The 144179-nt window shown below is 47.0% G+C and overlaps 1 protein-coding gene across 5 annotated transcripts; it reads right to left on the reverse strand.

Annotated features, from left to right (window-relative positions):
• Positions 1–28621: 28621 nt before the first annotated feature.
• On the reverse strand, positions 28622–81477 carry LOC144177774 (ranBP-type and C3HC4-type zinc finger-containing protein 1-like). 5 transcript variants are annotated; one of them, XR_013323857.1, is made up of 7 exons: positions 79309–81477; positions 72927–73112; positions 56216–56412; positions 53485–53598; positions 45271–45379; positions 32888–33188; positions 28622–30984 (listed from the first exon to the last, which is right to left on the reverse strand). XR_013323857.1 is itself a non-coding variant. In XM_077705368.1 (7 exons), the coding sequence occupies exons 5-7, from the start codon at positions 53583–53585 to the stop codon at positions 32946–32948; spliced, it is 453 nt and encodes a 150-aa protein (XP_077561494.1). In that variant the 5' UTR covers positions 53586–53598; positions 56216–56412; positions 72927–73112; positions 79309–79610; positions 79828–81477; the 3' UTR covers positions 28622–32945. The 5 variants fall into 5 exon arrangements, 4 of the variants coding, with proteins under 4 accessions (XP_077561494.1, XP_077561480.1, XP_077561473.1 ...); XM_077705368.1 differs by having other exon boundaries at positions 28622–33188; positions 79309–79610; positions 79828–81477; XM_077705354.1 differs by having other exon boundaries at positions 28622–33188; positions 56216–56318; positions 56397–56412.
• Positions 81478–144179: the final 62702 nt, after the last annotated feature.

A 144179-nucleotide genomic window follows, 5' to 3' on the forward strand; every position in this document is an offset into this window, starting at 1 on the left:
GGCTTGAATTTATGGGCCTGGCTGTTAATATTTCCGATGTGAAGTGTAGAAAAATCCATTAGAAAGGATGTTATGAGTTTATTTCGATGCGCCTCTTGACGTTAGTTCTATGCATTGTTCTAAAAACGTGTTTTGTAGGTGTGATAGTTCCTGTAATTGTATTTCATGAACTGCATCAACATTTTATATGTTGTGGCATAACATACCGAAGATAAGATTACAAGGAAATTCGGTATCTCGGAAGGTATTAATTCGGACAACCTGGAACTCTGCGTATATGTCTACTGTGCATGTGTTTTACATGCCGCACGCGATGAAATGCGGCAGCGGTAGCCGGAATCGAACTCACGGGCTAGGGAAACAGAACCGCTGAGCAACCACTGCAGGCAAAACATTTCAATGTACGGACATCCTCGTGGATTAAAACGTGGCGCCAAAAAATTCCGCATACCAACGTGTTTACGAGACAACCATGTTACGTTGCCAAGAATCTGGTCATCAGTTGTGATGGTGTCTCTGATTTAAGAATACTAGCTATCATTACCCCGACGTGACATGAACTGAAGACAGTGGAACAAGAAGTACACGTGTGCGCTATTTAACTCCGGATTTTCGCCTTCAATCTATGACGTGTTGTATACTATAGCTAGATGCTCCGTCTGGTTGCGAGTTACGAAGACACTCAACCAACTGTAATAAATTTTCTTCAGCATCTAAGGCCGGGCCTGCTCACGACCATGCGGGCCATTATTAGGCTTAAAAATAAATTACCGGCCGCGGGCCTGGGAATTAAGACGACGGGCCGGGGCCAGGCTCACTTGTAGATGTCCGGAATAAGTGTGCACGACGGCCCCGGGTCAGGCTTCATAAAGCGGGCTCAGACCGGGACCGGGCCTTAACTCTTTCGTTACCACGCCTATTCAAATCGATCACCGGTGATCGATGATTTATATTGCCTATTTCGACATGTTCTAGTCGTTTCTCGTACGCCTAATGCAGCCAGTGATTAGTCTAGGCACTGCCCTTTTAGAATCAGTTTAAATTTTCCCGCTCCGGCGACATTGAGATTTTTGGCGGCGTTTTTTGCGAGCTGAGGTGCGCGTGTTTTTGACGAAGGGGGCGTGGCTGCTGCACTTGAGAAAAAAGGATGTAGGTCGTGGTTAGGCTGCTTTACCATAATATTTTTTTTTGTCAAAAGGCTCCTGGCAAGTCAAATACCAAATAATGGGGTCAGCTTTGTAATCCGACAGCGTTGAGAGGTGATAATTACTTGAAAATGGCCCCACCTAATCGCTAATGATCTTTGGTTAGGATTCTCCCAAAGCTTATTTCTGATGGTCCCCCGCATGTCTAGCAAGCATACCTCGGCAAAGTTGGCGCGGCTCACTCAAACTCACTCACAATTTTTTTTTTCCGAATCACCACTCACTCAAACTCAGACTCAATGCTGAGCAGCACATTTGCGCTCACTCAAACTCAAACTCACATTGAGCGCAAAACTCAGAACTCACTCGGACTCAAAACTCAAAATGTACTCAGAACTCAAAATGTACTCAAACTCAAAATGTAATCAAAACTCAAAATGTACTCAAACTCAAAATGTACTCAAAATCAATATGGACTCAAAACTCAAATAGTACTCAGAACTCAAAATGTACTAAAAATGGACTCAAAACTCAAAATGTACTCAAACTCAAAATGGACTCAAAACTCAAAATGTACTCAAAACTCAAAATGTACTCAAACTCAAAATGGACTCAAAACTCAAAATGTACTCAAACTCAAAATGTACTCAAAACTCAAAATGTACTCAAAACTCAAAATGTACTCAAAACTCAAAATGGACTCAAACTCAAAATGTACTCAAAACTCAAAATGGGCTGAGAACTCAAAATGATTTCAGAACTCAAATGGCCTCACAGAGATTGAGCCAGTGATAGAGTAAGAGTGAGAGTGTGAGAGTGAGAGTGAGAGTGAGTGTGAGAGTGAGTGTGAGAGTGTGAGTGTGAGTGTGAGAGTGAGAGTGTGATTGAGAGTGTGAGTGAGAGTGAGTGAGAGCGTGAGTGTGAGTGTGAGTGAGAGTGCGAGTGGGAGTGAGAGTGTGAGTGAGAGTGAGAGTGTGAGTGTGTGACTGAGAGTGAAAGTGAGAGTTTGAGTGAGTGAGAGTGAGTAAGAGTGAGAGTGTGAGTGTGGGTGTGAGTGAGAGTGAGAGTGTGAGTGTGAGCGTGAGTTGAGTGTGAGTGTGAGTGAGAGTGTGAGTGTGAGTGAGAGTGTGAGTGTGAGTAAGTGTAAGTGAGAGTGAGAGTGAGAGCGTGAGTGAGAGTATGAGTGTTCCTGTGAGTGAGAGTGACAGTGAGAGTGTGAGTAAGAGTGAGAGTGTGAGTGTGAGAGTAACAGTGAGAGTGAGAGCGTGAGCGAGAGTGAGTGTGAGTGAGAGTGTGAGTGTGAGTCTGGGTGTGAGTGTGAGTGTGAGTGAGAGTGTGAGTGAGAGTGTGAGTGTGAGTGAGAGTGTGAGTGTGAGTGTTTTGATTGATTGATTGATTGATTGATTGATTGATTGATTGATTGATTGATTGATTGATTGATTGATTGATTGTGGGGTTTAACGCGCCGACGCAACGCAGGCGATGAGGCGCGCCGTAGTGGAGGGCTCCGGATTAATTTTGACCACCTGGGGATCTTTAACGTGCGCCGAAATCTCGTACACACGGGCGTTTTTGCTTTTCGCCTCCATCAGAAAAGCGGCCGCAGCGGCCGGGAATCGAACCCGCGACCTCGTGCTCAGCAGCGCAACGCCTTAGCCACTGAGGCACCGCGGCGGGTAGTGTGAGTGTTTGAGAGTGTGAGAGTGTGAGAGTGGGAGTGGGAGTGTGAGTGTGAGTGGGAGTGACAGTGTGAGTGTGAGCGAGAGTGTGAGTGTGAGTGAGAGTGAAAGTGTGAGTGTGAGTGAGTCACCCAGGCAGCACAGGACTGTTCGGCCTGAAACAGGCCGGTGTACTTTGGCCGGTGATTTTCTGCCCGGCCGTTTTCCGGCAGCCATGTTCGGCCCATGTCCAAATGTGGGCCTTTTGGCCGTATACGGCCGTACTCCCATGGCTGTCCAACGGCCAGTGTCCGTCGGCCAGTCGACCGGCTTACGGTCATACGGCCAGATTCCAGCCGTAGGGCTCCGGCCATTCCAAAGCCACCCGTGTACGGCCGAAGTACGGCCGCCGGAGGACAGCCGAGATGCGGTCGTCGGACTCCAGCCGGACTAAAGCTACCGAAAATACGGCCGTGCTACGTTAACTGTACGTTAACTGTACTGAGGCCGGTGGACGACCACTGCATGCAGCGCAAGCAGATGACTCATTCGCGCAGTGTAGAAGCAGCACAAACCCAGCATTTTGGGTCCAATGCAGCCACATCAAAGTGAGCTCGCGCGCAGCCACCAGCCGTCAAGCTTTCAGCGCAGCCTTGCTTAATTACCAGCCTCAGTTGGCAGCAAAATTCATTTATTAAACAGTGCTCACAAATTGTCGTTCCTTTAATTGCTGTGCCTGATTTACTGCCGAACACAGAAAATATTCAGTTCTTTGTAGAGTTTGAATAGATGTATTGTCCAGGTCCTGATATCCTCTGTGGGCGGCTTACCTGTAATAAACAGGGAAAGAGGGGGGGGGGGGGCGGAGGGCGCATACTTTAGTGGGTTGAATTTCAGAGAGATAAATTGCGCCGCTTTTAGACAATTTCTTTTACGGCAATATTCCGGAACACTTTCATGCTATGACTACGTAAACTATTTTTATAACAGTCGCTTGACCAATTTTGCTGTATATAAAACCGGCGTGAATGCCTTTACGAGGCGTTTTGGTTCTCAACAAAACACTCAGGAGCATTTAATATAACTCCTTCACAAAAACGTATGTCCAGTTTTTGCCCATTTTTCTTGCAAAGACATTTTCTACTCGATCAACTTTTCTGATGATCTTGCGCAGGGCTGATCCTAAGAAGGAGCGAACAGGTACTTTCCTTTTCAATCTATTTTAATATTGTTTTTATGAGTATACGCCTACACCACTTAATAGTCCAAAAGAACTTAATTTTCTTCTAATGTCATACTACGTTCAAAAAATTCTAGACGCGTTGCGAATGACGCCCTGCTTCAGGTGGCTGCAGTTGTATCCCTCTGTGTTCGCGCAAGGAAAGGGGTAAAATTAGAGTTAAATAATTTGTTTCAAACCAATAACATAGCAATGGTAGCATGCATACAGGAAACCTTGCATACTGCAACGAATAGGGCAATAAATATTTTATTGGTGAAGGTTGAATGCGTAGGGTTCTCAACCCGTCGGAGGCAAACTTGCGCCTCTGGAAGTTTATTTATTTATTTATTTATTTATTTATTTTTATTCAGTTATTTATTCATTGTTTTATTTATTTATTTATTTATTTATTTATTTATTTATTTATTTATTTATTTATTTATTTATTTATTTATTTATTTATTTATTTATTTCATGCCTGCTCGCCTTTGCATGCATTACAGAAGGGAGATACATAACACTAAGCATTAAATATGAGACAAAATAACAAAATAATTCTACAAAGCGCGCGTAAAATCGTTAATATAAACAGTTAATGCAATCATACGTGGAAGATAATTACACTCTCGTAATGATATAAGATCAAATGAATCGCGCAAGGCGTCACCTTTAAAGGAAAGTTAATAATTTGCTTTAGGCTAGCGGTCCCACTTTGCGATATGTAGAATGGCGCTTGGACATACTTCTCCCCTTCTACTCCTGTTTTCGAATGATAGATATTACGAAAAAAGTTCAACCTGTGGTTTCGTCTGTGATCTTTCCCGTCCTGCCATTTCAGTTTACTTTTACTTTCTCTCGGGCTAAGTTCAGCGTGCCAATTACCTAATACGAATCGCACTGACATATTCTGTATGTTTTCGAGCGTATCAACCAGCTCTTTGGTGTAGGGATCCACGAAAACACATGCGTACTCCAAGATTGAGCGCACATGAGTGAAATACGGTTGTTCTTTTCAGTTAGATGGAGGTTCACTGAAATTTCGTCTCAGAAGGCCAAAAACATATGCAGCCGTAACTTTTATGGTGTGAACCTGCCTATTTAACCTCTAACAACTCCATAAATAAACGCCTAGGTATTTATATTCCTCGGCCGTTGTCACAGCAGCATAATTTACGGTATACGTATTCAATTGGAATGAAGGTTTTCTTGTAAAGGTGCCGTTAACACACTGTTTAACATCCAAAAACTTTTCTGCATCAGCACACCAGGATGTTATTAAATTCGAGCAAAGGTGCAGGTATACGGAATCACGTTCATTCGCTATAGTCCGGTAAACTACACAGTACTTTTGAACAAAGCTTTAGGGCCAAAAGTAATAACAATGCAAAAACCGATTCATTCAGTTCATAGGATGAAATGTACTACGCAGAAGGTGATATGGAACACCATCATTTGCTTTTTTGCAGTCCAAGAATATACAGTCAACCACTTTAGGCTTATCTATTGCAAGAGCCAAATCGTGCGTGAACTCAACAATCTGGGTTGAGCAAGAAAATCCTGACAAAATCCGTGTTTGCTAGGATGCTGGTGACTATGTTTAACCAAATGAGTCATATCCCAAGAGTAGCTAAGCTCACCTTCAAACATCGGAACTAAATTAACAGCTAGGCTTCGTCAGTGACAAGGCTCTGTTGTTATCGCAAATTTAAAATAATTTTTTTCTAAATAGGCAGTCGTAAAATCCCATGAAGTAACATAGTGCAGGGCATGAAGTTGATCCTACCAATGCACGAGCGAGTCTCTTCTACGTTTATCACCAACAACATAGTGCAACATTGCTTGTCGCAGTTTATTTGTAAGCAGAATAACTTGCGCTTTTGCTCGCACTTGCCTTTCTTTGGTGAGGAGTCCTTGACATGGTGGCGGATTAGCTCCTGCGTGGTGGCCGCTTGCTTGACGCCCTTGAAGGCCAGTTATTCTGGTGAACCATCTCCATCTCGGATCGGACATCTCTGCCGGGTCGATGTCTCCAATGCTCTCCATTTCTTGAGGGGGCGAATAGCCTCGAGCTGATGCGCCGACGAAGCCGGCGGCAGAGGCGTGGTAGCGGCGATGATTGGCGAGGCTTAGCTCACCCGTCGGTGTGGCACAGTCTTCTTGTGGCAATAAATGACATTTCGATGGCCTAAAAGGTTCCCTGCTAATGTCCAGTGAATCCTTGCACCTTGCCCGTTCACCGAGAACACTCATTACTGTTTGACAAACGATGTTCGTTCATTTAAAACGTAGAAACACGGAGCGGATGAAAAACGCGTCCCCGTCATTCGGCTCCCTAGCGGCTTTTTCTCCCCCCAGGAAAAAACCGGTCGGTCTCCTTCCAAACATGTCTGTGCATGAATTCTCGGCGCCCAGGCGCGTGCCGTTGTTCGGCTGTATGCCGTTTGCCGAAAAAATGACGTATAACCAGATACCTTACGTAGGCCGGTCTCCTCTTGAACACCGGTTGCCAAATATTCTGTGGCCATTCGCTTGCCGTAATTCGGCCGAGGACAGCTAACCGAATGAAAAACGTATATTCTGGGGCCGTACGTCGGCCGGTATCCTTCATAACACTGGTTGCCCGAAGAAAACGAATATTCTACCGCCGGACGCGCGGTTCACCGTTGAAACAACGAATGCACGTCAGCCGCGCTCCGGCCGGTCTCCTTTCGAACACCAACTGCCGCAAGAATACGCATATTCTGTGGCCGGTCGCTTGCCGTGCTTCGGCCGATTACCGCTTCCCGAAGAAAAAACGGATGAGCTAAGGCCGTACTTCGGCCGTTCTCTTTCTCAACATCGGCAGCCGTAAGAGAACTGAATATCTGGCAGCCGGTTAGCTGCCGTTGTGCGTCCATACACGGGCGGACGGAAAAATACCGAGGCGCTGGTTGCCGAATGTTGGCCGTTCAACGCATGATCAGTGGCTGCCAGAACCTGGATGCTGGCCGGACATGCCAGAAAGCGGCCATAGACAGGCCGGTCTTGGGGCACACTTTCTGTGCCGCCTGGGGTGAGTGAGTGAGTGAGCATGTGAGTGTGAGTGTGTACCTTTTTCTATATACCTTTTGCGATATCCTCATAATTATAACCAGAAAGCATTCTTATATTTGTCCAACGTGATCACCCTCGACGAGACCTTTAATTTGATACCCCACACACCCTAGCAGGGTCATATGGTATTAATACCAGTCAAAATAACCATGACTCTCACAACTGTAACCAGGACGCATTATTTAGGTGTCCGACGTGATTCCCCTAACTGGAACGTTCAATTTGACGCCCCACATGCTTCAGCGGCCTCACCTTGAATTTAACCCAATCTATGACTAATAATGATTATCTCATGATTCGAACTACGAAGCCTTTTTTATTTGTACCACGTGATTCCCCTCGTCAAGAGCGTAAATTTGATACCCTACACGCCCTAGCGGGGTCACTTCGAATTTTACCCCAATATAAGACTCACCATGACAATCTAATGGTTATAACCAGGAAGCGTTTTTGTATTTCTCCCACGTGATTCAGCTCATCAAGACCATTAATTTGATACCCATCACATCCTAGCGGAATCAATTTGAAATTAAACCAATCAATGACTAATCATGACTATCTCATGATATAGCCCTACCACATTTTTGTCTCACGTGATTTCCCTTATCGAAACCTTCAAATTGATGCCCCGGACACCCAGTGGCATCATTGTGAATTGTAACCTAATTTATGACCCATTTTGACTATGTCATCAAATAATCAGGAAGCACGTGATTACCCTCATCGAGACCTTTAATTTGATACGCCACACGCCCTAGCGTCATGAACTTGAATTTTAACCGAATCTATGACTTACCATGACTACGTTATGATATATCCATAACTCATTTTCGTCCCGAATGATTCCCCACATCGAGACCTTGAATTTGATTCCCCACATCCCCTCGCAGCGTCATTTTGAATTTTAACCCAATCTATGACTCATTATGACTGCCTGATGACTACAATCAGGAAGCATTTTTTTTTATTTACCCCACTTGATTCCGTTAATCTGGACCTTTCATTTGATACCGTACACGCCTTAGCCTCATCAGTTTCACTTTTCACCCAATCTAATGTGGTCATTATTCTGTCTTAAGGGGCGCTGCCCAGTGAATTCAGCTAATTCATTTGAAACAGCAGAAACGACAGCCCCCGCCCCCATTTCCCCCCGGCTCTCACCTCTTCCTTTGTGACCCCTTGTATATCAAGCCGTTAACAGTAGCAGGCGAACAACCAGCACGCCAGCGCCGCCGTGGGCTTTCCCACTACCCTTTCCCACGCTCTTAGTGGATCCGTCAGGAGGAAAAGTTAAGACAACCCTTTTTTATAACCTCACCAGTCAATTATCACTCACGCGCCCAGCCGCGAAAATTAGGTATACAGCAAGTGCTTATGGCCATGAAAATTCAACAAGAAACTAAAAAAAATCAGACACCCCCTCCCTCCCACCCGATCATGCAGATCGCGATTGGTGCCGTACCTGCAGGTAACCAGAATTCTGAGCTCACAGTGACGCATGAAACTTAACAGCCAACCATAGCTGCCTGCTAGGCTACTCATATGTATTCAAACTCAAAATGGACTCAAAATTCCTATGATCTCAGAACTCAAAATGTACTCAAAACTCAATATGTAATCAAACTCAAAATGTACTCAAACTCAAAATGTACTCAGAACTCAAAATGGACTCAAACTCAAAATGAACTCAAACTCAAAATGCACTCAGAACTCAAAATGGACTCAAACTCAAAATGTACTCAGAACTCAAAATGGACTCAGAACTCAAAATGTACTCAGAACTCAAAATGGACTCAAACTCATAATGTACTCAGAACTCAAAATGGACTCCGAATTCACTAGGTCTCAGGCGTACTCAAACTCAATCGGACTCAAACTCAGTCGGAATCACTCGGCTCAAACTCACTCAAGCTCAAACTCACCATGCCACACTAGCCTCGCGCTCACTCAAACTCAAACTCACGCGTGAGTTTGAGTCCGAATGAGTCTGAGTGAGTGGACTCATGAGTGAGTTCGCCGACCTCTGCTAGCAAGTGTGTCTGACATTTTCAACCAGTTTCCAGCAGTTTCGGTTTCGTTTTCGCATTGCGAAATTCATATTTGACGCTACGACGCAGTTACCCAACTACAAGCTCATTTGCCATGGCGCCTCCGTTGCCCGCTACTGCTCCTCAAAACAAGCATGCCGCTCGCGCTTCCACTTTATCTACGCCTTGCTTCTGCGATAAGAGCTTCCGCTGAAAGTCAAACGATAACACCAAGTCGTCGGGTATCAGTTCAGACAAGGAGAACGCTTCCAATTGGCCTTGAACACCGCCAGCTGTACACCAGCCAGTTTCGGTTTCATACGAGGGTATTTCCGGAGGTCTAGTGTCGCTTCTTAGTAGTACTGTTTATTCTAACAAAGTCTCCAACAGCCTTGTATTTGTTTCTTTTCGAAATTGTTAGGTGGCGCTGCAATGTAGTAGGCTCGTAGTGCTGAACTCGCTTCACAACCCGACGGCGGCTTGGTGAAAGCTTGCTGGGCATGATTCTAGCACATCGTACCTTATTCCTGCAAGCAGGGCTACCATAGTGAGTCAGAACATGATAATAAACCGCAAATGAAAGTTCTGACTGATGAGCGATCATCAGAACGTTAACAAGCATCCACCAAAGAGTTTGGTTCTCAACAAGCGGATTTTTTCACATCGCTTGCTTGCCTTCAATATTGTGCCGGTCATAATCATTGACAAGGTGTTTTTACACCACGTGGAGGCTAATTTGGGCCTTTAATAATGTCAAACCACCAGATTTCTTCTAGAGAACTATCAAAATAGCAAAACTTAAAATAGAGGTTGGGCTTCACCACAAGGCACGGGCACCACGTGGGCTAACATTTTATTTTATATCTGACAAATTGTACTGCGCAACTCAATTTTTTTTCTAGGACGGGTTTTTGAAATGTCTACCTACAAAATGTATATTCTAAATTTTTTCTACTACAAGTGGCTTATTATACACAACTTACTTCTTTCTTTTTTCTTCGACGCGTGGACAAAAAGTTCGAATTCGATAATTTTTTTCGGAATCATTATTTAGGAAAACATTATTAAAAACTGGTGTCGTTGGAAAGCGCGTGGAATAATCTGCGTTGTATGTCACTACAATGTGTGCCTAACCAATATGTATAGCACAAAAAAATGTTTTGTTAGACCCTTCAAAATTGGTCAATTTCCCGCGGTAACGAAAGAGTTAAAGGGACAGACAACTGATTTTTGTCGCGTATATGTTCTCTAGCTCATACGAAAGCCACAGATTTATATAGCCCGATAACCACAAGCAATTTCTAAACAAACTGGCGGAAATAATTTTAATTTGGCAGCAAACTTTCTGAAATCGGAAGGGTGGCGGTTCGTAGTGTCGAAACTTGACACTACAATATGTGTCCCTGTCACGTGACCTGCAAACCTAGCAGCTACTTTAACTGCTGAAACGTTTATTTGCGTATTGAAAACCTTTTAAAACAAGTATTTGTGCAAGGTTAAATTGCATATGTATTTCTAAACATTATTCTGAAATTTTTTAAGTTTTAAGACACGCCACCCGCCGTCGCTGGGTGCCTCTCAGCATGGGGAGCGGTTTTTCGCACTTGATCTCACCCCCACTGCTCTCTGCGCATGCGCCGCGTTGCTATGGCAACGAAGGCGCGTCGCCTGCGTCGTCTGCTCCGTCGCGGCTGCGCGCCGCGGCGCCGAAGTCAAACGGGAGCGCGCGGCACGCCGGTCGTTGATGCGCGCCGTCGGCAACGAGAAGCGTGTAACCGCGTATGCGATCGCGATGGAAACAAAAACAAAAGCAAAAAAAAAAAAAAACAGAAAGAAAAGAAGATTCGAACGCGGATATCTAGGCATTGGGCACATTTTGCTCAGCCTAGCGATGAACAGCTGATCTCACGATTCGTGTCGTATTTCGAAATGCGTTGGTTGTGACTAAGCTAATCGGCGCTAGCATGGGCTTTCATTACGATGGTCACTTGATAAAATCGGCGCCCTTGGCTGTGCATCCCATCCTTGTAGCGCCTGTTCCAGAACTGTTTACGCAAATTATCAACTTTTGTAAGCTGTGTATTTGATGTGCTTCCTGCTTTGTCGGGGACGATGCTAGTCTCGTACGTGTTGCTCAGTCTTTTTGTTGTTGTCGACGAATTTGTTATATTGACCTTTCTGTGCTGGGCCTAAATAGAGGCCTACTTTACAAACAAACTAACAAATGCACGAACAAATAAATAAACAATCAAATAAACAAATAAATAAATAAAAATAAATAACATATTTATTACTAACTATTTATTAAAGACCCGAATGAAAAGGGCAAAGGTTACGCGCAACTGCAGGGTTGAAAGCCTTCCGCGCGCACAGTGTTTTTTTTTTTTTTTCATTAGGCCGGGAAAGATGAACCACGTAATGAAAGAAGCTTCATCCCGTGGTTGTTTTTCGGCTCTTTCATAGACCCCACAAAGAAGAATTCGGCAGCAAGTAACGCGAACGCTCTCAAGCAGACGCCTTCATGCACAGCGCAAGGCGCGTTTACATCGTGCATTTAAAGTTGCCAAAAATTACGCAATAATAAAAATATAATACACGTGCCATCATTGCGTAGAAAACGGCAGGGCGTCTTAAGCATTTCTTTTGTTCGGGCCCTGATCGTTTGATATGGATTATGCCATTCTTCAATGACAAAGGGAGACTGGTTATAGCACAGGATCCATGAATCATTCATTTATTAAAAAAAAAACAAAGCACAGGACATATTTATTACATGCAATAATTAACACCAGTTTTGTTGAATATACACGTATGGTGTACACAGTGTAGGAAAACATATCAAAATAGGAAACTGCTCCTGACTCGAAATTGCTAAACCAGAACAGAGTGTACTAAACCAGAATGAGAGCGTAGATCAGGGGTCTCAAACACGCGGCCCGCGGACCCTTTTATTGCGGTCAGCGGCCCCCTCATGAGTGTCTTGGTTCATTTATTTATGTTTTTTTAAGCGAATGCGTGAGTGCGCGCCCTGCTTGTGTAGCCAAGGACGCAAGTGGCCAGAGACTGCTCGAAAACGCGTGGATATTGTCTTTCACGGCTTCGCGTTACCAGAGCGGACACCCCTCTTTTCCGGAGGCCCCTCGATTCGGGCGCCGTTAAGTCGAGTGCACAATGGTCACAAGCTACTGCGACTTGTGGATCGAGCACTCTACAGTGCGCACAGGGCTGGGCGAGCAAAGGCCGCGGAGAAACTGCCCGCAGCGTTTTATGACCCTGCAAACGGGGCGGCACGTCACTAATGAAAAAACGGCGGCTTGTCCGGAGTTTTCCAGGCTTCCGCGAAAGCGCGAAGGTTTCCGGGTGTTGTATGGTGTTTGTGGATATTTGCTTTCCTGTTCGTCTTTGTGTCAAATACTTTTACTGCGCTACAATTGTAGCGAAAAGAACGCAGCCGCACGTCGGACTCTAGGTTCGGGCTCTAAAATGCGCCCACGTGCGTTTAGGGGCGTGTCGCAGCGTTATTTATGGCCTGGGAGAGAGTGGCATCTCGCTGCTGAGGAAAAGACTGCACATTGCCCTTCAAAACTGTGCACTTCCAGACACCAAACGCCACATATTTGTTCGCGTGCGCTAAATTGAGACGCCAAACCAAGCGCCTATCCTCCGACCCGCAAGCTGTTGACAGCACTGTGGATGGTAGCGGCGCCCCCAAGTCAATCACAGTGGCGGTCCCAGAGATTGGTTTTGGAGGGGGCGAATTTTTTTTTTTTTTTTTTTTTTTTGGGGGGGGGGGGGGAGGGGGCGAATGAAGAACCGCTCCCCTACTTGCACCAGTTCTGCGAAGGAGGTGATAGCCATGCCGGTGTTTGCGCGTACGCGAAGTAACCCGCTTTCGTGCACAAATTCCTCAGTGGCACAGTGGTTTTTGGCCCCCTCTAGGCGGTACAACGGCTGGCTCGAGCCCGTATTTCTGACGGTCGCAACACGTTTGCGACCTCGCACAAGAGGGACCTCTTTGGGGGGGGGTCGCCCCTTCGCCCCCCCCCCCCCCCCCCCCCTTTGGGACCGCCACTGGTCAATCATGATAGAGCGCACTATATAATTGTGCTCCTACGTGCCTGTCGCCTCCGTAAATGTGACAGGTGTATTTTTGACTTTTTTTTGGACGGTCTGAAAACAGCGAAGCTTTCTGCTGTGGAAGTCTAGCGAGCCACAATATCGTTGTCCAAGCAGTCTGCAAAACGCAATGTGGAAGACGAGATGAGGTGCTTTCAGGAGCGATGGGAACTTTCTTATTTCTTCACGGAATCAAGAGACAAGGTGTTGTGCTTAGTCTGCCACCAGACTGTGTCTGTGCCGAAGGAGTGAAATGTTCGACGCCACTTCATGTCTTGCCATCACGAGAAGTATGGTGCTCTTACTGGCAACGTTCGCGAGCACACCGTGACTCAACTGAAGGCGGCGTTGGGAAAGCAGTAAAAACTGTTCGAAAAGGCCGCCAAAGCAAGCGACGAAACGGTAAGGGCAAGCTTCGTCATTTCTGAGCTTATCGCCAAATCATCCAAGCCCTTCACTGAAGGTCTGTTCGTGAAGCAGTGCCTGCTCGGAGTCGCTGATGCTACCTGTCCCAGCATGAAAAAGACATTCGAGAAAATAAGCCTCTCTCCAAACACAGTCGCCCAGAGAATTAACGAGATCAGTGGAGACATTGAAAAAGGATTAATCAACCGATGCCACGAGTTTGAAGCATTCTCTATTGCAGTTGACGAAAGCACTGAGATCGTGAGATCAGCTGTTCATTGCTAGGCAGAGAAAAATGTGCCCAATGCCTCGATCTCCGCGTTCGAATCTTCTTCTTTTCTTTCTTTGTTTTGCCTTTGTTTCCATCGTGATCGCATACGCGGCTACACGCTTCTCGTTGCCGACGGCGCGCATCGACGAGTGGCGTGCCGCGCACTCCTGTTTGACTTCGGCGCCGCGGAGCGCAGCCGCGGCGGAGAGGAAGCAGACGACGCAGGCGACGCGCCATAGCAACGCGGCACATGCGCAGAGAGCAGTGGGGGTGAGATCAAGTGCGAAAAAATTCCCCGCATTTCCCCGAGGGGAAGAATGTGAAAGTGCGAATGCACGAGTTGAATTTGCGCGGTTCTGTAATGTTCGCGAAAGAGAGATCACACACACACACACACAACTACAAAGAAAGAAAGATGCATTTATCCACAGACACCTATTTGTGTTGTACTTGATTGCTAGAGCGGATCTCAGCTTTGAAATTTCGTGTCAGTACTCCTTTAAGCAGGTGCATTAGCCCTTCTCACGCCCGATTCTTGGCCAATCCCCCACGTGGGTATGTGTCATGTCAGCGGCCAGGCAGCGCGCGCCCATCTCCCCCCGTTGCCAAGGAAGACGAGGAGATTCCTGGCCAATCCCCCACGTGGGTATGTGCCATGTCAGCGGCCAGGCTGCGCGCGCCCATCTCCACGTGCGCGGACATCGCCGGTGGACGCGGGTTCAGGGTCGAAGTGCATTGCACTTAAAACCGCTCCCCTCAGCACAACGTTTATAGAACCCTCAGCATGCCTCTCAGTGTGGCTAACTGAGCCTTCATGCCCAGAATCAACGGCAGCGTTCAGTAAACAGACCCAGCGAAGGAGCTTTGACGATTCTGCCTGAGTCAGGGGCTCTATCGTCTATCCCAACAGATGGCGCATTCGTGCAAAATAGACTGTTGCATTAAAAAAACACATAAAGGAGCAGGAAAGCCTGCCATTCAAACTTTTTTAGCTGGGAACAAGTTTTTAAATATCGTTTTTTATTTCGCACACAAATAAAAGTATGTTGCCGAGCTCTATGTTGCCGAACTCTATGACATGGTTGCCAGCATTAGTTTTGGGAGGGACACATACGGCTCGTAGATAAAAAAATTCGATTTAAAAAGTTCTAGGGCGTTATCAACAAAACCGTTTCTCGTCAAGGTGCTTTAAGTGATGCCCTTTAATTTGGGATAGAGAATATATACTCGACAAAAATCGGTTGTCTGTCCCTTTAAAAACAGGCCCGTGCAGGGGATATTGCGGCCTTCGATTTGACTGTACGCCCGTGAACGATGCGCAGCTTTTTGCATACTCTTCGAATTTTCAGATTTTTGTGTATTTGACTACATGCTCTCCCTAGAACACTGCGAATAGACGCGCTATTTTGCAGATTTTCTGCGAATATGTCGTTCAGACCAGTCTTAGCATTTTATTAGAGCAAATAACGCTCTTATTCACAGGCTTTGAACAAATATAAAGCTTCTGCAGTTTATCGTACTTAATTATAGTTGTGGTTGCAGATAAAATGAATGATATTGGGAAGACTGCCTCGGCGGAATCAAAGGCCAAAAGCACGAGATTGCTAGCAAATGTCGAAAATGTCCACATTAAAAAAAAACACAAGCCCTTTTTGCCCAAACATTGGCACTGGACCGAGCCCACCAACTTTTTGATCATTAACAGCAGCATCCCGTAATAGAGAAGAACCGTCGCGTCAGCAGAACAAGCGCCAGCTGGTCAACAATTAAGTTTGTTCATGGCAATTTAATGCTATTGCAATCTGTCATAACCCCTGCGAGGGGCGCATCCTCGCTCAATACTTCTACGTCGGGCGTCATCCCCGGGCACACCACGGGCGACTCTCACATCTTTACCATCGATAACGTGCGTGCAGTCACGCTGTATGTAGCAGTACTCGAAGCGCAGCTCGCACACCACGCAGCTTTGTTCCTTAGGTTGATCCTCGAGCTTCATCTCTCAGAACGCTAAGGTGTGATAAGACAATTTTGTAGCCGGCGCGGCATCCCAGCGCGCAAAAGTGGTGAAGGCTATAGGGACCGGGCAGCTGGACGGGGGGCGCCACCACTCGGCACTCCCCTCGTCAGTGGAATGAGCCGGTGCATTGGACTACACAGCCTCCCGTTGTTTTTGTCGTGTTTGCTTCGGTGCTTTGTATGTTTTGGTGGCGTTGTGAGCAGACATGTGAGATGAAATAAAGTCTAGACAGATGTGTTGGGTTCTTAGATGCAGTAATGACTACGTAAACTTGTCGGACGCGTCTAAAGTTGGGTATCGGCTGCAATGGCATGAGCGCTTTTTACCGCGATCTGCGCTTGGCTCCACTCGTTCTGAGTACGAATAAAACTAGTATTATTAGTATTATTTTCTTCTTAAATGCACTAACGGCTACGCAAACTTATTGGATGCTTGTAAGGTTGGGGAAGGGCTACATTGACACGAGCGCTTTTTGCAGCGCTCTGCGCCTGGCTCCGCGCTATCTGAGTAGGAATAGAACTATTAGCAATATTAGAATTCATTTCTACAACTTTAAATAATCTTCACTGGTTTCAATGACTACGGTTTCCACGCCAGCCTTACCGCTGGGATACCTCGATACGTGTGCTTTAAATAGAAAGGCACCTGCATACGAGATGGATTACCGTGTAGCCGTAGAAATGTTGCGGTAGTTTACACTTTCTGTAACCATGAGCTTTGTAACTTCGGTTTTGGTGAGCGACACTGTGACAGCATGGGAGCCTGAAAGCCGAAGTGGAAATCCCACGTTTGTGGTGGTCATTTTATCAAGAGCCAAAGTTCTTCACCAACTCAACAGCCCAAGCTACAAACCACCCCTCCTCCCCTTCCCGTTTTACCACCTGCGTAGAATAAAGGCTGGCACCAATAGTTAAAAAATGTAGCAGTGCTATTAACATCAGCCGGTGTTTTTTATTGCTTAAGTATTCTTTACAGAGTACCTAAAAATCGTGTAATGCCTGGTGAAGACACCAAAAACGTGCGATTAGTTGCCTCAAATATGGGTGTATGAGCCCGAGTCCTCCACCACAGACACTTCTCCGACACGCTGGAAAAGTTTAGATTTGGAGAGGGGGCATGGAAGTTCAAAATTAAACAGCAAAATCATCTAGCCCTCCGTCTAATGATTATGATGATTGAACACAAAGCTTTCTTCGTGCGAAATCGAATTGGAAATCATCAAAGTCAAAGACGCTGCGATCAAAAGACCAAACTGCGTGCTGGTCAAATTCGACGCTTAGCTAGTCAAAGTTTAAATCCAGAAGGCAACCAAGGAAACCCATACGATAGAGCTTTGCGATAAACCATCATCGTCGTTAGACAGAGGTGTGCATCCATCATCGTCGTTAGACAGAGGTGTGCATGATTTTTCAAGCGTAGGTGGCAGCTTGTAAACCGACCGCAGCATTCAGTTGTGAAGCTGAGTACAGGTTTCGGGCACCCTACTGTCTTGCGTCCTTCAGCCACGCAGGAATTGGTTTTTGAAAAACCATTTACCAACTAGCCAGCAACCATTGCAATTTTTGTAAAGCAATGCTTCTCCACGACAAGCAATAACGTTCTACTATCATGCGGTATTCTGTCAACGATTACTGTAGTAAGAGCATTTCTGTGAAATTAAACACGTTTCAGCCGTAGGTAATGAAGTTACGGAAACGTCGTCCGTCACAATTTCTGTTTTGAGGTAAATCTTAGAAGACACCCCCCAACTTTGTCTTTCGCTTGTGCACGACGTCGACGCCGTTTCGTCATCAACTGCCAAAGGAAAGCGCCGCAGCATTCCTAGATCAGTTGCACACACCGGCTTTGTGGGAGCATTTAGCGGCAATATATTCCTCGATTCGCGAAACTGCATGCAGGCATGAAAAAATTGCATGAAGCAACGAACTTTCACTTACAGCTCGGCGCATTGAACGTCGTCTGCTATTTGTAAATACTGAGTGTAGGCGTAAATAACACACATGGCATGCCTCGCAAACGTCACATCCACGCTCAAGATTTACCGATCTGAAAAATGCACGTGGGGTTACGTACGCTTTGCAAGCCGCACCGCAGAAAAAACGACAGAAAACCATGCACAACTACGCTGCACTGACCGCCACCGGCATTCCACTGACGAGCGGTTCGCCACGGGCGGCGCTGATCGCTGAAACGACGGTGGTGCCATACAACGGCCGCCCGGTCCCTATAGGCATGCCGAGGACGGTGAAATTAAACACTAAACGCTCATCGCATTTATGACGCTTAACAGAGAGGGATGAACAGCAGCGGCGGTTCCGCACAGTTCTAAAACGAATGACTGAAAACGACTGCGGGACCTCCGATCTGCGGTCGCCCTATGCCGCCGCTTGCAGTTCGCACCGACACAACCCAATTGACCCAATCCACTGCGACCGCAGCGCCGCCACGCCAACTTTCCACAAGCTGCGCTTCGCGACGAAGCAGGCGCGGAGCCGGCGGCTCGTCCCACTCAAATCTTCTAGTACACTCTGGTTACGCTCCACTGACCTGTCCATCCTACAAGGGTAGACCATTGCACCTGCTTTTTTTTCCTTATCCCCTTGTAATTACCTCCCTCCGAAAACACAGAATACACTCTATTCAATGGCTTCCTGTCATCGACTCTCCCTCTTTGACCCATTCCCCCTTCACCCCATGCGGAACGTGGCCGTGATGGGGATGTCTGGCCATAATGGTACCACGGGTAAGGAACACAACCATGCATTGGCCCTGGAGCTCCCCACACTTTTAGAAACGTGTTATATGGACTTCCACGCCTAGTCCTACCAATCAGCATTCCTGCCAGGCCACCACCCTACTTTTCCCTTGCGCCACACCAGGCCGTGCTGTGGCCGCAACTACAAACATTAACCGCACCCTTCTCCATCACGATACCCCCCCCCCCCCCCCCGAGTGCTACTTCTGCAGAGACATACCCACTCTTCTGCAGTGTGAATGGCTTTCTCTACATAACCCCTATTGCCACCTTCAAACACAACAGTCCAAGCCTGGGTGGACCATTCTCACCCGCGAATCGAAATCTGAACAAGCACTTACAACCGATCAACCAGGTCTACCGGCTGTAGGGACCGTGGACCGAGGACTGAATAGAATGATGACAAGACCAGCCACAGCTGACTCTACCCTCCCGTACCTGTAGCCAGGCAACTTTTTAACTCCTTCTCGGACTTTGCTCTTGCCATCGGCGAAGGTCTTCAACTTTGCTTGATGCCCTTCCCCACCCAGTTAGGCTAAGCCACCATGCTTATGTTAATAGTGAAGCTTATTCACTCATTTTTTCTTATTTCGAGATCATCTACCCTGCCTAATCTCCTCCCAACGTCCCACTCATCTACAGGCCAAGTCCTCGTGATTCATTCCTTCCCTTTCGAAAAAACCTAAACGTTTATACCACCACCACACCTGCTATTGCCCTTAATAAACCAGACACTGGTGCCGACTACATTGTTGCACGATTTCTGTGTGGCGTAGCAACTGGAATGTTTTGAAAGCAATTGCTTTCATTACAACCGCAATGAACACCGCCATTCGCCATTACATGACTGCCGTTATTTTAACTTATCCCTTTAACTTTTAACTTATCCTTTATTAAGCTACTTCTAGATTAGCAACGGCTGTCACTTCTAATTTATTTTGAGTTAATTTCTTGTAAGGCTAATTTTCCCAGGTGTTGTGAACGTCCCTCGGATGCTTTGGTACCATTACAATATATCTATGTTGCTTAATTTCGCTTCCTTTCTTTCAGTTCGACACTGGCCATCCATCCATTTTCGAGGGTATGAAACACTGCATACATTTTTTAATGGCCCAACCGATGGAGCATCACACTCCAGTCAAAAATGGATTGTCGATTATGACTGTTGACTTTCTTGTTGGCTAATTTCTCCTCTCTAGATTGTGCTATTTTTTACTAAGTTATGCTTTGGATTCTTTTAGCTGCATCCTTACAAATGCAAAAAGAAAAAATCCCGCCATCTCCACGAAGTCAATGATGATGACAGGGGCGAAGCTAAAATGCTTATCGGTACAACCGTGAAACATTCGCCTACACATCATATAAAGACTCGACACGTCAAGCTTTCCACCGCTCTGTTGACAAGCCCGTCGACGACGTCGATGTTTGTGGTGATTATGTAGGGCTTGTTTGGGACGATGAGAATCTCCATGGATAAATTGGCGAATTCAGTGTGTGACATTTTATCCACCTTGGCCGTCGCCTACTACAGAGCGTCTTGTGTCGCGTACCCCCGGTACGTGTCTCGAGCTCGCAGGCGACGAACGACAACCTCTTCTTCTTCCTCTCCTCCCTGTTGGGTAGCAACAAACGCGCTGAACGTTTTGACCTCTTCGGCCAATCTTTGGTTGGCCAATCCCTAGGTGGATCCTGCCACAATCATCATCAATGTGCCGTGTACAATTTGCCGTGTACGGCCGGGATAGGGCCCGAGCAAGAGGAGCTTCGCCCCTAAAATGTGTTGTGAACCCACCAGGGCAATCCACAAAGAATTTGTTCGTGTCACCATTTTACTTGTGCCAAATTCTGTTTAGCATGATCTGCAAGGTTCCAAAAAAAAATGGTTCTTGTTGTCTGCTTTCTTACACCAGTCTATTTGCCTCAAGTCCAGAAAAAGTACAATCTCTAACATTTTTAACCCCTCTTTAAGCACACCTGTCACCGGGGACATGTTTTTTTACATTGCGTTCTTCAACACTTGCAGAAAAAACATGGCGGGAGAAATATGGCCCGTTTATCAAATGTGATAAATCCCATTTCCCATGGCCTGTTGGTTCTAAGTGGTGCACATGGTGTGCTGAGTGCCATTATTATTGAGCAGTGTGAGTAACCTGCTAGCATAGCTAAAACCTTGTTTGAAAGGCAATTTGTGCGAGCTGTACATGAATATTCCAGCGACGCTTTAAATTGGTTTCCATGTCTTGTTCACTGGTTTTCCTGATTCTTGACTTGTTGATAAGGTGCTCATCACAGTTCTCTTTGGGTAATGCCGGAAGTGTAAGCCCACTGTCGATGCCTGCTTCACCAGTCACTTCAATGCCAGCTGCTACTGTCAACTGCCCTGGAGCTCATTTCTATTCATCACCATCAAACCACCATCTGTAATCATTATTGTCTGACCAGCAAGAAAGATGATGCTGGAACACTGCCGCGGTAGCACGCAGATGCTGCTCTCATCCCTACGACTAGTTCATGGCCATAAAGCGAGCAGTACTATGCCTCAACCACTGGGAGCTATCGCCTTATCGGTGACATTTTCTGTTGGGAACATCCACGATGACAAATTTTTGCTGTGGCCTTGCTTTAAGGAAGTGAATAAAGATATAAACGCTCATATCCAAGATGGTAAAGCATTCGACTACCATCCACAACTGCCCCATGTCCGATTCAAACAGCTTCGTCCAGCTTTTCTTTTTCTTTTAGTTCTAGATTCCACTAACTGGCTTTCTTCCGAATCATGCACCAGTGAAAGAAAGTGCAAGACCTGTCGGTTCATTATTAGATGTATACTGACATGGTTTGTTTCTTTCTTTGCATTGTCAAAACATTAAACATCCACGAGTGCGCCGTGCCCCCATAAACAAAATATACCTTTAAAAGAATGCATATAAATGCTCTGCATAGGTAATTATGATAATAATTGCAGCAAGAGCTCTATTTTATGAAGCAGCAAACATGTTCACAAGCACCACACTCCAGATGTTAGGTGTTTCCAACCGTGGTGGCCCCCATTATCTGCCAGATTAATTTGTAGATTCTGAGTATCACAAAGGTGATCTTGGAATAGTAGGGGTGTATTATAGCTGAAAGCCACAAATGGAAACACTCAAGAGGATATCAGGGGTCTCAGCAGTGTGCCGCATCTGGTTCCTGTGGCCCTACACAAGTTGTTACAGTATTCTTCTATGCATTTAGTGCTAATATATGTACTTCTATAACGATAACTGATAAACACAACTTTTTAGTGATTTCTACCGTATTACCATATGAAGTACAAACGTGATTTTCTGCACTCAAAATTCGATCACACAATTCAAATTCGGGTTTTACACGCAGAAGCTACACCTGGGCCGTGAGGCTCACCATAATGGAGGGAAACGGATAAATACAGACCAGTAATGGACCGAAATATCGTATTCGTAGATGCCCTTCTTTTACATCCCTCTTCTAAAAGCGTCTAGCCATCTAGGCACAACATTGAATCTACACCATGTTCGACAACAGAACTCCTTAACTGCTGAGGCATTGTGGACACTTCCGTGCCCACTGGAGCAGTATGCAGAGCCCATGGGTAAAGCAGATGCCTACAGGGTGAGGACAACTGCTAGTTTAACTGAGAAGCACCAATCAGGCTACTAGCTGCGCTGCACAAATATATGTTCCTTAAGCCACAGGTCTTCAATATGCATTATTCTAGACAACCTTCTCTGAAACACAGCAGCTGAATCCTGGAATGCAAATCACGACAGTGTTGTATGCCCCTTGCCCCCCCCCCCTTCTCTTTCTCTTTTTTCTGCCACTGGCACACACCTATCATTGACAGGCTTCTTACAAACACGACCTGTGATGCGAATCTCGAAAATGAGAGTGTACACACTCAGGCTTAAAGAGTGTAAACCTGGCTTTTCTACGTAACTTACATTCCCACACGGCAGCACTTTAGTAGCACAAAGCAGAGCCGACACAAGAATCTTTGTGTTGGTGAATGGTAGTGTGTAGTGTAATGGTGTGCAGTACAGTTTCTGTTGCATGTACTAAGCTATGTTGCCTGCATACTGAAGTACAAGCAGTGTAGGAAAACTAAAGGCTCTTAATGAAGAGGGCCATTAAACTAGTCCCATGGAGGGGAAGTGGCTGCTCAAGAAATAAACTCGGTGAGTCCAAGACAACCAACAGGAAATATTGTTTATTTTTGGCAATCAAGGTAGAAATACCTCTAATGCAACTGAATCAGCTGAAACTAAAAATTGTAAGCTGCAACTAGAAATAACTAAAAAAAACCTGCATTTTGTAAGTCCACACCTGGAGGAGCATACACATAGAATTCAACCAATGTGGCAATATTATCACAGCATTTTCTAAAGGCAACCAATAACACTTTGTTTTTATGAACATAACACTCAGTAATCTGTAGTTTCACCACTGACTAGAATAATCCTCGAAAAACATTCACCATTCACTCTTTGTAAAATGGCAACAATAAACAGAAATAGGTACGCAGCCACATGCATGCAAAATTGCCATGCCTGTAGGAAACAACGTGAAATAATAAACAATTTATTTTTATTATTTATAAACAATTTTTTTTTTCAGGAATGTATGTACGCACAGACATCTACTAACCAATAGGACAAAACTGAAGCAGTGATACACTTTGACAGCAGCAATTTCAACTTTCAAGATGAATCTGGAATCTGTCAATGTCATTTTCTGTAACTACGTGTGCGTTTAGGTCATTCCAGTCTATTACAGTCCGAGGAAATGATGGATGGATGGGATGGGAAATGAGGGATATGATGGATGGGTTTTAAGTTCCGACTACTCGAAGTTCCTTCGGTAAGCGCGTTTACGTAATAAATTCACATTTTAAGCGTTCGCTCATTTATCTCGTCACGTCAGAAGTTTCACGTTCGCGCGACTCACATTACAGGCTACATGAGACAGACGTGGGCAAACTTGTGCAAAAATATCGGCTAGCAAACGACAGTTTAGACTCGTGCGGAACATCGTAAACAGTTTACGAATGCCCAGTTTAGATTAAACGTGGTTACTTCTGCCGGCGCCACTCGCCCGCGTTGTGGACTGAAAGTTCGACCATGTTGATCAGTCGTATCAGAGGTAAGACATCCCCCGTTCAGTTGCAGGGCGAGTTTCATCATGGCGCCGACGTTCTAGCTTTATCTGACCCTTTGCAAGCCCGCTCAATGCCGACATATTGTGCAGACGAGGGAGAACTATGATTGGCTTCTTACTGACTTACTGAAACGTCACTTCAGGAGTTGAGGAGGAAAGCCTCGGTGAAACCATAACTGAGTTTGTTTTCCTATTTGCCGATATCGGGCAACGAAACGGGTATGCATTGTTTGTTTACTAAGGTTCCGCGGTTATAAGCGCACACACAACGCAATTTTTTAAAAAATCTCTTCACGACCCCTTTAAACCCCAGAAAGTCGACTGCTGCATTGACTTGAATTTATTATGAGACAATCTAGATTGTGTAAGTGGGCCCAAAACTGGATCAGTTGGTGAACTTCTTTACACCTTTAAACTTCAATGCTTACAGCTAATTTTGCAAGTACGAATCACGTTTTAAATTTGCACATACATTTCCCTAACCCACATGAGACGTGAATTTTCATTCAATATACAGCATACTTCCAGTACGACAATTGTGGTTAAGAATGATTTAGTTCAGAGGAATGAACACCTTTTCCATTTCATACAAGACAAAGCATAAAAAGAAAAAACATTTCAGATGAATACCACACAGGTCAATTGTATTCACAATGTACACAATGTATTCACAATGAGAACAGTTATCTGTACCATTAAAAGCAACAAAACAGCTAAAGTACCACAGATTAATTAATACATACGTGTATATGACATTCACACAATGCTGTAAACCCTCTGTAACTATGCCAAGGTGACTAGTATATGCCTATATATGAAAAAAACATCATGAATATGGTACGTACAATCCCAAAATCTTCAACATTTGCTTGCTCTCGGCTTTCTAAAGCCTGAAATTTTTGTGTGTTGCACTTGAGTGTGCAGATGTGGCGTCATATGTCATTTGAAACAAACCATACTTATTAAAAACAATAACGGTAAAACAACATTTTTCTTTTTGTATGATGCTGAATGGCTCGTATTGGCACCTAAGTACAGCAGGTACACTGCCTCTGAGTAATGTCAAAACACCCAATTTAAAAATCCTTAGAAATTTATTTTACATGAAAAGAAATTGGTATATGGATGTGAAACTTCTTTTTAATGCAGTGAGAGTGATGGGCAGCAAGATCTACCTGATAATTTTGGTTAGCCTTAAAAGATTGAGTGCCTGCCAAGTATAGAGCTTGAAAAAGAAATTTCCACACATCAAAAGCACAAAACAACAAATCCAACTAAGGCTTTAATTGGGGTTTTACGTGCTAAAGCTACAAGCTACAGATGAAGGGCTACGAATGGAGGGCTACAGATGGAGGGCTACAGATGGAGGGCTATGAATTAGTTTTGACCAGCTGGGGATAGTTAATTGGTCAAATATAGTATGCGCTGGCATTTTACAACGGAGCTGTTATAGGCTAACTCCCCCGTTTTTTTGTGTCTGTAGACCGAGACAAGTCGCTCTGCAGCTTCCTCCTCACTTTGGCTAGCCCTCTTCTTTCATCCTTCTGTTTGCCTCCAACGCTCTCTCACCAGTTGTGCAAGGTCACAGCGTCGCTCTAGAGGCTCCTAATCTCCTTCTCACCACCTGCGCTGCAGCAGCACTTATTTTAGACCAAGGGCATACCCTCTCCCTTCAACCACCTGCTTGCCTCCGGCACCCCCATTAGAGCAATGAGCTATGCAGAAAATAAACGCCATTGTGTGCATAACCAGTGTGTCTGTGTCTCTTTGCTGTGACGTTGTACATTGCCTATTATTGCAGTTGTGTTCCAGCTGAGCTGTGGGTAGGGCACATGCTGTGCACAGCGAGGAAGTCCAGTGTGTCTTCGAAGAGTGCAGAAGCGGATATGGGCACCAAGGAAGCACAAGGGGGGCCACCAACAATGATTGGGGCGCTGATTACAAGTGTAAGTGTGACGACGCCCGTCGGGACCCCGAATACCACGAGGCGGAAAACACAAGATGCCGACGTAGCTACAACCCCGCTGAACACGTCCCCAGCGCGACGGCACAGTTTGAGTGTGAGTTTGCGGCCAACTGATTCCGTGTCACTTGTGCGATGTGTGATCGTTTGTGGTTTCCTGGGAACCTCAGTCCCTCACGACGATACGTGATGTTCAACAGCGTGAGCATGCTGCCATGGTGCTACGGCAGTGTGCAGCATCGGAGTGTGTCGACAAGATGTGCGTGTGCGGTTTAGTAACCCACAAACAGCTCCGCTGGTCATCCACCTTCACAAAGTGGGATGACACTGGATTTGTGTTTTTTGCCTCCATGAGAAAGACAGCTGCCCTGGTCTAGAAAGCAAACTAGCCGTTTCACGGAAAGCAGCAGGCCCTTACAGGTAGTCTAAACTAAGCTCTACTGTGTAAAAATGTGATGGATTCTCTAGAATTAGTTCTGTTCTTTTAGAGATACAGACACCACCTTAGCGTAATGTATGAAAAAACGAAACACTTGGTGATAAGTGATAACTATTTACTCTTGTTAGACAACTGTCCCTGCAGTGAAGCCCACTTTCAAACCTCCTCCCATTGTAGCGAATTCAAAGCCCACTTAACTCTTTTGCTACCGCCGGAAAATCGACCGATTTTAAGGGGACCAAGAAAACATTTTTTCTGCTAAAAAAAATCGGTTAGGCACTCTGTGGTTCTCAAATGGGGCTCCGCGGACCCATAGCATTTCAGGGGTCTGCGAAGCTTCCCGCCAAACGTTTTACCCGCCATTTTTCTCTCGATTTTGCCAGCATTTGCTTGCAAAGCAAAAAGGTGGATCCGCCGGATTAAGGGGGGACGCGGCTTTCAACTTCGGAAAAATGACCAAAACATCGTTTTTTTGAAACCCGCATATTCGGCTTCTATGTTTCCTATTCTGTGCGTCTGCAAAGTTTTTACGCTGAAAAGCGTCGCAAAGTGGCATAAAAAAACACTTTTGTCAGGCGCGGTGACAAACTATCAGCGCAAAAGGGCGAAAAAACGGCAATTTTCGGAGCGCTCTATCTCCGCAACGGTGCCACCGGGCGCGGCCATTTTGATATGGTTAGATCGGCCGAGCGATCGTTTTTCCGGTTCCGCTCGTCTCTTTTATCTTCGTTCATTCACAAACGCACAAACGGCAGAAAAGAAACGACGCACAAACGAAGCTAGAAATAAATGCTGAAGCGCTATTGGTCCTCCGGTCGGGGCGCAGAACGACGACCCTCCTGATTGGATGTCGTGGGCGCAACGCAAGATGGCGGCCGCCTGAGCTGCGTAGCGAGCGGATTGAGTTCATTTTCGCCGCTTCGCTCGGCCGAGTTTCTGTTCAATCTGTGGTATTCAACACGGACGTTATCGCGATGGGAATGCCAGAGATAACGAGCCAGATTACGGGAAGTTGTGTGGCTCGAAAGGCGGAGGTCATCGAACGCTTCGTGGTGCGCGTGACTCTACCGTCGCCAGACCCCGGAGGGTGACGCGGTGTGCGCGCTTGCGATAGCGGTTCGTGAAGTGAACTTTTAGTCGGATTTGCGATGTTTACACGCTTAGTTAGTGCTGTGTTTTGACTGTGGGCTCGCTAGCCTTGAGAAAAAAACGGTCGACGCGTCAAACGCTGCGGCGCGCACGGCATAGCCGACGCGCATTGGAGCATCACATGACTGGGCAACCGGTTACGATTGAACGCCAGTAGTTGTAATTAATGCCTGCGACGTTAGTTTTAATCTTAAAAGCGACCTGACCAGCCATATCAGGTATAATCAAAGCTCGATATGTCGCGGTAAGCGTGCGCTGCGATGCGCGCGAGCCATATCGCCTTTCTTGCGCAATGTTTCCCGTGCACTTGTAATTTTCATGCAAACAGGTTTGAGTTAGTAATATAGGAATAAAATATGCTCTCTGCGTTAAAAATGTACGTTACTGTGGCAGCATTTAACAGTGATTTTTTTAGGGAAATTATTGATACCATTGCTCAGGGCATACTGGCTGTGCTGCGAGAAATATTGGATGCCTTGAATGTCAAAAGTAGTAAAAAAAATATGCTCTTGCATTGAAGTTGGGAGTTATGCAGAATACTCTACCAAGCTTCAAAGTAGCTCATTTTCAACCTTGTGGTATGCAAACTTTTGGCAATGAACACCTGCACTATGAGTACTAAGTGCCAGGCAAGATAAAACATGAAAAAAAAAGCCAAAAATGTTCAAATTTAAGTTAAAAAAATGCTTAACTTGTTGCCATGGTGACAACACTGCAAAACGAGGTTGTCCAGTGCGATACAGCCAACCAACTAACCTACTTTGCATTGAAAGCCCATTGAAACCCATCTCCCCTCCGTTTGGTTTGCAAAGGGGGGTATGTACTCTTCACGGAGGAGCTGAAAATGATGTTTTCTGGAAAGAGAAAGGCTGAAAAGGCACTCCAATTTCAAGGCAAGGCCTTCCAGAAGCCCCATGTTCAAAAGGACATGAAAGGCTACAACCGTGACGACTTTTGATATGTGAAACCTATGTTGCAACTTCGGAAGCCGTTTTCTCAAAACAGTTTTTTTTGCCACCTGTGTCGCTTGTCCCAGGGATTTCTTCGTGACTGCTGGGTCTATTTTGATTCCGTTTCTTGCATTACATTCCTTGATGAACTGTTCAGGTCGTGACACTTTTAGTTTTCCAGATTTGTTTTTTGTGATTTTTTTATTCAAATAATCGTTCACAGTTGACATGCCTGTTGCACATTAACCTCTAAAAAAATGAAAACTAAAAAACATTGTGTTGTAAAAAAAAATTCTAAAACTGTCACGACCTCGTCCATTCATTTGAGAATGCAAAGCACTTCGAACAAGTTTTCTATCGTGTTTTATAAGCCGCTCAAGCTCGGTACAAGCGGAACAGAAAGAAAATTTCATACATAAAAAAGTTATCAAAATATTAACTTCAAATTTTTATGGTGTTATCACAGAAGCATTTCCAGTTGCTGTGCCAATTTTCATCAAAATCCACAAAGAAATAAAAAAGTTGATTTTGAAAGCCACGTCCCCCCTTAAATCTACATTTAGCTTCTCCGCGTGGCACATATTTTGACCTCTGCATTTTGTCCAACATGCCAGCTATGAAAGACAAAGAAACCCACAAGAGGCAGCATATAGGTGTCTAGAAGACTTACAGATTCAAGTACAAATTGTTTGACATTATGGCACAGATCAACATACGCTCCATCGTGGGGTCCCCCATCACTATTGCAAGTCCAAAAGGGGTCCCCGGGGCAGTCCTGGTTGAGAACCACTGAGTTACAGGAACACAAAATGCAGATTATTTAATGGCCTTTCCAATAACAGCAGTTTTTATAATGTTTTTATATATCATAGTTGTGAAAAACAATATCAAAATCAAAAGTTTTGTCAAGTTGTCGAAAAAAATGATAAAAAAAGAGTTGTGTATATCAAACCACCGGTAGTCAAAAAAAAATTAGAATATACATTTTGTAGGAAAACATTTCAAAAACACTCCTTAGAAAAAATTTCGACTTGCGCGGAACAGTTTGTCAGATATAAAACAAAAAATGTTAGCACGCACGGTGCTCGTGTCATGCGGTGAAGCCCAACCTGCAATTCAAAATGTGCAATTTCGGGTGGTTTCCTGGAATAAATTTGGTGATTTGACATTGTCAGAGGCACCAATTCGCCGCCACATAACGTAAAAACATCTTGTCAATGACTGACTTTGCATTTAGAGCAAGCACAATATTTGGGACAAGCGCGCAATGCGGAAAAAAACATGCACGACGTTAAAAACGGAACGCCGTGGTTGATGCTTGTTGACGTTCACGGTCAGTTATCTCTCAAAACATAAAGCTGAGCTTTATTATCATCTTCTTACTTGCAATTGTAGCCTTGCTTGCAAAAAGGAGGTACGATGTGCTAGAATCGTGCCCTGCGATCTTTGGCCGAGTAGCAGTTGCGCGATAAAAAAGATCAGCACAACGAGCCTCCTCCATTGCAGCGCCACCTAACATTTTTCAAATGAAACAGTACAAAAACTTATCGGAGACTCTGTCCGAATAGACAATTCAACTAAGCAGCAATACTAGACACCCGGAGATACCCTCATATAGAAACGAAACTGGAAGACTAACAGCTGGCAGTATAAGGCTGGTTTGAAACGCTGTACTCGGCAGAACAGATATCTGGCGAATGGGTGTGATCTTTTGACTTGCATCTGAAGTTCTTATCGCAGAAATCGGGTTAGGGTAGGGGGAAATCAGGAGTGGCGTGCTTTGTTTGAGGATCAGTCGCCGACGCTCAAGGCATGGCCATGGCAGGTAGCCTTGAAATTGGGTAACTGTGTAGTAGCGCTAAATATGAATTTTGCAATGCAGAAACGAAACCAAAACTGTTGTAAACTGTTCGGAAATGGTCCTGGGGTAAAACAATGTGCGCAAAGGCAATACAACTGCCTAAAATCATAAAGTAGCTTTGCAAACAGGCACTGCTCGACATTTTCAGGCGATTTCTGGGATTATTACTGTCAGAGTGAGAACCTGACGATTGAAAATCGTTTGCTGTTTCACCATTCACACCCTGATAGCAAAAAACAAACACTGGTGCAGAGTAATTACGAGTGGCACACAGTCTTCGTTCGTAGCAGTGACGCGCGATGACCACGCCCTTTTTCCACACCCAGGTGATTCAAACGCGTGTCAAAAATCACGTTTTCGTTGCAAAAATGAAAACAAAACTGATTTTGAAAGGCCATTTTCTGATCTAACTCCAAACAGCTTTTACTTGTTCGAGGAATGCCTGGGACGTTATGAAAAGGCGCTCCCAAAGTATCGATCAATTTGAACGATTTTGAATAGGCGCGGTAGCGAAAGAGTTAAAGCAATGTCTGAAACTTTGATTGTCAGGACTATGAAGATAAAAAGGTACAAAAAAAGAATGTGTGCTGCCCTCACCTGGGGCCCCCACCTACGACCCTTGGTGAACCAACAGATTTCTGTTTGGCAGACTGAGCACTTCAGCCAGTTGCAGCCCCATTTCTTCATTACAACGACCCGGCACTGTGGGCAGTGCATGGCTTGGCCCTCTTTCACTATGTTCTGAAATCAGAGCAGAGGCATGCATGTGAGCAGGATACTACTCCACTTTGCAGCTACGGGATTCAAGCCAAGTTAGTGGAATTATGGCCACGTATACAACAGCCACCTTCACAAACCCGAACATTTTTATCCTTATAGCACTTCATTACACCACATCAGTCAACAAAGGTCTGCACAGTTCTGTAGCCAGCTAACAAGCCTACTGCCTGCAATGTTTGACCTTCCGCAAACATTGAGGAGGAAAAATTATGGGACACCCGAAAATGCAATCATAAGGTGAGAAGAAGTGAATCCGAAAATATAGCCCACCAGAATGCAATGTTGCCAAGGCTGCCATTTAGACTTGCCACATTCAAAATTTCACAGCCTCAGGAATAAATCTTTCTCAGGGCAAGGTTCCATCCCAAGAAGCAGGATGTTCCAATTTACTGAACCCCCGGCTGTCTCTCTTTCCATTTCCTGCTGCCCCTCCTATCTTAACGACGTTTGTATTACACTGCCAGGGGGGCGGCATTGCAACCACAGGACCACTCACCATTGGCCCTTTCTCAGGCTCTGCCAACAACCCTCCCAAGGCGGCCGGGCATGGCAGAACAGGCCAATTATAATCTGCTTCCAGCAAGCAAAGCAGTGATTATTTAAAGACCCACGACAGGCCAGCAGAACCATGCTGATAATCAAATATGAACATATAGCAAAGAGTTGCCGTTAATTTGATGGAACATCTTAGAATTTAAAGACAAATCAGGCTGTCAGGACTCGACACAGATGAGTGTTTCTGAACTAGTGCTTGATAAGAAAATGGTACAAAACATCAAAAATAAAATTAAGCTAGGATGGAACAGCAGCAGGACAAAACTTGAAGAAATGCAGGTTCCGGAATGTGCTGTGAATACAGGAAGTAGTATAATTGACTGGTCTTTCCAGTCATTGGCCTTAATTAGGCATGCCATTGACTGGTATGACCAGTATGCAACTGCAGGCATTGCTAACAAGTAATAACCCTTGACTACTCACTCATACCACTATGCTTTCAGGAAACTTCTTCTCGGCTTGTAAATTAAAAAAAAAAAAACATTCCCGCGCCTTCCCGCGAGGGGAGCACGAGTAAATGCAGAGCATTGGGGGTCGTTAACGTCGTGTAAAGTCGCGTTAGGGTGGGTAGTTGGGTCGTAGTTGCGTTGGTGTTGGTTTGGGGTAGAGAGAGGAGAGCAAAGTCGCGTTAGGGTGGAGCGAGCGTCAACCAAGGAAAGAAGGAGCAACGCAGTGACTGAAGCTCGAGCAACCGCTAGCCGCTTTATATCTGCAGCGCACGCAGTAGAGGGAGAGCAGTCCGGGGGGGAGAGCGCGCATGCGCAAGCAGCGCGCGCCCTTCCACGCCCCACCGCGCTGCTGTCCCGCACCTGTTACGCCCAGACCGCGACGGAGCGAACGGGCTGACTACGACGCATGCGCGCGCCAGCTGCTGTTGGGAGAGAGGAGGGAAGGAGGAGAGGCGCACCTGCTGCGGACGCGGAGCTGTGGACGCCGTCCGACGCAGGAAGAGGCGAGGCTAAGAAATGCTCTGCATTTAAAATATCATTCCACTTCAGCTAACATATACGTTTCGTGTAAAGCTTCCACATGTTAGTTAGGCTTATTTGCACAGCTACATGTTGTGTGAAAAAGCCAACCACAAGGTGCATGCCGTGTGGTGAAGCTCTAAAGATCACATGTCGTGCAGCAGAGCCAACTTTATTTGCCCTATTTATAAATTTCAAATGCTCGAAAACTCCGAATCCTTTGAACAGTAAAATGGCGCTGCGAAAGTGTTTTCGAAGTATTGAATATTGCGACGCTTCTAATAATCCCTCTACCATTGGGATCAATATGAAAACTTGCAGGCCTTCATTACTGTGTTCACCTTTAGTTGTACTTCCAATGCAATTCCCAAGAAAGAGAGAGGACCCCTGGGAGAGCACTCATGTCGAGGTGCTCCTTGGTCTGGCGGGCCTCGTGTCCGTCGGGGGCGTTGAAGTGCCGCTCGTCCTCTGAAGGCAGGTGGCGTGGTCACACACGGGGCACAGGAACACGTTCACATTGTCCTCCAGCATGCACCAGCCTGGGCAGTCGGCCGTCTGGCAGTGGAAACTGTTCAGTGCCTGGCTCTCGGCCGTCTTGACGCTCTGCAACAGGTGGTGCTCGTACACCTGCGCGCTCACCAGCTGCACACAGCACGTAGGTGGCACAAGGGCTGCCCTAGGGTGACACGTCTCAAAGGGCAAAGCACGGCCTGCATCGGCAGATACAGCAGCAGTTGTTCAGTTCAGTGCAGAAACATGAAATGCACCACCACTGGTAGTACCACAGCCCCACAGACTTTATGGCACCATTGTTTGTCCCACTATGACTTTGTCACATTATCGCTACATTAACTCTGAATGATGAAATGAGATTGGAAAAAGCTAGTCTGAGCATTTTTCTGCAGAAAAAACAATACACATAAACAGAAAAGCAACACTTGTGTTGTGTGGCTTGCCCTCTTTTCATCCCATTTTAGCACTGCTTTTATCACCTCGAGTAACATGCACCAACTGTCCCATCAGCAAGCCCTACAGCAAATTAGGGACTGAAATAAAAATGCATCTGGCGACTTTTGCAAACCATGTCTTTCAAAAGACGCAGACTTCAGCAATCGAAAACGTACTATCATAAAACTGGCAGCCTCACAATGACAGGCGGGAGCTTTTGTTTGCTTCGGTTTTAATTTTAATCAAATATTGTGCCATGTTCTGGGTACAATTAAAATATTTATGTGGCCAGACGTCATAGATCGCCCTTCCTTACATCCTGTGTATATACAGTAAAACCTTGATACAACAAACTTCAATATATAATAAAATCCTCAATGTCATGAAGTAACACGGTATAAGTAACCTTATGGCCACTGAAAACTATGTATATTTTACCTCAGTATAATTAAGTAAGTGTTGATGTCATTTTATTACAACAAAGTCTGGACTTTACAAAAGTCAACCCATAAGGAAAATGATAGCGATAATTACAGCTGAAGGGAAAAAGTTTTCAGCGCAAGTGCCTTGGTTACCCGTGCAGACAGGCCTCCTGGGTCAGGCAGCATTTGCTTCTCCACAGGCAGGAGGGAGCAGCAGGGGCTTCCCACTTTTTTTTTCATTCTCTGCTGCAGCATTATTGCAAGAGGGCATTACCGTGTGCATTCTTTCCACCTTGCCCACTTTCTGTGGCATAAACCAGTCCCTGCCAGCCCGTTTTCGCAACTTGCCGGCCGCCGCTTCCGCAGCCACTGCTTCTTTGGTGAGGTCGAATTTTGTTAAGCAGTGGCTGTCACCTTAAAATGATTCGGCATTGGCATGAGAAATGCACGTTTGAAAGATTTGAGAGCCAGCAGGTGACTAAAGAATACACACAGCACTGCTCCTTTGTTGCACAGCAACAGCACGGCAACTTTCGACTGACAGTGGAACGCCCACTTACAAGTTCGCCCTATGTATTTACAATGGAGAACTAGACAGACAACTGGTTCAAAGGACTTCAGAAGGCCTTTGAACTGGACGTGTAGCACAGGCATTAAGCGATCGCTCGAAGCTGAGCCACAGTGCGGGCGCTGCCTGTTGCGCCACTTCGAGCTGTCCCTAGCAGCGTGTTTACTCTCCCACTTGCTCCCAGGACTGCCCTTCCTTCCACCGTGCTGGATATACCATGAGTGGCCTTGGGTGAAAGGCCCTTTCACTCAAACACAAAGTGGCGATTTCGGCATCCACCACGGCAACGTGGAGCTGACAAACATCGAGCGACGAATTTTTTCCACCAAACTGCACCTTGTTGGTTCAGCCGCTGAACCAGGCAAACATCAACAGTATGAAGTGCACGTATCATTTTCATCTGGTAGTTGCAGCAGCGAGTGCCCACAAAGTACGCCACAGTGCAGAGGCCAATGAAGGGTTTCCAATCTATACCCATGCACTCTGATATGGCATGGAATACAATCAGGCTGGCTAGAAGAAGCATAAATATGCCTGGAATGTGATGGGGTCCCTCCTGACGGCAGTGACGTTCTGTGTGGGGAATTTTCCCATTTTTGGAGAATTTCCGGCTGTAATTTTCGCCAAAAGGAAAAAAGGGAATCTTGACGGGAATTTTCAGAGTCATGGAGTAAAAAGGGAACTAATTTCAATAAACCGTACCACATGGTACGGCGCTATCAGCTCTGTACGCACATCGGAGAAGTTGCAGCCTTCCAAGGAGGGGAGACAGCCGGTAATGGGAGCGGTTCAAGCGCAGTTATCTGCGAAGTTGGCAGTCTGAGTGACCTTGTGAGCGGCGCCATGTGCACGATGTGCGGGAAGTGCGAACTCGTCGTAGTTGAGGTCGCGAACAAGCGGAAGGGCCTCGCATCGGTACTGGAACTCAATTGCAAAAACGTGGAGTGCCCCGCAGGAGTGGCCACTGGTTTATTCTGTCTACTTGTCGCATCGCACTGCCGCCATCGGCCGCGGAGGCCGCAATCTTCAACTCTGCACTAAAAGTCCCCGTGATAGTTTCGCCTTCATTGTGAAAGCGGTACTCGCTGCACGCGCGGTTCGCATCGGACACGATCGTCTGTCCAGGTTTTGTGCCATTCTTGGTCTACCGAAACCACTGCACCAAAAGACGTTCCACAACATTGCCAAGAAAGTTCATGTTGCGGCCACAAAAGTCGTCTCTGACAACCTTGCTGAAGCAAGGCAAGTAACTGCGTTGCAAACTGGTCAGACTGATGTCAGTGTGATGTTTGATGATACTTGGCAGAAGCAAAGACACAAGAGCCACAACAGTGTTGGTACTGCCATTTCTCTAGACACTGGTCTTTGCCTAGATTTTGAGGTGCTGTCAAACTACCAGTTGTACTTGTAGCCACCACCAAAAGCTTGATGAGCAAGAGGAGGAAGTGTGGCAAGCCTTTCATGCCCCTGTGTGTGAAAAAAATGTCGACTGCTCATCCCATGCCATGGAAACGGAAGCAGCACTGTGCATCTGGCACAGGACGGTATCGTACAACCTGCAGTTCACTGTAGTGGAACGGCCACCGCTCTCGCAGTGTTGTGGTTCAACAAGGGCCACACTAGCTTTGAGCAAGTTCACCAAGAACTGGGAATCTTTCCTTCAGAAGAACTGGTCAGAATAAGCAGTGCAAGTGACCAGCGGAGGATCAGGCAGATGTCTGCCAAGCTCACTGCTGAGCCTAGGTCCCATCGCTGCAGCCTGGTGAAACGGTCCCGTACCGAGGACTACAGCTGCAAGAACCGTGAGGGTGCAACTTATGCAGGAGGAGCGTTCTAGTTTTAGTACCTCAATGTGGGCATTTCAGACTATATCTCCACCAAGTTTCATGTTGTTTGAGCAAGAATTTCTGAATATGCCAAAGAATTAAACTTTCAATTGCGTTTTTCTCTGTTGTTTTTGTCCGGTTCCTGAGTTTGTGCACACTTATTTTCTCACTTAAAGTTGTCGTATCACGATGAAATTTTGCACATATGTTCATTATAACTCGTAGAGTGCCGAAATCTTGTTAATTATGCTATTTGTCTCCTTCGATATTTCTGACAGTCATAAAACAAAAATATGCAGAACAAGAAAAGGCACGCTACCAGTCATCTTTTTTTCGTGGTGAGGAAAATAAATATACGGCTTTTTCAGGTAGATTTCGAGATTTCGGCACTCTGCAGCTCATAAGGAACCACCTAGGCTACTTTAAAACTTTCAGTAAAAATTTTTACTACAGAAAATAGTGTGCAGAAAAAAAGCCATTTTTCTGGACGTCATGCTGCGTAAAATTTCAGCCGGAGCAGATATTTGAAATCTGATTGCATATATTACAAGAGGAGCTCAATCTTTACAAGCTGCGAAAATTTTAGCCTCCTAACTTCATTAATAAAAAAAAAAGTTGTTTCGAGGAGCATGTCCCCTTAAATCCATTAATTCTCAAATATGACACCTAAGGTAACAGCACTTTCAATCTAGCAAAAGAAGATGCTAGATGGAAGCTTAATGTAGTTTAAAAGGAAACAGCATTATGTTCCCCTACCGTTTTCAGATTATAATATTTAATTTCAACGTCTACAGCTGAGTGCAGCAATGAGCACCTTTATACAGTGCAAGTTGGGTCATATGGCATTTTCGCCATGTGCCTTTTATGGTCTTTATGGATGTCTTGTTGTCAATAACGCCATTCCAGTCAGTTAATAATGCTATTCCATTATAACCAGTGAATAACGCTATTCCAATAACCAGTCAGATAAGCTGACTTTGAGACAGTTTTGGCCCCTACTGATGTCACAAGCCTCGACGTGCAACAAAGAAGACAACCACCAGGGACAACAAAGGTTCATCACTGCATGCTGTTGCAAAGAGACAGCCATCCTCCTCCAACCTGTTATTGCTAGCAAAGGAAGCCGGCGCAAGTTTGTGGCAATTGATCGCAGATGCACAAAAAACTGAAATACGTACGGTGCCCAACTATCTCAAACTTGTTGTTAAGATTGCATTCTTTACATGTTTAGCTGGGCATTTGTCATTTTCGACAAGGCATAACTTCAGGCATCTGGAATGATATCGGGGGTTTGACGCACCTACGCTACACAGGTGATGAGGCGCGCTGTAGTGGAGGGCTCTGTATTAATTTTGACCGCCTGGGGATCTTTAACGTGCGCCGAAATCTCAAACACACATGCGTTTTCGCTTTTCGCCTCCATCAAAAAAGCGGCTGCCGTGACCAGGAATTGAATCCGCATCTTTGGGCATCTGCATCCACATCCGCAACACCTTAGCCACTGAGCCACCGCGGCGGGTGACTTCATGCATCTCAGTTCACTGCATTTTCAAACTTCAAAATACTTAGAAAATATTCAAGTTTCACACAGTGCTATTTGATTCAAACTTGAATCTAATATCATGCTATTTATTTGCATGTTTGAAGGTTTCGAATATTCACACACCTAGAAATAATGCTTTCTTTGTTTATAAATACAGAATCCAGGCTGGCATTTATCTCTCCCATCTTCCTTCCATTTTTCTTTTGTGTGTGACGAGTTGCGCTGTATGCATCAGTCCTCACGTGGTCTGTGTCCCACCTTTTTTTGAGCAATTATTTAGTGTAACAACGTAATTAATTAGTATGGTCGACAGTAAAGGCAATGACCAGCTTAATTGCCTGGTTGTTTCCACTGATAATCTCATGCTGTTGCCACTGGGCGTCCAAAATATTTCTGGCAGGAACAAGAGATGGCAGGGCAAAAAGCATAACCACATCAAAATGGAAAGCAATGCAGACTGCTGGTTGTGTTAAGGGGGCACACTGGTCTTTGAAACTTTTTTTTTTTCTTGCCAACAACTTTATGGGATTGTTTAGCTTTTTTAGCTGATTTCAAATATCCGAATAGTTTTGATGTAACACATTTAGTTTTCGATATAATTAGAAATCTTTCTTGATTGTTCTTGAGAACAATGAAAAAAAAAAACTAATCAATAAAAAATTACAAGCAAGGCATGAATAGATACTAGAAGTTGTGTAGAACAGTGGTTCTCAGCCATGACTGCCCCGGGGATCCCTTTTGGGCTTGCAAAAGCGATGGGGGACCCCACGATAGAGCATATGCTAATCGGTGTCCATGATGACAAACAATTTGCACTTGCAGCTTACGTCACCCACACACTTATCCAATGCCCGGCTTTTCTGTTTGACGTTAATGAAGACGCACGTCATAATGTTAAACAATTTGCTCTTGAATTCAAAAGTCTTCCACGCACCTATATGTTCCCTGTTTTTTTCCTTCTCAGAGCTGGCGTGACGTGAAAAAAGCAGATGTTAAAATATGTGCTACGTGGAGAAGCTAAATGTACATGTGATGTGGCGAAGCCACCTTTTGCAGTGCAAGCAAGTGCTGGAAAAATCGAGAAAAGAAGGGTGGGGGAAAAAGATTTTGAGGGAGGCCTTGCGGACCCCCGAAATGCTCTTGCGGACGTCCTGGGGTCCGCGGACCCCCATTTGAGAACCACTGGTGTAGAAGATAATATGAGAAGCAGTTTTTTTGTTTTATAATCACATACAAGTTTCCATCAATTCTTACTTTTAGGTTCGAAGTACTGCTGCTAACCAATTAAAAATAACACCACTTAAACAATTACTGAAACACAAAATGCAAAGTCTGCTTCCCATATCGCATGGTTTAAACGTTCAGCTTCCTGCTGAAAGAAAAATTATCATTCTAGCTGCACTCCGGGCTGAGGCATGCCTCTCGAGAAGTTCCTATACGTCAAAAATATGCATTTTGAGAAAATGGCAAAAAACGTAGCAGTGCTATGCTTAATGCAAACAGTAAAAGGTGGAGTACTTTTCTTGCATGAAACAACTAGTAGGCTCCCGCAGCATAGTCATCTTGACTGCTGGCACCACCCAGGTGCCTCTTCTGAGGGTCCGCTGCACATTTTCTGCGGATGTCCGCCTGTGGGAAGAGTCGTTGGTTCGCCCGGCGGTCCTTTTCGGCCATGCGTGTGCTGCTCAGTGCGCCAATGGTCATGTTGAGCTCCTGTAGGATCTTTGATGATGCCAACTGGCTTCAGGCATTGAACCGCATCACAGCCTCCGCAACCGCAGCTTCCACACTGTGAAGCGATGCGTGGCGCACCTTGGGAGCCAGCGACCATATCACTGAGTGAAGACTCTCGTTGCTGTTCTGCGTCTTGCCGCACTGGCACCGCTCAAGCAGCTTGTGGTCCGCCAGCCATTCATACACAGGAAGCAAGGCCTCACAGACATGGGGGGGCAGGTTGTAGCGTTGCTTGGGGGCTGGCTCCCCCTTGGCCTTGGCAGCGTTCTGGCGGCACCACGAGTCAGGACCAGTGGGGCAGAGGCCGTGGTTTGACACGGCATCATTGGATGTCACGTAATAGTACGTGGCCATCACAGCCTTGTGCATGGCTGGCACGTCCCCTTTGTGGGACTTGATAGCCCAGCCATAGTAGGAGGTCAGTTGGTCAGTTTGTTGATCAGGTTGCCAGTCAGCCGCCCCCTACCACTGAGGCTCTCTGAGCCAGCTGGCCTCTGCTTTGGGAGGTTGCGCAGTTGAGTGCCCATTCTCTTTTGCACGTGGTTGACACAGTCCTCTTGGAGGAGCCATAAACATCTGCATCCCTCAAAGCAAGGTAGGTGCGGCAGTCACCATCCAAAACCACTGTGGTGTACCTGAGCTTATGAAGCTCCCACGACCTCTGAAGAGAATGAGGGCAGCCTCCACTTCCATTTCCCCAGCTTTTTTTGGTGGTGTTTCTCTGGCAGAGGTGCTTCGCCTTCCACTCTTCGTAGGCAGGGTCACTCTCTTTGGGCGCTTGCTCGCAGCCGGCGCAAGAATTGGAGGGCACGACAATCGAGCACGAGCCCCGCGAATAACTAGATCACTGTGCCGACTCCGATTTGTGACGAGTGTCCCCTCGTCATCCAGGAGCCGTCGTACGACACGGCGATGTTGCCCGGGTTCGCAAGGTCGAGCTCAGCGTACAGTTGCCGAACTGATCGTGCGCAATCTGCAGTCACCTTCTGCGATGCGCGAACAGCTGCGAGCGTCAGTTTAGTCTTCACGTAGCTCTGCCACGTTTTGTTGTGCAGGCCGCGCGAAGAAATGTTCATCGACGAAAACATGTCGTTGAATGCCGTTTGCTGCTTTCCAGTCGACTGCATAGCGCGCGCGCCCAAAACATTGATGACAAACGGCTTTGCCTTCCTCTCGCCGTCAACGTGCGGCGAGCTCCACGCCGTCGACATGCCACCGCAGTTCGCACACTTGAGCACTAGCTTTACGGCAAGGCCGTACTCCCTGTCCTCCTTGCCGATTTCCACATCACCGGAGCACAACTTGCATTTCACTGTGCAGATCAGTTCGTTCAGCTGGGTCAAACTGACGATCACGAACCTTGTTTCGTCCAGCGGCGTGGCTGCGGCGTTGTCAGGGTCGTCCAACAGGCTGCACTTCCGTTGTGTAGCTCCAGTTGAAGAAAGCTCGTGCAGCTTGTTTTCCGCATTTCGACGCACCTCTGCCACTTGTAACGGGTGCAGCATTGCTGTATCGAGACAGTGCGGCTGCTGTCGGATGCGGCCGCTGCCGGAAGCGTTATCATGAGCGGTCGGCGGAGGCGCTAGGCCTACGTTGTCAAGCGCGTCGTCGCCAGCCACGGAAGGTCGGTCGTTATCTCCTTCATCGGTCCTCGCTGGTGCGGAACGGCCTCTGAGATTCTCGAGGTTGGATTTCTGTCTATTTTTGCCGTACTGGTTCTTCGTGCGGGATTTTCTTCCGGCCTTCCACATTGTAAACGTCGTATAGTCAGAGCCCGAGCAAAATGGCGCCTGACTGCGCCGACAACGGCATGGAGCAGACGACAGACGCCGCCTTCGGCCAATCGCATCGCGCTGTCTAGTCACGTGCGCTCGCCGGCGAATAGGAACGCGCATTTTCGCTTTTTTTTGCCCGTGTTTCCCACTCTACGACTGAGCAGGCAGGAACCGCAGTGGCAGGAAATGGAAGACCGAAGTTCGCTCTTTCAAACGAGACCGAGATCGCTGCGATACCACCCGTTGCGCAGCAGTGAGGAATTGTAGAAAAAGTTATTTTGGCGTCGGAATCTCGAAGAAACAGCCTTGCAGGGCTTTTATAAGTAGCTGTTACTGCTCAAGTACCGACTTTTCGGAGGAAAAACTTAGCAAACTGGGAAAAAAAGACCTGTACATTTCAAAAATGATGCTTATGAAAAGTGCATTTTTTGGCACTTTTTCGGTCCCCAAGACCCGTGTGCCCCCTTAACTCTTTCGGGACCGCCGGAAAAAGTGATGAAAAAGGGAGGTCTCGGTGAAAATTTTTTATTACATGAAGCAAAGATACCATCCTGCTTTAGCATATACCAAAATGCAGCTAATTATATGTTCTTTGACATACAATACCGTGTTTTACTTCAACACTGACGATAGCACCATGAAAAAATCAGAAAGTAAGAACTTCGCAAAAAAACTACTGAAAAAGATAGAAAAAAGCGTAAATCTAAGAATAATTAAAAAGAATAAAATTATTTCAGGATATACAAAATCTAATACAATGCTTTGTTTATTCATCACGAAAGTTTGATGCGGCTAGGTGTAACTGGTTTTTTGTTTTGTGAGTGATTTCTTTGGCACTAGGGCCATGGCTACGTCGTCGCCCAGGTACACGCCGGGCTCTCGGCTCGGCGAAAACTTGATCCGTTTCTGCGCTGGTGGCAGGAGATCACCACAATAGGTAGTTAACACCCTAGCGAACAGATATAAACTAGCCAGAACATATTTCGAGCGCACATACCTATTCCAGAGCCAATTGAAACCGAAACCAACACCCACCTTTGAGCGCGATTCATGTTCCAGGCTGATCGACACCCGAATCCTCACTTGAGCTGAAATGCGATCTCTAAAGTCGCATTTCGACTCTTCACTGCCACTCTCATCGTAAAAATCCATAGTAGAAGGCGAAGATATGCGAGACGAGACGACGCGGATCTCTTATCGCGCTCGCGCGTGAGTATGTTTACATTGCGAACCACCGCCCGTCAGAATAAAATATCTGATGCGTTGCCGCCTGGCGATAAAAAAAGAAACTTCACAAAAGAGAAAACTCTAGTTTTCAAACTATCTCCTAGATGTCGTTAGGTGTTCCATCGAGCGAAAATTTTTATTCTGCACGCTCGCGAAACCATCGATCATATGTGACCGATGGCCTATAGGAGCGGTCCCGAAAGAGTTAAGCGAGGCAGGCTGCTTGGTAATGTCTACAAACTGCAGTCGGTGTCTTTTATGAAAGATGTGATGAATAAAAGCTGCAAATTTATCTTGCATTTGTGGTGCTTATGTTCTCAGAAAAATGTTTAAGCGCGGTCTGCTAATCGTGTCTTTCACATTTTATGATTTTAGGCACTGCAAGTCGCAGGGCTGCAAAAATGTAGGGGTGGCTATACATACCTATTTTTTCTGCTTTTAGAATTTCTGGGACTTTTTGAGCATAAATGTATTGTTAACACTGCAATTCACTGATGAAGGCCAGCTTGATTTTACAGTTCAATGCTACCCCCTGAAAACCTACACGACGTTTACATTACACTGCCAGGAATACCTGAGCCAAATATTACAGGTGCAAATGAAGCAGTAAGCTCGCAAATTGCTGTGAAAGACATGGAAAAACCAACTGCGCTCTCTTCGATTCTCCTTATTATGCCCCACTGTAATTACGTCCTCATAGCAGCGGCTATCCTGTTGGCTGTAGCTGGTCAGCTTCCCGGTTTATTTCTCGCATTTCCTCTGACGAACCGCTGTCATCAGCGCTGTGCACCAACCTCTTTCTTGCCTGAACCTGTGCAAGCAGTTTGGCGTTTCTACTGCGTTTTGAGTGCACACGGAGTTTGAGTGACAAACGCAATACTTTCCTTTCATCCAGACCACTTGACAACAAATGTTTATGCTTCATAAACACCTTACTAGCCTCAGCGCGCGTTTGCGAGCAGGCAACAATGCCTGCTTTTTGTTGCGCTACATCAGAAATAGACCCCTACACATTGCGGAGAAAAAGAGAAAACTCCCCGGAATGTGATATATCAAAGGCTGCCACAGAGAACGCCATGATCACCACCCGTCTCTCTGGGAGAGAGCGCGTAGCTTTCGTCGCATGGTCCGCAGTCCAGTTCAGAGGGAACAATTATGCACGATTTTTCATCTCGTGTAGCTTCAGTGATAGTGAACGGATTTTTATATTTCTTGCGGGAAGAGATTGCTGGGACAATAGATGTTACTTCAAAATGCATTCCAAATATATTTGGTGGCAAGTGCTGAACGGCGCCCCTTTAACAATGCAATGTAGTAACCAAGAAGCCAGGGCATTGTGCACAATACCATGCTCATAATGAATCCATTTATAGGATTACTATTTGAGAAACATTGAGAACAGTTTATATTCCCTCTAAATAAATGATTTCACTCCACTTTTCCTGATCTAACCGAGCACTTTTTGGGTATTTGCCTTCTTTTGTTCTTCTGGTCTGCAGGTGACTACTATTAGCTTAGCAGTGAAGCAGGCTATTACCTGCAGAACATGTGCCAGCAGTCTCTCAGCAGCACCCCTTTGCCAGGCTCCACATCTAAAAAGCAAATGGAACACTTGAATGCCTCCATGCTTGGAACTACATCTTGCTCTTTGAGCTCTACCAGCCGCGAGTAATCCCGCGGCGAAGAGACAGCCATTCGTGGCGGAGGAATATTGTCTTTCTCTTCAGGAATGCCTCCATTCTCCAACAAAAGAAAGAAGGAATGAAGGCAAACATGTTATAACAGCTGTTTTTTTTTTTTTTTACTTCAAGGGGCCATGCCGACGAAATACAAATTTGTTTTATTCCAAAGATCTAGTGTTTTGTAGTGCCCTCAGCGCTTGTCCGGCAGCAAATTATGCTTTATTCACTGAGAAATCAAACATTTTAAAAGGCGTGCAGGTGCGTCATTGTGCACTGCTTCAACTGCCGACAGTGGGGACGCATGGAGATCAAAGTGGGATATGGGCCCCAGCTCACGCGCGAGACCGGATACTTGGGCAGCAGAGGACGGCCACAGTTTCATGGGGAACCTGTGCGGCTGCGGGCACCTCAAGAGGAGGAGGCGGGGAAAATAACAATGTGGAGAATACCAGCGCCACCAGAGTGCAAAGAGCCACCCATTTAAGCGGAGGTCACAATAACCGGCAATGGGGAAAGATGGAGTGGGATACGGCAGTCATTTTTTCGGTCACGGACCAAGTGGAGTTATCATTATCTCCAGACAGCACAGGCCGACGACTTGTGGAAGCAATTTTAAGAGTGTGGTGGTGATGCAAGGGAAAAAAATTAAAATCTTTGAAGGCCACTGTGTGCGTGTGTGTGTGGGGGGGGGGGGGGGGGGGGGGGATGCGTGGACTAACCATAAGGTAGACAGACACTGAAGTATTAAAATTCGAGATAGTACCATCAAACTAGACCCCATACCAATGTGAGGTCATCACAGCAGCTTAGTACCAGGAAGCAGCCACAAAAGGTATCCCGTGCTCTTGCATGTTAACAGCTTCAAACTCTAAGCTCTAACTACGCAAATAAATAAAGGCTTAAAAACTGGATGGACTTCCAAAGAAAGCTCCCTCCCTTTAGCCCTCAGTTGATAGCTCAGCATTCCTGGCTGACGAGAGAAGGAGAGTTGATGCTTACCTGTGCTCGCTCTCCATCTGAAACCATTGCATTTTGAGCTGCAGCCCAGTTGTCCCTGCACCAACGGAGGGGAGGACTCGGCTCCTGGCTTGGCTCCACACCTGCTGTCCTGCACAGGCACAGCACCAACGCTGACATTTCCCATGGCTTTGAGGAGCACGCTCAAAATAAAAACACTCTTTGGACTCCCCGGAAAACGACACGTTGTAAATTGTGCAGTCTACCAACACGCAGCCACTCATGAGCTGTGGTGACGGAATAGTAAAAAATTCTGAGAAAAGGTTTCAGCTTCCCACTTGGGCAGGAAATCTCCTTGATACAATTGCGAATATTACAAATTTCAGAATGTTAAGATTGCAAATTCTCTGGCCAAGTCTATTACGTCCTATGGGCTAAATTTCAGCAGTTACAAACACATTCTAGAACTGCAACTGATGAAACAAACTGGTGAGTGCTTCTAAAGCTATAATATGGTCTCGAAAAAACAACTCCGACTCGTGGTAAAATTCATGTACAATGTAGATTATTTATAATGTACCCGCTTATATCAAGGCAGCACAGAATGTCTAGAAAACGTCGTATTCATGGATTAAACGTCAGAAAGGAATTTTAGACAGGAGAAGACGGCTTCTAGACGTCAATAGGATAAGATCCCTCCAAAAATTACGCCTTTAAAACGTATTTTTTTACAACTGCTTTTAGCAGTTGTCCGTCTGGCTTTCTTGTAGCCGTCCATAAAAATCCCATGCCAATACTTTTGCCACGGGTATAGTGCCTTAATGCGCCATTTTTCGTAGCTTCATGTGACTGAGAAGGTGGTGGGAGATAATTCACATAAAAGCCTTGCTCTCCGCCTCTGCCTCCTCCGCCGTGTTGGCAGCGTCCGCATGCGTATGGAGGCTATGGTCTGGGTGCGCGCTGGTTAGAGAGTAATCAGTTTTGGCGCCAAAGGCCACTTGCATAGAGTTGGCGGCAGTGCTGTTCTGCGACGCCGACGCTGTGGTGGAGCCTCTTTGTGCATCGCTGTCATAGTACACGCAGAGAACAGGGAGGATTTTTGTAAGTATTTGCAGTTTGTGCCGGGTCCGTACTTCAGAATCTGTTCCGCCCGATGTGACCGCCGTGCTATGAACCGTAAACGTTCCTGATATATTTGTGATAGCGACTGCGAAGGAGAGCTTTATTTTATTTCCATCCACAAGCGCCGTTGCATTGTTTTGACGTGTGCAGTTTCGCACTGTTGTGAAGTATTAAAGTGTTGTATACGTAATGCCGTGGCTAGTTACAAGCAGCAAGCGTTTGGGTAAGCAACTGCATGCACCCCGAATATACTGTTCGCATTGTAACATTTGTTAAGTGTTTTGGTTTACTCGAGCGACAACTTGTGCTCTATCTTGGAATCATTGGTCGGCAGCACTAAGCTGCGCTCCCACAATGTTTGCGAAAGCCTGCGTCAAAATTATGCGATATCCTTCATAAGCCTGCATTCACCCTTAGTATCCCAGCTGGAGGGTCGACTCGTACGGAAGCAAGCGGGTTCGTTTCACTCTTTATGAGAGAATTATGTCGTACCACGTGATGCAGTGCCTGCATGGCAAGGCGTCGTGGGCATCGTGGGTGTACACACGCGGCCTTTAGCGCGCCGAACCCTGATAGTAGACGTCCTTAAGCTCTTTTGTGCTACCTGGGTAGTGCTGGAGGGAATATAACGTGAAGTTTTTGTGACTACCGGTTTGCCTCCCATAGAACTCAATGCATATACCGCTTAAAACGCAGTTGCCGAAAGCACAATACCGTTTATAGTGCGGTTGTTTGGAGGGTCCGCTGATCGACCAGCGCAGCTGGGGCATCGTTTTAGGGTCACAAGAAAGAAAAAGAAAAAGACAGAATCCGGCACACCCATGAAAGTGGTTTAGCCTGGCCATTCATGGACAGCAGGTGGCTCTTTCCCCTTGCTCTTTTTGTCGTGATTGCGCCACCACGCCGGGTAGGGCATCAACACCTTCCATGCAAACAATGATGCTGGCCCACCCGCCATGCTTTCCTTTTTCCATTTTTGTGTTTGCTTCGTTCGTGCTTTGTGGGCTTTATTCTGAAGTGTAGCTGTGGTGGCTAGTGATAGTGTTTCGAAATAAAGGCTTACTTGATGACTGTAGCTAGCGCACAGTGGCCGAATTTGCCTTTCGCCGTGAAGCTGGCAGTCATAAATCAAGTCGAACACAGGGAGAAGTCGGACATCCCTATGGCGCACAAGATTCCCAAGATTGGCAGGGAGCTTAGATTAAGCTTTTCAAAATAGGTTCTGAGCAGATGTTCATGAAGGAACCGCCTGAAATTTCTTCAAACCTGCCCCTTGTGCGTGCCAGTGATGACTTTGAAAATCCTGAGGAGTGCAACGAAGCCACCAACGGTGTTGCTGAAGTGTGGAGCGAGCTGTTCCAAGTGCTGTTGCCGTATCGACAGCCGGTGAGTTTGTGTGTGTAGATGATGGTGTCGTGACCATGGTAGAGTTTGTAAGGCTACATTGTTGACATCGTACCGTGCGCAAGCAACGACGATCCCTTGCTCACAACCTTCGAGGTCACTGGTAACTTCTTTGCGAGTGTGAAAGGTTGCGGCTGCAGCTGCTACGACTCTAAAGACAGTGTGGAGAAGTGCATACTGTCTCAGGGAGCGAGGTTGTTCAAGCAGGACTAGGCAGTTCCAGGACTAGGCAGTTCAGGACTAGGCAGTTCCATCAATAAAGTGTTTTTATAAATAGTACGTGCTTTTATTAAGTCCATTTCCTTGGCATGCTTATATCGAAATTATAGCCTATGTCGAACTGATGGGTGTTTTTTTGCAAGTTCAGTATAACCGCATTTGACTGTACATGACAGCTGGCGGCAGAACTCCAAGAATACTGGCACACTTGGCTACATGATACGCCTGGCTGTCAGCCGCCATGCTAGGAAATCACACAAGTTCCTGCTTCTTTTATAGTTGTAGCATCTCCCTTGCTGGAAATGCCTTGAACGACTTTGTGGAGGGTCCCTCGTAACGATGTGTGACACCACCTTTTCATAAAGTCAAAATGAAAAGAAAACACAAGAGACAAATGACAGTTTCACTTCTTTGTTTCTAAGCAAAGCGCTGTTTACCCTCAAGCTAAAGCTGAAACAGCGGTTGCGGGTTCGATTCCCGGCCGCGGCGGCCGCTTTTCTGATGGAGGCGAAAAGCAAAAATGCCCGTGTGTACGAGATTTCGGCGCACGTTAAAGATCCCCAGGTGGTCAAAATTAATCTGGAGCCCTCCACTACGGCGCGCCTCATCGCCTGCGTTGCGTGGGCGCGTTAAACCCCACAATCAATCAATCAATAAAGCTGAAACAGCGTTTAATAGTGCGACCTTTCACTCAAAAAAAAAAAAGAAAAAAGAAAGGTCATTCAGCCTTGAGTGCCCCTTTAATGCATAACTTCCACTAAGCTTACTGCAATGTGGAATGGGATGTGCAATCGAGTGTGCGTAGTAGTCGTAGCAGTCTGTGTTGTTGGATAAGGCTGACTTAACCTTGCATAATTGCCGGTAATTCCTCATCCCCAGTATTGTATCAGAAATGTCAAGGCCATAGCACAAGATGCCCACTTGGAATCTGCTCTTGAACTTCAGTTTTCCATGCTTTTAAACAAGTTTGCAGCAGTGATGGTGACAGCAATAGTGCTGCCCTCACCATCAGTTCTAGAGGCCTGAACAATCTAATCAGAGCCATTAAATAGCTCATGTCTTTGAATACGTCAAAGTGTAACAGCACACAGCAGTGTTCAAGTGTTCAATACCTGAAAACACTACATGTGGCCGTTAGCGCCTACTGCAGAAATCTGCACCTAATAGGGGTATTGTTCGATCAGTGGCCCAAATTTCGACCCTGCACTATGTTGAGATCTAAACAGAGAAATTTCAGCAAAACTGATTGGCCTAAATGTTTTGGTTTCATGATTGCTGCATCACCATCAGTGACGGCACGGGTTCGGCTGCCATTACGGGCCGTCTGGCAGCACATGATCTATATCCGTGATAAGCACGCACTTCCGGGATATCCCTTATGGTCCTCCGCAGTGAGGCAGAAAAATGAAGGGACAGCAAAAGCAGCACTCCTTCAAAGGGAAAGTGCTCTCAGCCGCAGACGACACCGGCAACTGTGCTGCAAGGGGGCAGAGCTAACTGGATGCAACTGTTCTCGGTGGCCGGACACAAGAGCCCCCTGGTTCCTAATGAAGTGGCAGCCACCCCTTCTCGCACCTTCGTCAACCTGCGGGCATGCATGGGGGGCATCCCTCCGTGTGGGTGGTGCTAAAGTGACTCCTCCTGGCTGGACCTGAACTCACCAGCCTAACCTGCAGTGCAGAGGAACTTTACTGTGCACATCAGAGGAGGAGGAACAGTGCACCGCTGGAGAAGTTCGGTATTATTCAGGCCTAACTAGGCCCACAATCAAATCAAGCACTTGGAATACCCCTGCACTGTTCTTTCTCTACTTTTTTATCCTGCATCGTCCTCCTGCCCAGTTTTCCAAGGTCAGACCAACAAGGGAGACCTTTAAATTTCACTCCACAATAGAGTCGCAGGACAGCAGGCCTCTCCTGGAGCAAGGCAAAGGCAGCTGGTGCCCATCTCATCCCGGCCGCTTCAGTGGCAGGGTGGGTGTGCTTGCCACCAGCAACTGCTCCTCGTGTCTGTGGCAAGTGGCATGAAGCGGGGGGCATGCGACCTTTGCCCCTGCAGATAAGTGTGCATTCGCGCTGCTGCAGAGCAGGGGAGCTGCGGAGGCAGTTTGAAAGGAAAACACCCAACAAAGAAGCCCAAGCATGGAAAGGCGGCGAGCGACTTGTTTACGAGCACAGTGGCAGAGCTTGTCGCAAGGGCCGTCCGGGGCCGCCGTGAAGGCTGGGGCGAAAAGCGATTGGAAACTGACTGGTGGACGCATCAACTTGAAGCACGTGACTGAGGCACAAAACTGCAGTACAGTGGAACAAATACTGAGGAACGAAAATACATTTTTACCTGAAATGACATTCAAGGGCATTGTAAAACATACCAAACACGAGCTTTGCCTGAAAATCGGTTTGCTTTGATCAAAACTGTACAATTTATTAACTGCTTGATAACAGTGGCACTTTGAAGCGAATCTCGCACCCTTTAGGAACAAACTGTGTGACCTCAACGAGGCATCCATTTCTCCCAAGTGATGTGCAGCGGTAACACTGTAGTGAGTGGAGATAGCTTGGGTGTCTAAGCTGCACGATTTGCAACCTATAGTCGCCCATTGCAATATGAACCCTCTTTCGAATGAGCAAGGATTTCATTTACAGTCCACAATGCACCCATTTTGCTGTCCCAGGTTCCGCACGCACAACACACCTGCATGCCCACCCAGACGAATAAACGTGATTTACAAGAAAAAAAAATTTACCCCCTTTCCTAAAGAATCTTGAAATAAACGCTAAAGTGCCTCCAACCTTCACTGCAAATGCATCCTACCGATTGTCAAACCTTCAAATACTTAAATCACAGACAAACAACAAACCCATGCGAAGATTTTTTGCACACTAGGTAAACACATCTACAAATGGTCTAAATGGAAAACAAGTAGTTTAGGAGATAAAGGTATACTATTGTGCTCCTTTTTCATGATCGATGCGTGTACTGTCATATCCAGAACTGCTACTTTCTCGCGATTTTCAAGTAGCCATTTTGACAAAATGGAAGCCTGGTTTCACGCATGCGCCGTGTGTCCAGAGATGATTTCAGAGCTTTTCGGTTGACCAACCAGTCAAGGGGAAATGCATAAGTTTTTTTGACACAATGCCATTGGTCCCACTAACAAAGCTTTTGCTTAAAAAAAACCTTAACTTCATGCCAGAATGCCCTGTTCCTTTAATTAAGATATGACATTTAATTTTTGTTACTCTTCCCTCAAAGCATAGATGGCAGCAAAGAAGCTGCCAACTGGCCAGGCAGTACAAATTCTTTCCTAGCTTGGGCAAAGCATGGTGCGAGTGTTACCCTGTTGCTTCTGCTGTTGATCACATTGATGGCTGTTTACATGCCCGTTTCTCAAAATAGAAAGCTTAAGACATTGCTGTAGCGTTTACCTTGACGTAATAGTGGCCTTCTTTTTTCTTTCGTTAAAGGAGCCATGAAGAGAAAATGCAAGTTGGTTTTATTCGAACGATTTCGTGTTTTATAGTGCCCCCAGCGCTTGTCCGGATACAAACGGTGCTTTATTCACTGAGAAATTAAACAATTTAGGTTAAAATTTTGATTTTCCCGCTCAATCGTGCGTTTTCGTGGTCCCAAATGACATCACAGGAACCGACCGCTCTGCAGCCTAGAGTACCTTCATTCACGCATCCGCCGTACAGGGTAGAGACACGTATACGCTGGCGCCGCCATTTTCGGTTGCTCGCTCGCCGCTGAAGCAAGTCATTGTGTCAAAACCGTGCTAAAATTATCGCCGCAACGCGGTTTACTGAAGAAGTTTGAATCCTATTGTCTGTTTCGCGTTGCTAGGTCTCGTTGCTAGGGAAACGAAAAGAATAACGCGTTGAGCCCGTTGGCCCAATTGCGGCGGCACGGGACCGTTCAAAGGTTGTCTCCACCCTGTACAGCAGTGTTGGTTTGTTCCCGCGTTTCTTTACGTTCCGTAACCTAGATGGCGCCACCATACCGTGGCAAGCGTTTGATTTGTTTTTGCCCGCATTTAAACCTGGCTTGTTTTTGTTCTGGGAGAAAATATTCGTTCCCTGAAACAGTGCTCGCTCGACAAATGGGGTCACGTAAGACACCGTTGCTTGCGTCAATAGGCCAGTGTCGTCTGAGACAACCCCAAGCCCCGTAGTGCTGTGCAGCTAAACCAAGCATGCTGTGCGCAGTACGAACAGCAGAACGCATCAGTACTTCTATGTTTACATGTGCTTTCGTAACTTCCACTGTTTGTCCCATCATTCTTATTGCTTTTGTAAAGAATGTGCCCTAAATTTAAGCGCAAATCACTCGTTCGTCTAGTTTGTAAGCTCTACCTAATTTGCGTCTGCTTCTGCCAGCCTCCGCCAATCGCAGAGCTCAGCTCATGTGACATCATAGGTTCTGTTGCGGGAAATGAGCTGGTGGGTCGCATGACCATTCCCATTTTTCCTAATTATGTAGCTTATTTGAGCGAAGTTTACGTTAAAAGTGGTGTCAGTATGATTCTAACAAGACAATCTTTTGAATGAACCAAACTTGTTTTCTCTTCATGGCTCCTTTAACCAAAGAAGCTGCACCTCCCAAGTGCCTTTACTAAAAGTAAATCATGTAGCACAAAAGAGGAATGGGCAAGTGAAGAGCATTTGTTATGCGTGTCCATCCCTTTGCTGTTTCATATTTCACAACTGTCATGGTACTTGGCACTAGCATGCCCAAGCTCTGCACAGTACTCCATGTGATTTTAAAAACTAACACAGTAAAGATAGCTGCGCCTTTCCACACTATTAACTCCCCAGTTTCTCCCCCCCGACTCCTACAGCTCTTCTTGGCTTGATGCATACACCAACACAGCGAAGTTATGCGCCTTCAAATATTTCTATTTCAAATTCAAATAGACTATTGGCTGCATGAATAATTAAATTTGTTATCCCCAACCGAGCATTTTGGGGGATCCCACTGCCGTGACCAAAGGAAGCCGGCGCTTCGGTGGTGATTGTTCAGGCTTGGCTTTCAAAATGTGCCCTGCTTTCAAGACATCGTAAAAGACACATTTCACATTTTTGGGCAGGATTTCCAACAGCACTTGTCGCGTATACTACCCTGGTAGCGTTTGCTGTAATAAAAGGAGTTACAGTTTCTCTTGACTTTCGCGAAGCTGCAATGTGTAAATGAAAAACACTTCAAACAATCCGGCATGACCCGAGAAACATTTCAAGATGACCAAACAAACTACTTTGGCTTTTCCTTCCTCTAGGCTAGTTGTCCCACTGGAGTCGTCATCGTCATGCCGGAACCAAGATGGCGATGTGCCAGATGACGCACTGACTTTGACACTGGCAACAGGTGCCGCCAGGGCACGTGCACTCGAGCTCTCATTGTGTTTCCCCCCTCCCTCCCCCCCAAATGCTGACCTAATAACGGGTGCAGGAATTGATGCAACCTCATTCTTTCCCCCCCCCCCCCCCGAAAAGAAGCACAAGCAGCACACACCTGCCGTAAAGCCCCCGTGCTGAACTTGTGGATGGCCGCGTGCTTTGCAGCAGAGCCCAGCTGGCTCCTCCTGGGGCCCAAGGTCTTGTGCTTTGGGACATGCTTTCACAGCACCTGCAGCAGTGCAGTAGGAGAGGATGCCTCGAAGAACAAAAGAGCCCAGACGCAGGGGACCTTGCATGCCCGCGAGAGATATAGGCGTTCAGCAGCCCACAACTTGGGGAAGGGCAAAGGAAGCGTTACCAGGAAGCACCTGCTTCAAGAGTGGGAGGGAGGGTGGGTGCAGGTGTTCAATACTCACAGTCTGACAGCAAAGTCAGCAAAGCACAAGAGCCCAGACCAAGAACCCCGCAACTCGTACTGACGGAGGTGCACGCCCCAGGTTAAAAAATGAACACCCAGTTCATGTGTCTGCACAGTGGTTCCTAAACAAGGGTCCACAGATCCAATCACATCGTCAAAACACCACATTGCGAGGCATTTTCCTTTTTTTCTCAAAGCAACAGCAGTAAATGCCCCATTAAGCGAAAATGCAGCGTTCAGCGTCGGCGTGACCAGAAGTTGTTCTAAAAAATGACCACCAGCGCAAACAGGATAAGCATAAATGAAAGAAAACTGGGTGAATTTCAGATTCCAACCCGGTCCCTACAGACTGCGATTCCAAAACCCTACCCTTGCACCATAACTGATCCTTAGTACTAGCTAACAAAAGGTGAACCTAGTGAATGCATTGTCACATTCAACGTACAAACGCATGTTAAACCTCACACAAAAATTCCATCAGCCTAATGGTCTACAGGAACCTGTAATTTCAGACCCTACTGGTCTGCTGGCCCCGAAATTATTGGTTGGACATGCTGTTCGAACACATCAATCACAGCCGAGGAAACAAGTTCTGAGCAGCAAATTGTTCTCACGCCACCAAACTTCCCATGTGATTCCACACAGCCTTCAGCCTTTTCGTCTTCTGGATAACCTTCCCCCATAGAGATGTGGAAACAAGGCTGCATAAACCTGACCTTCGCTCATATTCAGGGTCAAAAGAGCCATCGCTCCAGTCCGCAGTCGAGAGCCTTGCGCGGTCAGCCATCCGAAAGTAATCGCGTCCACAGAGGGAGCCCTTTCAGCAGGCCACACAACGCACAGAAATGGCGCTCTGGGAAGTCAAGATGGCAGATAGAGATGGAAAGGGGGATGCGCCATGGATACAACCTCGTTTGCCGCTGACAGGGGCAAGCGAGGGCACGGCGAGCGAGCGAAAGTTGCGATCGGGTCATGTTTCGCTCTACTGGAGAGGCAACAGCGTGCGCACCAAACTTGGCATGCCATAGCACATGCGTGAAGAGAATAATAAAAAAACTACAATCCTGTGGCAGATGGCAGAACAACCCTTGCACCAGTAATCGCACGCGCGCCGCATGGTCACTCAGCCCAAGAGAGTAGCACGTACACCTTAGCGCGGGGCAAAAACACGAGCTTCTAGAAAGATCTTACACATGGCGGGAAGAGTCCAGGCACGCCAGCTTTGCTCTTCGCACGAATTTTTGAACGCACAATGGAGAATGTAGCGGTACGTCAGTGACACTGAGGGAGGGGAACGCAAAAACGTAACGTACCATCAGTGACACTGAAAGCGTTAACACAAAAATTGGCTGACAATTACCGTGCTCCCTAATGCGAACTTTGAGCACAGCACAAGCTGCAGCCTTCTTGGTAACAGCGTATAGCTTCTGCGTCTCAGGAAGTGATTGTGCCACCACCAAACGCAACGTGGCAGGCGCTACTCTGGCATTATCTTGCAACGCATTGCCACCGCCGGACATGTTATTGTACTACAGGGCAAAACATTAAATTAAATATAAAATTAAAATCAAAATCAATGAATTAAATCAAAAATAAAATTAAAGTTGAAACAAAACCTTCCGCTTGTGGTGAGTCGTCATACTTTATAACATTGGCTACCTCAGGTTTGCCTCGTTAAAAAAGCCCGTGCTCTGCAGAACTTCTTGCACACATTTATTTTATGTTTGCATGTCTCTCTCTCAGCGTTTGTTTCAGAAAAACGCTTCAACCATCCCGATCAATCCCTGTTCATCATGCATTCACAATGCGTGATTCCACATGAAGCACAGGAAAGTGGTTGGGCATCCATTCCTTTCTCACGCTCCTCTCCCTTGCAGTGTTAATAAGAAATTGCTCAGCTGCGACTATACACTCGACACTCTATCTACCAACATGGGCTAACTTCAGGGTCCCTTTTGCCATTTTATACTGGCGCAGGGTTGAATTTTCCGTGCTTTTGATGATCTCATTTCGTTAATGCATGGGAACATTAGGGCAGCAATCCGCCAGAGTAATGTATTTACTCTTCACCCCCACTTAATTCCACTGAAGTACACACCACATTTGACACACATGGAACCAATTGGGCTGTACAGCTGCCGACAACTGTTTTTCCTTAAATTTTACTTGTGCCACAAAGTTTTGAGGCTGCACATCTAGTGTTATAAGTATGTATTTGTATTTATACTGCTAACATTTTTTGAGCTTGCAAGCGCTGCGTGCCATTTTTAATAATCTGAAGGATGTCAAATAACTATCTCATAGAAGCAAATGAGTTGAGCAAAACGACGTGGACGAAGTAGCAGCTGTCAGAATGCATGCATAGTACGAAGCATGCACTTCAATTAAAGTTGAGCAAAACCTTGCTGCATTTTTCAGAGAAGACCACCTTCATAGAAGACCACGGCGCACCCCAGAAGTTGGCGCTTGTTTGGCAGCGTGCTTGTCACACTGCTGTTCCTCAGTCGATCAGGGGTCCCAGTAGGTCGATGCTGCAAAGCGGTAGGACACAGAGTCAGTTGGCGCCATCTTCAGGAGGCTGCCCCAGGTCCCCTGCTCCAGCCACACACCGTTTCCAGTGTAGACCTGAAAAATTCAGTTTCACATGAACATTCATACCCGAATCCATAGTCGATATGAACGGTCGTATCAAAGAGGAAACATTGAACCGTGCAATCTAAACAACCACCCCAGGGTGTGCATGCGTCAACACAAAGTACTTGCAGGCCCCCCTGTTAATGGCGAATGGCCCCAAAACTGGAGTGTCTGACAGTCCAGAAACCTCGAACAAAGCGTCACCCACATTTCTTTTCCACTAGAGAATGGAGTGCCACCACCTAGCGACCAAGCTAAGCCCTCACAAATTTGATGCAGCAAACAGTTCAGTCTCACGCCATGAGTGGTTCCGCTTGACAAACCTTGATGTGGCCAGAAGCGTACAGCAGCCACACTTTCCCCTTCGGTTTCCCAACAAGGCAGAATGAAGAACGAGTTCATGGCTTTTACTGCCCTGGTCCACTAGACGAACAAAAGTGCAGGGCTGGTTCTGCGCAGTGGTTAGGGTTACCACCTCCAACCGAGGAGAAAAAAAAAAAAAAAAAAAAAGGAGAGAAGAGAGAAAGAGAACCGGCCCTTTTGGGGTGGGAGAGGCATGGAATATAGAATGTTGAATTTGCGTTGAAAAAAAAGACGCCATGTTTTTTGACATGCAATGCCATTTACTGAAGCGTTTTCCTAGAGAGAATTCAACATAATGCTTGGACTGAAAGTACTGAGGCTGTGGTCATTGCTCTGAATATGCTGCACTGCAAAGTAACCGCATGTACTTGGTTCTTCTGTGCATCTTTTCTTTGCATCTGAACCGTGGCGGCTTATTTCCTAGTGTTGTTGCCACCCTTGGTCATCCTCCATCTGAGGGAGCGCTCGGCCACGCATTTTCTCCGCTCGCGTATCTTTGCGCAGCTTGTCGACACATATTTGTCGTTATAGTTGCACAACTGATGCCTATAAAATGCCAAAAAAGAAATATTCACGGTCCAATGGCTAAAAAACCGGCCTACGATGGCCAGTTTTAAGTACGGGCCGGTCAAAAACCAGGCAGGTGGCAACCCTAGCAGTGGCCCAGCTGTGCTGCCTTATCGTGAACTGGTTCGGGGAGGATGGACCAAATTGAGGAGACCTTATCGCTGATTGTTTTCGGAAAAAAATGAGAACAAAGACCTCACACAAAACGTCGGGATACCTCACTAGCACCTTAATAAAATGTATGGCACCTTCATAAGGTATACGCACTGCTTTATCGCAGATTATTTAAAAATTGGCTGACAATTACAATGCTCCTTAATGCGAAACTTCAGCACAACGTTAACTGCAGTCTTCTTGGCGATGGCGCATATGTGCTGTGTCTCGGGAAATGACTGCATCGTCAAGCAAACGCACAACGGCTTGCGCTATACCCTGTGGTTCTCTTGTAGTGTGCCACCAGCAGGGAGCACGTCTCCTGCTGCCTCCCCCTCACACTTTCACTGCCCTTTCCTCCTCCGCCTCCCTGCTGGCTTTATCATCAGTGTGCCCTTTGTTAGCTCGGTTACAGCAAGGCCAGCAATGATGCAACCACAGGAGCGGGCGCTTAGCTCTTTCGTTACCACGGGAAATTCACTGATTTTTAACGGTCTAAGAAATCTTTTTTTTTGTGCTAAACATATTGGTTAGGCACATATTGCAGTGACATAAAATGCAGATGATTCAACACCCTTTGCGACAATGCCAGTTTTATTTATGTTTTCCCAAATAATGGTTGAGAAAATTATTATCAAATTCAAAATTTTTTCCCAGACGTCGAAGAAAATAAAAAAAAGTTGTGCACAACAACACACCAGGAGTAGAAAAAATTTAGAGTATGCATTTTGTATGTAAACATTTCAAAAACCCATCTTAGAAAAAACTTGAGTTGTGCGGAACAATTTGAAAGATATAAAAAAAATGCTTGCACGCGTGGTGCCTGTGCCTAATGGTGAAGCCCAACCTCCATCTCAAAATGCACAATTTTCGATGGTTCTCTGGATGATATCTGGTAGTTTCACATTATTAAAGGCAGCAATTAGTGACCACCCACGCGATGTAAAAACACCTTGTCAATGACTATGGCCAGCACAAGATTCAGGGCAAGCAAGCAATCCTTTTAGCACATCCTTTTACAGACATTGCAAGAAGCTGACGGTGCACGTCGGCTTTTTGCACAACACGCCAGCCATGCAGAAAAGCCAGACACACAAACAGCAGCATAATATTAACTGACAGTGCCCTGTCAGCAGAACAATTGCATGTTCAGCAAGCCATCGCAGTTTGGTTGTTCGTGCTGAATTTCCGGTCTCACTGGCCTACTGGAGTGCTAGCCGATTTTCTTAAATTTCCAGCAGAAGCTCTGGTGGTCCGGTAGAAATATTTTGATGGGATTTGTGACCGGGAGGCGTATATTGAGGACTAAAAGAGTCATTTGGGTGCGCCAATTACAAAATTAGCAAAGCATGTTTACGCCAGCAGCAGATAAGTAGGGCTTACTAGGGTTAAGAACAAAAACACAAGACACAAGAAGACAAAAGAAGAAAGGTTCATGACGATGACAATACTAGGACACAATCATGCCGACTGGAGGCCTACAAGAATAATTTCAGCTTGCTGATTACGAGACAGCGAAGGACATGTATGCTAACAGCATGCATGTTGTGCTAACAATGACCACTGGCCAAGGTTCTCAGTCACAGTGCCCCACAGGAGGAAACGGTGCAACTTAAAAAGGATGATGATGATGATCGTAATGAGCAGGCAATCATATCACTGCCTCTACCGTGATGGACTCTGAAGCGTCCACCTCAGAGGCAGCTGTGAGACGCTGCCCATGGGAGTACACTTCAGAAGGACGTGCAAGGGAACACAAAATGCCCCAAAGCAAAGCAAAGAGGCCGGCTGCAGGTAAAGCCACCACCAGTTGACACCACTGCAACTGGTGTGATGCGAAGGTTAGGTCCCAAACACATTTCCCTTTGCAGACAAAGGCATTGTCGCAATAGAAGATAGCATAGCAAGGACAGACCTTCCAAAGGCACAGAGAATTGTACAGCTTATATACAATTGAATGCTTTCTCATTCTCTCTTTCGCAAACATAAAAGCTCTTTCACTAGGCACACGGAAGCAAACTATCCCCATTTTGACAACCAATGCATTCCTTACCTTAGAAATTATTACTACCGTGGGTATTGTGTCAGCAGCTGGTAATGCAGACAACTGAACAGGGTTCGTACGGGCGTCAAAAGCAAAAATTCAAGGGTTTTCAAGGACTTTCAAGGACCAGAAAACACATTTTCAAGGCCCTCCATCTAATGTTTTATCTGGGATTATTTATAACTTTTTTTCAACACAATGCAAAATTTTCTTATTGCCCAACACCTAAGCACATTAGTGAACATCTAGATAGGCGCTAACGGGTTCGTGAATGCTCCCCCAGCTTTATTTTTTATTTCACAGTTGGTATTTAGAGGTCTTCCTTTTTTCTTCCTTTTCTTCCTTCGGTCTTCCTTTTTTTTCTCAGCAGAGGAGATTGACTGGGCTGGGGAAGCAAGGAGTGGTCCGCACTAACTCGCCGCGGAAAAAAAGAGGAACCGCCGGCCATTGATGGTTGAAGACTGGTACGATGCAGGCCCGAAAGGGAACAGACGATCGTTGTATGTTAAGCAGAACAATGTGCAAGCAGCGGTGGCTGACCACGGCCGCTCCATCTCCTAGAAAGGGGGAGATCAAGCGGCCGTGGGCACGCATTCAAGACTAGTGCAAGGTAACTGAAGAATGTGATGGGGCTACGTAATGGGTGAAACATGCAGTTTAGTTGGATGAATGTTGTGCGCGGGCAGAGGGCCTTTGCGAATGAGACACACAGCAAGGTATGCCCCTCTTCCTCGTGTCATCCCTTCATTCTTCCTTTTCCATGTTTCTGTCGAGCCCAGGAGGGTTTTGTTGAAGTGGGCTCAGGTTGCGCGCACTGAGTGTCCCCTTCCGACGGCGATGTTGCGACAATCAATTTCACCCCTGCGATTAGGCAGCTTTCTTTGGCGGTATTCTCCCCTAACCTAGGAAACTGGAGAACAGCGGGTCGACAAAAAAGGCGCGCTGCGGCTCCCCGAGCCAGTCCCAGACTTTATTCTAAATGTGAAGGCACGACGGTGACCGGCCCTGCCACAGGCAGACGGCGTCGCGACAGTAACAACGATCAGATGGCCATATTATACCTTGATCACAACTAAAGCCCCTCCATTGCGTCCACAGCCGCTTCTTCCCTGGACGGCGCGCAGCTTCCCAGAGCAGTGTATATTCAGGGGCCTGAAAACCCAACAGCAATATGCCACAAGAATAGAAGCGTCCCTGGTTTTGAGAAGCTCATGTTCCAAGTGCCAACACCCAAAAGAGGCATCGAATTGTAAGTCATTTTCTTCCAGTGATTAATCTTTGCATGATCACTGATGTCTTTTGGCGATGGAGGTTGGATTGTACGTTAAGTTGTGCAGTGCAGAACAGTTATGCATTCTTTGATATTTAAATAATCATTTCCTTATATTTACACGATGCCACAGTACTTTGTGTCTGCGAGCTGAAAATGTGTATCTCGTTTTATTTCGAATGCAGTATTTCCGTTTGAATTGGTCGTTGAAAGCGCCCACGGTGAAGCGGATAGGTGATTTTTAATGAGGGAAAACGTAAATTCAACTCCTGTAAACGCCTAAATATTTTATTATGCACGAAGTTGGAGAGGGTTACTCAGAGTGTATCGGGACAGCGTTAGTATCAGTACATGAAGGGTGAAAAATATATTTGTTCTGGCTGCAGTTTTAATAGTTTGCTTTTACTGGGACAAAACTCCATGTGAGGTAGCCGCTGTCGCATTGTGTGCGCGTTATCGGGACTTTTGTTACCGCGTTTCATATCTACGCGTGCATCCACTGCTACACACAATTTTAAATCCATAGCAGCGCGCACAGCGCAAGTGAAGGACCTTCGTACTGGTGGCGAAGAAACGAACGTGCCTTTCTGGTAAAATTTTCTTTCCTTTAACTCTTCCTGGCCTTCTTTGAAGTTCTGTGGACGCAGGAGTATCGTTTTTTCAAGGCTCAATCGGTCATGCAAGACAACAGAATTTCCTAATTAAAAAAACGGGCTACAGACCGCAGGCCCTCTCAAGAGCACCAGCACACGTCCGCCCTCCTCCTCCCCTCTCCCCTCTCTCCCCCCCATACGGGTGCGCACTGTTGTCTTTCTTCCTGAATCCACAACTGCTACTTATACATTCTAAAATGTTGCATGAAGGACATTTTGAGCAATCGTCAGCATTTCTTAAGTAACCGAAATGACCGAGGAATTATCACGGTAAACAACTTTGCAATTTTTAGCCAATCTATCCTGTTGTAGCCTGAAACCATGCTTCAGTTTCATTGATTTGATTGTAGTATTTAACGCGCCGACGCAACGCAGGCGATGAGGCGCGCCGTAGTGAAGGGCTCCGGATTAATTTTGACCACCTGGGGATCTTTAACGTGCACCGAAATCTCGTACACACGGGCGTTTTTGCTTTTCGCCTCCATCAGAAAAGCGGCCGCCGCGGCCGGGAATCGAACCCGCGACCTCGTGCTCAGCAGCGCAACGCCTTAGCCATGCTTCAGTTTCAACATCACGGTCACTGTCAACCAAGGAAATAGTTTAACTGTGTCATTTCTGTACGCTTCATGCTGAAGCATGGTAATCTTTGGTCTTTCTGTATGCGGGGACATGCCAATACGCATGTTTTCTTGGAGCACTCCGGGAAACAAAATGGTGACTTGTTTCGAGCATCGCACCACACCCTACCGAAAAATTCCGAGCAAGCACCCCCACCCGTGCAAGCACCCCCCCACCACTTCAGTGCTAATTTCAAATTTCCGCGCCATTCCGGGAAAGCGCCCCCCCCCCCCCCCCCCCTCCCTCCACGCAGTTATCACGCACCTCGTGCAGGCAACACTGGCTTGCTGGAGCCAGTCTAAGAATCCAATCCAATCTGCTTCAACCGAACGCTACACACCATTTGTTTCTTTGTTTTGGCGGTGGTAGGTCACGCATTCCTACACAGTTGCAAAGAAAATCAAGGTGACCCGATGGCACCGAGAGCACGGGAAAAACGTGCACCAGACCTCTCGACAGTTCAAGCTCGACCGAAAGCGCATACGTGAATAGGTGAAGAATTTCGATAATCTCCTGCAGCAAAACTTCGGAAAAGCAAAACTTCGACGGAAGCTAAGCAACGGCTCCCCAGTGTTCAGCGAGTACGTGGACGATACGCTGTTCGAGTTCTTAAGGCGCGAAAGAAGCGCGGGACGCGCCGTTAGGAACCGGCTGCTGTCTGAACAGGCTGTGAAAATAGCAAACAGCATGCAGTTAGGTAACTTTGTAGCTCCCAGCCACTACATAAGCAGGTTTGGAAGCAGCGGTTCGGCGTTGCAATGTGCCACGCCATGAACGAGAGCCAGAGGACGGCCGAGGAATCTGCGGAGGCATTAAGCACCTTCCGGACTTCCGCGAACTTCCTGCGATGGCGAAATGACGTCAAAAGGCAACTTTAAAGGAGCCATGAAGACAAAATACAAGTTGGGTTTATTAGAAAGACTGCTTAGTCCCGATAACAATGATACCAATATCATCGCAATCTTCGAACAAATAACGGAGATATTACAGAAAACGTGTGAAGCAGTCGCGACCCCTTAGCCAATTTCCCGCAACTTTTCTATGACGTCACGGAACCTGCGATTGGCGGCTGCCTAACTGACCTGTCGCGACTACACATGACTCGACGTCTGTAATGGGGCCTCTAGTTCCATTTGACCGCATCACTTAAATGCTAACGTGTAGTTAACGCACTAAAAATTACATTTTGTTGTTGGCCCGTATGACGTCATTCTTGCTCATAACACGTCACTGTGGCGCGAAATTTGAAAGTTTTTATATACTTCCTGCTTTTTTTCCGTTAAAAAAACATCTTTTGTGGCTCTAATGGAACTGAGTGAGATACTAAATCCTAGTTCTTTCAAATTAAACCAAGTTGCATTTTCTCTTCATGGCTCCTTTAAGATGCTGTCGCAGCAGCAGGTCCTTGTGGTGCGCTGCTTCAAGGGGTGCGGCATTGCAAACGCAATCGATGGCTCCGAGGACGGCGACCTGCACGGCGGGCTGGCAGATGTCGGAGCCGTGGTGCCAGAAGACCGGGGCAGACTGGAAGACGAGTGCGCTGAACTGTTTTTGGCTGCAGACTCTGAGGAGCCTTTCGATGATTATGAAAGTGACGAACAGCAGTAAGATCAAGCCGTGGAACCCGAAGACTCAGGCAGCAGAGTGCTGCGAACTTTTTTTTTTTGCTGCTAAGTTTTCCAATGGTTTCCAAAGTAACTAACAGTAACATCTTTTGCGTAATAAAGTTCATCTTCCTAATGAAAGTTTAGAACCACGCGCACTGCGTTTTTTTTTTTCGTAAAAACAATTGTCGCCGCCACCTTGAATTTTGGTGCCGTTCCGGGATAGCGCCCCCCCTTCACTTTGCCGGTAATTCCGCCTTGCTGAGGGGGAGCGCTTGCTCGGAATTTTACGGTAGGGTCATGCTGGCTCTGTACAACTGCCCAATCCTCCATTTTCTGGTGGACCAAGGAGATTCACAACATAATTTCCATTTCCCACATCTCTAACGAAAAATACAAAACATCTGTGTGCCCTATACATTCCAGAGCCGCCCATGCTCATGCACTGATACGTTTTTATCGTTTAGCTTTAAAACCGGCAGTGTGCACTCGGCTAAAAATGGCGCGCACGCGTCAGCTAAAAAAGTATGTCCTTTCATTAAAGTTTGAAACCAAAATGGTAGGACCGCATTATAACTCTTTCCTCAGGTCTCACGACAAAATTCAAAACAGCAATATTTTGCTCAGATTGCACAGAACATGCCTGACCGCAAGAGTATGGTCAGACGTCGTCGTCTTTGCGTTATTTTTTTTCTTGCTAAATATAAAGTTCGATACAGCATCGAATGGTGAACTTTGCAGTGACTTGCGTTACCTCATCTGGGAGTGGTAACTAAATGGGGTGGCTGCTCCTGAAAAGTTACTGGATAGTACACGCCTTCAGGCAGACTATAGGGCATTTATGCACGAAGCATTGAAAACTTGACAGATAATCACGCAACTATTTGAGAACACCAAGCTCAATACAGCAGACTCTACATTTGGGCTGTGCCGAAATGTAAACCAGATGCATTAATTTACAAAGTGCAAGCTTCTCATGTCCGCCCGGAGACCTGATAGAAGCTATGAAAAGGACTGCGTTGAGGCTCAAAACAGAAGCGCAAATTTAAACTGGCATGACTTAACAAATACCAATGGCTGAATTATTCCGCTTTGCGTGTGAACTAATCCTGCCATGTTCGTGTAATTTTCGCCGTTAACAGCGATGTTATTGCGCGTGATGTCTGTGTGTTTAGGGTTGATATTTGTTAAAATAATTGCTAGAGATATAACGCTTCTTGTATGCATAATTCATAGCCTCTCGTTTTTTAAAGATGAGACCTGCGCTACACATAACGCAAGTGCATAGATTCGATGTATACTGCAAAGAATGAGCACCATTGGCCTTACACTGGCCGCTACTGTACGGCCATTGAATGCAAAACATTTTATTTTGCATTTTGGAGAAGAACAACTAAATAAAAAAATCTAATTCTGACGGCCTACGTCATTTTATTGCGGAAGTCAAACTCATCATACTCCACACGTTGAAATAAAGCAAGTAATTGCATGAAACTATGGCCGTTTAATGCAATGCCTGCACAAGGTTCCCGTGCGTGCAATGTATGTCCCGTATCACGGGCACAGATTTGTACCACGCGGTCTGCGGATTTCCACCCAGTTTACAACTTCAGCCGGCCCAAATGCAATCATAATCAACACCAATACCATGAGAGAACCTTAAAGGGCATTTTAAAGACAAAATACAACCTTGTTCATTTGAATAACAAATAGCGTTTGGTAACTCGCACAGCTCCATTCCAATCACAGGCGTTTTTTCAACCGAAGCAATGCAACAGATGTCAAAAATTTTCAAATTTAGCGCTGCAGTGAAGTGATACGGCAGGAGTGGTATATATATATATATATAGGCCAGCACTAAAACGTAGTTATGAGTGTGTTAACTGCACGTTAGAATTCAAATGATAAGATCAATGGATGCCCCTCTACAATCGCGCAATCATGTTCCTTGGCAGTGACCTAAGTTGTTGGGCGCCAATCGTGCAAACAAGATCCTGAACTGTCATAGTGAAATAGCCGCCGGAAAGTGGGCGGGGAATCGCCATTGCTTCAAACGTTTAGTTTAATATATCGATTATTCCTTCGAAGTTTGCGACAAAGCTGGTATCATTGCTATCGGGACAAGGCAGACTTTTTAATATGCCAAACACGTATTTTATCTTCACAGCCTTTAAGGACGCTTGCAAACTACCGCGCTTTTTTTTTCTTCGGAGGGGGGGGTGAGGGCGGAGAACAACCTTAGCCCCCCCCCCTGAACAAAAATCCTGGCTACGCGCCTGGCCAGGGGTGCATAATAGGAGAACTGAAGAGAGCGCAGTTGGTTTTTCCGCTTCCTTTACAGCGATTTGCGCGCTCACGGCTTCATGTGCATGTGTAATATTTGGCTCAGGTATTCCTAGCAGTGTAAACTAAACGTCGCGCAGGTTTACTGGCACTGCTCAAAGAGTGTTGCGGGGTCCCTTTAAACCACAGCCATCTATATGAAACAAAACTGCAATTAACAAATTTTTATTACTGGTGAAGGCCATCACACAAACTCTGCTGAAAGACAATGGCAAGATAAACTGTAGGTTTAGTCCTCTGAAATCCGAAACACGTGGAGCTATTTTAAAACAAGTTTAATAGCTTAGACTTCTGAGAAATTCCAACACTGCAGACACAATACAAGGCAATTTGAGCACAGTCGACGCAATCAGTCGCTTTGATGCTGCTTTGATTAGCAACGGGCACATACAAACCAACACATATACAACACAGCGCACATGAGCATTTTTCGCAATGTATCGAAAACACGTGAAGTCCTGCCTTGGGGCCACACCAGCTTTCTGCAATGACTGGGTTCAGTACCAAGCAATATTACAGTCTGACTGTTTAGTTACCCTCTTACAAGCAGCCGCAAACCAGTCACTGCATTTGATTACCTGATCAATATTCGTGCTCGTTCATACTGTTTCTTTTTTTTTTTTTGGTTGTAAAGCTACGCCGTCTCAGACGACTGTGCGAGAATGTTTCGTTCTTCTCACGTCTCTCATGGCTGCTTGCGTCAGGTAAAAAAAAGAAAAACATCGTTGCTCCGGCTGTACCTCAACCAGGCAGAGCAACATGCGCTGCAGGTGCTAATCAGTAAAGAACGGTACCTTTCACTGTTATTAGTAAAGTATAAGGCGATGCTTAATGACACGTAAAGCTGTCAGCCAGATGCTCATATGAGACAAAAACAACACGCCGCACACTCGAGCACAACCCTCGAGCACAAAAACCTTTATAGATGTTTCTCCAATGAGCTCTCGCCGTGCATAAATATGGTGACATATCACAAACCGTATTACCCGAAAGCGCGCGGGGCGTCGGCACCTGTTTTCCCATTTCTGGCATTTTATGCCTTCTTAAACAACTGCGAGTTGCGAGAGTGGTAAATTTAGATTACCGGCGCCTTAATCTATGGATACAGGCCAACTTGTTTCCACCCTATAGTGTTCCTTTAACTATATCAGCGCAGTTTTTGTCTTGCGTGCAAAGGATGCCTTTGAGTTCGACGTTGTTAGAGTGCTAATACTGTTCGATTTTACCGAGTTTTCTTGCAAAAAGTGGGCATGGCAGCAGCAAAACCGGCAGCATGTCCAGCAACCCTTTTTGCTTCGTTCTACAGGTTCTGCTTTCGACACGGCTCGTGGCATCGGCGATCCATCCTGGGGTGGCTTGTTCGAGCCACTTCGGCATGCCAGACGGGACCGTATCTACAATCACCGGCGGTTTCAAATTTCTGGATTCTTCGCGACACTGTTGGGCTGCGCCTGCGCCGACATGGGTGACCACTTCGGTGACATCCCATAACGTGGCGGAGCAAGGCCCTATAAAGGACGTTCGAACACCGGGAATCGTCAGTGGGCATGGCAGCAGCAAAACCGGCAGCATGTCCAGCAACCCTTTTTGCTTCGTTCTACACGTTCTGCTTTCGACACGGCTCGTGGCATCGGCGATCCATCCTGGGGTGGCTTGTTCGAGCCACTTCGGGACCGTATCTACAATCACCGGCGGTTTCAAATTTCTGGATTCTTCGCGACACTGTTGGCCTGCGCCTGCGCCGACATGGGTGACCACTTTGGTGACATCCCATAACGTGACGTAGCAAGGCCCTATAAAGAACGTTCGAACACCGGGAATCGTCAGTGGGCATGGCAGCAGCAAAACCAGCAGCATGTCCAGCAACCGTTTTTGCTTCGTTCTACAGGTTAGTTGCTATCGGTATACAAAGTGTTACCGGAGTGCTAACCGTTTTCTGATTCTGCTGCCATGCCCCCTTTGTGCTAAGTGCATGTGTATTTTTGTTGCAAAGCTTTTGTTGCTGGGAGGTGATGTTGAGCTTAATCCCGGGCCAACTAAACCCGACCACAGCCAGACTTCCAATGGCATGTATACCCTGTTGAAAGCACTAGGCGCGAAGATTGATAAAAACCATGCCGAAGTATTGTCGCAGCTTTCTGATGTAAAGGCGATTCAGCTAAGTCTCGAGAAACAAATGTCAGATGTGAATACAAGGCTGTTAGCTGTTGAAGATAAATTAGCAGCAATGGAAGGCCAAAGTGACTTTGACTTAACCCACACAGTAACTGACGCTGTACGCACCGAAACTGCTTCCCTCGCTCGTCGTCTTGATGAGTTTGAAGACAGATCCCAGCGTGAGAACTTGTTATTTCATGGACTTCCTGATGACCCGAATGAGACATGGGAGGATTCTGAGAAACAAGTGCGAGAGCTGTTGCGATCCACTTTAAAACTGCAGCTTTCTGATGAGGCTATTTCACGAGCGCATCGGCTGGGAAAATTTTCTTCTGATAAGTGCCGTCCATTGATTGTAAGATTTTCCAGCTTTAAAACTAAAGAAGCTATTTTATCTGGCCGAAAAGAGCTTAAAAAGGGTGATGTTGGTGTAAGCGAAGACTTCTGTGTTGCCACACGTGCATCGCGAAAAAAGCTCATCGAGTTCGGTAAGGCCAGTGGCGAGCGGTACTCAGTTAGGTACAACAAATTGTTCATTAATAAAAAATGCTACGTGTATGTTCCTTCAACCGACTGCGTCTCTGAAATTGATTCCCAGAACGACACCCCGGCTCAGGACAGTGAAACTAATGCTTCCGCATCGAAAGACGCGCCTTCCCCATAGCTAGGCCCAAATCGCCTCCTATTTTCTGCGACTGATGTTAACTTTCGTTTTACTAATATCTGCAGCGTTATGAGTAAGCAGGATGACCTTCATCTTTCGTTGACACTTGCGGTGCTGATATTATAGTCCTTACTGAAACCTGGTTATCAGCCAAAATTCCAAACAACGAAGTGTTTAACACGGAAAAGAATTTCAATTTGTTTCGAGCTGATCGTTGTGAAAGATCAGGAGGAGGTGTACTAATTGCGGTTGCTGACAGCATTTCGTCTTTTCATGTACCCTTACAATCTTGCCTTGAATTTGTTTGTGTGTGCATGCGAATTAGCTACCGCGACTTCGTACTATGCGCATGCTATGGCCCCCCACTGCTCCTCTGACATTTTGCGCTGACCTTCACGATGCACTAAATAGTGTTATCCTGCGTTTCCCACATGCTCCTATAATTCTGCTAGGCGACTTCAATTTTCCTAAAATTACATGGCCCGTTTCTGATCTTGCCACTCCTGGTTTAACTAATGAAGCGGTGAGTTTTATTAATTTATGCTCAGATTTTGGTCTCACCCAAATTATAAATGAACCTACAAGGATTTCTGATACAAGCTCTAACACACTGGACCTTATTCTAACTACGTGTCCCGATCTTATTCATTCCTTATTATTCTTGCCTGGCTTAAGCGATCACCTATTGATCAACTTTTCCCTCAAAGGTGTAATTCCTCATCCTCCGACAAAATCTAAATATATTCGAGACTACAGTAAGGCTGATTTTTCATCTATTAACCATGAACTTGCAAGTTTTTTGGACAGTTACATGCCTAACTTTTTCGAACGGTCCGTTGAAAGCAACTGGTCACTTTTCAAGTCTAAAATAGAGTACCTTATTAAGGGGGGACACTGGTCTTAAAACAACTTCTTTTATTTTCAAGCAAACTCTGTGAAACTTGTCAGTCTTGCTGCTTTTTTCCCACTGATTTCAAATATGCCAGTATTTTTTCAGTTGGTCAATTAGTTACCAAGATAATTAGAGATAATTAGCCATTTTGCCCCAACAATTAACAAAACAGTGTTGCTCACAAAACTGTAATCTTTATATTTTCCATTACTATGAACCCTGCTGAATGCAATCTTGGAAACAGTTTTTTGATGCACCGCTTGGAACTAATTTTACGGCTCATTAAACTTCGGTAGCACCAGTGGCAAGGAACCATTTTCAGTGCCCATTTCAAACACCGAAGTTTAATGAGCTGTAAAATTAGTTCCAAGCGATGCATCAAAAAACTGTTTCCAAGATTGCATTCAGCAGGGTTCATAGTAATGGAAAATATAAAGATTACAGTTTTGTGACCAACACTGTTTTGTTAATTGTGGGGCAAAAATGGCTAATTATCTCTAATTATCTTGGGAACTAATTGACCAACTGAAAAAATACTGGCATATTTGAAATCAGTGGGAAAAAAGCAGCAAGACTGACAAGTTTCACAGAGTTCACTTGAAAATTAAAAGAAATTGTTTTAAGACCAGTGTCCCCCCTTAATGCGTATATTCCACTGCGCGTAATTGCCTGTAAGCATCAATCCGCTTGGTTCAACGTATCGCTGAAACGCTTATCTAACAAAAAAAAGCGGCTGTTTCGTAAAGCTAAAAGAAATGATAGCTTTGATTGTTGGTCCGCGTACCGCGCGTGCGCAGCCATTTATAAAAATGTGCTTAAGGATGCCAAACGTGTTTTTTTTCATGATACCCTCCCTACGCTCCTTGTTGACAATCCTAAGAAATTTTGGAACATTGTTGGTAACAAATCAGTGAATACTGTTTCACTAACAGATTGTGATGGTGCCGCAATCCCACCGTCTCAGTGTTCTGTTGTGTTAAACTCGGTATTTTCAAAATCATTTTCGCACTCCCCTGTTGTTGAAATGCCACATTTTGTTCAAGCTGATTTTCCTACTATGGATGCTGCACTTTTTGATTTGGATGGTGTGGTGAAATTGATTAGAAACTTAAAAATGTCGTCGTCATCAGGTGTAGACGGTATCAACGCAAAGTTTTTAAAAAATACTGAGATGTACTCGGCTGTGATATTATGCAATCTATTTCATCAATGCTATATTTCGGGCTTATTACCTAACGATTGGAAGATCGGTAAAATTGTGCCATTATTTAAATCTGGTGATCCATTTTCCCCCCTTAATTACAGGCCAATATCAATTACGAGTGTTTCTTGTAAGATTTTTTAGCATATAATATATTCTAATTTGGTTAAATTTCTGGAAGATAACTCATTTTTTACCCCTAAGCAACATGGATTCCGTAAAACATTTTCTTGTGAGACTCAACTTATTTGTTTCGTACATGACATTGCCACTGCTCTTGATAACAAACATTGCATTGATAGTGTTTTTATTGATTTTTCAAAGGCTTTTGATTTAGTTAATCATCAATTACTTTGCATGAAGTTAAGCAAACTAAATGTTGATCCACACATTCTTTCTTTGATTGAAAATTTTTTATCTAATAGAACTCAGTTTGTATCTGCCAATGAATTTGATTCGCCACTCTCTTTAGTGACATCAGGGGTACCACAGGGTTCCGTGCTGGGTCCTTTGCTTTTCTTGATTTATGTTAATGACTTGTCTTCAGTAGTTACTTCAAACATTAGGTTGTTCGCAGATGATTCCGTTATTTATAGAACTATCACTGCAGATTCTGACACTTCCATACTTCAGAGTGACCTCGATAACATTACTGCATGGTGTAACACATGGAAAATGCGTTTAAACTCTAACAAATGCAAATCAATCAGATTTTCACGTAAGCCTGATACCTCCAATATTTACGACTACTATATCCAGGGCTCTAAACTAGAACTTGTTGCTTCATACAAATATTTAGGAATTCATATTACCAACAACCTTTCTTGGCAACCTCATGTAAATTTTGTTGTTAATAATGCGAACAGTATGCTTGGGTACTTACGACGAAATTTCTCTATGGCGCCTTCACAGCTTAAACTACTGTTATATAAAACTTTAATTCGGCCTAAACTTGAGTACGCGTGTTCGGTGTGGGATCCTCATTATGATTATCTTATTAACTTGTTGGAAATGGTTCAAAATCGTAGTGCACGCTTCATCCTTTCCAACTATGCTCGGACATCTAGTGTTTCTGCTATGAAACGAACTTTACACCTTCCCAACCTGGCCCTACGCAGAAAATTTGCCCGTTTGTCAGTCTTTCATAAAATTTATTTTTCAAACGCATACCTCAAAACTGAACTTCTTTCTGCGCCATCATATGTATCATCCCGTATTGACCATCGCCATAAGGTATACATTCCCCACAGCAACACTAACTTATTTTTTGCCTCTTTCATTCCCAAAACTGCTAACGAATGGAATCACCTGCCCCCTGCAATAGCTAGTATAATCGATGTACCTTCATTTAAGATTGCCATCAAATTTTTTTTTACTTTTGTTCCTTATAATTGCATTTATGTTATTGACTCTGTTGTGTATACTACCTTGCATTTTTGTTGTCCACTATTGTTTTGTTATGCTTGTCCCCAATGTTTTGTTTCACTTTTGTTTTTGTTTTCTATGATAATGCCAGTGACCACTCCCTTCTGTAACGCCCTCTGGGCTTTGAAGGTATTGAAATAAATAAATGAAATAAATAAATGTTTTGTTTTGGGTATGAGTGCTTTGTTAGCAATAACAAAGCTGGCATTTTCAGCTTCCACCTTTTTGCCAAGGGACTCCATCATTGACAAGCTAGAGGCAAAGTCTGTGAGCCATGTGCTCATGGCTGCTAGGTCTAGATCCAATTCAAGCAATTTGAGCTTGAATTTTTCAACCAGCTCATCAGCCAGTCGTTCAGCCAGCTTTCCGGTGAATCTTCAAGCCGCTTGATTCGCTCAGCCATTTCACTCACGTTGCTATCGTTGTTATCTGGCCCCTTTGACAATCCTGCTTTTGAACGCATGGTCAAACAATGCAAGCACTAGCAAACAAGGGCAGCAGCGGCCCCAGCAGGACGATATCCGAAGAAAGCAATGGATATTGGCACTAACCTGTAAGAATAAGCAGTGTGCCTCAGTTCAGCACCCTTTCAGCTGCGACCGCTGCTGCCAAGTGGGGCCGAACAGCCCCCGTTGTTCTTTATATCCTGCAGGAGTCCCGCGTGGTTGGTGCCAGCAGTGCATAGGACGATGCGCAAAAGAGTCGCGCAGGTGTTCCTCGATGTGGCAGTCCGCAGCCTGCAAAAGGGCAACCAGAAATGGGCAACCCCGTCGGTGGGAGAATCCACGAGTGGGCGATCCGTGGGTCGGGGATGACGTGTGCTTCTGTAAGAATAAGCAGTGTGCCTCAGTTTGGCGCTCTTTCAGCTGCGACCGCTGCTGCCAAGTCAGAAGATAGCCCTTGCGGCAACTTGCCCGGGTGGGAAGTCCAAAGATTTCTTTTCAGTGTGCTTACTGCTGCAGAGCGAAGACCTGGTTACCCTGATTTCTTTGGCTGTATAACAGATTTTTCAAAGACTCGCGTGTAAATAAAGAACTGCGCTGACCTAGCGAGATTGTCCCTGGAAAACTTTGCCACCCGATCCATTTGGGCCATGTTTGGCTGCTGGTATAAGCCTTGCAAAAACCACTATACTTTCACGGCCTCATTTCACAAACTGTCTTTTGTGCGCCACCACACGCAAAAAAAGAGAGAACGGTAAAGCACCACTTCAAAAATAAGGGCTGCACCACTGCATTTGAAGCTGTCCACTGCACCGAATGTAGTACCTTTGATTTGGTGATTAAAAGATGTCCATTTCTGGTGCAGACCACATCCTGTTTCAGGAGCAATAATAGTGCTGGTACCACGGACGACATTCCCTGCATCCAACAGGCTAGCGAACCCTGCATGTGCATCCGTCTGTACCACGAGCCACGGAATACGTCCCACTCTGGCTAGCCCAGCTCCGAGGTAAGCCTCGGTTAATAATTTGTGAGCCCTCCTTGCAACAATTCATGTGGTCAAAAGACGCTAAACGCCGTGATCTTGGCCCCACAGTGCCACTAACCCTGCACTCCAGGTGACAATGACATGGCAACAGGCACACTGTGCTCAATGTTGCCAGACCACAAAGTAACTTTGCACATCTCCTGTTCACAAAATATTGGCCTCCCACACTGCCTATGTTTGTACTTTGACATGGCATGTTGCCAAGTACCTATCTGCTGAAAAGCAAGCACAATAGTCTAGCTACGGTAAAAAGTAGCCCCTGCCCGCAAATACGTGCACGTGAGGCAGGGCAGCATTTCCTACACGGTAAACTTTGCCCTTTTACAGCGAAAGCTCTACTACACTACACCATTCAAGGTCATTCATCGCATCGCAATGAACTTCAGCTGCCGGGACGTAAGCTGAGCCTTTCTTATCGTTTCACTTCTAAGAACTTAGCCGTTGCAGTACCACGTGATGGGCGGGAGTGGAACAGCTGCTTTGCCTTCTTTCTTCTTTGTTTCTTTATTTGGTACCTACAGTGCCTTTTGGCATTACAGCGGGGGGGGAATAACAAAAAGAAATGCATCTGCGGGTTACACTGATAACCGAAGAAAGCTTTTCGGAGGCCGCGAGGCCTTCGCAAGATGCATTCGTTCACACAAGGAGGGGAAAAAAAGAAAAGGAAAAAATATGCGACATGCTTTTCAAATTTCACAACTCACAGTTGCCAGTCACAGCGTAAAGTGGTACAGAATATCAGCGAATTTCAAATGCTATACAAAGAAAAAGCTGCGCCGCTTCCCTCCTTCGCTTTCCATTCAGTTGCTACCACGCAAAGAGGATGACACACCACATCAACGACAACCCGAGCAACAAATAGAAGAATAAAGTACAACGCTGTCCTAACAGGATACAACGCAGTTCGAGTTTCACAAGGGACACTTTTTGTTTTGCAAAAGGGAAGAAAGGTGCATTAGTGCATAGTCTTTAACAAACACATAGAAGCGTAAAATGCATCTGCAAACTGTTCCAGTAACTATGGGTGTAGGCAAATGATTCCACTGGTGTATTTTTTTCGGGAAAAAATAGGTCTGCGAACACTAATGTCTTGCACTGCAATTTTCGCACCTTGTGGGTGTGATGCATTTGCGCTGACATGTAGTGAGGTGTAAAAATGTAATCATTATTCATTGTAGGGAATGTCAATTTCAGAATAGTATAAGGAGTGGAATAGTTTTAAACGAACCCTAGCCCTTCGATCTTCTAGTGCCTCTCACTTCATAATCTCTTTGCAGTGACTTGCGCTAAACTTAGAGTTCCTAAGAGACTTACCAATTGCAGACCAGGCTGAAAGGCTGTGTACCCTTTCTAACTTATTTTTAACAAGAACCATTGCGAGGTCCCACACGGCACGAGCGTACTCTAATATAGACCGCACATTATATCTGTATAATAATTCGCGTGTTGCCTGTGGAAACTTGCTTGTATTGCGCTGCAGGAAACCCAGAGACCGACAAGCTTCACGAACGGCGTAATCGACATGCTGATGCCAGCAAAGCACAGGAGTGAAGTCGACTCCCAAATGTTTATATACTCGCTGACGAATTTTACAGGAACTTTTTTTATGGTGTAAGCGACCTTATTTGAGTTTTGCTTTCTTGAGGAGTTAAGGCAGACACTTTCTTTACGATTAAGTTGCATTTCCCATTTTTCACATCATTCATCTCTCATTTTCAGGTCGTTTTGCAATATTTAGTGATCATTTTCACGAGTAATTTTCCTGTAAAACACGCAATCTTCAAATGGTCGTCGCATGAAATGATGTTATTGCTAATGTCATTTATGTATAGACGGAATAATAAAGGACAAAAGGAGAACTTGTGGCCCCTTAGGGAACTCGTGACGTTACATCTGATGTCTCTGATGCAGCGCCATTTACAACCCCACACTGACGTCGGTTACTTAAATATTCAGAGATCCAGGAAAGTACCTTTGGTCGGCAACCATAGGACGTTAACTTCCTAACTAATACCTTATAAGGAATCGTGTCAAATTCCTTCTTAAAGTCTAGAAAAACAGGATCAACAGATGTGCGGTTGTCTCGTGCCTGGGCAATATTATGAGTAAATAGGATCAACTAGGAACTAGATTACGCATGACAATCGTTTTCGGAAGCCGTACTGGAAGGGGTTAAACAGGTTGTTAGCACCAATGTGTTTCACAATCGCGCTATGCAAGATATGCTCAATTGTAAGTTAAAGAAATGGAAGGGCAATTTGAAATCACATTATAAAATCGAGATTTGTGAATAGGGGCTATAAATGCAATTTTCCAGTCTACAGGGAGGGAACTGTATTGCACCGATTTATCAAATATCATTTTCAAATATAATGTCGCATAATGCGCACATGATTTTAGAAAGGCATTCGGCAAACCATCACGGCCGGCTGCTTTTGATGTGTTTAAACCTTCAAGTAGCACTTGTATCCCACGAAACTCAAGTACCACGTCTTCCATAGGCTCTATCATCCCAAATCAGGCATTCTCGCTTCATTCTTAAACGCCTCTGACAAAGAAAACATAGATGTAAAGTAGGAATTGAAGCACTCTGGTTTGTCAGGAGCTTCCTCAACAGCATTGTTACCATGTGCTTAGGCTGGAATTGAAACGGTATCTTTTTTATTGTGCTTGATGTATATTCATATTTCCTTTGCATTCTGGCTAATATGCAGTTGAAATGAATCAAAGAAATGTAATTTAGCTCGGTCAATTGAATTCTTGACTTCTTCGGTGATTGTTTTAAGTTTCCTGAGGTTATCTACTGAAGGATTGCGCCTGAATGCTCAAAAAATTCTTTCTTCCGTTGTGTCAACCTGTGCACTTCTTTTGTGCACCATGGTTTACTTTTATTCTGTCTTTTCGTTAACAACCATGATGGTACAAATCGATCTTGCAACTCGAAAATTTTCTTGTTAAATATTTCCCACAATTCTGATATGGGCAAGGTAGCCGCAAATATTTCTAAAACGATAAAATACGTCTCTAGTGCCTCATTAATTTCCTCTACGTTAGCTTTTCTGTAATGAAAAACTTGTCTTGCCTTCTTGCTATACGTGTTTCCAGTCTCAAAGTTCATTTTACAGTGAACAGCTATGTGGTCATTGATTTCAGCGATAATCCTGGTGGACTGTACGTGTTCAGGTTGATTTGTGAGGAATAACGTCTTGAATGTGTTTTTCCCTAGCTGGCTCCAAGACAATCTGGGTGAGTGAAAACGGATTCATAAAATTTACCATGGCTGTATAATGGCCACTAGTTGTAGCAGTAAACGCGTTTCCGGCAACCTTGCAAGATCGGTAAATTAGTCACCGGCTAATAGATCACTTTCGACTGCTTTAACCCACCGCGGTGGCTCAGTGGTTAAGGCATTGTGCTGCTGAGCACAAGGACGCGGGTTCGATTCCCGGCTGCGGCGGCCGCTTTTCTGATGGAGACGAAAAGCAAAAACGCCTGTGTGATCGAGATTTCGGCACACGTTAAAGATCCCCAGGTGGTCAAAATTAATCCGGAGCCCTCCACTACGATGCGCCTCATCGCCTGCGTTGCGTCGGCACATTAAACCCTACAATCAATCAATCAATCGACTGCTTCAACTGCAGAAGTACACTGAGACAAAACTTCGACTGAGGATGCTGGTGGACGATCAAAGCTGCGCACGGATAATCATTTACCACTACGTAGCTTTATTCGACACCATACTGCCTCACACGTGGAAGGAACAGGAATAGGATTCGGAGGAATAGACTGATCAACTGAAATAAACACACCCCCTCTGTGGTTATTTATGTCCTTCCTGTAGCACACAAAGCTACCAGGAAATACTTCACCGTTCGTTACATCGTCCCTCAACCATGATTCCATGCCGATTATGGCGGATGGCTTCACTGTTTGTAGTCAAATTCATCTATCTTATTTTTTATAACACGACAGTTTATTACTAGAAACGATAGCATCGAATAAAAATTGGCGGAAGGTCATTTAGGCTTCACTACTTGATCGATCTTTTCATCATAAACATATCTGACGTCAAAGTGAAGTACATGCAGCCTAAGGTTGATGCGTGAATTGTCGCTTTTCCGAAGCTGCCCAAACTCCCAGAGGATCTGCCTCTTTCGGCACATAAGTTCCGAAAAGTCTTTCAAAACACACATGCCAGAACCTTTAAGTTTTTTAGCATTTCCTAATATAGATTGCTTTTCCTTAAATCAGGGGTTCTCAAGCATGTTGGTCCCAGGGAACCCTGCTAAGTTCCGTTAAGTGCCAAGGAACCCCCCCCCCGCTCCCGCCAGTTTTCATTCCGTTCATGCTACATTAACGTGCAATAAATTGAAAAGCAAGCAAGGGTATCGTTTTTTTTTTCCGTCGACTTTACGCGAATGCGTACGCTAGCGGCACCTATCTCCAAACAGGAGAAATGCACATGGGGGTAATATAAGGCCGAGATTCAAGTGCAATAGTTTAACCACGTGGCCCGTTTTCGGAGTCTGGCTGGCTACAAGCTGCTGGCGAGATTTTTTTTGCGCAGCTCGCGCGTTTCTGTTATGCGCCGAGATGTGCTTACTGACACTCGGGCGTGAGTAAAGGAGGTTCCTTAGATCTATCGCACCTCAAGTTCACCGTATACTAATACTTTGCGACTGCGGAACCAGGGAAAATTTATCAGTGGCTCGCGGAACCCTGAGGAGGGGCCTGCGGAACCCCTAGGTTCCGCGGAGCCCCTAGGTTCCGCGGAACCCACTTTGAGAAACCATGCCTTAAATGATGCAAAATTTGCAATCAATAATCCCAGGCCGTTTCTTCTCGGGATAGAACGTGCCAAGCCTATGTGCTTTCTCTATTGTTTTCAGTTCCAGATTAAACCTAGCTGCACATAGCTCACGAACGTGTTTTTCAGGCGTTTACCATGGTTCTTTAGGGTCTACGTCCGTAATGCCGTAAAAGACCAGATTAAATATCGCCTAGAGCGGTTTTCAAGGTCACCGATCTTTGAACGCAAGTTGTCAATGGCATGTTCTTGACTCTCGCAACTCTTACAGCCATTCAACATTGTCTCAAAGTTGGAAAATGCAGCGATCTTGCTCTTTGAAGTTCACATGGTCCTTTTTAGGTCATCAAGGGAAATATCTTGCGATACCTGTTACGACTCAAAGTAATCAGGTGTAGTGTTAATAACTGCTTGACCATGTAACATCTGTTGCAGTTTATTAGGTCCAGGGTTTCACTCTACATCGCCACAGCAGGGTAACAACAAAAAATAGAAATAAGCACGTCGTAGCAAAGAAAAGCAGTAGCGTCTACAAGGCTTTGACAGCGCATGCTTCTTGATACAATCATACACTACTTGGAATGGACCGGCAAAACAAATACAGACTTTCCACACGGTAACAAGTCACTACTAACCTGCAACAGCAGCAGAAATTGTGTGACCGGCACCACCATCCATAACTGCGCCGGTTCCAGGCCCCAACGCAGCAACGACTATTTCCACCTTTTGTAGGCCGAAGTAACTGCCGAGACCCCAGGGTTCGTAGTCTGCTGTGGAGCATTGCCCAAAGTCGTCTAGGCACATGTCGAATTCCAGACAAAGCATAGTTGCTTGTGGTGACCTTCACTCCCAAGGTTTCCTCGCCTGGTGGATCAGCGCCCTTTCCCAGTGCATCACAGCAGGGCCAGATTTCACATGGTGGGAAGCAGTGGGTCATCTGCAACAGCAGCAGAAATAATGTGAGCGGCACTGCCATGGCTGCACAGTCTGCGGGTGCAGTTCAGCGCATGCAAACCCTGTGAACAGGCGGGGGTTGAACGACTGATGTATGAAAACACTGCGCTGACAGGGTTGACAGGAAGATAGACATGAGAAACGCCGGATATAAGCCCACGACTGCACTGCTTTGCCGGCACAGGGTCCCCGAGTCTCACCATCGATGGCACGTCGGCTGGGCTGCCTGTGCCTGCTCTTCAGCGCAAGCAAAAGGATGAATCCAATCATCCAGTAGATGCAGCTGGGTGGCAGTCTTCGAAATCTCAAGCAGAGGCAAACTTTCGCCAAACACTATGTGCATAGTTCCACGTCCGCCTGGGATAACTAGATTTGAGCGTAAAACCTGAGCCATCTTTTTTTGCTTCTTCACTAAAATGGGATACTGTTCACCCAACACAGCTCACATCTTAGCATTAGTCCGAGGAGCTCCCATGTCACAGTTTCAGTTTGCGCACAGCAAAAGAATGAAATAACAGTACTTATGGTGGTTCTGCTGTGAAAGACAAGAAAATGGCTGAAGGCTTATTTGCTCTTGTTGATTGTGGGGCCAAAATTACATTCACTGTGCGGGTAAACACAGTGGACAGCGGCTGAAGAAGGCACCAGAAACATTTAAAAACCCTGAGGCAGTTTCAGGTGCAACAACCACTGCAAATGCAGTGCACTCCTTGCCTCCCCCTTCTACTTTCCAGGCACGCAGGGTAGTGTCATCCAGAGACAGGGATTTTGCTAATATGCAAACCAAAGCTGTCCGTGATTAAACGCCAGGTTACACTGAGTAATACCCCCGCTACCCTAGGGTCCAAATGTCATTTGAACCAAATGTCATTTGACTCAAATGGGGTGCTTCTACGGCCATTCAGCATCCGCCGTGCTACACTACAAGTTCGATGGCATTTGAAAGCTTTCACAATTGCTCGCCGTGCAGTAGTGGCACAGTTGCCGCCCCGTTCCGTTTTCGTACAATAATACAACAACCAAATTTAGGAGCAGTGTAGGGCAGTAAAATGGTATCACATTAGAGGAGGCACCAGTTTTGACTTTAATGTGGCGGCTGTCTTGCGTAGTTGTATTTTTTTTTTTTGTGACTAACCCACTGGTTTTGGGACTATGAAAATTAAATATGTTGATTTCATATTTTAAGTAAATGAACAGTGAACAAAATTCCACCAACAAAAACATTTGTTTTACGTACGGAAGTATTAATTTTTTACTGCCGATCGAAGACGCTGCATGCGAGAGCGCTAGAAATGGCATTTGAAATCCCAAATGTCTTTCTCCATGCTCATTTGGCTCGAATGACATTTGAGCCGAATGGCATTTCAAAACCTAGTGTAGCAGCACAACTTGGCATTTGAGGCAAAGGACATTTGGTTCAAATGACATTCGGACGCTAGTGTAGCAGGGGTATAAGTGACTCCAGTAAAACTAGCCCCTTCAGTAGGCTTCATTTCTGGCAAATCCTTTCACAGCCTTTCACAATCCTTTCAGAGCCTATTTCACAGTAAACATGAAGGCAAAACAATAGCAACAACGCCAAACTGAACTGGATTTCAGAAGCTCATTACCTGCCTGTGTTCCTACGTAAACAACGTGTCGCAATTGGAAGTATAACATTCAGGGGATTCACTCTGCTTTTGTGCTGTAAGCTGCAGGCCCGTACGTACTGCTCAACCCATCAAGTAACCAACTCAAACACAAACAGTGCTGAACTCACATACCGTCCCTATAGCGGTATAGAGAGGTAGCCAGAAGTACAGTGTGTTGCGACGGTAATTGGAACACTTTAAAAAATTTTCCTGAGCAAACCGCGGCTCTGTTCGCGCTCGAACTTCACACGAAGGTCGAATTTTGTGGTCTATTTTGTTTGACACCGGGAACAACGACGGTACTCACCTGTTTATCCTGAAAATAAATAAAAACGATTTTCGCCTATGGGAAAATGGCGCTGATTTGGACGTGGGAGCCCGAAAAACGGGTTTTATGATCGTCTGCTAGCTCATTTCTAGGTGAATTTTCTGATCGTCTGCTGCACCATCTGGCTCCGTACGTGAATGCCAAACGTGCGTTTCACTCTGCAGGTGGTTCCGTCGTTCCAACATCAACTTGCGCTGGCTCGCACGTCCAAATCAGCCGCCATTTTCCCATAGGCGAAAATCGTTTTTATTTATTTTCAGGATAAACAGGCGAGTACCGTCGTTGTTGCCGGTATCAAACAAAATGACCACAAAATGCAACCTTCGTGGCAAGTTTGAGCGCTAACAGAGCGGCGGTTCGCTCAGGAAAATTTTTTAAAGTGTTCCAATTATCGTCGCAACACCCTGTATATATTGACAGCCCTATTAGGTGAAACATAGAAACCTGTTCAGACACATTAAGGACAATGAAAGGTCACAAAGCCACATAGCAGCATGCTTCACTGCACCGATTTTGACCCATGCTCGGGTTAGTTGTTCGTCCAGAAATCTTAATTACTCGATCTCAATATCATTCACAGACGACGGTGCCCGGTGGTGGGCTGCAGACGACAGCCGGTAAGAGGTGGCACGACGTTCCACGTCGCATAGCCAACACCTCTGCGAGAACAAAGATGAAAACGGCACACTCGATGGGAGGCGGACCGCGCGCTTTTCAGCTCATCCATTGAACGTACGGAGTTTCGAAGCTCACGGAACTGCCCAATTTTTTGGCCGGATAACATGCCTACGGACAGTTGAAGGCAAACTACTGGCCTGGGCAAACCATCTACTGAACGAAAGAAAAACCTGGAACGACTGCAGGGTTTTTCCTTTTTTTTACCCCCAATAGACCCTATGCAAAATGCGCCCCGCCATCTCACGTCGACTCCGGTAACTACGTCCGCCATTTTGGTACGGTCGTTTGAAACCGAAACCAAGTAGCAAAGCATAGAAGGCGGGCATTGACCGCTCTTGGTGATAGACTACAATGCCGGAGCATTGCTGCGTGCCGCAGTGCACGCAACACGGAAATACCGGTCCAAATGGAGAAAAGGTACGTGAAGTTCCACGCTCTTGAACGAACTTTCTGACGCGAACTATGCCGGCGCGAGCAACCTTAGTGACACGTTGGGCGCGGTGCGCTGGGAGCGAATATTTGTCGTTGGTTCGCTAAGCGCGGGATTTCGTAGTCGCTGTCCGGAAGGAAAATACAGCTGCGTTGGTGTGATGTGGTCCAGCCTTTGCATTCTAAATGGAGGCTGAGCTCCGCGCCACGTATTTATGTGACTGACAGCGGCGCTCGAGCGGGGAAACGGTACCACACGTTGTCAAAATTAGGCTTTGTTTCTTCACTCGTCCCTGTGGCTCTGCGCCCGCTTCATTTCATTGTTAAAGGGTACGGCTTAGCCTTTACACGAGCCTTTATCTTACCTAGGGCTGTAAACAAACTTTCATTGCCGCACTACGCTGGCATGGCGCGGTTGAAAATTTCCTCTGCGGCGGGCGCGCACGGTATGGGAGTATGTTGTTAGTTTCTTTTACGTTGCATTTAGCCGCGTGTCGTTGCGTAAGTGGCGTACACTGTTTTATGATGATCTAATGTTGGAAAATTCGAGCTTTTGCACTTGGTTCCCGATTTGCTGGGCTGAAAGGTTTGTTGTTACGTCAAGTTAACTTGGCGCCCATTGTCATTTCAGCCACGATGTATTTACTGTCCAATATTTTGCGACTAAAATACACACTCACTCCTCTAGTTTGTCACATGCTGCATGCATGCCTCCGACGTAATGATAGTGGCCATTGATGTAGGTAGCTGAGGCAATTTTGAAGTTTTATTCAAAAAAAAAAAATACGGCCAGAGTTGCATCAGTCCGCCGCACATCAGCTTGAGTGCTTTTGATTTTTAGGTATCCACAGCGAAAATCCCAGCAAATTAAACTACTTCGCTGCTTTGTGGCGCGTGCAGTATAGCAAACTGTGGATAGAAATGGAACAAAGGGAAGCATTCGTGCACCCCTGCATGCAGCGCTCTAGTAAACATGACGTTGCCCAGCCTCTGCGTGCTCGCGAGATGGCCACGGCGAAATGTGGCATGAATGCTTGCTGGTAGCTCATAGGTGACCCTTCAGGTGCCATGCCAGTCCTTGTTTCTGTGACTGTGGGGGGTGAGGCCAGCAAAACTCAGTCAGCGTAGTGCACACAAGCTCCAGTGTCGCCTCTTTAAAACCTTGAGCTTGCAAGAGGATGAGTGGGTGCACAGCCGCCAGACTGCATGCTCCACTGCAACCCGCCGGGCAGTCACACGCTGCCTCCACAATCGCCCCACTGTCCGTATCAAAGGTGAGGCACACAACATAGGGCCGGCCCCATTTCTTCTGGGAGCGAAAGTAGCTGCTGAGCACACGGATGAGGCCCAACCTGCAAGAACAGAGAGAGTAGCAGTAAATAGCACTCGGGGAAGAACAGGACTGGTCCGCTACAGTTTATGGTAAAGGGACAGAGCAGAAAGAAGTGGCCGCAAGGAACAGACTCAAAATGACCAGATTTTGTGTCTTGCTTAACACTGTTGCAAGGGCAATAATCTACACCTCTAACAGCAATGATGTCAAAATTGTTTTTCAAGTTCGAGCGTGCAAGTATCGCTGCATGGTTTGTTAATGTATTTTCAAGAGAAGGAAGTTTAACATTTATAAACCTCACCGTGGGTAATGATACCAGTACCCGCATAATCGTGTTCCCCATAACTTAAACAAGCAATATTATGATTATCTGGAACTCACTTCCAAAACCATTCGAAATAAACAGGTAAACATTCGGGGTATACCGATGACCTATCGAATTTTAAAAAATCAGTGAGTTCGAGCTAACGAGCTTTTACTGTATGATCTATTTCGGCACACTGAAAACATGCGCTTTAGAAACAAACACAACCACCCCACTGCCAAAAAAGGAGAAGCCAGACACACAAACAGTTTTTGCGGCAGAACATGCGCAATAAATAATGAAAACACACAAAAAAAGAAAATCCAAGGCGTATGTGCACTTTTGTTGTTGACTTCGCCGCAAAGCGCCATTGCTTTGCGGCAAACGCGCGGGCGGAAGACCGTCACGGAAAACTGCCGCTACCTTTCCGTAAACATCTTCGCCAAAAATCATCCCGTAAATTCAATGTACAGCATTTGAAAATAACTAATTCACCCACTAGCGGCACGGTCTGGCGATTGTCGCTTTCCTTTCAGGGTTACTGCAACAGGGTCCCCGCTACGCATTTGCATGGTAAACAACAGTGAACAAAGTGCTACACAAATGCTGATACCGGTTAACTCGCGTCAAGGAAAAAACAAACAAGGATTTACTGACTGCGAATTGCACGTGTTTGTCCGCACCGATGAAGGCGAGCAATGCGCCTCGGTGGCTAGGCGGCATGCCCGGCTCCGCTGCCCCTCGGATGGGTCTTTGGCGCGGCACCACGAGTGGTATGAGTCCTCAGACATAGGCAGCGCAGACAAGTCCTTCGTCCACAATCCGTGGTCGGGACCCGGAAAACGCCGTCCAATTTGAGCCATACCGCGTTACCGTCACCTACTCTTCCACAGTAAACAATACGAGACATCCCGACCACTGATCTCCACTTAGTTATCCCGACCGTCGCCCGTACCAATATGGCGGACGGTCTTGTTTACATCAGTGTTGCTAGATCACCAAGCAATTTCGCATAGGGTCTATTATGTAAGATAGGGTATCTTTTTGGTTCCTCGAAACACATATCTACACTGATTAAAGCGACTTTCATCGTGGTCTTCTAGGTGATATTTATAGCAAATAAAGCAATGACTTGTGGAACCGGGTACACACTTCTGGAGTCAGCAGCGCGCACGGATGCGAATCCGTAACGCGCAGAAACTCATGGGCTCCGCATCGATCTGAACTAAACAAGAGTACCTTTTGTCGTCACTGCGGTTTCTCTTCATGTAAGGTCGTCGCACGATCCCTGAAACACTGTGGCAAAACGGGAAACGCAGTGTCTGGAGTGCCGTCCGCCGTCCGGCCGATCCGGCGTTTGAGAGGCTCTTGTACAGAGCTTTCAGCACACGGCCTGCACGAAAGAAAAGAAAAGTGCTCAGTTCCTTATGACGCATCAGCCAACTCAACATCAGACGCTCGCGGGCGGTTATATAAGCCGCTGTGTTAATGTATCCCTGTGAGCAAGCGAGCCGAAACCAATTAGGTGCAATGTGCGCGTACTCATTCCCACTGGCGACTGGCCCGCCACGTCGCAAAGCGATGAGGCGGCCTTATGCGACGGCGGAGCCGATCGCTCGTCCCTCGTCGCGCGACGACATCGCAAAACCAGATAGTTAATCAGGGCTGCAGAGTCACCGTAGTCGGTATCGGATTGAAAAACGTTTGTTTACATCCGCAATGGCAAACGGCGGCGAGCCGCCGCCCGGTCTAAGTTGGGCCGGCCGGATGCTGCTTGCCCGCTCGCTCCCCCCCCCCCCCCCCAGCTACCCCAGCACTTGCACCTTCCCCCATGCCCTCTGCCTCAACGTTACTAGAATAAACTTTTGCTCTGCCTCTTCCTTCGTGAAACTGGATTTGCCGGCCCCCTCAAGATAAAATCCTGCTGACGCCCATGCATAAGGAACCAATAAAGTGTGCCGCTGGCCGAATTGGTTCTCAATGCATAAATACGTACGAGACTGATTCAAAGAGAAACGATAAGAAAAAGGGCACGGGTGCCTTCATGGTCTGTTCCACAACTTTCACTACAACTTGGAACGATGTTTTGGCCATGAGTAGGAAGCGGATCCAATTGCATCAGCACTGACTCCCCCCCCCCCCCCCATCTATCATTACTAATAGCTTCACATTTGTTGATTAAAAAAATTCCCCCACATTTCCCCGAGGGGGAGAATGTGAAAGTGCGAATGCACGGTTGTCGGCCCGCTTGCGGCGCTTGCGCTCGGCCCCCGCAGCCCACCGCCTCGCCGCCTTCTCTTCCATCTCTTCCATCGGGTTTGTAGTATCACGTGTACACCACGCAGTTATCAAGCCGCTATAACGCCGCTGAGTCGCCAACGCACGCCGCTGACGACGTAGTTTGAATGCGTTAAAGATATAAGGCGCGTTACTCACACTGATATCAGCGTGGCGTCCGTGGCTTAGTCGGTAGAGCGTCGCGCTGCGGCCGCGTTAAAGATATAAGGCGCGTTACTCACACTGATATCAGCGTGGCGTCCGTGGCTTAGTCGGTAGAGCGTCGCGCTGCGGCCGCAAAGTCCTGGGATTGAAACCTGGCGCCGCATGCTGTTTCTTTTTTAAATATAGAGGAGCACTGCGGACGCCGCCGCCGCCGCAGACGCCGCCGCCGCCGCCGGCGGTGGATGGTTTGGGGTCGCTTATAAAGTGCATTCGCACTTAAAAGTGCTTGTCCTTCTGCGTCATCCCACTTGTAACAATGCATGCAACGACATTTAACAAGGCGAGGGGAAACGCGCTGAAGGCATACCCACGCGACAACGCATGCATGCTCGCGCATCGGCTGGAAAGGCTGGTGACGGAAACACAAGCTCGGTGGTCGATGCGGGCCTCCTACTTCAACATCAGTAAAGCAGGCGTTACGGGACAAACCAACGAGGCCAGAAATACCTACCTTCAGATTGGGCAAGCCGTCTTCGAACCACTGCGGTGTGTTGACGGCGCGATCGGAAAGTTGCCACGCCAGCTTGACGGCCCTGGCGCGAATCGTGTACATCAGCCCGGCCCACGACTCAAGACTTCCGCTTTATTACCGTGATTTGTCGCAACAAGATTGGTGGGATCGATCCATCCATGAATCGGTCAAAAGCGACGAAAAGCAGCCATGTCGACCGGCCGAACGCTTGAGACGTACGTTAAAAAAGTTTAAAAAACATAAAAAAAAAGTGTTCCTCCCTCCCTCGCCCTCCCTCCAGCCGCCCCCCTGCACTGGAGGCCGAAGTGCACACGGACATCCCGGGCCTGCGTAGCAAGCGGCGGACGACGCACTGCGGGCAGCTGCAGCTGGCTCGGGGCGCCGTGTGGGGCGACCTGGAGGACCACACCCTGGTGTACACGGATGGTTCCGTGCGGCAGCAGCAGGGTTCGGCCACGGCGGCGGCAGTGCTGGGGGAGGCCACCAGGCAGGCGCGGCTGCACTACGCCGCATCATCCGCCACGGCCGAAATGGTGGGCGTAAGCCTTGGCCTGGACCTCCTACTGGAGCTGGAGCCGCCCCCCGAGCGCTGCGCCCTGCTGTGTGACTCTCGAGTGGCCCTACTCCGGATCCAGGGGGGCGACCCGCGCTCCCTCCTGGTGCGGGCCGTGCGGGACAAGGTGGCACGGCTGGCCCAGCAGGGGACTCGCCTGCGGCTGCAGTGGGTGCCAGGCCACATTGGGCTGGAGGGCAATGAGAGGGCAGACGAACTGGCCGCCGACGCCCACGAGCTGCCCCCTTCGCCCACGGCAGCCCACGCAGCTGCGGATGACGCCCGCCTGCTGATACAGCGACATGTACGGGCCCAGCATCCGGACCCGAGGTTGGCAGCTGGAGAGGCCCCTCCACCCGTCCGGGCCACACGGATGCGGAGACATCAACGCTCGGCTGTCCTGCGCCTACGCGTGGGGTGCGTGTGGACAGCCGAGCGAAAACACCGCCTGGCACTCATCAATGACCCGTCGTGCCAGCACTGCCTGGCGGCTGTCCAGACCCTGCCACATCTGGTACTGGAGTGCCCCCAGTTTGTGGCAGGGAGGACCGAACTGTTGGCCGCCTTCGGGGGAGGGGCTCGCCCCCTCGAAGAATTCCTGTGGCCGCCAGGCAGTGCCAGAGAGCGGGACGGAGTCCATGAGGCCCTGGGGTCGTACCTGGATACCTCAGGACTCCTCCCGGCTCTACGATTTCTCCCCACATAAACTAAACGGTGTGTGTGTGGGTGCTACGTTTTTGTTTCCTTGTGTTTTTTTTTGGTCTTCGTGTTTTAAAAAAGTGTTTACCTTGTATATGTTGTACATATATGTCCTGTTAGACTTGTATATTTGTATATATGTAACCTCTTCTCTCTATCCTCCCTTCCCTGTACAACTGTTTTCCCCATTCCCCCCCCCCCCCCCCCCCCACACACCAGCAGGCGTTCCGGTGTCCACCCTTAGGTGAGACAAACTACGCCTGCTGGTGGTCTTTCCTTTCCTTGATTACAACGTGGCCTCCGCGATTTGCTGCCGGCGGCGCGCCGCCGGTAGCCGATCGCGGAGGCCACGATTACAATAAATTCATTCATTCATTCACCCATAGATGGCGCTATATGGGTAGTGCGTATAGCATCGTCCATTTTCGACTCTTCGCGCAACCCGCAATGCTTTGGGTACTATTCTAAATGCAGTCGCATCATCTCTCGTCTCTAAGTGCGAACACCGCCGCAACACGCGTCGCGCGCCCGACGTGACCGAGTCACTGGGTGAGCGCACATTGCACCTTGGTTTCGGCTCACTTGTAAACAGCTAGGGATACATTTACACAACGTCTTATATAACCACCCGCGAGCGTCCGATCTTGATCTGGTTATATATAGTGCATCGTAAGAAACTTCTTTTCTTTGGTATGGGTATTTTAACGACTGAAGCTCAAAGGCGCGGTACTGGCCGTGTGCTGAAAGCTCCGCCGCTCAAGCGCCGGACTGGCCGGCCGACCGGACGGCACGGGAGCATCTGGGGAGCATACGCCTGCAGCGCCGTCGGACGGCACTGCAAGGCCCCGCTAAAGAGCCGTCGGACGGCACTCTAGACACTGCGAACAGGAAATTAGGAAGTAGGTAGCACCACTAGAGTGAACTAGAACACAGAGAATCAAACCACAGAGCAAGACAAACAGGAGCGCCGACTTCGCTCTCTCCGGCGGGCCCTTAGGCCAACTGCACTCAAATTTTTCTTTGTCCAAATAAGTAGTTTATGCTCTTAAAACCACCATGGCGAAATCCTTAGCTTCGTAATCACAGAGAGCGCTAGGTACCGGCCGTTCAAAGTACCTCCGAGCAGACGACGTTTGCACCTGGCGGAGAGTCGCCGAAACAAGTTCCGAGCGGCCTGTGACGGAGGTCGGGGAACCTGTCCCGTGAAGCTCGCGCTTCTCCGGCGACTTGCAGGGCGCTTCGCCGGGCGCAGGGATGCGTTCGCCCGGGGTTTCTCTGCTACACCAGCGCGCTGTACCGTCGTCGCCATCACATGTTTAAACTACCCGCATAGGCAGTAATATTCGCCATTTTTTTCAATGCAAAAACAAAAAATAAAACATTGGAAGCCTACAAACTATTCATGCGCTTGAAAACGTCTTGGAGTTATCAAAGCTCTTTTTACTTGAAAATAATATTTTTACTGAAAGAAAAAAATAGCGCGAAACGAGCACTTGCATTAAATTTGTCGTTCCTATTGCATATACCACAGAAAAAATATATACTTTATAAATTCTTGACCACTTGCACTTCCGCGTCAAATATTGGCCATATTTGGGGTGGCCCAACGCCACCTCGATCCTTTAAACCTTTCCAAAAGTTTGACGATCTAAGAAGAGTTGTTGCACGCGCGGCTACAAACATTCGTGCGACTTTTGCCTCACTCGCTAAGTGAACCAAAATCAGCCTTTCTTGTAGTAACAAATACATCCGCACAAATATCGGCCGTTGTCTCCGCGAAGTGCGTAAACTAACGAAACCGCTACTCTCCTAATAATAAACTAGATATTTGTTCAATTCCCAAGTGAAGTATTTACTTTGAGCGTTAGATTTAGCTTATTTGAAAGTAAATTTTTTTTAACAGCACCTGTCTGTGGCTAAAGTAGAAAACAGCGGTAGATAGGAAATGTTTTCGTGCTTTAGTGCATCATTTAGCTGTGGAAGCTGGCTTATAGTTTCAGACCACTTTTGTAATTCGATTCTCGATGTGCAGCAAGGCGAAAAATACTGGGCCGATATTCACGAAGCTGTTTGTACGTAATGTATAGTAGAAATAGTGATTGATCGCCGCCCGCGTGCGGTTTGTTCCCTTCAAAGAGAGCGACGTGATAGCCGAGGCGTCGGCTATAACGAAAGCTGCTTTTCGAAATGGTATGGGCAAGTAGCTTTGTATTTCGCACCCTTTATTAGGTGACTATATTTTTAGGTTGTCGAAAGTTTGAGTGCAGTTCCATCACTCGCGGAGCACTTAGCAGATAAGGTACGCATTTGGGCTGGTTGGTTCATGATAACGAGTGAAAAAACAGCGCTAAAAAGACAGGACAAGAAAGGACACAGGACCACGGCGCTGACTAACAACCAAATGTGTTTTATTTCTTCAGTCAGCATATATACTTCACCACTATCACAAGCAATGACAAACAAATTGATTGGAATATTAAGCCTGCGCTGAGGCTAAGAGGCGATCAATGAGACATGAATTTTATCTCTTTTGGAAGGAGGGAAACCGAGGGGAGGCTAACACATGCCTCGCCACTGTTGTGGATGTGATAGGCTTCTGAAATGAGACGCGCGCATTCATAATGGTATTTTGACAAGAAAAAAGTTGTATCTTCAAAAATTGGGTGGCACTTGCATTTCTTACAATTCTTACAATGAATGGCTAACTGACTATCAGCAGCTTGTTTTTTAACCTTATTCGAATGTTCCCGCAAGCGGTCATTCGCGCACCGCCCCGTTTGACCGATATAATAATTCCCGCAAGAAAGAGGAATTTTGTAAACAACACCTTGGCGACATTCAACAAACTTCTGCTTATGTTTCTTAGCACATCCCCTTGTTTTCTTCCTCCCTTCTCGATTCACTTTCTGGCACAGACTACCGAGCTTATTTTGGGCAGAAAACAATAGCTTTACGCCTGCCCTGCCGACAACCTTCTTGAGATTGTGCGCCACCGTGTGCACATATGGGATGACGGCTATTTTTTGCTGCGAGTTTGTCTCCGATTGTATGGCAACTGAGTGTTTTTTTCTTAAGGCCTGCTAAGAGGCTTTCAGCAATGCTAGCCAAAAGCGTTGCTGGAAAACCTGCAAGCTTCAGGCGTGCTACTTGCGACAGAAAACTTTCATCAACTTGGTGGTCACAAGACCTACTTAGCGCCGCCTTCATGCACGCTGTTGCAATTCCGCTGTTGCAAAATTCCTCTTTCAAATCCCTACTCGCCCCTGCCCAGCAGTTCGCACTGGAGCGCCCGCCTGGGTTGTGACGCTCCTTCGACTGCAAGTGGCATTCCCCCCTGACGTTCTGGACTGAATGGAGACGCTCCTAGCGCGTGAGTGGCTGACGCACCCATCAACCCAGCTATGGCACAGCGTTATCGAGTGTTTATGTGCAACATTTCCACAAATAAACATGAATAAACCACTGCGTTTCGTCTCGCCGTTGCAGTTTTTTCTTTTTTTTTCCTGCGAAATGCACATTCGAAAATTTTTCTACTATCGGTAGTTTGGTATACAGAACTCCTTTTTGTACCATCTTCTAGGACAACTAGGGAATATTAGTGATTTTGATCTTTTTTTCGTAACTATCATGTGTGAAAACATTTTAAAAACTGCTGTTGTTGGAAAGGGCATTAAATCAATTGCATTTTATGCAGCTGCATTTAGTGCCTAACCAATATTTTCAGTAGAAAAAATGTTTTCTTAGACCCTTAAAAATCGGCCAGTTTCCCGCGCCGCGGTAACGGAAAAGTTAAAGGAGTAGTGACACGAAATCTCAAAGCTTAGATAACTACAGCAATCCCTCGTTACAGCGAAATCGCTTTGCTGGAAATATCGCTTTATTCGAAGTTTCTTCTGGTCACAACCCATACGCACGCATTTTAGGCCGCATTACTCGAACCGCACGAAGAGCTTGACCCGTTTATAGAGCCAAATTGCCATCGGAGGCGTCGCCGAGCGGCGACGCCCGAGCGGCCATGGAGTCAGGCTGTCAACACGGCGTGTAAGCGCATTCTGGTGTTTCTCAGGCGATTTTCTCAAGTCGGTCACGGTCGATTCACCCAACCTGACTTTAGACAAACAATCCAAATGCGTGGTAGTGTCACTGAATTTTGTTCCTAGACATTGGTTAATGGCGTGGACGCGACGGGGCGCGAAAACCGACACTCGAACGCTACAATTAGCAGTGTCGTCGACAACCGGGCGCCAAAAAACTCTTGTGTTGCAAACTTCACGGCTGCTTACCTCGGTTGCCCAGTGATCACACAAAGCCTCTAGTGCAAAAGCGGTCAGTTTTTATTATTTCGGTGTGCACCGACAATAAGCGGTTAATCGTATTTTTTAGCCAAACAAACAACCTCAGACTCGAGCTACTGCGCTTGCGGCGCTTTCCAGCGTGAAACTCTCGTAGCGTTCGTGAGTCCCGCACGCTCCCCCCCTCCACTAAAATTGGCCACTTCCACTGCCATTTTATGTGCGGCGACCACACCGTCAAGCAATGTTTGGCCTAAGTGGGGGAGGGGTGGCTCGCGCCCGGCAACACCTTGAAGCAGCCAAAGTTCACTGCCTTTCTTGCCCCTCGGTAATGTTTTGCTTCACTAAATATATTGTGAATTGATTTCTACCAGCTGTAGCACAATTAAAGATTAAATGCTTTAGCTTTTTTGAGTGGGCGCTTATGTAAAAATACCACTTATAACGACAATTTTTGCCGCCCCGCTGACTCCATTATAACGAGGGATTACTGTATGTAAAACACTTTTTTTTATCAGGCGATATCTCTCAGCAAGTTTCAACAATAACCGTTCAGTATAACATATTTTAAATGCTTTTCATGTTCGCCCGCACGAGAAAGCCCAGACCGGGCCGCCATGACATCATCTGCTCCTTTCCCTAAACTTCCGGCAGCGGTTATCGCGCGCTACTACGCTACTACGCTGTGTGTAACACAGCATGGTTTTAGGACTGACGCGTGTCCCGGGCGCGTGGAAATGGTGAAGATATCGGCCAGTCTGGGTGTGCGCGTGCGCTCGCTCGCGCGTGAAGACCTTCAGCGGTGCGACAAAAATGGTGACGACACGTGCACCCTCCTGTCATGGCGGCCGCTCGGCGTTCGTTTTGTCTAAACCGGAACTGACATAAATAGACGACCCCGTAAATGATCATTTACGCTGCGATCGACCATCTAATGCGCCATTTTATGATTAGTGGGCTGGTTGGCACCCATACCAGCGAAAAAAAACGTAACACGAAAATTTCGTGTCAGACTGTCAGTACTCCTGGCAGAGAGTGCATTAACCGTGAAGAGCACCTATGGGTTAAAGGCCAGATAGCGGGGGAAAATACGTGGTCAGGAGTTGTGCACCTGTGGACCGGCAGCGGAGCTTGAGGAAAATGAGCAAATGGTAAACTGAAGAGAGATATAAACGAGTTCGAAAATTCGGGTCATATAATTTAGTTGAAGGTGTGGGATGCCCACAGAGAACATTTGGCTGCGTACACAGATCCCAACGGTTATCTAGTAATAGATATATGTCAGGAAAACCGGCTTGTAATAGTAAACAGGGAAAACAAGTGTGACGGACAAATAACGTGGGAAAGCGGTAACAGACAGTCCAGCATAGACTATATAATCTAGTCTCCGAGAGAATATACGAAAGTTTTCGGGAAATGAGGATAGATGAAAACGGAACAGACAGCTTAGGAAGCGAACACAAGCGGCTTACCTTGCACTTTACACGCAACCCAGGCAAATTTAGAAAAGGGTACAGTCGGAGGAACAAATTCCAAGAATGAACAGTTAAAGATCATCACTGATATGATGGAAGATGAAATGAGTAAGTGCAGCAGACAAAAATTGGGATTGTGACAAAATTATAGGGTTCAAACAGCATGAGATGGATGAAGCTTTGCAACGAAACCGATGGAAAGGGAAAAGAAAGCCGGGAAACTGGTGTAACCAGGAAATAAAATAGGCATAGAGAGAACATAGAGAGGCCAAAAAATGGTATGGAACCGGAGCTAGCGAAAGAAAAATGGGATGGGTATACCAGGAGAAAGAACTAGAAATGCAGAAAATGGTGCAAGCAAAAATCAAGCAAGAAAGCGAACAATGACTGGCAGAAATACGGGAGAAGGACGAAAGGGCATCCAAGAAGTTTTGGAACAATGGTAAATCACTAAAGTCCCGCATACATGGACTCGACGAGAAAGGGTCGATTCGACTGGAGCTTCAGACGCCCCCCGCGTGTATAGCCCCGTTTACATTGACACGACGAGGGCGCGCAGTTCAAATAAATAGGTTTTTTTGGACTCCCCCCCTTCCCCTCCATGTATAAGCGGACGGGTGTAGGAGAGCCGTCGCGGCGGGTCCAGTCGTCTCGGGGGCAGGGGGTGGGTTGGCTCGTTCGTCGCGCTGAGTCGGCGGCCATAGACTTTTAGTATGGTCCCAGGCGGCACAGAAAGTGTGTCCTAAGACCAGCCCGTCTATGGCTGCTTTCTGTCATGTCCGGCCAACATCCAGGTTCTGGCAGCCACTGATCATACGATGAACGGCCAAAATTCGGCAACCAGGGCTTCGATATTTCTCCGACCGACTGCGTTCAGACGCACAACGTCACCTACCCGGCTGCCAGATATTGAGTTCCCTTTCGGCTGCCCATGTTGAGAAAGAAAACGGCCGAAGTACGGCTTTAGGACATCCGTTTTTCCTTCGGGAATCGGTGTTCAGCCGAAGCACGGCAAGCGACCGGCCACAGAATATCCGTATTCTTGTGGCAGTTGGTGTTCGAAAGGAGACCGACCGGAGCACGGCTGCCGCGCATTCGCTCTTTCAACGGTGAACCGCGTGTCCGGTGGCAGAATAGTCGTTTTCTTCCGGCAGCCGGTGTTATAATGGAGACCGGCCGACTTACGGCCCCAGAATGTACGTTTTTCTTTCGGTTAGTAGTCTCAGCCGAATTACGGCAAGCGAACGGCCGCAAAATTTTCGGCATACGGTGTTCAAGAGGAGACCGGCCCTCGTAAGGTATCAGGTTATCCGTCATTATGCGAACAACGGCGGGCGTCTGGGCGCCGAGAATTCATGCACATACGTGTTTGGAAGAAGACCCGCCGATGTAGGACCGGTTTTTCCCTGGGTGAAGAAAGAGCCGTTAGGGAGCCGAATGGCGCGAACACGTTTTTCATCCGCTCGGTGTTTCTACGATTTAAATGAACGAACTACGTTTGTCAAACAGTAATGAGTGGTGCAAGGACTCACTGGACATTACCAAGGAAAGTTTTAGGTCATCGAAATACCTTTTATTGCCACAAGAAGACTGTGCCACGCCGACGGGTGAGCTAAGCCTCGCCAGTCATAGCCGCTACAACGCCTCGCCCGTCAGCTTCATCGACGCATCAGCTCGAGGCTATTCGCCCCCTCAAGAAATGAATACCATTAAAGACATCGACCCGGCAGCGATGTCCGAACGGAGATGGCGGTGGTTCACCAAAATAAGTGGCCTTAAAGGGCTGGTGAAGTGGTTTTGAAAGTGGGTAAATGTTTATTTTTTACAATTAGTATGTTGGATAGTTCATGACTGTAAAAAAATTTTCTTCATATCTCGCTTGGGGACTGAGATATTCGTCGATAAAGTTGACCCGACGCCCCGCCCACCGCTCGCGGCTGTGCCGCCGGAAGAGCGAGAAACCGAGAGGCAGCGACCGGAAGTAGCGTCATATTCGGAAGACGGCCAGCGGCGTGCGCCGCCGCTTCGCTGTGTCCCAGTTTTCTCAGCGAAGTTCCGAATTAAGCAGACGTGCAATGTGCCCTTTATTAATCTCAATTGTGTAGAGTTGCTACCGCGTCGATTTTCAACCGTAATGCTGCTGTGTGCTTCCCTAAGGCGACTCCTAGATACCAGAGATTTCCTACCCGAGCGCCCGTGGCTACTACATTGCCTTCACGAGTAGTCGCAGGGCCGGCCGTGTCGTCGGGTGCTCTGTGCTTCATACGCGAAGAGACTGGCTCGAACAAATATTCAGGTACCCCTAGTTCCTGACCCATTATTATAAGGGGATTAAAAAATTCGTGGGACCGCAGCGCTCAGGGCTTCGCGAACTTCTTGCTCGTTTTGCCGATCGACGTTGTTGGCTGTGAGGGAAACTGAGCTGAGTAGCTAGATTTTAAGAAGAAATCAAGCAAGCTGAAAGCATGAAGCGTTTTCTGCGCGCGGAAGCGCTCCGCACACTCGCCGGTCGTGCATTCCCGCACGGCGCACGAAACGGCTCGCCCGCACCACGCATTCCGCGGCAGCGACCGAACTTCGCTGCCGGCCAGAATCAAGGCCGTCGCCAAAAGCAAGTGAACGTGCGAGAGAGTGGATGAATAGTGTGGTGAAAAATTGTGCTAGGGAATGTCATACAAGGTGATTTTGAAAGAGGTGATCGAATTTGTATCGCGATGCGGAGCGCCGACACGGCAGCAACCTGCCCGAGCACGAGATGCGGCGAGAGGCCGACGGATGGCGTTACCTGCGCGCAAGAATGAACATAGCACCGATGGCTATAATGACTATCAACGTAAAAATAAGGTTCGCACGCGAGAAATTGGATGATAGTGCGGTGAAAAACTGTTTTAAGGATAGTCATTTGCGATTGTAGAGGTAGCAGTGACCAAATATCGGTCTCGGTGCTAAGCATAAAGTTCCCAACCTCCGAGGCGATCCGTGCAACCGAAGCTGGCTGGAGCTGTTCGGGAAGGTGTTTTTCTAAAGTTCGTCGGCGACAAGTGTGCTGCGTTTTGGTTCCGCTACCTTTCGGGTGACCACAACAGATCGGTTCTCCTATTCTAAAACTGCGTTTGTGCAGCACTGACACGTTCCGCTGACCGGTCGCGCAGCGACCCGGCATCAGCACCTCCGCGCGACGCAGCGACCGGCCGCTCGCTAGCTGCAGCTTGTACGCATCGCAGGCCGCTGCACACAGCTTGTTGTACCGCCTGCCCGAATGCAAAAACAAAGTCGCACATGCGAAGAAGGGGATGATGGTGTGTCGAAAAAATGTGCCAGGAGTTGTGACTAGCGCTGGTGGTAAAAGCGGCGCACAACTTCCCTGCACCCGAGAAGCATAAGTCGGCCATGAGTCGTCGGGGGAGAACCTCTTTCTCAAGCTCGCCGCGAGCGAACTTGTTGCGCTTATACTTCCCTCAGGCTCTCTTATTCTAAGGAAAGATTGTGTGAACCCTCCATTCACCAGAGGTCCTTAGCGCCCGTATCTGAACGGGAACAGAATGAGATCGATGAGATCTTCAGGCCGAGCAGTCACGGCAGCGCCGGCATTTCCGAATATGACGTCATCTGCAGCCGGCCAATCCTGAAAGGCAGCCAGCGCTCTGACCGCGCCGCCGGGCAGGCGTCGTTTATTTTGAAAAAAGATGGTTTGGGTGTATTTACACATAAAATGAACACGTTTTTCGAATTCAGCCTCAAGAAAACCATAAAGTAATGCCAATAACAAAATTTTTTTGAAAAGCTCTTCACCAGCCCTTTAAAGGCGTATAGCAAGCGGCCCCCCCGCAGGAGCTCAACCGGCGCCATGTCAAGGACTCCCCACCAAAGAAAGGCAAGGGCGCGCAAAAGCGCAAGTTTCCGGCTATTCTTCTTACAATAATACTGCGAAAAACAATGTTGCACTATATTGTTGGTGATAAACGTAGAAGAGGCTAAGGTCGTGCATTGGTAGGCTCAACTTCGTGCCCTGCACTGTGTTCCTTCAAGGGATTTTATGACTGCCTATTTAGAAACAAGTGTTATTTTGAATTTGCCATAACAACAGAGCCTTGTGAATGACGAAGCCTGGATAATAATTTAGTTGCGGTGTTTGAAATTGAGATTAGCTACACTTGGGATATGACTCATTTGGTTAAACATAATCACCAGCATCCTAGCAAACACGGCTTTCGTCAGGGTTTTTTTTTAACGCAGCTTGTTGAGTTCACGCACGATTTGGCTTTAGCAATAGATAAGCTTAAAGTAGCTGACTATTTTCTTGTGCGGCTAAAAAGCATTTGAAGGTGTTTCATATCACCTTATTGTTAGTACATTGGGGGCAATAAACTAATTGAATCGTTTATTGCATGGATAGCCGAGTATATCTCTCTCAGACAGCAGTTGGTTGCTCTCAATGGTTGTTCGTCCGAATATATACCTGCGACCTCAGGAATTCCCCAAGGCTCAGTTGCGAGCGTTCTTTTGTTTCTGTTATATATAGATGTTATTACTAGTGGCCTCAAATCTTTGTTCAGAATGTTCGCAAATGACTGTGCAATTTACTGGAATATAGCGAATGAACGTGATTCCGAATACTTGAAGCATGATTCAAATTTAATACCATCGTAGAGTACTGATTCAGAAAAGTCGTTGAATCTTAAAAAGTGTGTTAACATCAACTATACAAGAAAACCTTCATTCCAATTGCATACGTATACAGTAAATTACACTGCTTTAAGAACGGCCGGGGAATATAAATAACTAGGAGTTTATTTACGAGTTTTTTTATAGAAATAAGCACATTCACAACATAAAAGTTATGGATGCACGTGTTTTTGGCTTTCCGAGGTAAAATTTCCGCGAACCCCCACTTAACTTAAAAGAACAACCGTTTTCACTCATGTGCGCTTAATGTTGGAGTCAACATGTTTTTTCTGGGATCCCTACAGCAATGAGCTGGTTGATATACACTCGAAAACATACCGAATAGGGCAGTGCGATTCGTATTAGGTATTGGCACTGTCAGCTTAGGATCAGGGAAAGTAAAAGTAAAGTTAAATGGTAAGGCGGGAAAGATCATAGACGAAACCTGAGGTTGAAATATTTTCGTAATATCTATCATTCGAAAACTGGAATAGAAGGGGAGGGGGTGTGCACTTTTCAACCTAATCCCATCTCCCCCGTTTCAGTCCAACCCTGCCAATCCACTCGTACTCTTTCCCCCCCTTTTAACCTCCCCGCTTTCGAAACGACTGTGCACGCTGCCCCCTTTCCTCTTCTCCCGTGAACGCGGGCGGGGAGAACAGGGAAGGGGATAGACGGGGGGCCCTTGCCCCGCCGTGATGAATGGCGATGCGCTGAAAAGAAGAAGCAGAAGAAGAAAGTGGCTGTTGGAGGTTAGGGGAGGTCTGCAACTGTCGGGCGAGGCAGAACAAGAGAGAGAGAAAATAGCCGGAAGTTGCGAGGGCTGGTAAACGAGCCTGCCTCCGCTCCCGTAAAGGGCCCCGCCAAGGTGTTCCACCGCTATCCATAGCCCCGTGTACATGGACACGACGGGGGCGGGGTGAGTTGAGTGGTGGGTTCAGCTTACCTCGACGCGTCCGAGTTTCGTCCAAAGAATCGAGGTGAGGGGAGCGGCGGGGTTCGCGGAAAAGGGGCTACCGTATTTTCACGATTGTAACGCGCACCCTCTTTTGCTAAAAGGTAGCTAAATATTTGTGTGCGTGTTACAATCGGACTCAAAACCGAAATAGGCTTTAAAGCGGCCAGCAGCATTGCCATGCGCAACGGACACGAATTACCCGCAAAATCCAACTCAATTCAATAAAAACAATCCGTCAACACCACGTGAGGGAATTTCGGCGCACTGATTCCTCAATGGCATGCCGCACACCCTGGTCAGCTGTTGCACATTTTTTTGTGCTTCTGCTTAGCCCCTAACGCTTAGAATTATGAAGATCAAGGCACTTGAAATCGCAAGCAGCTTCAGTGTTCCCCGCTACAACTTTATTTTCAGCAGCAGCTGGATAAGCAACGTTGTGAAGCACAATTCATTTTTGGCTTCAAGAGATGCATACGCCAAATAAAATCTCCCTCTTCCAGGTACGCGGTGTCATGTATTTTCCATCTGCGCAGTACCGTCAGTGTCACGTTTTTTTGTTTTTTGTTTTTTGAATTTTCCAGCGCGAAGTTACCCGCGCGTTACGATTTGGGGCGCGTTAGAACCGCGCAAATACGGTATTCTGCTCCCCGCGGCCCGCCGACTCAGCCCGACGGGCGAGCTAACCCACCCCCTGCCTCCGAGTTGACTGGACTCGCCGCGACGGCTCTCTGACCCACCCCGCTTGCTTATACATGGGGGTGTCGAGTCCAAAAAACCTGTTTATTTCGACTCAATGCGCCCTCGTCGGGTCAATGTAAACGGGGCTGTTGACGTCGATGCTCCGGTACCCTTTCCGGCTGAGTCAATCTCTTCCTGGAAGCATTAGTGACGAGAATTGATTTTGGAGTGTGTAACGTCCATGGATTCGTGTTAAAAAAAACAATATATGAAATTCACCATGTAATTATAAATTAACTGTATGTGCTGTTAACCTCACAGCACTGAAGAAAATTAATTGCAGAACTCTATCGAAATCATAACGTAACTTCCAGAAACGTAACGCTCATTCCAGCTCTTTTTGAAACACAGTTCGGAATATCAGACTTTTTGCCGACGTAATTACATCCGCTTCTGCCATTTGAATTTTCATTATAAAACATTACGATGATAGCAACCATTGCTTTAAAATATATGTAGAAATCCAGAGAAATGTGTATCATTCTTAAGCCGCTTTTCCAGAGTGAGTTTTTGAGAGTCGAATACGGCTGCGAGTCGCAAAAAACGTTGTATTATTTTATTCTTTTAAAGTTTCTTTTGTTTCTTTTCGCCAATGATGTAAATATATACGATCATATATATGAAGGGCCTGTACTTCGCTAATGATGTTTTCTTTTTCGGATGATGCAAGGCGTACTGCACCGTTGGTGCGTTTACGTTATTTTTTATTCGTACTGTATTTCAACCTTTAATTTGCGGATTGTTTTGTTTGTTGTTTGATTTTAGGGGGAAATGTAAGGATCCATATTTTTTTGTTTTGTCAGATCATTTTTGTTAAAGTTGTATTTTTTCTATTTTATTTTTTGTGATATTTAAAACTTATGTCCGACCAATTATCTCCATTTAGGCTATTATAACCAGCCACTCAAGGTAAAACGTCCACCAAATCTGCATTTTTGTGGAAATGCAGGGCATTACACGGTTCGCAATCTCGTCATTTTTATTTCGTATTTTGAGTGTTGTTCAGAGGACGTTTCTTCTCTTGTCTTAGGGTTTTGTAGGGTATAATATGTATATTTTTAACTTGGTCAGATCATTTTCGTTAAAATGTTAGGTTTCCTGCTTTTATTTTTTTGATATTTAGAAATTCTGTCCGACCAATTATCTCCCTATAATCTATTATTTCGAATAAAGGTAGAACGTCCGCCAAATCTTCATTTTTGAGGGAATGCAGGGCAGTACACGGTTTCTCGGTTTTTTCGCCGCTTTTATTTCCTATTTTGAACGTTCTTTTTCAGACTTCTTTTATTTATTCTTGGGTTTGGGGGGGAGATGGATAAGATGCATATTTTTGATTTTGTCAGGTCATTTTTTGCGAAACTTACATTTTTATCAACCTTTATTCCGTTAGGGTTTTCAAAATTCCGTCGGACCAGTCATCTCGTTACGTTATTATAACAATTACAGGTCCACCGAATCTGCGTTTTTGTGGAAATGCAGAGCGTTACATGGTACCGGTGGTGGGGGCACTCTACAAAGAATGCTACGCATTAAAAAAAGCCTTGCTAGCGTTTTACTGTGTACTTGCTAGTGCCGGCCCCGCAGTTGTATACGCGGTTAACTGTATACGGCCACCCGCATTGCGTACAGTTATTATGGAATGTGTTCCTCCAATGACAGTAAACACGTGATAAACATGCAAACAAATTTTGAAATGACCATTACGAATCATTTGTTATAAGTAGTAAAACGCTGCCCAGCGGATAAGCCTTCGTAAACTTCCGAAACCCAGACGCAAAGGTTGTGCACTTCGGGGGAGCTCAACGGAAACATGACCGTGCCGAGAGCCTCTTAATAAGCTACGCCCACTTTTTTGTTATAATGTTTTGTTTTAATTGTTATAATAGCGTAGAAGCGATAATTAATCGCAGGGAATGTGAAAAGGCATGCATACAAAAACGTAAAAATCCGAAAATATGTACGAAGAGTACCAATGAAATAAAAATTTTTTACCTCATATGCCGCCATCAGGAAGCGACGACAAAATTAAAACAAGTCTTTTTTATCTTATAAGCCGCCCTCACGAACCGACGACAAGAATTAAACAATTCTGAACAGGATGACGGAAACACGAATAAAATATTATGAAAAGCACCATCCCCGCACTGCGCCTTGCATCGGCGAAAATCATGATGCATAATTGGCGAAGTTGAGGCCCTTGATCGCAATGTTAGTGCAAGCGTACATTTATCTGGTTTCATCAGGGATCCAGAGTTTGTATGTATATCTAACTGACTTTTGGGTTTGGTCTGCTCTTACCGTCTTCGTTTAGGCGCTGTTCCACTGTTTTATGTTTCGTGTGCATGTATAGTTTTGTTATACTTATTAGCAAACTTCTGCAAGAAAAAAAGTATACATTATTGGCGGAAAGAAACATAGCAAAACTTTAGAACAATAAGATAACTCAACTTAATTAGCTACTCTAATCCGGCTAGGAAAAGAAAATCATCGTGAATACAAGTGGCGTAAAAATCGTATGCATTACTATACAATTCTCTAAATGTCGGCACATCTATTAACCTTTTAATAATAATAGGTGCTGAGTGAAACATGAACCGGCTGCACTTTAATTATGGCACTGCACATTAACTCTGCCAACGGTGACAAAATTGTGCTGAGCACCGCGAGCTGTCATCGGTCAAATACACCGTCCTTCTGTCCTCGTTCTTGGGATGCATATTAAAGTTAGTCGTTCTGACTTTCACACTTTATCTCCTTCGGCGCTGCACGGGAGACGATCCCGAGTGCACACGTAGTCGTTCTGCAGTAAGGATGTGTTTATTTATTTATTTAGATGGCTACCATCGCCCAAAAGACATTTTTGTAGGAGATGCATAAAAGAATGTGCACAGTCCAAAAATGGACTCACCAATCTCACGCTAAGGCAACATACAAGCATAAAATATACAGAGACATTTATTAAAAGATCGCAGCCAAGAGTGTTGCTCTACACCAAAGGACCGTCGAAGAAAAAGGAAAGAAATAAAAAAAGGAAAGAAGTTTGGAAAAGGCGAAGGGAGAGAAAAAACGGGCATCGTATAAAACCAATCAAACGGGTAATAACAATATTGCAATAAGCAGAACTGGGCAGTAGTAATAAAATATACAAATAACAAATAAAAAACAGGAACAAATTCACGGCAATTGAAGTAATGCTGCGTTCTGTGTGTTACAACGTTATCTGCTACAATATCCGGTCACTAGAAGTTCTGCCTTGGCGAGATTTTCAGACTTATTTTTTAAAGAAAAGAGATAGAGAGAAGACCAAATTCAAGGAGAAAAGGCAGTAAATAACAATTAATCCCCACACAGGAACAGAATGCAGTTTACGCGCTCTGACTCCGCGTTCTTTTACCTCTCCCCTTCCCCCGTGTTCGGTTTTGCTCGGCAAAAAAGAGGGGCTCCTCCGCTCACTAGAACTCGACTCTCAAACAAAAACTAAAACTCACAAACTAAAAAAAATACGTCGTGGTAGCTCTCCTTCCCTATAGTGCCTAGAATATGTCGAAGCACCCACGCAGAACAATAAACGGTGCATCTCGGCGAAGAAAAAATACGTCCACAAGTTCTTTAATCACGCGCGCACAAGGCCACCTTTCCGCCTTCCGAAGCGAAAAAACTGCATCGTCTGCTGAAGCAGCACGCTCCCGCCAAGCGGCGCCATCTGGCGGCAGCGGTGGGCTTACATTGCAAACGGCGCCACGCTCTCCCATAGCGAAGCGCTCCGCTCGAGACACTAGCCAGTATATTCTAGGCACTATACCTTCCCCTTGACCGTAAGCCCTCCGCATCCAAACAAGTTCACAAAGGCCGCGCCCACCCGAGGGGCCCGCGCGGGGAGAGGGGCCAACAGTTTCAAGGGTGGTTCTGGCCAACACCACCTAGACTTTCAAGGCCTGCGGAGTGCCGCCGTGACGTCACAGGGCAGGGGCGGCCGTGCGCCGCCCTCAGAGCACGGAAGCGGAGGCAATGAACAGGTTTAGTGCCGTGTCACTGCAAAAATTGTGGGGTCGTAGTATTCTGTTTCTGTTCCCGTGCTTGGACATGACCCCATAGTTTGCCGACCATGTAACGCCAAGCTGTGTTGTTTGAGTAAACATATCGGTGGCCACAAAAATCGTTTGCACTGTTGCTCGCGAATACTTTTTTGTCTAACGATTAACCGCACTAACTATAAATCTCTAAGGCAACAGTAGACTCCTCATTGATTACATTGTGGCAGAGTCCTTCAGTATTAAGGGACTCTGATTGTGGTGTACACAAGGGATTTAAATGTGCTGCACACGCAACTAACTCTCACGTTTTTCAGCTACAAGCGCAAATGAGGAGAAGTTGGACAGTTTAGAAGTGAAGTTATGAGCACAAAACATTAACACACGAAGCACACGAGCTCGTTTTGGATATTTTTTGGGCAGTAGATTGCAATACATGCTAAAAGACTCAACGTAGAGCTAAATTTGAATTTTACCTGTTGTTATTTTAAATATGTTCTTTTTGTCACGTACGAACAGCATCATTACGAATATTTTGTTGTAACATGCACACCATATTCAACTTCACTGCCATGGGCCAAAAAGCGCTGTGAGAGCATAATGCAAAGCAAGACCGACAAATAGGATTATTTTAAGACTAACTGGCTGATCATTCGTGGACGCCATTATAATACCCCTGCCATGTTCTATTGTGCACGGAGGCGTCTGCAGCCGATGCCTGTAAAAAGAGTGAGTTGGTAAGAAAAATTTTCACGTCAATAACTACTTTTAATTTTTTTTTTGAAATCCATTAGAAGCAGTCCTTCACACACTACGCTGAAACTCGAAGGGGTCAGGACTATTTATCGTATTTCGCAGGAAACGATGCGACCATTCGAACTATTGCGCTTATCCTAAATTTGAGGGCCTGTTGCTCCACATTCAGATAAAAGTATCACCACAAAATTACTCGAATTGTTTTATGGGCCAGTTCACGTCAATCCTGAGCCATTTACTTTTTGATACCGCGCGTAAAGTATTTATTGGGGAATTAATACGTCTAGATTAGTGAAACGTGTGTTATTAGGACTGTCTTTGTGACTTCTCGGCAAGAAACCATTTTTTTGCAGCGAAACATCCTAATAATGCCAGCTATCTTTTAAAAGCATGCAGATCGAACAGTACAAATGCATTTATGATGCCTTTAAACGGATTTATTGCACTAAAAGAACACCAGTGCTGCTGTGAACACAGTGACTCACTTTCTCAGCGTTTGAAGCTTTCTTTCTTTTGTTTTTGCGCTAGCGTCCGCGATCTTGTCATTCAGTCGGCAACATCAGTTCTTAAGCAGAATGTTTCTACTGCACCACAGCACATGCTTCAGCAGGAGCTCACCCTGGAGTTCAGCGTAGGTGGAAAGTCTTCTCGGCGTATTGCACGTATCCATTTTCGTCGCTACTCGTCCTCTTGAAGAAACCGTAACACCGGCACTTTACACTCTGGTGTGTAATTTCCCCGACACCACGGAACTGATCACTTGCTCGGCATCACAAATATAGTGCGCACCATCCCGGCAGAATGACAAATGACAGACACGAAAAGAAGCGTGGTCAGGATCATGCGCGCACACAGAACATGGAGCGCGCAGTACCATGCACGTGGGTGCAGTGAGAAAAAAAAAGCTGACTGAGAACACAGCAGTTTCAGTTTACATGCGCTGTAGAAAATAGTGCGGGGTAGGTACCATTCAACCTCCGTCGAACTTGCTTGCAAATAAAGGCTGTAACTTATAAGCTTTTACGTTATCTTTGTCCACAATTTACCGAACAATCTGTTCTCATTCTACCGCAAAATATACATCGATATTTGTTGTCACTGCGCGAACTGACACAAACACGGGCATGCTGTGTGGCACTACTTGAACCTCTTTGCCCTGAAGGAAACTTGTTGTGAGGGGTGGCTATGAAAATTCTGGTAAGTTGTGGTTAGTGAACACTGCCGCCCAGCTACTACAAAGGATAAGCCGGGAAGTTATGCTGAGTGGGCGCGCCTTTTCTTTTCGTCCCCTTCTCGTTGTGCTTTTGTGGGCCCCATCGGGAGGAAATTAACGTGTCTCGCGACAAGGGCCGTCTTTCTGCTCCTGCACGTACCTACCTGCGCCGGGACGGGGGACAGAGGAAGGGGTGGCAGGGCCCACGCAAAAGCTTGCAGGCGACGCCAGCAGAAAAGTATTTGGGCTTTGCAGGGAAGACGACCATGTGCTTTGCCAAGAAGCCGACTTTTTCAATCAGCCCCCGCCCGCCCCAGCCCGATGACGTAGGCCGCGTCACGCAAAAGAGAATTGCGGCTTTATAGTCTAGGTGGTGTTGTTCTGGCACGGGTGAAGTCACACGCAGTGGAAAGGAAAGGGGGGATTTCCCCGCGTGGCAAGTGACACGCGGGGGAATCGGCACAGTGATTTCGGAACGGGAGGATGGCCCGCGGGGGGCGCGTGCTACACCCACCCTACGCATTCAAACTTGACCAATAAATTATTTATTTCTTTATTCGTTGCAGTATGCAAGGTTTCCCGCAGCCGGGCCACTTGGTCGCTGAGGAAAGAAATTCCGTCCAGCGCGTCGATGAGGGGTGCGCGAAGACCGGCAGCTTCGGCGTCAAGGTCAACCGGCTGGGACGGCGGGGCCGGGGCCTTCTCGACGACGGGCGGCGAGTCTCGTCGAAGGGAGCAGGGGGAAGGAGCCCCGCTTGCGGACGTGCCGATGTCGTCGCCGGCTCCGCTAGGCCTAGCCGCCGCCTCAGCCGTTTTACAGACGTTGCACTTGAACGGCCGAGCGCCAGAACTCAGGAGTTGAAGCTCAGCGTCCGGCCACACAACACACTTCGCGTGCACGCGTTTTTTACAGGAAAGGCAGCGGAAAAACTTTTGTTTACCGTAAAAAACACAAGAGCATAGAATACAGCAATTCTTGCTGGGCGCCATCTTGCCGCAAGATGGCGCCCAGCATAATAATAATCAATCAATCAACCAATCAATCAACCTTTATTTTCGGTGCCCAGGAACAACCCTAGGGTCTTGGTACTGGTACACCATACAAAAAAAACAAAAAAAAAAACACTACAATTAAGACAAGACAACATACACAAACTATATGTATGACATAAACAATAAGGTAAAAATAGTTACAGAAATCTTAGAAAGCAAAAAAGGAAAAAAAAAGAACAGAAAGTCAAAAAAGAAAAGGCAGGCTTAGTGTTGCAAGCCATGCCACTCGGCCAGCGAAACGTTCAGTAGATGTGAAAAATAGAATAATAATAATAATAATAATAATAATAATAATAATAATAATAATAATAATAATAATAATAATAATAATAATAATAATAATAATAATAATAATAATATTCAATCAATCAATCAATCAATCAATCAATCAATCAATCAATCAACCTTTATTTTTGGTGCCCAGGAACAACCCTAGGGTCTTGGTACTGGTACACCATATACAAGCATTCATAAAAACAAACTAAAATCAAGACAACACAACACAGAAAACCATATATATGAAAGAAGCAATAAGGTAAAAATAGTTGCAGAGATCCCTGAAAGCAAAACAGCAAAAAAAAAAGGAAGCCTAGTGTTAGAAGCCATGACACCCGGCCAGCAAAACGTTGAACGCACGTGAAAAATTGAAAATACACAAGCAAATACTCAATGAACATGACGGAGATAGATTATACACATAAAACAAAGGTTTTGTAACAAAATGTTAGGAAGTTTCAAAATGGAAAAACGAAGTTCAGCGTTACAAGCACTGACACTTAAACCGACAGAAATTCAAGCAACACAAAATCAGGAAAAATGAAAAACAAACAAGCAAGATGATGATTTGCATAAAATAAATACGGAACAGAAATACGGCACATAAATGACATAAAGGCACTTAAAGGGACACTGAAGTGAATTTGTCAAGCTCCCGTTTTTGCTTGCACTGCGTAGACTGGCTCAAATTAGCACACTTTTCATCATTTATCCGGTTGACAAATCGGTAATTATTTTACAAAGCGCGAAAGAAGAAAAACTACCATGCGCGGTTTGCGGCGGCCGCACTAACTAAGGCTGTGACGTTGGGAGGAGGGGGCACCGTGATTGGACGATACCCAAGGTTAGCAATCAAACAAGTTTCGGTTTCGGTTCTCTTGAAACACAACCAATGGCGTTGTTGGATGGGCATTCTCAATATCCCAGTAATCATCGTACCGCGCTTCTGTCATGTTGTCGGCTGTAAAAATGCATAAGATAAGCCTCCCAGGACGGCTTGAAATTGTAGCATTCACTAGCCGAGGCCTACGCAGTGCATGAACGCCCTCCGCGTCCCCGCAGACGCTCAAATGCCATGCGCTTTTCCCCTATATTTGGAGCTTGCCTCACTCATGCCTGTATCGTAAAAAGCATGTTCGCACCAGGCCAAGGGTCTGTTGATTCTGGCCTGTACTCACCCCGCAAGCAGTCGGTGCTTACGGCAACAGCACGCCAACGAGAACTCGCTAGCGCGCCAGTGCCAGCCTGCGCGCGTTCTGTGAACTAGTTCGTGGAGCAATGCACGTTGCGGCCCAAAAAAATGTGAACTCAGTATAGAAAACATCGGCGGAAAACGAAAAAGTTAACTTGTAAAAAAAAAAAAAAAAGCACGTACTCGCGGGGATTGGACCTTGCGGCTTGCAAAACACTCATGATTACACACCAAGCACTCCAAACCACTAGGCCACAAGCCAGATCTAACGACCTTGGAAATATAGGGTATATAATGTATAACCAGTTTATACTTTTATTTAGTTTTAGCATTCCAAGCAGTTTCGGTGACTATTTGTTGTTTTGCGCTCGTGCAGTAAGCATCCCCCAAGTTTCCACAATATTTCACGTCTATAGGCTGAGGGTACACTGCTAGGCGCCAAGCGGAGTGTGTGTGTGTGTTTGTGTGTGTGTGTGTGTGTGTGTGTGTGTGTGTGTGTGTGTGTGTGTGTGTGTTTGTGTGTGTGTGTGTGTGTGTGTGTGAGTGAGTGGGGGGGGGGGATTTCTTAGACGGAAAAGCGTTCGGAGATGCGTTGTCGTGCTGCTGGCCGCTGTGCTTGTTTGCCCAGCGCAAAAAAGTGCTTCCCGCACCCTAGTTTTACGCTGTACGGTAAAAATATCAGTTGATTTTATTTTCTTAGTACCTATATTGACTTCGCTGACTCTTCTCTCGCCTTCAAGAGGCCTTATATTTTCCTACTGGCGTACCAGTCAGCGAAGCGTTGCATGTGCGCTTGTGCAGCGCTTGTGTGAAACGAAGCGACCTTGACTTGGAGCTAGATACAGTGTACAAACTAACCAAGTAAAGAAAGGCGCATTCTTCCATTCACAAGCGTGTCCTGGCTTCGTTTCAACTGAGCGAACGAATTGCGACGACCCGTCGGCGGCCGGCGGACGAAACGCTGGGCCGACTGACTCGGTCTGAAGGCCGGGCGGCGGGGAGCCGTGCAGTAGCGCAGCCAATTGCGAGCTCGGCTCTTCCCGACGTCACACGAAAACGCCACAGAAAATGGGCGAGCGCAAAGAGAGGAGGACATCATTTTCGAATTAATTTTTCTACTAAATAAAATCGCGTAAACGCGCCCAGAGTGGTCGAAACATGGCCTGGGGACGCCGGACTACAATTTGCGCTAGTAATCCCGCAATGTTTACATATCACTTCAGTGTCCCTTTAAGCTACAACAGTTTTCAATTCATTAGAGAACAAAGACAAAGAGCTCTGGAATATATCAAGACGATCTGAATATTCACTATATGCATAATCAATCAATCAATCAATCAATCAATCAATCAATCAATCAATCAATCAATCAATCAATCAATCAATCAATCAATCAATCAATCAATCAATCAATCAATCAATGTTTATTATAGTGCCCAGGAATAGCGGAGGCCTTCGTGCTGGAGCACTCAGAGGGGAAAATGCAGCACTGTAGTACATCAACAATTTGCTAATAAACACTCAGTGAGCAAAAAAAAAAAAAAGACAGAAAGGCTTACAAAAAACGGCAAAGAAGATTAGTAATAAAATAGTGCAATCCAACCGACTTTACACAATCAAGTCATGCTGGCGCACAGAAAAGGTATAAGACAGCAATGAAATGCATCAACAGCTGGCAAAAGAACAGTGAGCGAGCAAAAAATATGAAGAAACTACAAATTCAAAGAAGAATAAAAATACCATAGTGTAATTTTAGGCAACATTACACAATCAATAGAAACTGTAATGTCTGGCCAATTGCAAGAAGACATCTTACAATAAGCGTAACTATACGGAAGGGTGAGTGAAAAGAAGAAAGTTTTTACAAGATTCGGGAAGCGTACATTTTCAGTTTCAAATGGACGCATGAAGTGAATATGGCAACTTTTAATGATAAAAGCGGCAGAAAACGAAAAATTCTACTATAATTACAGTCGCAGTATCAGCACAATACACAAATAACAGGAACAAGAACAAGCTCGGTGAAGTCAATGCACACGTCAGGACGATAAGTGAAGAAAAAGAGCACTGCCAAGATAAACCTAGTGTGTCAGAGCTGACAACCCGGCCAAAAACTCCCGAAGAGGACGCTGAAAGATATCAAGCTTCTCGGAGTGAACATTATGCAGATGCTGCATCCTTTGAAGAGGAGAACGTGTGCTGAGAGCTCCAGCTGCTTTAAAAGGGTGGGCGAGCCTTGTAGCTTTTTGTGGAACGCGAAAACTGAATGATTCAAGTAGTTCCGGGCATAAAATAATACCATGAAGCAATTTGTACATGAAAAGAAGGTCTGAGTGGGTCCGCCGGGAACTTAGAGAAACCGTTATAGGGATAGGCTCCGAAGGAAAACGATGCCTAAATATTGATGAAAATTTGGTTTGTACACGCTCTATACGTTGACAGTTGGAACTACAGGTTCCATTCCAAACGACAGAAGCATATTCTAGTTGCGGAATACAAAGCGTTCTGAATAGTTTTAGGAATGAAGAAGGAAACCGGAATTCTCGAGAAAACCTGCAAACAGCCCCAAGAGAGCGTAGCGCCCGCCTAGTAAGTTGAGTGACATGAGGTGAGAAAGTTAAGGCACTGTCGAAAAGCACGCCGAGGTCTCTGATCTCTTCAACTCTAGACAAGTAACCGCCGTTGATACTGTAGCAAAATAAAGTGCGGTTCGTTTTCCTGCTATAAGACATGACCTTTGTTTTTGTAGAGTTAACATTTAATCTATTGTCTGAGCACCACTTGGAAAATGAGGATATATCTTGCTCCAGGGCAATGCAGTCATTAATGGACTCAATCCGTCTGAATATTTTAATGTCGTCAGCGTAAAGAAGGAAAGAAGACATCTTAATTGCGGCTGACACATCATTAACAAAAATGGAGAACAAGAGAGGCCCCAACACGGAGCCTTGAGGCACACCGCTTGTTGATCTGTACAGAGCAGACGTCTGCCCGTTTACGCTAACGAAACTGAACCGGTTATCTAGATAACTACCCAAGAATGCCACGAGTGGTGTATCAATTCCTACCTGTAAAAGCTTTTTAAGTAACAGCGTGTGGCAAACAACGTCAAATGCTTTGCTCAGATCACAGTAGACAACGTCGAGCTGGCCCCTCTCAGAAATGGCTGCCGAGGCCTGCTCCATGAAGCAGGAGAGATTAGTCGTTGTCGACAGGGCCGTACCCAGAGGGGGGGTTTGGGGGTTCAAACCCCTCCCGAAATCTTTTCCTGGCAGCACGTAAACAATACTTACTGTTGCTTTCAGCAAAACTACCCCCTTCCCGAAAGTCATAACCCCCCCCGAAAAAAATTTCTGGGTACGGCCCTGGTTGTCGACCTTCCTGATATAAAGCCGTGCTGTTTACTTACAAGAAGATTCTGTACAGAACTTGACAGTAATTTGTACAGCGCTGTCTCAAACAGCTTGGAACAAGCACAAAGGAGAGAAACTGCTCTGTAGTTTGTTGCATCCGATTTGGAGCCTGACTTGAAAATAGGACGCACTCGAGAAATTTTCCACGCGAGAGGAAACGCGTTTGTTTTTAGACACTGGTTAAATATCACCGTCAAAACAGGTACAAAAAAGCTGCCGTATGTTTTGAGAATAGCTGGAGGTATTCCGTCAGCTCCGCACGACAATGACGGTTTCATGCGCTTTAGGCTCTCCAAAACCAACTGCTCGTCCAAAAGCACTAAGCTAGAGCACTGCACGCGATTTAACAATATGTTCATTTCAGAGACGTCACGCTGGCCGCATGTGGCACTGAAGTGCTGAGCAAAGTGGTTGGCGACATTATGAACTTCTTCAACAGAGGAATCTACAAGATTGATAAGATCATGTGAGTTGTTCTTACGGGACCGGATGTATCTCCAAAATGTTTCAGGCTGAGAATTCGCACTACTCTCTACAGAATCGAGATAGGAGCGCTGGTCCCGCTCATAAAGGTTTTTACATAATTTACGGTAAGAGCAGAAGTTCTGTTTCCATTCGTCACTCCCGGTTTTCTTATACTTTCTGTGGCAGCGGTCTTTTAATTTAAGAGTCGTACGAAGTTCTTTCGAAAACCAATGTGGGTGCTTGGAGTGGTTTGGTTTATACTTGGGAATAAATTGGTCCATACCGCTTTTGACAATTTCGGTGAACCGTTCGACCTGTGCATTGCAATCAGGGAGTTCTTGAATTTCCGACCAATCAAACGAAGAAAAAAAGGTATACAAGCCAATGTAATCCCCACGTGCATAACAGAAGGGAGAGAGTTCATTATACTTTAGTGAGGTACCACAATGCCGAATCGAAACGGAAGCCGAAACTGAAAATGGAGGATGAAGCTTGTCGGGTTTGACAAGAGAGATATCCACCATTGATACTCGCGCGTTGTGAATGTTTGAGAAGCAGAGGTCTAAGATATTTTCGGAGCAGTTTTTGATGTTATTCAGTTGTGTCATGGATGTGAAATCTAGGAAGTCTAAAACAATGCGAGATTTTTGCTGTACGTAATAATTGTAATGCTGGTTAGTTAGACTGTCCCATTGTACACCAGGTGCATTGAAATCCCCCAGAATGACAAACTGGTGATTTTGGTGTGAAGCGCAAACTTCTTCTACAGAAGTAAGTAGCTCATTGAACGAAGAAATAGGAACATCGGGGGGAATATAAAACGCCCCTATTAAGAGCCTCTCGCCCCCAGTCAGTCGGATGTCCAGCCAGACACACTCATTGTCGCCCTCAAGGTCTTGTCGCCTCTTACACTGAAGACCACAATCGACCGCAACTAATACGCCCCCTCCCTTTTGTTTAGCCCCAGTAAAATTCCTATCTTTGCGGAAAACTTGGTAATTTGGAGGGCAATAATCATTTGAGCTAATGTCGCTACAGAGCCAGGATTCAGAAATTACAATAATTGGAAAATTTGAGGAAAGTACATTAGCAAAAAATTCGGGCGCTTTAGTGCGAAGGCCGCGCGCATTTTGATAGTAAATGTCCACCCTATTGTTAGTTTTTTTCATCATCGTGTGGGACATCAGTGGAACAGAACATTTCGGCATGCAGCTTTCCGCGGAAAGGTTTGAAAAGGCAGCCCTTCGGCCAGAACAAAGGATCGCTCAAACGCTCGAAGGAGTCCTCATCGACCGTAACGCAGAAGGAAGAATATGAACTGTACTTAGTCTTCAGCCGCTGACAAGGCAGAGGTATGACATGTACCGTCGAAAGATGCTCCGTCAGTTGGGCTGAAGTGGTGCACGGTGACAGTTTAGACACGAAGATGTGTCTCGGACGCTTAGATGGACGAACGACAGAGATGCTACACGCATCTGAAGCACCCACACACACTGCACTCCCTCTGCGTTTGTTTGACTGGGCCGAGTCGTTGGAAGGTGGCTTGCCGGATGCATCATTTAACAAAAGGCAAGCCTCGGAAGGGGCTGGGGTCAGCTGCTCGTTCGCTGAAAGCGTAGACGCTGCGTTTATCTTCGCCACAACAGTGGCAAATGATGAAAGGTCCACTCGCTGCGTGGAAGGGGTCGCCATCGTCACGTTGAGCTCAGGTGTCGAAGGGGGGGCAGGCCGCTCGGGAGGCAAGGGACCGGCCCGCGGTAACCGCGGGAGCCGCTCCCCTCGAAGGCTGCGAACCTCCGCCCGCAGAGAAGCAATTATGCCTGACTGCTGGGCGAAAGCACGCGCGTTCTCCCTGCTCAGGCGGTCGTTGGCCTCTCGTAGCTTTGCCACCTCGTCCGTCAGGAATTAAAGGGCCTCGAGAGCGTGGAGCAGCATTTCGCGGATGTCGGTCGCGTCCCCTCCAAGGTCGCCTGGTCGAGGAGCGCTGTTCTGAGGATCGGGTGGCTGCGTGGCCGGCAGGCTCTCGTGTACGGAATCGTCACTAGGCCTACTCACCACCTCCGACGCCGAACACAGGCACAGATTACACTGGAAGGGCCTCTCACCAGTCTTCACAGCTTGCAGCTCCATGTCGGGCAGCTGAATACATTTGGAGTGCGCACGTTTTTTGCACGATGTGCATCGAAAATACTCCTGTCTGCCGTAAAAAACAGCGGAGCACAGCACGCAGACATCTGTGCTGGGCGCCATCTTGGCACAAGATGGCACTCATAATAATAATAATAATAATAATAATAATAATAATCAATCAATCAATCAATCAATCAATCAATCAACCTTTATTTTTGGTGCCCAGGAACAACCCTAGGGTCTTGGTACTGGTACACCATATACAAGCATTCATAAAAACAAACTAAAATCAAGACAACACAACACAGAAAACCGTATATATGAAAGAAACAATAAGATAAAAATAGTTACAGAGATCCCAGAAAGCAAAACAGCAAAAAAAAAAAAGGAAGCCTAGTGTTAGAAGCCATGACACCCGGCCAGCAAAACGTTGAAGGCACGTGAAAAATTGAAAATACACAAGCAAATACTCAATGCACATGACGGAGATAGATTATACACATAAAACAAAGGTTTTGTAACAAAATGTCAGGAAGTTTCAAAATGAAAAAAACGAAGTTCAGCGTTACAAGCACTGACACTTAAACCGACAGAAATTCAAGCTACACAAAATCAGGAAAAGTGAAAAACAAACAAGCATAATAATAATAATAATAATAATAATAATAATAATAATAATAATAATAATAATAATAATAATAATAATAATAATAATAATAATAATCATAATAGGAATAATAATAATAACAAATAATACTAATAATAATCAATCAATTAACCTTTATTAAAGGGCCCAGGAACAGCCGAAGCCTTCGTGCTCAACGTTTATAGATACTTTTTCAGTTTCGGAACTGCGCCTTCCAAAGCGGGCGCGACTTTACCCTAGGCGCTGAGAGGGCGCTCCCGTCGCGAGTTGCGCTGTGTCGGCGGCTGCGGCGGCGGCTCCGGCGGCAGCGCTGACGGCGTGCGCGGCCGGTCCGCGGGCTCAAAGTTGCTGCCGCGGTGTAGTTGCGTGTCTGCCCTACAAGTTTCTTCTTTTCGCTTGCGTTTGTCTTTGCCCTTGCGCGAGAAACTTGCCGTTTTCAGTGTAGTCGGTTTGAGATGCTATTGAACAGTGCGGCCGCGGATGAAAGCATTTCGTGACTCCGCCAACGTGCTGTGTTTTCTTTCTTGTGCTGGGCTTGGAGCACTGCCGACTGGCTTAACTCGCAGTCGGCTGTACGGGATTTTCCAACCCACTTTAGCAGTGATCCTTGTGAGGAGGCTGGGCACATGCGTCGTGCATGAGGCACATGCTTATGCCCTTTACAAAATGTACAAGAGGAGGACGGAATGTAGCCTCATGGTAAAAAAAAAATATTGAAACAAAACAGACAAATGAACAAAAATAAAAATTCTTAATGCTAACACAATATAGCTAGAAAACATACAATCTAAATCTCAAGGATTTTGGGTTAGCTTTACCCGCGCAACAATTTGATTTCTTAGAAACTATGAAGGATACGCGGATGTCTTTCATAAAGAAAGCGTGCAGTTTCTGCGCATATGGTTATCAGGAAATATCATTCATGCTGCAACGAACTTGCGCTATTGGCATCTCAAGCGAAATCGCGTGCGCACTTGACAGCTACTGCTACGCGAAAATTCATTTAAAATGCTGTCGTTCTTGGTATTTTGGCCCCCGCTAAAAATCACTGGGCGTACGTACATCTCCTTGCATAATGGACCCGTTTCAAATAAATCGCGATCTAGAATAGCGCGCGCGCGGCAAGAAAATGTTGAGCAACTTCCGAGAGCAGTTATTTCTTTTCGAGTACGCGGCCAGATCACAACCCGAGATGCCGAAGCGGAACGCTACGGAAGGGCCGGAATTTGCACGAGGGCGAAGGAATCCAAGAGCGATTAAAATCACGTGACCAGCAACTCTACGTAACGTGTTACGCCACTAGTTTTTTTTTTTTTTTCTGCTGGGTATGTTATCTTTTTCTGCCATTCCTTTTTTTTTTTTTTTTCCTCGCGCGCGCGCTGCGTTTGCACGGCGTTGCACGCGCTCTCCGGCAAGTCGACGTTCTCATGTGGTGCCGATTATTCTTCTCTGTGCCTGTTCTAGGTTCAAGCGCACAGAGCTTTTCTTGCGCGCTCACATCCCAGCGCTCACATGCGGTTTACGTTATGCTTTCCTTCCGACTGGAGCAGGAAGGCGAAAACCACTTAGTTAAGCGCTCCACGTGTTTGGTGTGCGCGCGTGGGTGGGCGCACACATCCGGTAATTGTGTACATTCTTGAAAGCAAACAGCTACAATAAACAGAAGACAACGAAATTGTTTGCCACTTGTGTGGTTCTTCTGAGTTCACTTTTGCAGAAGAGCATGCATATACGCGCGTGCGTATATGCATGCTCAAAGTTTCGGCGTAGTTGCGTGTCTCTACAAGTTTCTTCCTTTCGTTTGCGTTTGTTTTTGACCCCTGTGCGCGAACCTTGTCCCTTCAGTGCGTTCAGTTTGACGCTATTGAACAGTGCCCATTTCATCGAGGATTTCGTGACTCCGTCAAGACGCTGTGTTTTCTTTGATGAGCCTGGCTTACCGCAATGCCAACGTGCTCCGCACCTGGCTGTACGAGCAGATACAGAAGCAACACGCAGAAGTGTCTCTTTTTAGCGCCGTCATCGGATCCATAGCTTTTCACCCAATAGAAAAGAGCGATTCCCCGCGCGGACAAAGAGATAAGCAAAACGCGCAAGATATGTGGACTTCATTTTCTCGAAGAGGATATTGCGATCATTAACGTAAAGTCGTCGACATCGGCCGGGCTTACTGCAAGGAAAGTGCAGTTTCTGTTAACTTTCCCAACCTTCCCAGCAACTTGTTGAGCAAGCAGACTCGGCGGCGGTCTCCGAAAAAGAGAGAGGTAGCTTCTGCGCACGAGCTAGGTGATTACAAAAGGAGAGCACTTTCCCAAGGAGCGACAAGAGGAGCTCTCTAAAGCACCTGTTCTCCAGCAATGCACCGATTTTGCACAGATAGTCGAGAATAGTGCGGCAATACGGCTCCCAGCCAACTGGAGAACGGCAACACTCGAAGAAGCACCGGGGCAGCGTCGGCAAACTTTTTTACTGGGCCCGAAAGAAAGCGGGCCCTCACAATCCTGAAGAGCGTTGTTGCGCGGCACGATATCACCTATGTTGTCTACGAAACGGGAAGCTGCTCCAACAGTCGTGTGAAAAAATATCATTCGTGATGCAATAAATTTGCGCAATTGGCATGGCAAGAGAATTTGTGCGCACGCTTGACGGCCACTGCTACGCGAACGTTCATGTAAAAAGCTGTCGTTCTTGATATTTTAGCCACCGCTTCAAATCCCTGGGCATAGGTACACGACTTCTTGAATAATACCGTCCGTTTCAAATAAATCTAGAACTGCAACGGCCGCAGCAAAATGACGAGCAACGTCCGAGAACAGTCATTTCTTTTGCAGTACGCAGCCAGAAGCGGCGAGGACCGGAGACGCCGAGCGGAACGCTCCGCGCTAGCAGACGACGCTCGCTCTCCTAGCGCAACTCGCAACCGCAGCGCCGCGGTGGCGAGAGTCGCGGCCGGCCGCCTTCTCTCCATGGCCGCGGCGGGGAGATACGGAACTGAAAAAGTATCTAAAAACGTTGTTCGTGCTGGCGCACTGAGAGGGAAAAAAAGGCCGCATTGAAATACATCAGTGGCTGACACATAAACAGCCAGTAAAAAAGTGGGTGAGTGAAGAACAGTAAAAAACCGGAATACTACAGAGAATAAAATTAAAAGTTGTATCCAAACTACATTACACGACTAACAGAGACTTAATTATGGCACATTGCAAAAACACATCGTAGCATCAATGAAGCATCAATGAAGGATGAAGCATCAATTACACAAAATTGTATGAAGCAAAGTAAAGGAAATATTTGTAACTATTCACAGAAAGTGATAAGTTATAGAAACATTCGTTACTGTGGGCTGCCCGGGCCACTTAAAAATATGTATGAAGAGTTGACTACAGAAGTGTATCATAGCACATACAACGATTACGCCCGCAGCACCAACATCATACACGAACAAATGAGAACAAACTCTGTGAAAACAACGCACACATGAGGAAAATAACTGAAGAACATGAGTACTGTCGAAATGAAGTTAGCACGCCACGGCTAATAGCCCGGCCAAAAACCCCCGAAGGGGACGGCGAAAAATATCAAGTTCCCCGGAGTGAAGGTTGTATAGGCGTTGCAGTCTATCAAGAGGAGAACATTTGGTAAGTTGTGCAGCTGTGTGGAAAGGGTGGTTAAGCCTTGTTTCTTTTTTCGGAACACAAAACCGATTGCTGCAAGCAGTTCCGGGCATAAAATTGTACCATTAAGCAGTATTATAAGGAAAGAAGCGGCAACTTAAAGAGACAGTTATCGGGAGAGGCTCAGAGGGAAAACAATGCATAAATATTGATAGAAATTTGGTCTGTACACGCTCTACACGTTGACAATTAGATATGCGGGTTCCATTCTAAATGACAGAGGCATATTCAAGTTGAGGAATACAAAGTGCCATAAAAAGTTTCAGGAACGAATGAGGAGACTGGAAGTCTCGTGAAAACCTGCATACAGCACCAAGCGAGCGGAGCGCCCTCCACCGGCATGCTATGAAGACCAAAGCGTGGTGATAATTATCAACGACTTCCTTACTGCTACATCGTATTTGCGTCTCTTTCCTCGCTTTCGTTTCTTCGTCTTACGGAGCGAATTTACCACAGCAGGCGGACTAGCACACGCCGCAGCTTCCCTAGAATTGGAGTCCTGGAAGCTGGTGGGCACCTGTTCCACTTACGTGCCGCCCCGTTCTCAGGCGGCACGGGGCAGGCACGATTCTACAACATCCATGTTTTCAAATCATAGTTTTGTGAAGTGGGCATATTATTCCCTAAAAGCTATCGAGATTTCTTAAAATTCAAATTTCGGGGCTTTAACGCGCTTAAGCTCCACAAGGTCATGAGGCGCGCCGTGTGCAGCGCTCCAGATTAACTTCGACAGTCTGGCGATTTTTAATGTGCGCTGAGGTGCCAATTCCTGGCCAGTCCCCTAAAGCGGGATTCACACGACGGAGAAACCCTCTTTTTTTTGGCCCGCGGGACCCGCTCACGTGGCCGGTTTTAGGCTCCGCCCCTCGGTGGGGATAGCCCGCGGTGGCTCCGCGAAAGAAAATGCCTCCGCATGTTTCGCTCGACGGCGGTGGCCCTCGGCGGGGAATGGAACCTGTTCCTCGGCGCTGTCGTCTGCTAGTCATTCCGCGTAGCTCCGCACGTGTGGATGCGCCGCCAGGCCGGATAATCCGGTCACGTGCTGTTGACGTCACATATCCGTCCGCCTCCGTGAGAGGATTTCTCCGTCGTGTGAATCCCGCTTAACGAGGTATGTGCCCCGCAGAGATAAGCAGCAACCACGACTGCCACTTTTGTTCTACCTCTGGATACGCGCAGTGGTGGCGCATTGGTTTCCACTCTGGAGAACCGGGTGCAAATCTCATCGGATCACGAATGTGTCTTTGTAGGGCGATAGACGGAAGTTACCTATTCTGCAAAAAACCGTCGTCATCGTCCTGGTTATTGTTGTTGCGGTCCGGTCAAGAAAATGGCCGCCTCCATAAAGAGTAAAAAAAAATAATTGGCCGCGCATCTGCTCCTTTCGTTGCAAATGCCGTCAAAAGATGATAGTCTTTATAGACTTTTGCCAAGTAAATGCCTCCCTTCGCTTTCCCGCTCACCTCTCATGTTGTTCCTCTTGCGTCGCGCTCCTCCCAAGGTAAAGACGCCAAAGGTTTGCTTAAATCATTTTAAATTTCCCACGTTCCACTGCTCCAAACCGGGTGTCTCGATGCCAACGCTGCCATACGGCGAAGACGCGCGTGAATCGAGGCGGCCTACTTCAACGTTTATAGAACCGCGTTTCCTTACTCCACGTGCGTTGCAAGCAGAACGTGGAACCTATCTAGTGGAACCTTTCGTAACTGCTGCCGGTTGATTTCTTAAAATGGCGCCAGAAGCTATAGTGGCGCGGGCGACAGCAGGCGACGGCGGAGTGAATTCTTTTTCTGCAGTTGATGAAGTATTTAATTTCGCAAAAGTCAAGCATGTTTGATTTTTTATAAAGGAACACTGCAAATATCACTTCTGTATTGATTTGTTGTCTCATATTTGCGTAATGTCTTGTTCTTCTTCAACAATGTTGACAAGTATGAACATTACACTGGACATAGACGGGTAGATTTAGCTGGGACTATATAAGACTATTGCGCAGGCATTGTTTTGCTTTGGCCGGGTGACTGAATCGAGTCACAGACGAACAGACAGACAGACATACAGACAGACCAAAATTTCTGTGTTTAAGTAGCCCAAGAAAGACTATCGTCTTTAAAAAACACATGCCTGATCCGTTGGAGTATGAACCCGGGCCTCCACAGTAGCAGCGAACTGCTGCACGACTGAGATATCTTCCCACGCTTCCACCGGTGAAACTAAAATTGTTGTCGTTATTTTTGTTGCTTTCTTCGTGGCACATCTCTACTTGGAGAATGGGCAAGGGCTCTGAGGGGCTAATGCGCCCGCTCCACAAAATTCATAAATCTACGAATTGGAAACGTAAAAGTTGTAGAACAGTTCGTGCTGCGTGTCACCTTAACGCGTTGGTACGTGAGTACAATAGGTGCACACGAGCACCGCATAATCCAAATTCAAGGACGCTGGAACGTGTGCCCGTCTGCTTGGTGACATAATTTGCGCCGGAAAAAGGAAGAAACGTAAGCGGAGAAAGAGACGCAAACACAGTGCAGCAGAAAGGAAGCCGGTCGAAGTATTTCAAGCCAAGAGACAGAGACGAGAGCAATGAAAGAGGCGCAAATTCTTAAGTGGGGGTACCACAAGTATCTTTTTTATTGCGGAAGTTTGCTTGAACTAAATTAAATGTACAGATACAATCCGCATTCCCGAAGGAATCGGAGCAGGGGTCGGACCCAGTATACGCGCCATGAAATCTGGTGGACGTCCGGGGCGCGGGCCGTATTCGATGAAGCAGTAAAGAAGTTCAACAGTAACTAAAGGTTCCAATAGATGGCACGTGGGCTAGGGAAAGCGGGTTTAGGAAGCACACTCGGTTGGTGCGGCGGATGCGCCTTCCTACATTTATTTGAAGTGCGGAGGCCGGGACAGAAGTGGGAGCGGCGAAGAGAGAGAGAGAAAATGACTTTATTGAGAAATAAATATCCTGCGGAGGTGGGTTCAAGTGCGACGCAGGGCACCCCCACCCCGACTATACTGTCGCGTCCTCGCGACGATGCCTCGGCCCGGGCTTCCGCGCGGGCGGTGCCACAAAGGTCTCCGAGGGTCACCCCCCGTTCCCCTCGCCTGCGCCTCCCTGCGCTTCTGCCGGCCTCGAGCCGCCTCGAGCCGCTGGATTGTCCTTCGCTGTGTTTCGTACTCGTGAGAGTTCATCGAGTCCGTGGCTTCCTGGGGCAGACTCTCGTCATACCCCCGCGCACTGTGTTCCGCACAACCCCACAGCAAGTGGGCCACCGTCGCGTTCGCACACGCGCACTCACAACACTTTGCGTCCACGTATACCTCGGGGCACACGTATCGCGCCAACACCGGAGTCAGTACCGAGTCGGTCTGCAATTGTCTATACAGGACGGCTTCGGCTCAGGTGAGCCTCGGGTGCGGCGGCGGCCGCTCCCTCCTGCCGAGCCTGTACCACTGCAGGATTTCTCCACCGTTGAGTAGAGGTTCTTGCTCCGTTGGCTCTTCACCCTCCGTGCGTGAGACGCGGGGTGGCGCCGCGCGACCGGAAAGTTCACGCGCGACGGCGTCCGCAGTCTCGTTGCGGTTCGGGTACGCTCCCGTCGCGGTCCCCGAGTGCGCCGGGAACCACCGGACGTAAGTGACCTGCTCGCACGTGCCCCCCGCACGGGCACCACCAGCTATCTTCGCGGCCTCCGCGCACACCGCGTTCTTCGCATATCCCGATATGGCTGTCCTAGACTCACTCAAGATCGTGGTACATTCCGGATCCGCCAGCGCCAGCGCGATCGCGACCTCTTCCGCCTGCGCGGCGGTCGAGACCCTCACGCTGCAGGCGCTGCGCGTCTCTCCGGTCCTGGCCGACACCGCTACGGTCACGTACGTGTTCGGGCGGTCCGGGCACCTCGCCGCGTCCACGTAAGTGGCCCCGGCGTCGTCGTTGTAGATCTCGGCCAGCGGCTTGGCCCTGGCCGCCCGCCGTTCTCTGTTGCTGTCGGGGTGTACGTTCCGCGGCAGCGGCCGCACCCGCACTCTTCTCCGCACCTCCTCCGGCAGGCGGCAGGCCGTTCTTCTCCTGTAGTCTTCTGCTCGGACCCAGGCCCAAGCTTTTCAGGATCTTTCTTCCGGTCCGCGTGGTCTGCCGTCTTTCCAGCTGAGACGCTCGCTGGGACTCCCCGATCTCCTCTATCGTGTTGTGGACGCCCAGCTCCAGCAGCTTCTGCGTGCTGGCGCTGTTCAGGAGCCCCAGCGCCGCCTTGTACGTCTTGCGGATCGCCGCGTTGATGCGGTCCCTCTCGTTGCGCTTCCACGGGTGAAAGGCGCCCACGTAGGCAACGTGGCTCGTGGCGAAGGACCGCACCAACCACAACAGGCTCTCCTCCTTCATGCCGCTGTGTCTGTTGGCCACCCGCTTGATCAGTTTGGTGGCCATCCCCATCTTTGTGATTACTCTCTCCACCGTGGCTCCGTTGCCGCCGTTCGCCTCCAGCAGCATCCCGAGCACTCGCAGCTTGCTGACTATGGGGATCTCCGTCCCATCGCACGTGAACAACTTGATCTTACTCGCCTCTTTCTCGGCTCTCTTGCGGTACCTGCCCGGCGGTGGAATCACCAGCAACTCGGACTTTTGCGGGGAGCACTTTAGTCCGGTGCCCGCCAGCTGCTGTTCGATCGCCGCTATCGCCTCCTGCAGCGAACTCTCGATGTGGGTGTCGCTCCCCCCGGGGACCCACAGCGTAATGTCGTCTGCATATATCGTGTGTCGAACCTGCGGGATCCCCGAGAGGCGTTTGGCCACCCCGATCATCGCCAGGTTGAACAGCACCGGCGAGATCACCGCTCCCTGGGGGGTACCCACGCTGCCCAGCTCTCTCTCCGGCAGCTCCAGGTCCCCCGCTTGTAGTTCCACCGTCCGGTGCGACAGAAAGTCGCGGATGTAGTCGTGGGACCTCTTGCCCAGACCCAGTTCCGAAACCTGCGCCAATATGGCCGAGTGCCTGACTTTATCGAAAGCACTCTGCAGGTCCAGGCCCAGCACGGCTCTGTTGTCCTGCGACGTTGTCGGACGCTCTAGTATCTCGTGCTGCAGTTGTATCATTGCGTCCTGCGTGCTGAGCCTCTCTCGGAACCCTAGCATCGAGTCCGGGTAGAGGCCCTTCTCCTCCAGATACCGCTGCCATCTGTTGTTCAACACGTGCTCCAGGACTTTCCCGACGCACGACGCGAGGGAAATCGGCCGCATGCTCTCGATACCGGGCGGCTTACCCGGCTTGGGTATCAGTATTGTCTTGGCCGCCTTCCAGTGCCTCGGCAATCTTCCCTCGCGCCAGCATCGGTTGAAATACCCCGTCAGCGCTTCTGTCGGCCCGTCGCCCAGGTTTCGCAGGGCTTTGTTGGCGATTCCGTCGGGGCCCGCCGCGGACTTGCAGTTGAGGTTCTGCAGCGCCACGCGGACCTCCCACTCCTCAATGTCGCGGTCCAGGTCAGGGTTGCTCGGGCCTCTGTAGTCGCCGTGGCTCTCGCTGGGAGTGCTAGGGAGATATTTATCGTTGAGCCGTTTACACGTCTCTTCCTTCCCCAACTTCTTCGTCGCGCAGTGCGTGATCTGGGCGAGTCGGTGTTGCTGGTAACTCTTGCTGTTGGTATCGTCCAGCAAGTGCCATAGTAGTTTCCATGTGCGACTCTGGTGGAGGTGCCCGTCCGCCTCTCTGCAGATGGCGTGCCACTGCTGGTTGTACAGCTGGCGACTGTATCGCTCTATCTCCCTGCCGATCTCGGCGGCCTTCTTCCTGAGATTCCTGTTGTTTCTGTTCTTACGCCAGCGCCTCTGCAGGGCCTGTCTGGCCTCTATCAGGTGCGCCAGGCGGCTGTCCATTTTCTGTACTTCTTCGTCGGTCTCCAGCTCCGTGATCGCTCCCTTGATCTTGCGCTTCAGGGCGTCCGACCAGCTCTCGATGTCTGCGATTTCCTCGCCGAGCTCCTCGCTCTCCTCTCGGAAGCGATCCCAGTTCGTGAGCTTGTGTTTGCGCTTGCCCCTGCCGACCTCGTCTGCCGACGCCGGCAGGTCCAGCTCGATTATGAAGTGGTCGCTCCCGAGGTTCTGCCCCGTGTTCTTCCATGCCACCCCGCCTCTGGCCTCCTTCCTCTTGCGGACGAAGGACAGGTCCGGGCTGGTGTCGTGGGTTATCGACGTCCCGATGCGTGTGGGCGCCGCTTCGTCCGAATACAGGACGAAACCGGCCTCCTCCGCCGCCTCGAGCTGGGCCTTCCCCTTCGCCGTCGTGCGGCTGTACCCGAGCTCGTTGTGTGCGGCGTTAAAATCGCCGCACATCGCCACCGTGCTTCAGCATCTTATGCATGGCCGTCTTGAACTTCTGCTGCCTGTGGCCCGGGTTGCTGTATACGTTGAAAAAGTACACCGACTCATTTTTCTTTTTCCCGATCACTACTTCGGTCGCGCAGTACTCGATGGAGCTGCGCCCTAGGAGGTCGTCGTGCTTGACGAACGTTATCCCCTTCCGGACGAACGTGCACACGCCCTGCGCCTCTCCCTTACCTCTTTCTCTGGCGCTGGGAGGGCTGGCGTGCGCCCGGTAGCCCGGGAGGGACGGCGCGTTCTCGGCGTGGGTTTCCTGGACGATGATCACGTCCGGGGGCCTCTTCAAACTCTTGATGTACTGCTGCAACACCGCCCGCCGACACTGGAACCCGTTCGCGTTCCAGTGCCACACTCTCAGGCTCGCTTTCGTTCGTGATTTACTGGCCATGGTTCGGTGTTGATTGGTTCGCTTGTACGTACTGCCCCGGTGTGACCTCGTCTCCATCCAGCATCCTGTGAAGGTACTCCTGTATCTTATCGAGTCTCGCATTCACGTTCGCCTCGAAAGCGTCCATCCGCTTTTCCAGCCTGCTGATGCGTCCGGCGCACCTCCTTAGGCGCAGCTCCCAGCTCACGAGCCTCTGCTTCTGCCGCCCTTGTATTCCTTTTTCCCCGCAAGGCGGGTCCTGATCTTCGTCCATCTCGGTTTCCGTTTCGACCGCGTCGCTCCGACATTCGCGCTTCTGCAGCACCTTCATCTTCGTCGGAGGCTCCGCCTCTTCTTCCTTTTGCGCCGGCCTCGCCGGCTTCTCCGGCCGACGCTCCTCGGATGTTGTCATCGCTCCGCCACGTGGCTCCTGTTCTCTTCCAGAACTTTCTACAGTTGGTGACAGCTTAACTCTGCAGCGGCTTTTGTGAACACAAAAGCCGCTGATGAACACAAAAGGGATTTTGTGTTCATCCGCAACCAATGGCGTCTCGCCGTTTGTGTGACGCCTGCGACGTACGTTTGAAAGGAGAACTACTTCCAATATGGCCGCGTTCGCTTCACCACCGCTGCTGCGCTGTCGAGCGACAACGAGGTTGCCGAGAACCAACAGCTGTGTAGGCGATTTGTGTTACGAATGGGCTGTAGTGCATCAAGAAGCCGCTTATCGTCACCTGTCCCGTCTGTGTCTTGCCGCGTCGTGGTTTGTACGTACGTGAGGAAATCGTGGTGGCACTGGTGGGCTGTTTTACGTACTCGGAACGTCGTCAACGAACTCGATCTGAGAACGGCAAAGCGTCGAAGCTGCATCTGTTGCTGGTGTGATTGTGGAAATTGTGTCGGTGTAACGCAACCTTTGTGAAGAAATAATGCGATTTGCTTTCGTCTACGGCAGTAGCGGTGACAAGTTGCAAGCGTTTTCGTTTGCTGCTGTGAGCGTAGGCTGCGCCCGATGTTGAGCGCAGGCCTACGTGGTGTCCGTCCGGCCCGACGCGGATCGTGCAAACGTGTGCGGCGTGTTTTTTGGCCGTATACGGCCGCTCGTACAGCCGAACACGTTATTAAGACGATTGGCAAATCTTACAATGTAAGGTATCTTTCCTTCCCGATTCGCGCATTGCTTTAGCCTGCCGGGGTACGAACGGAGCAGCGGTGTGGCGTTTTTTTTTCCCTGGCGTAAACAGGTATGACTAAACCATTATTGCAGAGACTCGCGAAGAAGTAAACGTTCGTGCACAATTATCCGAGACTCGGTTGGGTAGCTTTAAGAAAATCGCTATGAACCTGCCTTCCTGCGAGAGACGGGTGCCTATATGGCGTTCTGTTTGTGCCAATGGGCCCATTATCGAACATACAAAAGTATGAACGTGTGCGAGTATTGTTGAGGTAATCAAATGTGGTTGCGTTTCGTTTCTTGACTGTCATTGGTTGGTCGTAATCATCAGTAGCATTTTTGAAACGTATAAGAGGGCTAAATAAACATCGAAACTGCATGATTGGTGGATTTTGAACCACGCCGTTGAAGGAAGCCGGAAATGTGTGGCCCCGCTACATGACCACGTAGTTTTTTTATACATTGCCAGAAATACACACGCGTGCAGCTTTTTATTATGCCTGCTAAGCTTATGGTGCGTATGTTCCCATCGCTACACTAAGTGGCATCAGAGAAACTGACAATGCATGTACTGAGGCTGCGTATTTCGTGTGCAGTGTGGAATTTCTCATAAGTGTCGTGAGCTGTTAAAGTTGTTTTGAAATAGCTGAATGCGTTTAGTAGGAATGAACCAATGGTTTATCCTCCCTTTATTTTCATGCAGTTTGTGTGATGGGCTTTATGAGTTATAAAAATTTGTCTATTGCAGCTGTGTTTCATAGTGATGGCTGTAGTTTAATGATTGCATTTTGGTGCTTGTGCAGTTTAAGTTTCAACAAAAGGGTTACAGTGTATTGGCAGACATTCAGATTTCCAGTGTCTCTGTCATGATAGACTGTTATTATACAGAGTGGAGGACATGTTTGAGCGTCTTATCATGGAGCTTACTTTAATTTAGATTCAACACCGCTTCCCAGTTTTAGATGTTTTTATTGTTCCAGCAACTGTGGAGAGCCTTCAAACAGTGACTGAAGGTGGTTCAGGTTTAAGAGCTGTACTAATAATTGCTAACACTTGTGTATCAGGTAGAAATGAGGTATGTCACCCCTTCAGAATGCTATGTTCATTCTTTTCAAGCATTCACTGTTGATTCTGGTTATACAGCTGCAATAATAATAGAAAGCAGTGATGCGGCATATCAAAATGGTTCACCTTCAGGCCTCCAGAGTGTCATGTCGCTGCTTTCTGTGCGCACTGTTGCTTCCGGCTGGTTCAGACGCAGTAAAAATTGGAAAAACTTACTCAGTAGGTCGCAACGATTTTACGTCACTTCTTCAAGATGCTATGTAACTCCTTTGCAAGGTTGAACTGTTCCTTCTGACTAGAAAGCTATGGTAAGAAGTGAAAGCTCTAATAAAATACGTTGGAATGTGTTTATGCCAGGCCTTCAAGCTGTGATGTCGCTGCTTTTTATGCACACATTGTAGCTTCTAGCCATGAAGTTGTGGTGAGGGTTGAAGACACTTACATAGTACGTTAGAATAAATTCATGCCACACTTTCAGGCTATGAAATCGCTGCTTCTCTCGCACACACATTGTAGTTTCTGTCCATGAAGTTGTGGTGAGAGTTGAAGATGCTTATGTAGTACGTTAGAATGAATCCATGCCACACCTTCACGCTGTGAAGTCACTGCTTTTCACGTACACACTGTTGCTTTTGGCTTTAAAGCTGCATTAGGCATTGAAAACACAGGTGCAGCAAATCAAAATGGATCCAATGTCAGGCTTTCAGGGTGCCACTTTGCTGCTGCTGGCTGGAAAGTGTGGTAAGAATAGAAAATGCTTGTGCAGTAGCCCATGACACCTTGACAAGGGGCAGTGAGAATTAAATATTTCTTCTCCCTGTTCCTGTTTGGTGCTCTGATTGGTTGCAGAAGTGGATAAAATGGAAATGCTTGCATGGAGATGTCGGCACATTTTAAATAATTCACTTAGATCTCACGTTCATACTCATATTATTGGGCCTATTGAGTGTGGTTGTCTAAATAGGTGCAGTAAGAATTGAGTGCACTTGTGTAGCTGTTCGTTCAAGTTTCGTGTGGGGCAGTCAGTGTTTGACGTCACTGTTTGGTGTACATAGGGGAAGATTATTGGCTTCAGGAAGATTATCAGTAATCTAAAAGCTTCCACAAAAGCTTGACATGACATGGCTGCAAAGCAACTACATGTTGAACCGAATATTTCCTTTATGTATGCTATTTCAAAAGCCTCATCAACAATAAAAATATCTTCACGGTAGGCTGCTGCACATCAGTGTAAAGCCAATGAAAGTTGAATGGAGCACAACTTGGAAACGAACTTCGAACGGATGCATTTGTAGGTCACTATTCGTTTTGTTTCATAAAAGCTCGCAATAGTAATTTTTTTAGGCGGCTGCTAGTGGTTAAGGGTGTTTTTCTATAAATTTTCACCGTCAGTTGGGGTTCTCTGCCTTATCATTCCACTGTAAACTGCGCGGTGGTGATATGACACTAAAGAAACACCGCCAGCTCTTTTATTACATCGCGGGGAAACACCCCGGAAATGGTCGCCTGGAGTGAAAGCATGACACTGTATACTGTCAACCTAACCAACTGACGTAGAGCGTCTTGCCACTCGCGTGTCTCGTGAAGTAGAAATGATTAGTCTTGTAACGTTTCACATCCCGCAGTTCTCTGCTCGCGCAGAGAACTGCGGGATGTGAAAACGGTGTTGTCTCGTTTAGGTGGAATAAAATAACGCTTGTTTCTTCGCACCTACAGCTGATTTCGCAAGGCAGGACACCTTATGCGGCATCGCGACATCCATGGTTGCGTGCGTCGCCGCGATAGGTGTTTGCAGTGCGTCACTACGTTCGAAACAGTCGCATAGAACAATGCGTGGCCCGTTGATATCGCGGCCGATTTCTGAAAGACACCCATGAATTTTCGCCGCTGGTTTCCTGTTCACCCTGGGCTTACACAGTCCGTGCACAGCATCCAGCCATTGCGGCGACGAACCGCCCCTTTCTTCCCTTTCTTGGGCCCGTCAAGTTGCAATTGAGCAACTTTTTCCCGATTTCCCTTGATAAAGATTTGTATGTGCTTTACTGGAAATAAACTTTCAACTTTCAACTTTCAACCCTGCGTTTACGACGCTTTATTTAGCGGTGATGATGGCTGTGGAAGATATTGTACCGACTGCATTTCTTGACAATGATTGCACACGCGAAGTAAAGAAATAGTCGAACTGCGACGAGCCTGACAAAATATAACGACGACCATTGATTATGTTTCTCCAAGCAGACGACGGCTAAGCGACGTGCAGCGGTCGAAATTCGAACTATTCAGACCCACAAAATCGTGTGCGCGTTGTTTATATGTTTATTTCTGTTGTCTAACAGTAAAACAATCACAGATAGCTTTGATTTAAGTATAAAATACACCGGGAATAGTTTCTATCAAGAATAACCTTTGTTTTAGTGAGTAATTTTTTTTTCTCCTGAGCCAGCTTTCAATGAGGACGACTTTTTCTTTTTCCTGTGAAAATCATTCATTCTTCGGAATGAAACATATATAAACGACATCATAATCAGATGGTTATACTGTTAGACGCTCATATTAGTAATCATGGGTATAAACAGCTGCAATATAACGAACTACTTTTTCTAACCGCGGAGAGTCAGCTAGCGGCCGAACAACACTTGTGGGCGGAGCTGCATTCTTACCCTGTCATCAACTATTGGCCTCGAGGACATACCGTGGCGCCACCTATGAGTGACGTCACTTGTAGGACTCCGAATCGTGCTGTCGTCTGCTACAACACATTTCCCGTGCGCATGCGGAAGCGTTTTTTTTTTTTTTTTTTTTGTGGCCACCGTCTTGCCCGCTCCTTGTGGATTTGATGCAAATTACCAAAAAAGTTGTCTGTAAACCAAATAATGTTTGCAAGCAATCAGTGACTCGCTTGTTCCCGGTGACACCGCCGCGTTTAGGTAGTTGCTACCATCGCGACCCACAGCTTTTACATACGCAGCCAGCTAACGCCAAGGACGATGCAGCCGATGCCGAGAAAAGTACGCTGTAAATTTATTATGAAATACCTGTGACGGGACATGTGTGTGCAAGCAAACACCTCTTAACAGCCACGGAAACGCGTCGCTCACTTATGATCTCACCGCGCCAACTGCTCGTATTGCCTGGTAAATGAATGACGCGAGAACGGTGATCAGATTGCTTCGCCGCACATGCTTAAAAGTATTGTTATGGTCTGTAGTTTGGCTTAATCAGTGCCTATTTCCCCTACGATGTTTTTATAGTCATGCCCGGATTTGATTAACGATCACTGCCGTGGCCTGTACTCTGCACGGCTGATGTTTACTTTTCGCGACTTGTCCGCAATGTATGAACGGTATGAACGCGAGTTAACGCCTTCGAGCGACTTCGAACAAGGCTATATTTAGTTTTCATTGGGTGCTCGGCGTGGTAATTTATAATTGCAGCGTGCTTTGTATGTTTACAGTAAGCCGGCATTTCTCAAGCATCAATTTCGAAACTCACGACTTCTCACAGAAGGCGAGGCTGCGTACGAGGCGAAACACGTAGTTAATGATTTCGGGTAATGGGGATATTTAGAATAGGAGAACCGAGCGTTGGGGGCCCCCAAGAAGTTAGAGGAACCGAAACGCAACACGCGCGTGCGCGACGGGAGGGCCTTCGCCAACAGCTCGCAGCCGGCTTCGCGTGCACGTAATCGGATGTTGGGAACTTTAGGCTTGGCGTCGCAACAGATATTTCATCGCCGTTAGAGTTGCGAGTGACAGTCCCTAACAGAACGTTTCACCGCGCTGGGAACTCTGTAAGCGCGGTGATTTCCGTTGAAGCGATCGACGATCAAGATACCTGCACGGCCTCGGCCGATTCTTGCGCGCAAGCATAGCCATCCTTCGGCCGCTCGCCGCACCGTGCGTGAACGGAGCTGCCGGGACCGACCTCCGCGGCCGGTCGGCGTAAATCGCGGCAGATATTTGAACATCGCTTTGAAAACCACAGCTGATGACACTACCTATCAGAATTTTTCATCACACTAACATCCACTTTCACCAATCTAGAACTTCTTTTCCACGACTTGTGTGATTTTAAAAAGCGGCGACAAGTTGTTGCTGCCGCCACCTGCGTCGGTTCGAGCCGCACCGTCGGCCGTGCGGGCAGGCACGGCGCAGTGTTGTACACGTTCCTCTAAAATAGAAACGAAACCTCGTTCCTCGTTACTTCCCAATTTTGAAACGAGTTACCGTTACAAGTTCCTTTATTTCGAAAGGAACGCGTTCCAGTTCCAGTTCAAAAATTGGAACGTTTCGTTACTTTAACGTTACATTCGATTTTTTAAATTCAAATATAGGATCTGATAGGTAAAATAGAGTTCGAATTTTAAAACTATAATCGAACTACGCATATTATACGAATATGAACACCGCCGGCAGCAGATTATCTAGAAATAAAAAGAATCCAAAGGAACGCTCCCTGACAAATTTTTTTTTTTTCAGGAAGCACCGCACAAACCCCGGACATGTCTAACTGCGTTTTTGGTTCTCGTCTATTATAGGTGCAACACATATAATAGACGCAGTAAGGTTCCTGCGCGTCAGATGTGAATACAAAGTTACTCACGTGCAGGAAGGTAATTAAATTTCTTGCATTATGTTCAATATTACAGTTTATTTAAAATACTTTACAGGACCCTTTGCAGGATTTGGTTAAGGGGGTTACAAAAGTGAAGCGTTGCGGATCGTACAGCACAAATTTGCGAGTACGAAAACACATTGCAGCAGGCGACAGAATCTAGGTTGGTGCCGGAGCAGGCAAGATGGCGTTCGATGATTCTCAAATGTCCGGTAGACCCACGAAGACCCAACTTGCTACTTGCTCAAACTAAACGAAAAAAACCAGCTATCTCTCTCTCTTATGGTCAGTCCAGGAGCCGCGCGATTCCTGCGCCCCCGATAAACGAAGTTCACATAAAAAACAGAGAAATGCTTAAATTATCTCAGCTAAACCAGAGTCTTCTCTGGCTAGACCAAGCTAACTCACGAGGGGCTCCGCGTTCGCTCTGGTTCTGTCAACCGACCGGACTCAAGCTTCTGTAAATGGACTTTATAGTTCTCGCTCTGACTGTCCAAGAACACCAAGCACTTCGGTTTTATTACACTAAAACCAATCCTCGAGGACCTACTAAGTTCTAACACACACACACTGGGCCGCTGATTGGCCAGGTCAACAAAACCCAAATATTTGTGCACAAACAATCACGTGATCCACACTAACACTCTCACTCAAACTTCTAGGTATTCATCAAGGCACAAGTATAACACAGGTTTAACTTGAAACCGACCAACTACAGCAACTCTGAGCGCTGGAAGTTGACCTTCGGGTGGCCTCTCTCAGGTATTGTCCATACGGCGCGCGACGAAAATATGCCCAACAGTGACAGAATTACTGCCCTTTGTCAACACGACGCTTGCAATACAAAAGCACCTTGCACTCCCGTCGGCCCATTCCCGCCAGATCGGCGACAGACCGCGCCGTGACGAACTGCGCGCGTACTCTGTAACTTCGAGCAGTACAACATCCCGAGACACTGCGGTGCGCCCAGCTCTTTTGAGAGCCGGCGACCCTTTGAATGACCTCACAGCGAGCGCAACTGCCCCGACAACAACGCACCCGCGCCTCGCGAGCACTAATGCTGTAATTACCCCTGACAATATAGAGGAGGGGTGGTTTCCCAAGGAACCTGCGGCGCCAACAATTCTATCGGCCAGACGGGCATTTTGGCCACCCCAGACAAACGATGAAAGGTGAAAAGCATTCTTGCGGCAGCGCTGTTCACCCGTCGAACGCCACGTAAGCTCAACCGGCATGAAAGCAAGCCTAAGCTGCGAACCACTGCGTGGTTATTTTTCTGCCTTTAACCTTCGAGGAAGCACAATCCGCTGAAGGGCGGGCAAATTGGGCAGCTTATAGGAAGAGAAACGCAGTAGCGACTTGTGGATTTTTGTACTCGAGCTTTGGCAACAAAAACAGCCAAATCCTGGCGATGTAACGGCAGGAACGCCGTTCCTGCCGTTCCTTCAAAAATCTAACGAGTTACCGTTACAGTTCCACCGATCCTTAATGGAACGGTGGCGTTCCTTCGTTCCTCCAAAAAGGAACTAGTTCCAGGAACGCCGTTCCTTGGAACGCCGTTACGTACAACACTGGCACGGCGGGTGCGTGTGCTTCTGCGAGCAGTTAACGCTTCACGATTTCCTGCTTTATACATTTCTTGCAAACAAGGAGATCTAGAAACTTCACTCGGCGATCGTCGTAGTCCACATTGTTGAACGGGGAAACAAGCCGCTGCTTACGCTTTGGTCGCATACGTACTACACCACCACGCTCATGGTGTTTGCGGATAATCTACCACAGCTTATACGGTTATAAAGTCCCCATGAGGTCGAACTGCGCTTGACGCACTGAGAATTAACTTCAAATGAAGGAAATTGACACGAAAATACTTTTAGACGCGCTTCCTAAGCGAAGTGTCACGCGCCGTAAGCCAACTACGCAGCAAGATAGGAACGGTGATCCCACAAGTGACGTCAAAACGATCGCAGCGCCGGCCTCTCCAGTGGTGGGCCTCGCGGCCAATAGTAACTTTATCGCCCGCTCGAGCTTTTGGCTGAGGCTCGCGTTTTCCGCTTTCAGCGCGGCTACCTGCTCTTGCAGTCTGTCGACTCTTTCGTCACGAGGTTGCGACATCCCTCTCCGCTGCCGCGGTGACCTCGAACGCCTCCTTCCTTTCGGTGCGCCGACGATCTCCGCCCACATCACGTGCTCGCGCGACTGTGACGTGGCTCTCGACGGCCTATCGCCGCTCTTCCCGCGCGTTTTCCTGGCCGCCGATTGGCTCCTGTCGCGGGCGCCTCGGCTTGCCGACCTGTTGCCGGGTCGTTGCTCCCGCTTCTTGCTGCCGCTGCGACCTCGCTGCTGCAGGAGCGGCGGGAATTCCCCTTCGCTTCTAGAAATTTCTTTCCTTGCTGACGAGGCATCTTTCGTCTCCAGCGGCTCCACTGCCGCTGCCGCACTAAGTATGGCGTCTTGCCGCCCCTGTCGGGTGAGCACCCCCGCACAATTTGCAGCGCGGTTTGCACGTTTCTGCGTGGTTCTCGCTCGGATTTTGCTTTCCGCACGCGAAACACACGCTCTTTTCGGGCTGCGGGCACACGTCCTGTCTGTGCCCCACTCCGCCGCAGCACTTGCAAACTTCGCGGTGTTGCCTATACAGACTGCACCTAACGAGCACGGATCCGTATTTCACCGTCGTCGGCACTTTCTCGCCCTGAAAGAGCACGACGATTGCCGACGACTTTCCGATCCTTCGGGCGTCTATCGCCGTTGGATTGTAATCGTTCACGATGTTCTCTATTATTTCTTCCTGCGTGTCCTCCGTGGAGATGTTGCGAATCCCGCCTTTTACCGTGCCGTCCGGCGCCGCCTGATAGGCATACACTTCGTACTCGCGGCTGCCGATCGTTAGAGCCTCGATTTTCGCGTATTTCGAGATTCTCTCCTCTGCGGGAGTGCTCACGATTATGATGTTTTGGGCCACGTTGAGGATGTTGGGACATGACCATCCCACCGCTGGCACCACTGTTGGGAATGACTATCCCAGGGCGGTCGCCAAGGTTGTGACTCGCCTTCCTGCTCGTCACCGAGGTTGGGAATCAGCCATCCCGACGCTGTCTCCGCTGTTGCGACTGGCCACCCGAGCGCAGTCACCGGTGTAGCGATGTTGCCTTGCTCCGTCCGCTATCGACGCGGCGCAGAGCCGAGCGAAGAAGTTCTCGAGCCGACGAAAACTTGAAGTAACATTTATATACAGTATGTACAGGGTAAGCAAACGTTACATAACTCGCACAAAGGCGACAGCACCCTTTTCACTCGGTGCTTCCGAAGAGACTGGTGCCGGAGAGAAGCCGCCGAGGAAAGCCGACGATGAGAGCCTCCGGGCTTCTTTTATAGCCCGGGAAGTTCGTTGTGGCCCCAAGAAGTTCGAAAAGCTCCAATCAGGGCTCTCGCTGCCTGAAGTTTGAATTCCGACGAATGGTAGCGAAGCGGTGAGTCAGCTGCGCCGCCAATGGGGAAAGGGAGAGAGATGCCGCCGACGTCTCCGTGACCTCGCCTCCGGGCGTAGCGACATGCCCTTGTTTGGGTCGTTCTCCGCTGAGGGATTCGGCCGCGCCGCAGCGACGAAAGGGAGAGGCGTGACTCAGCCTCGCTGTCGGCGCGTCGCCTTGTGCAACGCCTTTGGGCCAGGCGCTCTGGCACAACAGCACCCCCGCCGCCAGATAATGCGCCGTGAAGACGAGCTGCCTCCACGTGGCTCGGATGCTGGGCGCGCTCGTTCGCCAGGCTCATCCAGGTACACCTCCAGTGCCCCAGGAAAAGGGCGACTCCACCAGGTCCCTCTCCATGAACGGGTACCGCCTGCCAGGTCCGGATCGCAGGTACCTCGCCGTGCTGCCCAGGTGTCTCGACCAGCTTCGTCCGGCTCTTCCGGTCTGTCCTCAGCACCGGTTGCTCATCGTTCTGGAGCTTGCAAAGAACCGACCGACAACAGGCAACACCCAGCGCAAGCAAGCGCCCTCTGTCCTCTGTCAGAACACCAGATTCTAAAACGTGACAAATTCTCCTAGCTACGTATCTATCCAAAATTTGACCCGAGCACATGTGGGTTGGACCCACCCACGTCCCGGCTGTGCGTGGCTTTTCCGTGTCCGGGGAAAAGGGGAACCTGGTGGCTGAGCCAAAGTTGGGGTTGTTTTGGACCTTTACGGCCCCCCAGCAGCGGCAACACGCCACTTCGGCCCCTGCTTCTCGCAGACGGTGCCCCCGGTCTGACCCGCCCGGGGGGAATCAGCCAGTCGCCTTTTCCTGTCCTCCTCTCAGCTCTTTCTCTTTCCTATTTCCTTCCCTAACACTGTCCTGTCATCTCATTTCTTCCTTATTTCCAAGTTTTTCCAGGCGGCGAGGGTTAATCCTGTGCAAAGACGTCACCCTCGATCCCGAGCATAGGATTATAGTGGCATGGTACGGCTAGCGTGTTAAGTCACGTTCCCTTGTTGGGCTCGGTGGTGGGCGGCCGGCCTTGCTACCGAATGTACACCATGTATTTATGGCTTCTTTTTCCATCCCAAGAAAAACTGATCGGTCCCTGAAAAGGGGCCGCACCGAAGTACTTAGCATCAGAGCAGCTCCACCTGTCGAAACCTTTAACAAATACCTTGTGGTACACTCTGAAGAAAATGCACCCCTAGCAAAAAAATCGGTGTTCCTCATTGCATACCTGCCAGGTTTGCCGGGGTGGCATTAGGGAGATCCTACTGGGGGGGGGGGGGCAGTAGCTACAACAGAATGGGTAACTTTACACACATTTTTTTATTTGCTTAACACGTAGCAGGGAATGAACTGTTTCTTCGTGCAAACTACCAAGAAGCTAGACCACTCAAATGTTCGACGAGGCTGACACCACCCTTATCATAAAGTCCTGGAAATAGTACTGCAAGTGCAATACAAAACAGCAGGAACTGAACTGTTTTGTTGGTTCGTCTAAGCTAACCACAAGGTACACCACTGGAGACTTGCTAAATTTTTAGAACCACCGTCGAGAACGGCGGTGCTCGTGTGTAAATAAACGGGGCGGCGGAGGCGCTGCGTTTCTATAAACAGTATACTAACAATGGGTCGAACAGGTTCACCATATACATGGCGCACTACGCTTTTTAAGCACTTCACTGATAACGATGCCAATTTGTGTCGCGTTGTATTGTCAGGTATACCTCCCTCACATTGTGGCCACACTGGGAAAAAGATTTTGCCAAAGACGGGTGTCTTTTCGGGAGATTTTTGTTTCGGTCGTACAATCGTACAAAACCATAAAAATTCGGGAGTCTCCCGGGAAATTCGGGAAACCTGGCAAGTATGTCATTGCAAAATGCCTCGAGAACATCGTTGGGAAAGACTACCATGCAAAAAAACTTGCCTCAGGTGACCTGCTGGTAGAAGTACAAAGAAAAAACCAAAGTGAAAACCTCCTGAAACAGGACACCCTGGCTCAACTAAAAGTGACGGTCACGCCACATCGTAGCCTAAACACAACCCAAGGCGTCATCTCTGAACGAGAACTACTTCATGAGAATGAAGACGATCTCCTCGAAGGGCTCAAAGACCAAGGCGTAACAGCTGTGTGGAGGATAACTATATACGTCGCGCAGGGGAGGAAATCCGAACTAAACACATTGTTTTGACTTTCAACCGTCCAACACTTCCCGAATCGGTCCACGCTGCATTTATTTCCTGTCCAGTGCGTCCATACATACCTAATCCGCGAAGGTGTTTCAAGTGCCAGAAGTATGGCCATGGAACTCTGTCGTGCCGTGGCCGATCCATCTGTGCTCACTGCGCAAGCACTGACCACACCAGTGACGATTGTAACAAGCAACAAGTGAAATGCCCAAACTGCAGTGGACCACACTCTGCCTTCTCACGTGCATGTCCATCATTCAAAAAAGAAAAAGAAATAATCCAACTGAAAGTCACTGAGAACCTAACGTTCCCACAAGCACGCCTGAAGCATGCCTTGCTATCGGGCAAAAGTTACGCAGACGCAGCTCGCCGGGGGGTGGGGCGTCGTCTGGTAGATGCGGGCACCCAGTACAGCGAGGCTGACCTGGTCCCGTCGCAGCCCCCCACTCAGCAGCAGAAAGTCGCTACCGTGGCTTCTGCTGCTGCACTCCGACCTAGTGCTGGGCGAAAGGCCGCCAGCACGACTCCTGTCCAGGTCAGCGATGTTGACCTGGCCTCGTCTCAGGCACCTGTGCAACAGCAGAAGCCTGCTTCTGTGACTACTGCTGTTCCAGCTGTGCCCAGTGCTGCGGCCACGGCCTCTAGCACAAAGTCTGGTTCTGACAATCTTTCAACTTCAGAAACCGCGGTTGAGGCCATGGATGTCTCTCCAAGTACGTCTGCTCCTGAGGCATCACAGGAGCGCCGCGGTGCCACAGGTCGTGGCAAACCGACCAAACCAAAGGCCAGTAAAGTCGCTGCCCCTGGAAATGACCCCAAAACCTAAGTGAACCTGCTCAGAAGGGCCCCGAAACACGGCCTGCTAAAAAGAGGGGAAAAACATGATCCAGAACATGATCCTTTTTTCTCTTTTGTCCATTTTCATGGCTGCTGAAAGTGTTATGTACTGGAATTGTAGGGGGTTGTTAAGAAATCTAGACGATATTTATGACATCCTCACCAATCACAAACCACAAATACTGTGTCTCCAAGAAACACACCTGCGCCCATCCCAGACAAACTTCCTAACACAGTACATTGTTTACCGTAAGGACAGACAAAATTGCATCCAGCCGTCTGGTGGTGTGGCAATAGTACTCCAAAAATCTGTGGCTTGTCAGTACCTCCAGCTACAGACGTCACTCGAAGCTGTAGCTGTCAGAGCCATAGTTTTTGGCAAACTAGTGACAGTTTGCTCTCTCTACATTTCACCCGACTATCGCCTTTCCAACGTCGAATTTGAAAACCTAATCAATGAACTACCTGAACCTTACATCATAACCGGTGATTTTAATGCTCACAACCACATCTGGGGATCTGTGCGAGCCGATGCTCGAGGGCGGCTCATTGAAAGGCTTGTCACGACATCCGTATGTTGCATATTTAATAAGAAACGCCCCACATATTACAATTCCACACACCACACATACTCAGCAATAGACCTTGCAATTGGCTCTGCAATCTTGCTGCCTATGCTTGAATGGAGTGTATTTAACAACCCGTATGGCAGTGATCATTTCCCTGCAAAACTAGCTGCTGTAAACAATGACTCTCAAGGCACAGAACCACTTCGAACATTTAAATTACAAGCAGCTGATTGGAAAACATACAAAGAACTTTCCAGGCTACCCCCTACAACAATATGCCATTTAGATGTTGAAGCAGTAAGTTCACTGATTACAGCCCACATTCTTGACTCTGCTCAGAAAAGCATACCAGAGACTACTTTTAAATCTCTCCCTAAACCCAGACCATGGTGGAATGAGGACTGCGCGCGTGCACGGTCTGTACAGAACAAGGCGTGGGCACTTTTACGCCGCTATCCCACGGCCGATAATCTTCTCAAGTTTAAGCAGGCAAAAGCTAAAGGGAAGCGTACGCGACGTATGGCAAAAAACGAAAGTTGGACCAGGTTTATATCATCTATAAATTCTTATACGGATTGTAGGAAAGTCTGGACTAGAATAAAGAAGCTAAAAGGATACAAGAGTCATCCTATTCCCCTAGTAAGTAGTGTGGGTAACTCAGTAAAAGATCAAGCAGATGCTCTTGGGAAACACTTTGCACATGTGTTCAGTTCTTCACATTATACACAAACATTTTTACAGCATAAGAAGGCAGCAGAGCGTCAGCCCCTTCGTGTGAACCAACGCTCGAATGAGGGATATAATGCTCCATTTACCATGCTTGAATTGATGAGTGCACTCTCGACATGTGGTAAGTCAGCCCCTGGAGCTGACCGAATCAGCTATGACATGATCAGACACCTACACAGTGAAACCCTGCATGCAATACTCTCTCTCTTTAACAAAATATGGCAAACAGGTCGTTTTCCAAGAACATGGAAAGAGGCTATTGTTGTACCGCTTCTAAAAGAAGGAAAAGAATCATGTCTTGCTGCAAGTTACAGACCCATCGCCTTGACGAGTTGTTTATGTAAGCTGCTCGAAAAAATGATAAATCGGCGACTATTGTACTTTCTCGAGTTTAATGGTCTGTTAGACAAAAATCAGACAGGCTTCAGGTCTGGAAGGTCAACTACAGATAGCCTGGTTGCATTTGAATCATATGTGAAAGACGCCTTCATCCATAAGCAACACTGCTTGTCTGTGTTCTTTGACATGGAGAAGGCATATGATAGAACATGGCGATACGGTATATTGCTAGATTTGCAGTCATTTGGCCTTACTGGTAATATGCTCAACGTTATTAAGGACCATCTCTCTGATCGCACATTTCGTGTTCGTGTGGGTAATGTGCTGTCTAGAACCTTTGTTCAAGAAAATGGTGTACCCCAGGGGAGAGTGCTGAGCTGCGCACTTTTTCTTGTTAAAATGAGTTCACTAAAAAATGTTCTCCCACGAACTGTCTCATACTCCACTTATGTTGATGACATTCAAGTTAGGTTTAAGTCCTGTAATTTATCGATATGTGAACGCCAAATCCAATTAAGTGTCAACAGACTGGTTACATGGGCTGACAAGAACGGGTTTATGTTTAATGCTGATAAAAGTGCGGTTGTGGTATTTTCCAGGCGGCCGCTTTTCTGATGGAGGCGAAAAGAAAAAACGCCCGTGTGTACGAGATTTCGGCGCACGATAAAGATCCCCGGGTGGTCAAAATTAATCCGGAGCCCTCCACTACGGCGCGCCTCATCGCCTGCGTTGCGTCGGCGCGTTAAACCCTACAATCAATCAATTTTCCAGACGGCGTGGTGTCCATCCCCCTCCTTGTATTACATTACAAGGTCAGCCCATACCAGTAAAAAATGAACACAAGTTTCTGGGTATTTTACTTGACCACAAACTCACATTTATACCGCATATTAAATTACTAAAAATGAAATGCCTGAAAACGATGAACATTTTAAAGGTACTATCGCATCAGTCATGGGGAACGGACACAAAGTGTCTGCTTTCACTTCTAAATAGCCTAGTAAGGTCAAGAATTGACTATGGATGCATTGTATACCAGTCTGCAACCACAACAGCACTGAAAATGTTGGACCCAGTATACAACTTGGGGCTTCGCTTGGCAGCAGGTGCATATCGAACAAGCCCCATTCCATCCCTTCACGTTGAATCTAATCAGTGGTGTTTGGAGTACCAGCGCACTTACACAGCTCTGATGTATGCTGCAAAGATTACTTCTATGAAGGAACACCCTTTGAACGCAATTATGAAAAATAACACTACTAATAAACTTTTTGAAAATCGACCATCCATAGCACCACCCTTCCCTTTGGCAGTGTCACGCCTCTCAAAGGACCTACAAGTTCCTCTTGCTGAAGTTTACTGCACCTCCATTCATGAGTTGGTTGCTCCGTGGGACATTTTCCCAATTCAGTGTGACATGTCTTTCAGAGAACTGCAAAAGAAAAATGTGCCAAACTTTGTTATTACTCAGCACTTTCTGTCACTCAGGGACAAATACAAGGCAGCTGAATTCTACACAGATGCCTCGAAGACTTCTGCAGCAGTGTCTTGTGCTGCGATTGGCCCCATATTCACTTTGTCCAAAACAATGAACACGAACACTAGTATATTTACTGCAGAGGCATATGGTATCCTGCTAGCTTTGAACCACATTCTCCAAAACAAAATTAAGAGCTCAGTTATATACACAGACTCACTGAATGTTGTTACAAAGCTTTCATCTCTGAAGGCTAGTAAAAACCCAACTTTTAATGCTGTTCTAAGAGCTCTGTACTCGGCTTATAGTCTCAAGCTTGCTGTCACAGTGTGCTGGGTTCCGGGCCACTGTGGCATTGCTGGAAATGAAGCCGCTGACCAAAGTGCTGCAGCTGCTGCCCTTCGTGAAAGCATAGATATTAAGCTGGTTCCATATGAAGACCTCAAACCTTATGTGAGAAGGAAGCTGCGAGAGCACTGGCAACAACAGTGGGATAAAGAAATAAGCAACAAATTACATGTCATTAAACCTAAAATTGAAAAACCTCCCACTGAGAAACATGCTAGATCAATAGAAGTGGCCTTATGCAGACTTAGAATTGGCCACACACACATCACACACTCATACCTTTTAACAGACGAAAACAAGCCACAGTGCCATCGATGTGGGGGTCAGCTTTCTGTCCTTCATATGCTTATTGAGTGTGACATGTGCATCATTGAAAGGAAACGTCATTTTAATGAAGCTTACACATATAACATTCCCTTGCACCCTTCACTATTTTTATCAGACCATCCAATGTTCCCATACAAAAAAGTTTTTAGTTACCTAGCAGATGTAGACTTTTTAAAATACATATCATATAGACCATAACCTCACCTGTGTTCATTATGTGTTTTAAAACAGTGGTGGAACCTGAGACTTTACACCTTAGGTGCTTGCACTCACTGTTTTAATATGACCCTATACAACATTTATCTTAGTATACTCACTATGCTTTAATTATGGCCCTATACACCAACCCCCTGAGCAAAGTTTTTTAAACTAGTGCCTCCTTTACAAATCTTTATCATCTCTTTCATCATTGTCATGGCGCTCTTTGCCTTTGTCGGCCTTGCGCCATTAAACCCAAAATCATCATCATCATATCCCAAATTTGGACCCTCTACACCAAGAGGCCCATGCGGGACGTAAAACTCTTAAAAGAAGAACTCACACTAAGTGTCAAACGTAACACACGAACTTAAATGATAACCAAGGTGGATTGCTTGAAATCACGCGGTGCGGAAATAATCAACTGAGGCAGCAAATGAGGGCAATAATTTTGCTCCCATCTACCTGCTACGCTAAAATCTGCTCACGAAAAAACGAAACGAAAGACACGGGGAGGACGAACGCAGCCTTACCTAGAACGCACGGCTTAGTGCGTCCGAGTTAGCGTTTC

The sequence above is a fragment of the Haemaphysalis longicornis genome, unplaced genomic scaffold (assembly GCF_048455015.1).
Source record: "Haemaphysalis longicornis isolate Haplotype H1 unplaced genomic scaffold, Haemaphysalis longicornis Haplotype H1 scaffold_1, whole genome shotgun sequence".
In the NCBI taxonomy this organism is placed as follows: domain Eukaryota; kingdom Metazoa; phylum Arthropoda; class Arachnida; order Ixodida; family Ixodidae; genus Haemaphysalis; species Haemaphysalis longicornis.

Bases quoted from the DNA above. Each gene is read 5' to 3' on its own strand.
- LOC144177774 (XM_077705368.1), bottom strand. From the start codon at position 53,585: ATGTCCCAAAGCACAAGACCTTGGGCCCCAGGAGGAGCCAGCTGGGCT. The intron at 45,380-53,484 runs GTGTGTGCTGCT...GTGCCTGTGCAG, and splicing joins GCACGGGGGCTTTACGGCAG to GACAGCAGGTGTGGAGCCAA. The intron at 33,189-45,270 runs GTAAGCATCAAC...TGCTGTGTGCAG, and splicing joins CAGATGGAGAGCGAGCACAG to CTGGTGAGCGCGCAGGTGTA.